The sequence below is a fragment of the Ovis canadensis genome, chromosome 1 (genome assembly GCF_042477335.2).
Source record: "Ovis canadensis isolate MfBH-ARS-UI-01 breed Bighorn chromosome 1, ARS-UI_OviCan_v2, whole genome shotgun sequence".
In the NCBI taxonomy this organism is placed as follows: Eukaryota; Metazoa; Chordata; class Mammalia; order Artiodactyla; family Bovidae; genus Ovis; species Ovis canadensis.
The window spans coordinates 262,997,237-263,104,987 of record NC_091245.1 but is presented as its reverse complement, the minus strand read 5'-3'; the positions used below and the strand labels follow the sequence as shown (position 1 = coordinate 263,104,987).

Genomic DNA, 107,751 nt, shown 5'->3' with positions numbered 1-107,751 from the left:
TCACACAGTCACCTGACACCCCCACCCCTGAGTTACCCTGGGCCAGGGTGGGAGTGGCAGATTGTTCCAGGAAACAGGCAATAAATGACCAGTTCTCCTACACACAGTCTCACTCACTTCCCACCACATCCTCACTAGGTAAGTGGTATCAAAGAATAGAAAAGTGAGGCTCACCACCGCTGAGCACAGCCCACTGAGCAGAGCCAGCAGGTGTTGGTTCAATGCGGCGAGGTCCTCTCCAAAGCCTCAGGTCACCACTGCAGGACTCGGCCTTGGCTCAGGGGCTGTGGCAGCCAGCCTGCTCATCCTCGGAGTCTGTGTACATTGCCCTTGTCCTCACCTGCTTGCTTTTCGGACGTAAGCCCTGCAAAACCAAAGGGACAGCATTAGCATGAAAACTGGAAGTCAAGCAATGGACGCCTGTGTTTCTGCTCCATGGTTACACACTGATGGCCTCTCAGCATCACAGAGAGGTCAGATTGCCAAGGTTTCAGCTGCCAGACATTTTATTTTCATTTCCAAAGCACATTCACCTGCCTTATGACATTTAATCCCACTTTGATCTAGGCATGATTAGCCCATTTTAAAAATAAAAAACAAAAACAAAACTCATAGGGTTCAGAGAATTAAAGTGACCTGTCTATCTTGGTTTCCTATTGTTTCCTATATGTTGCTGCCATGGTGAGGTTTGGGATCATGAGAAGTGCAGACTCTCCTCAATAGAAACTTCCCCCAGCCATGAATGAAGTTGATTCAGATATGAATAACCCACATCAAGACCTAGAGAGAAGCCAGGCCCTCTGAAGGAGCTGGGCTCAGTTCCTAAACACTGGAAGTTATCTGAAATCCTGACAGTCAACTTTCAATCCTTGAAAGTCAACTCCAGAAAAAAAGTTCCAAAAAACTCTCATATCTCAAAGAATTTCCCCAAGTGACTGATGAGATGAGAATCTCTTTCCCATTATGTAACAGGTACAATCCATTTTTTAAAATAAATTAAGTGTATTATTTTTCATAATGATGGGATCTAATACTTATAATTATGAAAAGAAAAGAAGTATCGTGTAGATGTCTCTTGCTGTCATCATTCCTTTCAGTGTCTGAGAATAGAATTCTTCCACATATAATGCTGAAACTATTATTTCCAAGTAGTTTAGTGGCTTTTATGAAGATAAAACCTTGAAGATAATTAAGCTGGATTCTTAAGAGGTAACAATCGAAAAAAGCTGCTCTCAATGCCCACAAAAATATCAATGAGATGAAAAACACCCACAGGTCATAGTCATTTGATGTGGAAAATACCCATGTCCTTACTTTGAATTGTTGTCCAATTATAATTATGCTTGTCCATTTTGTAAAAATTAGCTACTTGATAAATAGGTGAATACTGGATCTATTTCCAGACAAATACCAAGACTAATTTCAAAGAAGGGTTTCAAGAAAAAAGTGAGCTTCTTGGCTGCTGAAGGCCCATGTGGATGGAAGACGACCACCGCAAGCCCAAGTTCATGTGCAGTGGTCCCAGCCACATGTGGTCTCTCTCTGTACATGTGGTCAGCTCTCCAAGAAATCAGTCTGGCTAGGTGTCCACCCCTGGATGAACCAGCTATGCCTAGCTATGCCTAGGATGCAGTCACATACCAGAATCATGTTCCTCAGGAGCCCACCCTGAGCCTGGCAGGACCAGCGCATCCTCAAAAAGGAGGTGGTCAGACAGCTTATCAGCTATGCACAGAAAGAAATACTCCCTTTGAAGACTCAAAATGATTGGGTTCTATTGCCAAAGAAACCTGGGGTTCACCCCAGCCCATGTTCCTATGGAGGAAGCAGCTGGCCCTTGGAACAGAATGACTGATGTGGGTCAGGACCACCCCACTCCTTACAGGATGCTTAGCACCCCTGGCCCGCCCGGTAAATGCCAAAGGGACACCTCCCCCATCACTATGACTGAAATTTTGTTTTAAATGCCTTCTCAGAGCACAGCACTGCATGCTATTGAAAAGCACTGAATTTTAGTCCAAACTTCTTGAAACACCCAGATATGGTCCCCAAGCCCCAGAATAAGGTGCAGAATACTGCAAGCTATTTAGCATAAGACAGCAGTCTCTGCCAGCCTCCTGGTTCTGCAAGATTAAGCAAATACACACACCTCCCTGAACCGTGGTTCCTCACCATCCAAAAAAAATCAATTTAATGATACCTCCCTGTAGCCTTATTTTGAGGATTAAGTGCAATTAAGTATTAGGTTAAACCATGGGAAATGTCTAGTTTTGTAGGTCAATTTCGGTTGTTGTTGTTTAGTTGTTAAATCACGTCCGAATCTTTTGCCACTCCATGGATTATAGCCTGCTGGGCTTCTCTGTCCTTGGGATTTCCCAGGAAAGAGTACTATAGTGTGTTGATATTTCCTACTCCAGGGGATCTTCCTGACCCAGGGATCAAACCCATATCTCCTGCATTGGCAGGCAGAATTGGATATCTGCAATTTCATAGGGTTCAGGCCAACATCCCAGAGTTAGTACCATGCCTGGCACATTACAAGAGCTCGATAAATGATATATAGAAATCCTACAAGGATGCAAATTAATCTTGGGTTATATACAATAAAAAAGTTACTTCTAGGTAAGGACTTTGTGCCCCATCCCCCAACCTTGGACAGAATACAACCCATAAAGCTATAAACAGTGGTGGGAAGAAAGTGTCCTTTGTGGAAATTGCAGTTAAATGCCATCTGTGACAGCTCATGACAATCAGAAGAGCGACAAGGAGGCGGCATCCCAGAGGAGCCATCGAGCGTGGTGGCCAGCTGCCCTCCGTTTATGGCAGATACTGGAGGAAGCTATTATCTGTGGTGACTCAGCAGTCAGCCCCAGCAAGACAAAATAAAACCTTCTCCCCTCCAGAAGCAGACAAGCGGGGCTGGGATTGTAGCCGAAGGGACTGGATCGGGAGATGATCTTCATTTTCAATTATCTCAGCCTTACTTTTCACATCAGTTTGCAGAAAAGAAATAACTTGTTTCTCAAGCTCCCCAAGTCCCTAATCACTTGCGTACAAATGCCACCTTCTGGCCCTCCAATGGCCAGCAGGTCAGGAAAACCCAAGAGCATAAATTGCCTGGGTACAGTGAGAGAATGTTTCCACTTCCACTTCTGCACTTTCCACTGGCAGTTAACTTTTAATTAAAAGGTAAAAAAGACATTAATTATCGGTTAACAAATTTCAATCTCTATTCAGACAAGGGAATTAATGTGTTTAAAAAAGACCTCAATAATTATTTCTTACCTTTTAGAAAAGGGGTGATGATAAAGTATATCTCTGCCTCCACTCTTCCCTTCTGGCTTCAGGAAACCTGAGTGCCAGGGCAGCCATTCCCAGCTCCTGGTGGAGGGCTGGAGATTTAAAGACCCCACTGTAGTGCCTGACTAGCTCAGTCAGTAGATCACGAGGCTCTTAACAGTCCCATTGTAGAAAACTTCAGGAGGAAGGGCACCATTCCCCCAGCAGAAAGGGAGGCTGTTGGTGAGCTGGTCACTTTAGGAACCTGGTCCCAGCCTAGACTCCCTTCCAGACCTTTATTCCTGCTTTGCTCCCCATAGAGCTTGGCTTTCTATATGCAGCTAGGAAGGCCACACAGTGAGCTCCACAGTCAGAAGTTGCTAGAGGGCTTTCCTTGGGTGCTCAGTGGTGAAGAATCCACCTGCCAATGCAGGAGACAAGAGTTTAATCCCTGGTCCAGGAAGATCCCACATGTCAAGGAGCAATTAAGCCCATTCACCACAGCTACTGAGCCTGTGCTATAGTGCCTGGGAGTCGAAACTATTGAATCCCCATGCTGCAACTACTGAATCCCATGCTGCAACTACTGAATCCCATTCTGCAACTACTGAGTCCCATGCTGCAACTACTGTGTTCCCATGCTGCAACTACTAAATCCCATGCTGCAACTACTGAATCCCATGCTGCAACTACTGAGTCCCATGCTGCAACTACTGTGTTCCCATGCTGCAACTACTGAATCCCATGCTGCAACTACTGAATCCCATGCTGCAACTACTGAGTCCCCGTGCTGCAACTACTGAGTCCCCGTGCTGCAACTACTGAGTCCCCATGCTGCAACTACTGAGTCCCCTGCTGCAACTACTGAGTCCCCTGCTGCAACTACTGAGTCCCCTGCTGCAACTACTGAGTCCCCATGCTGCAACTACTGAGTCCCATGCTGCAACTACTGAGTCCCCATGCTGCAACTACTAAGTCCCATGATGCAACTACTGAGTCCCATGCTGCAACTACTGAGTCCCCATGCTGCAACTACTGAGTCCCATGATGCAACTACTGAATCCCATGCTGCAACTACTGAGTCCCATGATGCAACTACTGAGTCCCCATGCTGCAACTACTGAAGCCCGCATGCCCTAGAGCCTGTGCTCCAAACAAGAGGGGCCACTTCAGTAAGAAGCAGGCTCACTGCAACTAGAGAAAAGCCCTCACAGCAGTGAAGACCCAGCACAGTCAATAAATAAAAGTAAGAAGTTGTTGTTGTTCAGTCCCTCACTTGTGTCCAACTCTTCATGACTCCATGGACTGTAGCACACCAGCTTCCTTGTCCCTCACTATGGAGTTGGCCCAAGTACATGTCCACTGAATCAGTGATGCCATCCAACTTATTAGAGCTCAAAGCAAAACCTTCCCAGGTAGGAACACAAGGCCAGCTCTTCTCTCATCACCTTACAGACCTCATGTAGCAGGGCTACCCAGTGGGGAGTGTTGCTTCTCTACTGCCTTTCAGTTATTTACATTTGTGAGTTAATTTTTTCTCTCCAAAATCTCCTTCTGAGATATTCTCCTCATTTTTTCAGATCCAGCCCTTTCTTTTCTTCCTTTCTTTCCTGGGAAGAAAAATCGAACCGGTAACATTTATCTGATAAGAGTAAATCAGCCACTGAGAATGGAAAGTTGATGGGTGCGAGGGGATAGATAGGTCAAAGACCCTCCTATGAAGCTGATGGAGCCCTGTCCAATGGCAACATGCTGAGAGGCCATCCACACCATGAATAAATTAGAACCTGGGTCGAATAGAGCAAAAACATCTTTTTTCACTTGCTGGACCTCAGTGTAGGTCATTTTTTAGCTCCTCCACTGGACCTGCAGCACATTTTGAGGTCACAGAACTGAAGACTCCTCAGGGCTCAAGTTTACAGACCAAAGGGCTGAGGAGGAAGCTATGCAAAGGTGAAGCCAGAGGACAGCCACCCACTGGAGTCAAAGACGCTTCCTTCCCTTGGAAGGAAGAGAAATGTGTGCGCCTGTGAGCGGGTCCTTCATTGTGGAGCATCCCCCTCACCTTGCCAGATGCCTGAGTGTCCCATCCACCTCCCTCATCGCCACCTCCTCCAAGACTCTGCCCTGCATTCTCCGGCTGGGGTCCTCACATCCACAGAGCCACCACCAGGTTGTGGGCTTCTTCCTGATTCCAGAGCATCTCATGTTGATCCCCAAGCCCCCATTGACCAAATGCCCTCCTCAGGAAGTCAGTTTCCTAAGTCAGGCAAACACACAGGGCTTCCTGATTTTCAGGATTGTTTTAGTCACTGTGGCCACCTTAACAAAATACCACAGACTGGAAGGCTTAAATAGCAGACACTGATTCATCACAGTCTGGAGGCTGGAAGTCTCAGATCAGGTGCAGGCAGATTTGTGCCTGGTGGGAACTGCTTCCTGGCTTGCAGGGGCACCTTCTTAGTCCTCACAGGGCCTTTACTCAGAGCACACCTGTGGAGAGAGAACTCTCTTGTCTCTCCTTCTTCTTAAAGAAAACTTGAGTGCCAAAGAACTGATTCTTTTGAACTGTGGTGTTGGAGAAGACTCTTGAGAGTCCCTTGAACTGCAAGGAGATCCAACCAGTCCATTCTGAAGGACATCAGCCCTGGGATTTCTTTGGCAGGAATGATGCTAAAGCTGAAACTCCAGTACTTTGGCCACCTCATGCGAAGAGCTGACCCATTGGAAAAGACCCTGATGCTGGGAAAGACTGAGGGCAGGAAGAGAAGGGGATGACAAAGGATGAAATGGCTGGATGGCATCACCGACTCGATGGACATAGGTTTGGATGAACTCCGGGATTTGGTGATAGATAGGGATGTCTGGTGTGCTGCGGTTCATGGGGTCACAAAGAGTCAGACACAACTGAGCGACTGAACTGAACTGAACTGAATCCCATCACAGAGCCTCACTCTCATGACTTTAAAAGTGTTAGTGGCTCAGTCATGTCCAACTCTTTGCAACACAATGGATGGTATCCGGACAAATCCCTCTGACCATGGGATTCTCCAGGAAAGAATACTGGAGTGGGTTGCCATTGCCTTCTCCAGGGAATCTTCCCAGCCCAGGAATCAAGCCTGAGTCTCCTGCATTGCAGGCAGACTCTTTACTGTCTAAGCCACCAAGGAAGCCCTCTAACCATAATCACCTCTCCAAAGCCCCACCTCCAAATACCATCACATCACAGGTTAGGGCTTCAACATGTGAATTAGGGATACGGGTGGACACAAACATCCAGTTCGTATCAGAACTCTGCTCCACAAGTGAGCTGTGTGACTTTGAGAGAGCCAAGTGACCCCTCGGAGCCCTGTTCTCTCCTCCTTCAGTCAGTTTGGGTCTGACCACAAGCTCTTGGTTCACTTGGATGGGTTTAACAGAAAAGGGCTTACTGTTGAGATGGTGTACCCAACTGTAGGCACGATTAACAAAGCAGCAGAGGAAGTTAACCACCAAGGCCAACACTTCAGGAGGCTGTGTCAGCATCTCCCACTGGCTAAACGGAGCAGAGAAGCCTGGTGAGTGTGCTACATGGGCAGCTTCCAGGCTGAGCAGAGAGCAAAGGGTGGAGAATGACCATCAAGGGCAAGTGGAGGGCACAGGGTGGGTAGGAGGTGGGTTGAGTGCAGACATGTCGGTATACACTTTTGTTGCTTTGGTATTCAAGTCATGCAAATGGAGTTCCTGTTCAAATAGATTAATATAAAGGAAAATTTAAACATTCACCTAGGTCCGTCACTGGGACACAGTGGGACCCAGAATGAAAGAGACAACAGGGTGACTTGTGGAATTACATCCACCTGCCCCTCTTGCTCATGTTTACAAAGGGGGCGGAGAAGGGAGCACTCTCTCCATGTCCCAAAGTAGAATCGACAGTTCAAAATGGAATCAAAACGGAAAGACGGAAACAAAGAGCGGTACATAATGCGGGGCTGTGGTTTTGCTTGTTTATATCCCCTGCAGCTGCCACTGCACAATCACAGGGGAAGATTTGGAGGTAAAACGATCTTACTGAAGCTGCGTCCTCCTCCTTGTGAGCAAAGAGAGACCTGTTCACAGCCAGCAAGGAGGCAGCTGTAATGGAAGCCAGTCCTGGGAAGAAGCCAGACACGCCTGGGCACGGCGATGCCAGAGCTCATTGTTTTGCAAGAAGCCATGACGAGGTCCTGTAATAGGAGTGACGTGATGTGACGTCACTGGGTGAGAGCAACTACGCTGTCACCAAGAAGAAACAGCACTGACCTTGGCAGGGGTGCTGGCTTTACAGGTGAGCTAGGAGGGCAGTCAACTGCCCATCTGGCTGGTGGTCAGACTGAACCAGAGGTGGGGAGTCTGCTTTCCTGCGCACCCCCTGGACAATGCTGACCCTCCCCTCAGGGCCTCAGTAACAGCAATCTTCTCCACCAGCACCCAGATCAATCTGGAGTCTCTCAGAATCCAAGCCTCATGAAGGGACCACACTGAAGAAAGACCATCCTCTTAAGGGGAAGGGGGCATCTCCTGAAATCCACCTGACCTTTCAGTGAAGAAACCATGCCTGCATCTCCATCTAGTATGGTTTCAGTGAAACATGGTCAAGGCCATGGGAAGGTTTACAGCCCCTCTTCCCCAACTCTGAGACTCTCTGGAAGATAAACCAGGGCTTCCCAGATCAAATGAATGTGAGAAAAAACACAGTGCTCCCAGACCTTGGAGAGATATATATATATACATATCATCTGAAAAGTGTGACTTCAATGTGTACTTCCTTTCTATTGTTCATGCCCTATATCCTTAAAACATCACTTCATAAAAACTTTATCATCTGTAACTTTGCATACCATCCTCCCCTATCATAAAAGCATTTTTATTGCAAAGCTTTCAAATTATTTGGGCAGCTCCCTCACACAAGACACACACACACACACACACACGCACACACACACACACATCCTATCCTCTTGTATAGATAAAGGTGAGGCTTTCAAGGCCAAGAAGTAGCATCCTAAATGTGGGGCTTGCATCCTGGAAGCTCTCATGAGATCTTCGTACCCCTCCAACAGAGACTATTGCACTGCTCTAGGCTGGGTGGCCAAGAGGTGCATTCGTTCATTCAGTGTACAAGGAATTACACTCATGTAAGTGATACGACACGTACTGAACACACGTGGTGTGGAAAGCCATGAATTAGCCTCAGTAGTTGCTTAGAGAATGTACGAGTTGGGTCTTCATTCTAGGAAAGTCAACTTTTCATTAGAGACAGTAGAACACCCACAAACAACTAGAGTACAAGATTAAAACTGTCAAATGACACTTGTAAATGGACATTGCTATGCGGATTTTTTTTTTCCTGCAGAAGCAAGAAATACTTCAAACTTACCGAAAAAGTCAAAGACTACAACAAACACCTTGGACCCCATTTCACCAATTAAATCTTTCCAACATTGGCGTTCCCTCTCTCCCTCTCCTTCTCTCTCTCTCCCCCTACTTATTTATGAGGTGGGAGGGAGGTTCAAGAAGGAGGGGACCTATGTATACCTGTGGCTGATTCATGTTGATGTATGGCAGAAACCAGCACAGTATTGTAAAGCAATTATCCTCCAATTAAAATTTTTAAAAAAGCTAAAAAAAATAGAGTTGATACTTAACTTCTTTTTTATTTATTTATTTTATTTTTATTTTATTTTTTATTTTTTTAAGTTTTTTTTTTTAGTTTTTTATTTTTTTAATTTTAAAATCTTTAATTCTTACATGCGTTCCCAAACATGAACCCCCCTCCCACCTCCCTCCCCATAACATCTCTGTGGGTCATCCCCATGCACCAGCCCCAAGCATGCTGTATCCTGGGTCAGACATAGACTGGTGATTCAATTCTTACATGATAGTATACATGTTAGAATGCCATTCTCCCAAATCATCCCACCCTCTCCCTCTCCCTCTGAGTCCAAAAGTCCATTAAGAAAGTTTAAGTCTTTTACCCTCAAATATTTCTTCTAAAGAAAAGGATATTTTCCCCCATAACTTGACTCTCATTGTTACATCCAAGAAATTTAATACTGATAATGGTGTCAAATATATAATCCATCCTAAAATGTCTCAGGAGTTCAAGACTCTGTCAAGGATTATGCAGTGTATTTACTCTTTATGCCTCTCTATCTACCCTTCACCTAGAACAGAGCCTTTGTCTATGTTTTTATTTTGCATTTTTGTTTGCAGCATCTTTTTTGAGTTCAGGCCAGTTTTGCTGACTGTCCTACGGTCTGATTGAGTCTGACTGGGTCCTCAATGTTAGATTCAGGTTAAAATAAATCCAACTGAAATGCTGAATATTTGATGCTCTCCCCTTCTTCTTGCATCAGAGCAAAAGCCTGTGATGTCAGCTCCTCCCACAACCCTGATGCTGAGAGATGCCAGGGCTGTGAAGGGAAGTTTCCCCTTGTGATTAATAAATAACCAAGGAGTGTTATTCTGAGTCTTTGTGTCTATCCTATAAGCCCTGTAATTTTTCATCCCATGACTTTCACCTGATTTCATTAGAGTGATAATTGCAAAACAAGGGTTTCCTAGTTCCATCTTTTGCCAACTAATTCTGTCTCCTCCTTTTAATTTGTTCTGCTTTGCTTTTGCCACGTGGAAGGGGAGATTCTGCCTCTAACTGGGGTAACAACGGAGACTTCAGGAAGGATAAGGTATTTGAAGATGCAGGAAAAGACTGAAAAAACTACCAGGGCAAACTGTTGCTAGTTTCTTGGGGTGACAAGAGGAAGCCAGGGTCTGGGTCTCACCCTGTTGAATGGAGCACTCAATACACCTGGTGCTAAAACTCATCCCCAGATACTATGCATCTCATCCGGGCTCAGTACCCCCATCCACCACCCACACAGCTGTAGGGCATGTGTGCTCTATAAAATATCCAAAATCATCAATGTGACTTGCAAGTTTGGGGAAATACACATTTTTATAGTAAAACAAGTGGGAATAAGGTAAGAATGTAAATCAAAGGGGTAGATTGGAAACTATAATACATTACAGGGACTTCCCTGGTGATCCAGTGGTTAAGACTCGATGTCTGCACTGCAGGGGCACAAATTTGATCCCTGGTCAGAGAACTAAGGTCCTGCATGCCATGCAACAAAGTGAAATAAAATAGGAGATCACCCCAAAATGTGCTTTTGGCAAGTCCTTCTGGGTTGTCCCCCGGAAGCTCAGGGACACATATCTCTCTCTTCTGCAAAGAGAACACCAAGAGGAAAATTTGGGAAACACTGTTCAAAGCCAATGACACGGGAGCCTCAGACCTCAGAGATCAGGGAGGAAAAAAGAGAGAAGACTAGACAACAGCTGGTAGAAAACTAACAGTGTTGGTTTCCTGTTTTGAAGTCAATATTATGGTCACGAGAAGGGAGGGTTACTAACAACAAAATCTTTAAACATTTTGGTCTCTTTAATATCCTTATTGATAGTTGCTGTTGTTTAGTCACTAAGTTGTGTCTGACTCTTTGTGACCCCATGGACTGCAACACGCCAGGCTTCCCTGTCCTTCCTCCTGGAGTTTGCTCAAACTCGTGTCCACTGAGTCGGTGATGCCATCCAACCATCTCATCCTCTGTCACCCCTTCTCCTCCTGTCCTCAATCTCTTTTGTGGCATCAGGGTCTTTTCCAATGTGCTGGCTCTTCGCATCAGGTGGCCAAAGTATTGGAGCTTCAGCTTTATCATCCGTCCTTCCAGTGCATATTGGCAGAGAGGGCTTTATGTGGTCTCTTTTGTGGTATCCTCCAAATACTTCATGGAATTTGTTAGTAAAGACAATACAGGTTCTAACTGGTTTTTTTAACTGCTTGATTTTCTATCAGTTTTTTTTAACTGCTTGATTTTCAGGGTTTTATTTTAGGGCTCAAATTTTATATTCTGCAGAGAGATGAACACTCAAGAAAGGTGAACCGAATAAGCATTCCAAAGTCTTAGGAGGATTTGGAGGCTGCACCATCATTTCATAAAAAGGAGAAAAGAAATTAAAGCTTTAAAAAGAAGAGAATGAAGTCACTAGTTTCACAAAATTTTTAAAAACCCCAACTCTGAGGGCTCAGATTTAGCTAAGCCACCATAAAATGAAAACCAATTATTTCTTTCCTTCTACTACCTCTGGGGTTCTCCAACTCTTCCTTTTCTAGTTGCTTTAGTTGTAGAGTTAGGTTATTTATTTGACTTTTTTCTTGTTTCTTGAGGTATGCCTGTATTGCTATGAACTTTCCTCTTAGCACTGCTTTTATAGTGTCCCACAGGTTTTGGGTTGTTGTGTTTCCCACTTCTGGGCATACACACTGAGGAAACCAGAATTGAAAGAGACACATGTACCCCAATGTTCATCGCAGCACAGTTTATAATAGCAAGGACATGGAAACAACCTAGATGTCCATCAGCAGATGAATGGATAAGAAAGCTGTGGTACATATACACAATGGAGTATTACTCAGCCGTTAAAAAGAATTCATTTGAATCAGTTCTGATGAGATGGATGAAACTGGAGCCGATTATACAGAGTGAAGTAAGCCAGAAAGAAAAACACCAATACAGTATACTAACACATATATATGGAATTTAGGAAGATGGCAATGACGACCCTGTATGCAAGACAGGGAAAGAGACACAGAAGTGTATAACGGACTTTTGGACTCAGAGGGAGAGGGAGAGGGTGGGATGATTTGGGAGAATGACATTCTAACATGTATACTATCATGTGAATTGAATCGCCAGTCTATGTCTGACGCAGGATGCAGCATGCTTGGGGCTGGTGCATGGGGATGACCCAGAAAGATGTTATGGGGAGGGAGGTGGGAGGGGGGTTCATGTTTGGGAATGCATGTAAGAATTAAAGATTTTAAAATTTAAAAAATAAAAAACTAAAACTAAAAAAAAAAAAAACCAATTAAAGCCTGTAAGTATACATTTTTATGAAGTAGAAGTTATGCTAATTTTTATCATTACAAAGTAGGAGACTTCTTTGGGTCTGTCTGTCACTTTTAATTTGGGGCGCTCTTAAATATTTAGTTTATTGCCTCTTTGGAACTGAAGTCTGGGCAGATAAAACTTTCATGGTATTAAAAAGCAAGCTCCGCTCTCACTGCTGGCTGTGCCAGCAGAGCATGTCAGACAGCAGATCTCTCGCTCATGGAGTTTACATTAAGAATCCAGCGCCTCTACCGCAGCCTGAGCGCCTGCTCACTGTGCCCCTGGGCTCTTCCCACTAGGGACCTGTGACAGGGCTCGGAGGATGGCAAGGTGTGTGACTGAGTGCAGAGCTCCATCCACCTCCACGCCAGCCAATCCTGGAACCATCGAAGCTGCATCCTTCCTGATTAATCAGTTTATAATTATGCATTTGTTTGTCTGTCTCCCCAACTGGACTGGAAGTTCCAAGGGGCTGGGGGTCGTGCTGCTAGTCTAAAGGATTAACCTTTGTTCATACAATATGGCTTATATGTGGAATCTATAAAAATGATACAGATGAACTTATTTGCAAAGCAGAAATAGGGACACAGATGTAGAGGGGAAAATGTATGGATACCAAGGGAAGAAGGAGGGTAGGATAAATTGAGATACTGGGATTGACATATATACACTTGTTGTTGTGATGTCTCTGCTTTTTAATATGCTGTCTAGGTTTGTCGTAGCTTTCCTTTCAGGAAGCAAGTGTCTTTTAATCTCATCGTTTCAGTCACCATCCGCAGTGATTTTGGTGCCCAAGAAAATAAAACCTGTCAGTTTCCACTTTTTCCCCTTCTATTTGCCATAAAGTGGTAAGACTCGATACCATGATCTTAGTTTTTTAAATGTTGAGTTTCAAACCAGGGAACTCTACTCAGTGCTCTGTAGTGATCTAAATGGAAAAGAAATCCAAAAAAGAGGGGATACACATATACATATACATATAGCTGATTCACTTTGCTGTACAGCAGAAACTGACACAACATTGTAAAGTAACTATAATCAGATGAAAATTAATAAGTAGAAAAGTAAAGGATAAATATTTATTGAATGAATACATGTTGGTTCCCACGGAGGAGTCATTGTGTCTCAGAGTCTTCCTCCTTGACCGGTCATCGGTTATTTCAACAAATGGGGAGGCTCCAGACTCTGGCCTCCTATCAACTCAGTCGTCCATCCAGCTCACATTCTCTGAACTCTTCTCATGTCTCAGGTGCTGTGGCGGGAGGGGGCTTGGAATAGAAAGATGAACAAGATGCCAACAAATGTGTGAGCTCATCTAGCAGATCAAAGCCTGCCTTCCAATAATTTTTCTTTTCGGGGGTAAGCACACTGAATTTTTTATTCTCAAAACATAATATGAAAACAGAGAAATTATAAACTTAGGAAGGCAAACAAAAGAGGTAGGAGTCTTGATTCACCAGGGTCTAAGCCCAAGAGGACAGGCTCTCTGACGTTACTGCCTATCCCCCAATTTCTCTCCCCTCCAAGCGGCAGTTGTTAATAGACTCCCTAAATTTCCTATACACAGAGACCTGAAGCAAACAAATAGCAAATGGGTTTAGTTTCCAACACCAACTCCTATTGGCTGGTAGTGTCTGCCTGGAGCCACGGGTACCATATGCAAAGATGAAAAAGGCCACCATCCATTAGTGATTCAACAGACCCCATGGGTGCCATATGCCGTATTTTTGTCAGTGCTGCACTGGGAGGTGAACATTCGTACAAGGCAGACGTGGAGGAGATCAGAGGAGCATTTTTCTCACCTTGCCTTAGCCCAGCATTAGGCATAGAGTAAGTGCTCAAGAAAAATTTAGATTGAGTGGTCTCTACCCTAGTGATGTTCACTTCGTAAAGCGCATGTTACACTTTCTGTAGCATTTTGTAGCTGAAGAATCTATGGGAAGTTGATGCCTTTGGGATGGAGACTGCAAATACCCTTTGTTCTGGTTCTCATCTATGATTATTTAACATTCTCCTATTAGACTCATTCAATAGAGTCCAAGACATACCTGATTTAATATATGTCCAAGAAGATTCCCTGGGTTTGTCCATGACAAACAGCCCTTACTAAACACTGTTATGATCATTCATTTATTCATCTGCAACTTCTCCAAAGATAGTGATGATTTCTAATTCATTTTTGCTTCGTCAACTCCAAGAAACCATTAAGTGGTTGGACCAGCATGGGACCTGTGGGGACAAGCTAAGTAGTTTGGGGAAGTACCTGATGGAGGCAGGACTTGATGATGGATTTGGATGTGTCAATAATGGAAAGAGAAGAATCAAGGATTACTTCTAGTTTTTTTTTTTTTTCTTATTATAGTGAGGGATCAAAAGTTCTGTTTCAGATTTTTTGGTCTAGAAGCCTAAATGATATTGAAATAGAGATGTCAAGGGGGCAGTTGCATATATGAGACTAGAGCTCAGGAAGAATTCAGGGATGAACACAAACTTGGAAGTCATTAGCATTTAGATGGCCTTAAAAGTCATAGGACCGTAACAAACCACCCAAGGGGAAAATTCAAATGAAGGAAGAAGGAAGGCCAACCACCAGGAGTTCGGCAACATGTCATCTGGTAAAAACCAGCATTAATGAAGGCAATTTGAGGGAGGAAGGAAATCGAGAGAATGAATCATTTTGGAAACCAGAGAAGAAAGAATTTCAGAAGAGAGAATGAAGTGGTCAGCTGAATCTAACACCACCAAGAGGACCTGTGAGGGGACCCATGTGGATCTCTTGGATCCTGACAAGATGGAGGTCATTGGTGACCTTGCCATGAGTTGTTTCCCTGCTGTGCTGGGGACAGAAGCTGGACTGGATCAAAGGAGAACTGGGGAGGAAGGACTATGATTATAAAGTGCTATTATTTGCACAGAGCTTGGCACAGAGTAAGCTTTAGCGAATGAGAGGATGTGTCATTAGCCATCACAGAGCATGTCTCCTGTGCAGCTCCATGTGACTCCTAAGCTGTATGTTGCTACAGATGGACATTCTAAAGTTAACTTGCACTCCAAAATGTTACTTCATCCAGGAAATGGGTACCAGCAAAGGAACTTGACCAGAACAAAGTGTCTTTTAATTTTAGAAATGTAAATTTCTATTTTTGAATCATAGTAAAAAAAAAAAAAGAAAAAGAAACATTTGATCAAAACTACTAGAAGACTCATGATGTAAAAGAAGGAGCTACAGAAGCTTGAGTCCTGCTGTGTCAGCTGGGCCCTAAAATGTGGGTGGGAGGAAGCACTCAGTGATTCGGAGGAGCTCTGCAGGTCAGGTAGACCCAAGGACTCATCTCTGTAGATGAAGTTGTTCTATGAGTCAGTATTTTTTTAATATCACATGTTCTGATATCTCAGCACTTCAGTAATGTCATCAGAAATGAGAGATGCTAGACGTGTGACTTAGTTGGCAGGTCATGCTCTGTGACCTCTCCCGCAGGCTGTAACAGCATGGTAGTGGATCATTCTGTATGTTGGAGGAGAGGAGAACCTTCTTCCAGTCATCATTATATTTAAAAACTAGGTACATTCAGCAGAAAACCAAAGAAGCAAGCAAAATATTACAACCTCTTGCAACTCTGAGTCCCCAAATTCTGAAACAGCAGCTGATCAGCCACATCAGATGCTCTGCCTGTTTGCCTTTCCCCTTGGGCTCTGAATCTACTGTTTTGAGACATAAACAACATGCTAGCCCAGTCCAGCTGCACTGCCTTCCAAGCTCTTCAGAGACCCTTCACCCAGTGAGCCCACTGACATGCCGATCTATCTGGGAAAGAAGTAATCATGTAGAAATTGAGAGCTTCTATCTCCATTCCCTCTCCGAGCACTTGAGGTGCAGATGAGATGAATTCACTGAATCAAAGACTCAGATGCTGCAATCTGCTCTTTACTCTTTTTAAGTTTTTTTTTGTCTTGTTTGTTTGTTTGTTTTCTTTTATCTTTTTTGGAGTATAGTTGCTTTACAATGTTGTGTTAGTTTCTGCTGCACAACAACATGAATCAGCCATAAGTATAAACATATCCCTTCTCTTGAAGCTTCCTCCCACCCCCCCATGCCACCCTTCTAAGTCATCACAAAAATATGCTGAGTCCTTTTTATGCGCCAGAAGTGTTCTATCCAGCAAAGCACAAAACAACAACATGCAAGACAAACTTTTGTGGCCCCTTGTGAAGTTTATTTTCTAGTGGCAGAGACAAGCAATAAACCAGCAAAGGAATGAGACTATAATACTCATTTTGAATACCAACAAATGCTGTCAAAAATAATATAACAAGTGAAGAAACAGAGGTGGCAGGAGTGGAAGATGGGATGATTAGAGATCTGGCCAAGCGAGAGTCCTGCCCATGCAGGTGCCTTGTTAGCACCGAACCAAATGAAACAAGGGGACAAACCTGGTGAATACCTGGAAAAAGAGCAAGGATTTAAAGGAAAAGTTACTGCAAGGATAAAATCTCTGAGGTAGGGATGATCCTGGTCTGTTTTAAAAATTGCAGGATCAGTGTGTTTGGAGCCAAATGAGAGAGAAGAAGCATGAAAGAATTCAAGATTCTTAAGTTACACAGGCATCAGATATGTAGAGATGTGTATGTCATGATAAACAATGTGGATTTTTCCTACATGTGTTGAGATTTTAAAGCAGAAGAATGGCTTTGGAGCAGGATAATGGCATGACCTGGTTTCTATTTTAAAATATTACTTTGGTTATTTTGCAAAGTAAAAGCAACTGGATGGTGCTGCCTTTGATAGGGTGATAGTAACAAAGGTTGTGTTAGTTTTCTTTTCTTTTTTTTTTTATTTGGCTGCACCACACAGCATGTGGGTCTTCGTTCCCCATTAAGGAATTGAACCTGTGTTCCCTGCATTGGAGACTCAGAATCTCAACCACCAGACTACTGGAAAGCCCCAGTTTCCTTTTTTTTTCTTTAACTTTTTATTTTGTATTGATGTATGGCCGATTAACAATGTTGTGATGGTTTTCGGTGAACAGCAAAGGGACTCAGCCACACCCAAACATGCATCCATTCTCCCCCAAACTCCTTCCCATCCAGGCTGTCACATATCATTGATCAGAGTTCCCTGTGCTATACAGAGTAGGTCCTTGTTGGTTATTCATTTTAAATATAGCAGTGTGTACATGTCCCTCCCAAACTCCATAACTATCCCTGGCAACTGTAAGTTCATTTTCTAAGTCTGTGGGTCTCTTCTGTTTTGTAAATAAGTTCGTTTGTATTATTTCTTTTTAGATTCCACATTTAAGGGATGTCATATGATACTTCTCCTTCTCTGTCTGACTTACTTCTCTTAGTATGATCATTTCCAGGTCCATCCATGCTGCTGCAAATGGCATTATTTCATCCTTTTTAATGGCTGAGTAATATTCTATTGTTGGAAATGGCAACCCACTCCAGTGGGAAATCCCACTGACAAAGGAACCTGGCAGGTTACAACCCATGAGGTCTCAAAAGAGTCGGACCTGACTGAACAAGCACACACCACATCTTCTTTACTCATTCTTCTGTTGGTGGGCATCTAGGTTGCTCCCATGTCTTGGCTATTATAAACAGTGCTGCAGTGAACACTAGGGTGCATGTATTAATATTGTTCAGATCATGTTTTTCTCTGGATACATTTCTAGGAGAGGTCATATTAGTTTTCTGTTCTTTCTGTGACAAGTTACCATAAACTTAGTGCCTTAAAACTACACTAATCTATTACCTCACTGTTCCTTAGTGACGTCCTATATAGTCTAATGATGCTAATACCAAGGTATTAGCAGCATTTCATTCCTCTCTGCAGGCTCTAGTGAAGAAATTATTTCCTGTTCAATTAAATTGTCAGAATTTACTTCCTTGTGGCTAAAGACCCAAGGTCTCTGTTTCCTTCAGGCTGTAAAATGAAGGCTGTGCCCAGCTTCTAGAAGCTGCTACATATTTATGCTCAAGGTCTCTTTTCTTCATTTTCAAAGCCAGCAACCATGGTTAAGTCTTTCTCATATCACGTATTTCTTACCCCCCTTTTACCTTCCTCTTCCAGTTGTAAGGATTCATATGGCTAGATTGGGTTGCCAGATAATCTAAAATAATCTTCCATCCAAGGTCTGCAAATTTAATCACATTTACACAATCCCTGTTGCCATGTAAGGTGGCATCCATGTGTTCTGGAGAGGGGGCAGTATTCTTTCAATCACAGAGGTGGTCACAATAGGTGGATTCCAGATATAGTTGAAAGATATTTCCAACAATACAATGGAAAAAAGATGTAAAGAGGAGAACCAAAACCAGATGACCTGACTCTAGGTGGCATCACTTACTTAAATGGGAAGCAGTGGGCTTGGGGAAAAATCTAGTACTGATGGGTAGATTTAGGTGTCTATTCAATATCTAAGAGAGATGCCAGGTAGTAAATTGGGTAACAAGTCTGAAGTTTAGGGGGAAAGTCAAGGACAAATATAAAAATGTGGAACAATCAGCTTATGCATGCTTTTTAAAGCCACAAGACTATGTGAAATGTGAACTACCTAGGGAGCAGTTGTAGACACAGAAGGAAATCAAATGCTCAGTCCAAAATGAACCAACATTTAGACACCACAAAAAGAGAAGAATTGTAAACAACAAATAAGAAAAGTCATGGGAAGAGGAGTTAGTAAAGTAGGAGGACGAGAAGGGAGCCTCATGGAAACCAAATGAGAGACTTCAAGGAGGAAATAAGCAATGTACCAAATCCCACCAACCGGTCAAGCAAGGTGAAGGCTGCAAGTGTCCATTAGATTTGACAAGATGGTGGTTGTTGGTGACCTTGACCACTGTGATAGTAACATAGAAGATAAATGCTTGTTCGAATTAGAAAGTGAGGCAGCGGGAACTGTAATTTGGGCGACTCTTTTGACGAGTTTTTCTATAAAAATAATTGAGTTGAGCTGGTGACAAAAGTGGGATAAGACAAATCAAAGCAGAACAATGTCTTGGTGTGGGAGCCAGTCAGCATGTCTGCTGTTGGGGATGATCCAGGAGAGAAGGAAAAATTGATGGTGCAGGGAAGCCACCCACCATAGCCAGAATAGAGAGGATCCAGGGCATCCTGGAGAGGCTGGGTTTAGACACAGCAGACCCTTTATCACAAGAAAGAAGGCCAAGGGCATGAGTCAGGCAGAGGCTACTGCTGGGCTGGCAACTCACTGGGGGAAATACAAGGCAGTTCTCTTTTGACTGTTCTGTGAAATAAAGCAAGATCATCAACTGGGAATGATTATCCTTCAGGAAATATTTACTCCCCCCAACAGCTCCATCTGAGGAGTGTGTGTGTTGGTCCTCAGTCATGTCTGACTCTTTGTGATCCCATGGGGTGTAGCCTGCCAGACTCCTCTGTCCATGGAATTTCCAGGCAAGAATACTAGAGTGGGTAGCCATTCCCTTCTCCAGGGGATCTTCCTGACCCAGGGATCAAACCTGAGCCCCCCACATTGGCAGGTGGATCCTTTACCATCTCAGCCACCAGAGGAGCCCCTTTATCTGAGGAATAGACTTTCCCATCACATTGTGACTTACTTTGGCCAATGCAACTTGAGGGAATATGAGGTGAACAGAACATTGAAATGACCTTGCCACCTGGACCTGGTCTCTTTGCTTCTTCCATTGCTGTGAAAAAAATGTTTCCTGATCCTCTGGAGCATGAAGAGACACATGGAACGAGCAACCAAGCTGATCCCGAGATTGTGCTGTGGGCACAATCACAGATTCTTACTGCTGTGTGCCATGAGGACTTTGTACTCGCTTGTTAAACAGTAGAAACTGACTGATGCAGAAAGATATCAGCAGTTTCAAGGAGAGAGGAGAAAGTATGAAATAGTTCTCTCTGGATGTGAGAGAAAGACTTGACCAGAGGAAGTAACAGGGTAGCTGAGTAGCGTTGAGGGATTTAGTGAGGTTATGCGATGAATTCAAAGCAGAACCAGTTGTCACTGCTGACAATTGTTTCTCGCACATTTGGTCCCTTGGAAGCAGGTGTTAGAGTCAGAAAATTTACTTTAGCCAAGGCTGGAGTTTTATCAAGCAAAGCCAAGAAGGGCCAAGAGCTGAGGGTGTTCACAAGGGAGTAATTATGGTTAAGGACGAAGAACTCTAAACTGGGTTTTTAAAAACGAGTAATGCTCAGTGAAAAAGGAGGACAAATAAACGTATGGTCCCAGTATAGACTAAGCATTGTGAGGACATAGCACTCAAGTAAATAAAGATAAGAAATATGGTATTTGAAAGGAATATGCTTAGAATTAAATTTTCAGAGATCTTAGAAATGGCCAAAGGAGCAAGTGGCTGAGGTGAAACAGAAAACCTTGCATGTGAACAGTGAGGAAAAGAAAGAGCTAAGAAGGCTTCGTGTAAGGATTTGATGTGAATGTGAATCCGCAAGAACCTAGAGCAGAGATGAAGACAATGTGAAGTGTTCAGTATCTATATTTGCTCATATTAAGTTGGTGGGAGATATGAGTTTTCAGAGAAAGAACAAATTAATTTTGCTCACCTATCATAACCACACTCTCTTCACATTCCAATCCTTGCTCTTGGGATGATACAAAGAATGCTACATCAGATGTCTCTGAATATATCCTGCGGTTGCGAATGGAACTATGCATCTGAGCAGTTAAATAAGATGGCTTGTATTGTGGCCCTCTGCCCTTTCTTGAAAAATAAAACTAAAAGTCATCTCCCCTCTAAGAAAAACAAAGAGTTGAACAGGAACGTGGTAAGACAGATTTTATTCAGAACTATTGCAAAAAGGGAGATCTCAGTACCAGGCTCAACTCTGAGTACAGCGTGGGCAACTGGGAGTCCCAGCCAAGGAGCAGGCAGAGGCAGTGGAGGGACAACGACTAAAAGGAAGCATCAGGGGCCAGGGGAGTTCTGAATAAATCAGCCTCTCAGGACTCTTGCTGAAGGCGGTCTGGGGTGATCAGGCATTATCTGGGGGGCAGTGGAAGATGAGGAATCTGATCATGTGTCAAGGAAGGGGGCTTCTGGTTAAAATAACTTAGCAAGTTTCTTGCCAAAACTGGCTCCTAGGAGGAAGTGAACAGATGGATCTAGAAGGTGCAGGAGCCTGGATAAAAATGGTTAAGGAGAAGATCTTTGTCACTCCCTAGGGAAATAAGCTCACCTTGAAATGTATCCTGAAATTCTTTCTTAGGAATGTAAATAAATGACTCCAAGGAGGACAGGAAGTGAATGTCTCCAACTTTACAACCCGGGGAAATGCATAGGTCCCAAGTCTCACCCCACCTTGAAATAAACACACCCCTCCAGGGAGGCAGCTCTCTCAGGAAAGCCTTTCATTTTCTCATCACCCTTCATCTTCCAAGAGTTGATCTTTAGCACAGCTACTAGATTTCAGTGGAATTTGTTCAAAACACTGTACAAAAATGTAAAAATATATTTTCTACAGCTTCCCAAATAATAAGAAAGAACTGAGTGTTCAAACCTTCAGTGAACAAGAAGGATGGGGAGGAGTGAGTGTGGTGCAACGGCTGATTTCATGTGTCAACTTGTCTAGGCCAAGGGGAGCCCAGACGTTTGGTTAAACATTATTCTGGGTGTGTTTCTGAGAGTGTTTCTGGATGAGATTTTTTAAGTATATACGGCTTTCCCAGTGGCTCAGTAATAAAGAATCTACCTGCAATTTAGGAGATGCAGGAGACACGGGTTCAATCCCTGGGTCAGGAAGATCCCCTGGAGAAGGAAATGGCAACCCACTCCAGTATTCTTGCCCAGAAAATCCCATAGATGGAGGAGCCTGGCAGGCTCTAGTCCATGGGGTTGCAAAGAGTCAGACATGACTAAGCAACTAAACAACAACTATATAAATATATTTATATATATTTGTATATATATACACACATGCATATATGTATATATATGTATAATTTTGCTGTACAGCAGAAAGTAACACAACACTGTAAATCAACTCTACTTCAATTAATCAGTTCAGTTCATTCAGTCACTCAGTCGTGTCCAGCTCTTTGCGACCCCATGGACTGCAGCATACCAGGCTTCTCTGTGCATCACCAGCTCCCGGAGCTTACTCAGACTCATGTGCATTGAGTTGGTGATGCCATCCAACCGTCTCATCCTCTGTCATCACCTTCTCCTCCTGCCCTGAATCTGTCCCAGCATCAGGGCCTTTTCAAATAAGTCAGTTCTCATCAGGTGGCCAAAATATTGGAGTTTCAGCTTCAGCATCAGTCCTTCCAATGAATATTCAGGACTGATTTTCTTAGGATGGACTGGTTGGATTTCCTTGCAGTCCAAGGGACTCTCAAGAGCCTTCTCCAACACCACAGTTCAAAAGCATCAGTTCTTTGGTGCTCAGTTTTCTTTATAGTCCAACTCTCACATCCGTACACGACTACTGGAAAAACCATAGACTAACATAGGAAAACATAGAAAAACATAGAAAAAACATTGACTAGATGGACCTTTGTTGGCAAAGTAATGTCCCTGCTTTTTAATATAAAGTTGGTCATAACTTTTCTTCCAAGGAGTAAGCATCTTTTAATGCTATGGCTGCTGTCACCACCTGCAGTGATTTTGGAGCCCAAAAAATAAAATCTGTCACTGTTTCCACTGTCTCCACATCTATTTGCCATGAAATGATGGGACCAGATGCCATGATCTTAGTTTTCTGGATGTTGAGCTTTAAGCCAACTTTTTCACTCTTCTCTTTGACTTTTCATCAAGAGGCTCTTTACTTCTCCTTCACTTTCTGCCATAAGGATGGTGTCATCTGTATATCTGAGGTTATTGATATTTCTCCCGACAATCTTGATTCCAGCTTATGCTTCAACCACTCCAGCATTTCTCATGATGTACTCTGCATATAAGTTAAATAAGCAGGGTGACAATATACAGCCTTGACATACTCCTTTCTTGATTTGGAACCAGTCTGTTGTTCCATGTCCAGTTCTAACTGTTGCTTCTTGACCTGTATACAGATTTCTCAGGAGGCAGATCAGGTGGTCTGGTATTTTCATCTCTTTCAGAATTTTCCACAGTTTGTTGTGATCCACACAGTCAAAGGCTTTGGCAAGGTATATAAAGCAGAAGTAGATGTTTTTATGAAATTCTCTCACTTTTTTGATGATCCGATGAATGTTGGCAATTTGATCTCTGGTTCCTCTGCCTTTTCTAAATCCAGCTTGAACATTTGGAAGTTCATGGTTCAGTTCAGTTCAGTCGCTCAGTCATATCCGACTCTACTGTTAAAGCCTGGCTTGGAGAATTTTGAGCTTTACTTTACTAGCATGTGAGATGAGTGCAATTGTGCAGTAGTTTGAGCATTCTTTGGCATTGCCTTTCTTTGGATTGGAATGATAACTGACCTTTTCCAGTCCTGTGGCCACTGCTGAGTTTTCCAAATTTGCTGGCATATTGAGTGCAACGCTTTCCCAGCATCATCTTTCAGGATTTGAAATAGCTCAGCTGGAATTCTATCACCTCCACTAGCTTTGTTCATAGTGATGCTTCCTAAGGCCCGCTTGACTTCACATTCCAGGATGTCTGGCTCTAGGTGAGTGATCACACCATAGTGATTATCTGGGTCATCAAGATCTTTTTTGTACAGTTCTTCCATGTATTCTTGCCACCCCTTTTTAATATCTTCTGTTTCTGTCAGGTCCATACCACTTCTTTCCTTTATTAAGCCCATCTTTGCATGAAGTGTTCCCTTGGTATCTCTAATATTCTCGAAGAGATCTCTAGTCTTGCCCATTCCATTGTTTTCCTCTATTTCTTTGCATTGATCACAGAGGAAGGCTTTCTTATCTCTCTTTGTTATTCTTTAGAACTCTGCATTCAAATGGGTATATCTTTCCTTTTCTCCTTTGCCTTTCATGTCTCTTCTATTCACAGCTATTTGTAAGGCCTCCTGAGACAACCATTTTGCCTTTTTGCATTTCTTTTTCTTTGGGATGGTCTTGATCACTGCCTCCTGTACAGTGTCATAAACCTCCATCCATAGTTCTTCAGGCACTCTATCAGATCTAATCCCTTGAATCTTCAATTAATACATGTATATTTAATAGGATAGGAGAAATAAGTGTATATGTGAGAAAGTGAGAAAAAATTTGAATGAGTAGTTAGGAGTAAAGCAAGTTGCTCTCCCAGTGTGGGTGGGCCTCATTTAATCTGCTGAGGGTCTGAATAACATAAAATGCTGAGTAAGAAAGAATTCCTTCTCTCTACCTCATTGTCTTGAGCTGGAATAGCCATTTCCTCTTACCTTCAGACTCGAATCCAGACAAGATTTTATAACTCTCCTGGTCCTCATGCCTTTGAACTTAGACTAGAACTTCACCCTCAGTTCTCTTGGGTCTGCAGTTCTCCTACTGCAGATCTTGGAACTTCTCAACCTCCACAATGGTGTGAGCAAATTCCTTATAGTAAATACACATAAGTATTTTAGAATATATATATAGAGTAAATTTTAGTGTGTGTGTGTGTGTGTGTGTGTGTATAGTAAATATATAGTACATATTTAAAATAAAACATTAAATATTGAATATATAATGGTATAACAATACATTTTCTTATTATACATTTTATTATTTATAATGTAAACAATACATTATATTATACATTTATTTGTATATAAATATACAAATATATTCATTGGTTCTGTTTTTCTGGAAAAATCCAAGATTAATATACACGGTAATGGCAGTTACTCAAAAGACCAGAAGTTTTTAATAAAGTAGGGAGAAAATGGTCAGGAAGAAATAATGAGAAGCAGAAAGGAGGCTATCCCACCTCCCAGCTTGTGCTCCATGGGGAATGGGAGAAGAAACAGACACCACTAGGACTCCAGTGTCCTCAGGGGAGAGCAGATCTCGTTCTTAGAAAGAAAGGAACTTTCTGAGAAGAGATGAGGTTCAGGGAAATTTGTGGATGACAGACTTGATTCCAGAGGACACAGAGAAAGGTTCTGAGTGGTAAGGAAGGGATAGGAGACTGAACCCTATTAAGGGATATAAAGAAACTTACAGGACACAAATCAGACAGGGAAAAAACAGACCACTTTAAGGTGGTCTTAAGCCTTTAGCCTTAAGCCTTTAAGGGCTTAGCCTGCCGGTGGAGACTGACCTAAGTGAGATGAACATATAAAGCGATGACATGATCTCTGATGGCCTTTCAAGAGAAGGTGACTAAGCAGCTCTAATTCCATCCACAGGCCAGTTTGGAGTCTGGAGAAGGGAAGTCTCCTTAAATATTCCAAGGAGATGTGAGCCCAGGAGAGGCAGCTCCTCCAGCAGGAACCACTGGCTGTGCCCTTAGATGGGGCTGCAGGGACTCTGACCACACAGATTCTGCTCAGGTCACCAGTGAGTAGCCTTACTACCAAGAAAATGGGAGGTAAAACTCAGCACCTTCCATTACAGAATGGAAAATGATTCGTGGTCAATGTCCCCTGAAGAGGATCTGGCCATACAAAAGCTCTCCCTGAGAAGATCTCCATGCCCCACAAATCATGGGAGACCAGGCCCAAGGGTAAGTCCTTGGTAATGTTTCCCACCCTGTCCATGCCAAGTTTTATCCTGTTTCTCACAGGAACAAGTTCATCCTAGACCACAAGTCTGCTTCCAGAGCATCTCTTGGGCTACATCCAGGTCCATGGACAATGTTTCTTCCTCTTCCTGCAACTTCTCCCCCCTGGGAGCCCTCCCTACTCCCACCATGAATCACTACACCATCCACCACTTCCTTGACTTTGTCCAGCCTTCCCTTGGGCTTCCTCATCTCATATACCATCTCTCTGTTCATTCATTCAACATTATTAACGTTGACAACAACTCCCCTACCCTCTAACAACTCTTTCTAGATTGCCTAAATGATGTGTTTTCTGGAAAACGTATGTGATGGACTGTTGGTCACAGTGCCATGCCTGAGTCATCTTTGGAGTCCCAGTTCAGCCATCCTTGATCCCCACTGCGATCATTATCTCTTTCACATTATTCCTAAATGTGAAAAGCCCTTGAGATACATTTTTTTTTTCCAAAGCACTTATTGCTATTTGACACAACAGCAAAATCTTCCAGGCCCCATTTCCCAAAGTCAACTGTCTTCACTCACAACCTTGCTACTTGGTAATGAGGCTAACATCTCACTTTTAAAAACATTCATTCAAACGTTTACACAATTGATACTACATTATTTAGTGTCTCACTTCATTGGTCTGTTCTGTTTTAATCTTTTAAGAAAGCATCAATCACATCTTTATGCCATGTAGTGTCACATTCAGACAGATGTTAGCTATTTTTATTTTGATGAAATAAAAACTCAAGAGTAGATTTGTACTGGGACTTCCCTGGTGGTCAAGTGGCTCAGACTCTGCTCCCAATGCAAGGGGCTGGGTTTGATCCCTAGTAGGGACTTCCCTGGTGGCTCAGACAGTAAAGAATCTGCCTGCAATGCAGGAGACCTGGGTTCAATCCCAGGGTCAGGAAGATCCCTTGGAGAAGGGAATAGCTACCCACTCCAGTATTCTTGCCTGGAGAATTCCATGGACTTGGAACCTGGTGGGCTACAGTCCATGGGGTCTCAAAGAATCAGACACAACTGAGTGGCTAACACTTTCACTTTCAGGAAACTAGATCCCTCATGCCACAAAGAAGATCAAAGATCCTGTGTGCCAAAACTAAGACCTGAAGAAGCCAAATAAATAAATATTTTTTTAAAAAAGAGTACACTGGTGATAACCCAACACATGACCAACTGTAGCCAACGAGCTCTCACCACAGTCTTCCATTTGGTCACTGAAGCTTAGAGTCATGCATTTTCCAGAGAACAGATTAGCATTTTGCAGGTGGCTCTTACACCTGCCCATGTTGACCCTGAAAAGATAAACAAGTTTAAAGCCTGTCACACTCATTCATTTTTAGGTCTAGTCACTCCTGTGGGCCTTGGAGAGAACCATTTGTGTCTCAGTGATGAGGGAAGCATGCTCATCAATACCTTTGGGGTATCTTCATTTCTTTCCTCAGAACTATCACAATCAAAGAGGACCTGCAAGCTCTGCACAATTTCTTGGCAGTTTGCCAAAAAGGCAGAAAGACTTGGTATTCGACTCTGGGGATCAGAGATGTATTCATCAAATCTGAGATTTTCCAACTCCTCCTCTTCTCCTCCTCCCTAATCTTCACGTGTTAGATTGTGAAGTCGATCAATCAACAGGAAAGGGAAAAGAGAGATGCGGCTCCTTGGCATAGATGCCCTCCAGTGCCCCGTCTCCCAGCTCCTCGACCCACTGTCCACTCATCTGAGGAGTTAGGGGAGCCCTCTGACTCATCCTGTGCTTTGCAGCCCCCACTCCTCCTGACTCAGGCAGTCACTTTTTATCTTTCCCTGTTTGTGCTTCAGGGTCTTCTCAGAAGCTGGGAGAGAAGGATGATGAAACTAACCCTTCCATCATGAGGATGGAGTAGGGGAATGAGACCTGCAACCTCCTGTCATTCAGGGGAAGGGGTCTTTCCAGGGGCTCCTCCAAGGAGCTCCCAGTCTGGTGCTTCCAGCTCAGCAGCACCTCTGCTGGCTTTATAGTTGAGACTGGCTTCCCAGGTGGATCTATTGGTAAAAAAAAAAAACCTGCCTGCCAAAGCAGAAGATGTAAGAGATGCAGGTTTAATCCCTGGGTTAGGAAAATCCCCTGAAGATCCCACTCCAGGATTCTTGCCTGGAGAATCCCATGGACAGAAAAGCCTGAAGGGTTATAGGACATAGGGTCACAAAGAGTGAGACACAGCTGAAGTGACAGCATGCATGCATGAAAGTGAAAGTCCCTCAGTCATGTCCAGTTCTGCAACCCCATAGACTATACAGTCCATGGAATTCTCCAAGCCAGAATACTGGAATGGGTAGCCTTTCCCTTTTCCAGGGGATCTTTCTAACCCAGGGATCGAATCCAGGTCTCCCACACTGCAGGTAGATTCTTTACCAGCTGAGCCACAAGGAAAGCCCAAGAATACTGGAGTGAGTAGCCTATCCCTTCTCCAGTGGATCTTCCCATCCTAGGAATCAAACCGGGGTCTCCTGCATTGCAGGTGGGTTCTTTACCAACTGGGCTATCAGGGAAGCCCATGTTCACAGAGTTTATTTCAAATAAACCCTGAGAGGATAACCTCACAGGACCATGTGGCAGGTCTGTTTTAGATCCAGTGTGGTTATGATATAATCATCTGTGTGCATAATGAAAAGTAATAAGGTTGGCAGTCCATTTCCCTACATGGTGAAACGGGGTCTCCTGCATTGCCTGACAACATCCACACCTGCATATTGGCTTCCCCTCCCCTGCCTCCCTCTCCCCACTCCCTAACTCCTGACTCCTAGAATCACCTTCTTTGGCTATGAAAAAGACTTAAACTAAAACTCTGTCCTTCACCCCATCAGTTTTGTGTAGTCAAGAAACTGGGTGAGGAGTTAACTGAATTTATAAGCCAATTTAAGTGACAATATTGGATTATCTGAAAATTTCCCTAATTCCTTGAAGAAGTAGACAGACCCAAAAAGCAAAGATGTTTCTGTCTCTTAGATAATATTAGCTCTTACGAAAGCCAAAATGCAGGTCCACAAGGAGACCATCATAAGCAGCAGCCAACCTTAAAACAAGACTTTGACAAGCCAGTGAGTTGAAAATTCGATGTGGACAGTATCTCATTCTTTGTGTCCTAAGGAGCCTTGGAAAAATCAATGAATGTTTATTGACTGATTCTTCAGCTTCAACTGAAGATAGCAAATTAAAGGTTCTGAAGCAAATTTGGTTCTCCATTAGCGGGATAATTCTGTAGTCCCACAGAAGTCTAAGAGCAAGCCAAGGGTTTATCTCAAAAGTCAGATCATCCAGCAATGGTAAGTAAATCCCCCCTCAGCTATTCATTTATAAATTTTATATATATCTTGCTTACCATGCTTGCTAATTCACATGACAGAAAAATGTTTTACCAAAGTTTTCCCCTATTTTTTAAATGAACACAAATCATGTCACAGCAACAAGTATTTAAATAATAGTTCTTTCTTATTAAGATATAAAAATATACTTTGGAAAATGTCTATTTTAAAAGATATGTATAGAGTTTAAGGATGAATTCCTATAACTCTAGAGTGTTTGGTTGGGGGTGTTAGGGGTTTTTTGTTTTTGTTATTTGTTCATTTGATCATGTGTTTGCTTCCTGGAGTGTGAAAGGGATAATCTAAAACAAAGGGAGAAATAAGTATCAGAATTAGGGTACGACTTTGTTATTGGTAAGCTTAAAGATACAAAATTTATAATTGTGAATTATGGAATACCAGTGTCAGGATCTGACATAGATTTCCAAAAATTATTTAAAGGGGGAAAGTTTATTTGAATATCTTAGGTTTACAGATGACAGGAAAGTCCATTCAGAGGAAAAGTTTCTGTAAATAGTCATAAGAAAAGCAGACGACTTTTCATGTGAACCGGGACCCTTACAGGTAAGTAGTGCATGTGGATAAAGGGGCTGCAATAGTCTGCTCAGTCTGCATGTGCTAGGCCACAGAAGGGGTGGCCCTTACCACAGAAATTCATCTTCTCCCAGTTCTAGAGGCTGGAAGTGAGACAGGCTGGGACCCGGGCCCCTTCACGGCAGTGCTTCAGTGTTTGCACCTGGACATACCTCTCCTTGAGAACAAAATAAAAGAAAACTGTATGGGATTAAAAACAGCCATGTGTACGCACAGCTGGGGCAGATTCTGGGACCCTAAAGATAACAAAGAGACCAAAAAAACCACACTGCTACTTTTAAAGAGCCCAGCGCAAAAGCAGAGTACTGTGTGTGCCCTTGCTCTGGACACCACTTAAGGAGTGGGCAGACCCCTAAGCCACCCCTGCAGCCTGATCCCTGAACAAACCTCTACCCTCACCGGGTACAAGAAACAAGCTTGCCACCCCCCTCTCAGGGAGAGAGCAAGCAAGGGAAACTATGGTTTGTTCTCCTGCCCTGCTGCAGCAGAGACCCCAGCAAAGCCCTGCCTGTATTTCTTGTGTGGCCTCTAGTCAATTTCTACCAATTGGGAAAGGTGAAGAACCCTGGATGGTAACAGAAGTCCAAGATCAAAGTGCCAGGAAATGTGATTCCTGGCAACCTTTCCTCCTGGCTTGCAGATGGCTGCCTTCTCACCATATGTTCCTGTGGCCCTTCCTCTGCTAGGTGTGCTCAGAGTGAGAGAGTTCTCTGGTGTCTCCTCCTCCTCTGGGGACACCAATCCATCAGATTAGGGCCCCACCCTACAACCTCCTTTAACCCTAATTAGCTCCCAAAGGCCCCACCTCCAAATACCATTGTGTTAGGATCAAGGCTCCAACATAAGAATTTTGAAGAAGACACAATTCATCCCATGAGAGGGGTCATGCCCTTTGATACAGTAATGTATCTTTTTAGAATCTATCCCTGGAGGAGGTCACTGGCAACCCACTCCAGTATTCTTGCCTGGAGAATCCTATGGACACAGGAGCATGGCGGGCTACAGCCCATAAGTCGCAAAGAGTTGGACATTGCTGAAGCGACTGAGCACAGAATCTAACCAAAGGAAGGATTCCAAATTATGTAAAAACATGTACATAGAGAATTTTCCTTGCAAGAAGACATACAGAACTAACCCAAAATGTGCAACAACAGTAAGGGACGTAAGAATGACAAAGCCAGAAAAAGAAATGTTATGCAGCCATTAAACATGGCAACTCAAAAATCGTACAGCAACAGGAAAAACATTTATAACGGTAGGTGCTTTTTTAGAAAAGATGAAGGATCAGGTAACTCAGGGATTGAATTGGCTTTGGGTTTTCTCAGTTATTATTACCATTATGAACTAAATTGTCTCCCCACCAAAAAAAAACCCATTTGAGGAAGCCCTAACCCCCAGTAAATCAGAACATGACTGCATTTGGAGATGGGACTCTTAAAGAGATGTGTGTGTGTGTGTGCATCCTTGTCACTCATTCATGTCCAACTCTGTGATCCCACAGACTGTAGCCAAGCAGGCCCCCCCATCCAAGGGATTCCCCAGGCAAGAATACTGGAGTGGGTTTACCATTTCCTCCTCCAGGGGATCTTCCAGACCCAGGGATCAAATTCATGTCTCCTGTGTCTCCTGCATTGAAGGCAGATTTTTTAGCATCTGAGTCACCAGGGAAGCATTTGAAAGAGGTAAGAAAGGTTAAATGAAGTCACAAGAGTGGACTCTAATCCAACCTGACTGGTGTCCTTAGAAGAAGAAGAGGTGCCAGGGATGCTCCTGCACAAAACAAAGACCATCTGAGGGCACAACGAGAAGAAGGCCATCTGCAAGGCAAGGAGAGAGGCCCCAGGAGAAACCGTCCCCGCTGACAGCTGGATCATGGACTCCTGCCTCCAGAACTGTGAGAAAATAAAGTTCTGTGGTTCTAAGCCACCAAGTCGGTGGTACTTTGTTATGGCAGACCAAGCTGACTGATCCCATTATGCTCACAGAACGAAGACTTGATAATCCCTAAGATGCTCTGTGCTCAGGTAAGAGCTGAAGTGCAGAAAGGTTTTCCTCTGTGTTCAGGCCCTGTCCTCAATTTTCACCCAACCCTGCATGCCTGCCTCTCTGAGTTTCCTGAGCTTCTGGGAGCTCTTGCTCCCTGCCCTGCTTCCTGTCCTTGTTGGGCTGGCAGGTGGTGATTGAGCATCTTCATCGCCGAGCCCAGCATCAGCCTCAGATCATCCTTTGGGCTTGGGACTTGAGGGTGGAGCTTTGTGGATATCCCTGAGCCTCCTCCCCATGAAGGTCCAGCTGCTCTGCATCTGCAGTGAGTCCTACAAGAGCGCTCCCTGCCCTCCCCAGTGACAGGAGATGCTAGTGGTGTCAGTGTAGGATCCTGGGCCCAGTGCTCTCTCCATCCATCTCAATGCACATGAGCTTGAGCAAACTCCTGGAGATAGTGGAGGACAGGGAAGTCTGGCATGCTACAGTCCATGGAGCCACAAAGAGTCAGACACATCTTAGTGACCGAACAACAACAACAACTCCCAGGTAGAGGAGTTGTCTCTCCAGGTACTGGGTCTGTCTTCTTTCCTTCCTTCAGCATCAACCGGTGTGTACCTGCATCTTGGAGGCTACAAACCCCACTGCCTCCTTTCCTATCGGGAGAAAGGAATGGCAACCTACTCCAGTATTCTTGCCTGGAAAATCCTACGGACAGAGGAGCTTGGTGAGCTATGGTATGGGGTCACAAAGAGCTGGGCATGACTGAGCAACTGAACATATCAGTTTAAGGTTTCAAGTGATGGATCAGGCATTAGGGTGGGGTTTACTGTTCCTCCTTCCTCACTCTGCCCTTGCATTGCTATCTAACATAGTCTGCAGGGCTGCATTACCAGTTGGGCTCTCTCCAGCCTACACCCAGTCTGCCTGGAGAGTCTCTGATGGAGTTCCATAGGAGAGAGTCTGGGGGTAGGTCCAAGTCCCATTAAGTCTAGGGGTCTCTTTGCTGCCATGTTAGGCCACACTAGGTTTGTAGCAATTAATTAAAAATTTTTCTGACTTCTTTGGAACACTCTGATGACAGCAGTGACTTCCACTCTGTTCTGAGGCAGTACTTGTGACTGGAGGGAAGGACTTTGCCCCTTGAAATTCAGGCTACTCAATTGCCCCTATGGTGAGTTCAGGAAAAACTACAACTTTGTGGCTTATCTGGTTTCTTCTCCTGAAAGTCTGAGTGATGTTCTTTCCAGCTTTCTCCATTCTAGGCAGAAGGGGGACCCACATCCAATTGTAAGTGATGTGTTTGCTGCATGTAAATACTGAATTCAGCACCAGAAGAAATAAGCTTTGCAAATAAGACAACATCAAGCCCAGAACTATAATTACCATGAGGCTCTGATATCATTGATAATTCTCCAACATTCAAAATTATTCCAAGGAGAATGTAAACAGTTAAGAAAAATGACAGATGGGAAGAGACGAAATGGATACAGCCACTATGGAAGACTGTATGGAGATTCCTTAAAAACTAGAAATAAAACAACCATATGACCCAGCAATCCCACTCCTAGGCATAATTGAAAAATTATGAAAAAGGAAACCAAAATTGAAAAAGGCACACGTATCCCATTGTTTACTGCAGCACTATTTACAATAGCTAGAATATGGAAATAACTTAGATAGATGAATGGATAAAGCAGTTGTGGTACATATACACAATGGAATATTACTCAGCCATAAAAAGGGACACCTTTGAGTCAGTTCTGATAAGGTGGATGAACCTAGAACCTATTATACAGAGTGAAGTAAGTTAGAAAGAGAAAGATAAATATCATATTCTAATGCACATATACAGAATCTAGAAAACAGTACTGAAGAATTTATTTACAGGGCAGTAATTGAGAAACTTCTACTGTATAATCATAAGGGATTTGATTTAGGTCATACCTGAATGGTCTAGCGGTTTTCCCTACTTTCTTCAATTTAAGTCTGAATTTGGTAATAAGGAGCTCATGATCTGAGCCACTGTCAGCTCCTGGTCTTGTTTTTGTTGACTGTATAGAGCCTCTCCATCTTTGGCTGCAAAGAATATAATCAATCTGATTTCAGTGTTGACCATCTGGTGATGTCCATGTGTAGAGTCTTCTCTTGTGATAAGCCCTTATTATTATACAGTGGAAGTGAGAAATAGATTTAAGGGCCTAGATCTGATAGATAGAGTGCCTGATGAACTATGGACTGAGGTCCGTGACATTGTATAGGAGACAGGGATCAAGACTATCCCCATGGAAAAGAAATGCAAAAAAGCAAAAGGGCTGTCTGGGGAGGCCTTACAAATCGCTGTGAAAAGAAGAGAAGTAAAAAGCAAAGGAGAAAAGGAAAGATATAAGCATCTGAATGCAGACTTCCAAAGAATAGCAAGAAGAGATAAGAGAGCCTTCTTCAGCGATCAATGCAAAGAAATAGAGGAAAAGAACAGAATGGGAAAGACTAGAGATCTCTTCAAGAAAATTAGAGATACCAAGGGAACATTTCATGCAAAGATGGGCTTGATAAAGGACAGAAATGGTATGGACCTAACAGAAGCAGAAGATATTAAGAAGAGGTGGTAAGAATACACAGAATAACTGTACAAAAAAAGATCTTAATGACCCAGATAATCACAATGGTGTGATCACTCATCTAGAGCCAGACATCCTGGAATGTGAAGTCAAGTGGGCCTTAGAAAGCATCACTACAAACAAAGCTAGTGGAGGTGATGGAATTCCAGTTGAGCTATTTCAAATCCTGAAAGATAATGGTGTGAAAGTGCTGCACTCAATATGCCAGCAAATTTGGAAAACTCAGCAGTGGCCACAGGACTGGAAAATGTCAGTTTTCATTCCAATCCCAAAGAAAGGCAATGTCAATGAATGCTCAAACTACTGCACAATTGCACTCATCTCACATGCTAGTGAAGTAATGCTCAAAATTCTCCAAGCCAGGCTTCAGCAATAAGTGAACCATGAACTTCCAGATGTTCAAGCTGGTTTTAGAAAAGGCAGAGGAACCAGAGATCAAATTGCCAACATCCGCTGGATCATGGACAAAGCAAGAGAGTTCCAGAAAAGCATCGATTTCTGCTTTATTGACTATGCCAAAGCCTTTGACTGTGTGGATCACAAGAAACTGTGGAAAATTCTGAACGAGATGGGAATACCAGACCACCTGACAAGCCTCTTGAGAAATCTGTATGCAGGCCAGGAAGCAACAGTTAGAACTGGACATGGAACAACAGACTGGTTCCAAATAGGAAAAGGAGTACATCAAGGCTGTATATTGTCACCCTGCTTATTTAACTTATATGCAGAGTACATCATGAGAAACACTGGGCTGGAAGAAGCACAAGCTGGAATCAAGATTGCCGGGAGAAATATCAATAACCTCACATATGCAGACGACACCACCCTTATGGCAGAAAGTGAAGAGGAGCTAAAAAGCCTCTTGATGAAAGTGAAAGTGGAGAGTGAAAAAGTTGGCTTAAAGCTCAACATTCAGAAAACGAAGATCATGGCATCCAGTCCCATCACTTCTGGGAAATACATGGGGAAACAGTGGAAAGAGTGTCAGACTTTATTTTGGGGGGCTCCAAAATCACTGCAGATTGTGACTGCAGCCATGAAATTAAAAGATGCTTACTCCTTGGAAGAAAAGTTATGACCAACCTAGACAGCATATTGAAAAACAGAGACATTACTTTGCCGACTAACATCTGTCTAGTCAAGGCTATGGTTTTTCCTGTGGTCACGTATGGATGTGAGAGTTGGACTGTGAAGAAGGCTGAGCACCAAAGAATTGATGCTTTTGAACTGAGGTGTTGGAGAAGACTCTTGAGAGTCCTTGGACTGCAAGGAGATCCAACCAGTCCATTCTAAAGGAGATCAGCCCTGGGATTTCTTTGGAAGGAATGATGCTAAAGCTGAAACTCCAGTACTTTGGCCACCTCATGCGAAGAGTTAACTCATTGGAAAAGACTCTGATGCTGGGAGGGATTGGTGGCAGGAGGAGAAGGGGACGACAGAGGATGAGATGCCTGGATGGCATCACTGACTCGATGGACGTGAGTCTGAGAGAACTCTGGGAGTTGGTGATGGACAGGGAGGCCTGGTGTGCTGCGATTCATGGGGTCACAGAGAGTCGGACACGACTGAGGACTGAAATGAACTGAACTGAACTGAATTGAGAAACAGACATACCGAATAGACTTATGGATATGGGGAGAGGGGAGGAGAGGGTAAGATATATGGAGAGAGTAAAATGGAAACTTACATTACCATATGTAAAATAGATAGCAAATGGGAATTTGCTGTACAGCTCAGGAAACTCAAACAGGGGCTCTGTATCAACCTAGAGGGGTGGGAGATGGGAGGGAGGTTCAAAAGGGAGGGGATATATGTATACCTATGGCTGATTCATGTTGAGGTTTGACAGAAAACAACAAAATTCTGTAAAGCAATTATCCTTCAATTAAAAATAAATTAAAAGAAAAAAAAAACGAAAAGCACTTTTAAGTTCATAGCAGCACTATTCACAATAACCAAGACATGACAACAATCTAAATGTCCACCGACAGATGAATGGATAATGGTGTGGTATGTAAATACAATGGAATACTACTCAGTCATAAAAAAGAATGAAATAATGCCATTTGCAACCACATGGATGGACCTAGAGATTATCATACTAAGTGACATAAGTCAAAGGCAAATATCAAATGATATTACATGTGGAATCTAAAATATGACACAAACGAACTTATCTATGGAATAGACACAGACTCACAGATGTGGAGGACAGACTTGTGCTTACCAAGGAGCAGGGAGGGATGGATTGGGCGTTTGGGATTAGCAGATGCAAACTGTTATATACAGAATGGATACAATGAGGTCCTACTGTACAGCACAGGGAACTATATTCAATATCCAATGATAAACTATAATGGAAAAGAATGTCTGTATATGTATAACTGAACAGCTCTGCTGTATCACAGAGATTAACACAACACTTTGAATCAACTATACTTTAATCAGATAAATGTTTAACTAATTAAGGTGATATGAAAGGGAAGTCATTTATAAGACTACAAAAATAAGGCCTGGTAGGACCCCCAGTGGCTCAGCAGGTAAAGAATCTGCCTGCAATGCAGGAGACATGAGTTCAATCCCTGAGTTGGGAAACTCTCCTGGAGGAGGAAATGGCAACCCACTCCAGTATTCTTGCCTGAAGAATCCCCATGGACAGAGGAGCCTGGTGGGCTACAGTCCAAAGAATCGCAAAAAAATCAGACACGACTGAACACACAAGCACAGGACCATACCAGAAGACATATGAAGTCATCAGATCCCTGAGTCACACTGAGAATTACCCGGATGCAGCAGCTGTAAATCTGGATGGATCCCTGGGCATTGTATGAGCAACTCAAATACTCAGAATAGCAGTGCTATTGGGGATGCACTTTTCCAGTATGGCGAACAAGTCTTGAGGAAGCTCCTCCCTAAACCACCTTTAATCTTCTGTTGATTGTCAAGGTAACTGTGTTTTAGAGAAGTCAATGTACCTTACATGCATGATAAATATACTTTATGCTTGTATTAATTGTGAGATATTTATAATGAAAAATGGACTCAGGTTAAATTAATCACTGGATATATGCCCAGGAGCAGGAATGCTGTATCATATGGCAACTTTATTTTTAGTTTTTTAAGGAACCTCTAATTTTGGTTTTTAATGAACCTCCATACTGTTCTCCATAGTGTATGCACCAATTTACATTCCCACCAACAGTGTAGGAAGGTTCTCTTCACTCCATACCTTCTGAAGTATTTATTGTTTGTGGATTTTTGATGATACAGATTTATCACTTCTGTAGGATGTCTGATGGGACATTTGAACATTTTGCAGACTTTTCCCCAGTGCTGTAGAAATCTAGAAACCCACCTTCAACTGAAAGTTTCCAGGAATGTCAATCACTAAGAAGTTCAAGCATTGCACCTACACAAGAAGAAGGGCCACACCGTTGACCAAAGAGGCCACAAAACTGAACGGAGCCAGGCAATGTGCCCAGGGTCCAGGGCAAGCTGGCTGCCAGCCCAGTTGCTTCTTTGCAGGCTGTTTCCCCTGCAACCAGGCTTTTGGAGGCCTCTAGTCTCCAAAAAAAGGAAAATTTAACTCAGTAATGACTCCTCCAAAAATAAAAAAAAAATCACAGCAATTACCTTAACTGTGCATCTTTGAGCCACAGTTTGGTGCCTGGGTCCCGTTGACTGGAGATACTGTGGAACCAGATGAGCCAAGGAAGGGAGAGTGGCCACTAACATGCATTAGTCAAAATGGGCCTTGAAAGCCTGGAGGTTCTGAAAATAAGGTGAGCCACAGCAGAAGAGCAAAACTGATTTCCATGTGCCCAGGCTGCTTCTGAAATGAATCATTCGTTTTGCAGCAGTGTATCCACCATGAGGAACACACCTGCCCTGACAGGAACAATGCCAGGGCCACAGGGAGCTGATGGGTAAGGAGCCAGCCCACCTTCCCAGAATTTAATGGGAAAGTAGCCAGTCAGTAATTAATTACACGATTACGTCATTAGTGCAATGAAGGAGACAGCGAAAGTGACATATTAATTGTGTCGAGGCATTAACCCAGCAGGGAAGGAATCAGTTCCATCAAGGAAGCAGGAAGCTCCGATACAGAATGTTGTTCAGTTGCTCGGTTGGGTCCAACTCTGCAACCCCTTGGACTGCAGCATGCCAGGCATCCCTGTCCTTTACTATCTTTCGAAATTTGCTCAGATTCACGTCCCTTTAGTCAGTGATGCTAACTATCTCATCCTGTCACCCCCTTCTCCTCCTACCCTCAATGTTTCCCAGCATCAGGGTCTTTTCCAATGAGTCAGCTGTTCGCATCAGGTGGCCAAAGAATTTGGAGCCTTCAGCTTCAGCATCAGTCCTTCCAGTGAATATTCAGGGTTTATTTCCTTTAGGATGGACTGGTTTGATCTTGCAGTCCAAGAGATTCTCAAAAGTCAGAATAAGGGATTAATCATCAGAATTCCACCTCCCACATCACAGAATATGCTGGGGAAGGAAAGGCCCAGAAGGGGAGGGTTGGAGGGTCAGAAAAGAGGCCCTAGACAGGGCCTGTGAGGGGAAGCTGAGAAGCCCAGGTGAGCATGGCCCCTGCAGTCAGACCACAGCAGAAGAGTGAGGTGTGAAGCGATAGTCAGCAGCCACATGAACTAGAACCTGGGAAGAAACACAGCTCTTCTCTCAGCTCGAACACCCCAATGACACAGGTGCCCTACAGAAACCAGCAACCTTCCCTGCAGAGCTTTACACACCTGCCAGGACCCAGAGAAGAGGCAAAAAGGTCATGGGCAAGCCAGAAGGGCTGCAGGCCAGGCAGCAGGCCAGCCTGGGCAGGAGTGAAGTCCAAGGGCACCTGAGCCCCACCCCACCCTTCCTCATGCATCGTCACTGGGCCTTCATGTCCACCTCCCAAATTTCAGGCATCTTTCTGTGTGGCCAGCTCCCACCCAGAACCACAGCAGCCAGAGTAGCCAACTAACAGTGCAGAAGCCTCCGGAGGCTTTATCAGAGAGAAGCTGAAGGACCAGCTGGAGTTGCATAAAGTGAAGGAAGAGGGGAGCGGATGATCCAAGTAGGCACAAAGGCCCTGGGATGGGTGGACCCATAGATCCCTGTGGTACTTTCCACACTGCGGTGACCAGAGTGTGGAGAGTGGTGCCTGGCCAGGGAGGGTTGGGGGAATACTCAGCTGGGCCTCGCAGGCCATGGCAAGGTTTGAGATTTCATCCTAAGAGCAGTGGAGAGGCAGGGGAGAGTCGCCCAGCACACACAGCAGGCAGAGAACCTACCCTGGAGTCTGAAAGGCCTGGGGTCAGGAGGCACATGGGTCTCTCTGGGACTGTATCTTGTGACTTCCCTTGGCTCATTGGGACCACACTGGACTAAGTGAGGACTCACTGACGTAAGCCAGGAAAGTGTCCTTGTGCGGAGGCAGGTCAGCACACCACTGATTCAAAGGACCACATAGTGACTGCATCGGTCTTTGTGGGCTGAATGGTCTCGGCCACAGCTCTTATCAACTCTGTCATCAGGCCTGAATGTAGCCACAGAAAGCACGTCCACATTGACTGGCTTCTGATAAAACCTCGCTTATAGACACTGACATTTGAATTTCACATAATTTTCACCTTATAAAACATTATTCTTCTTTCGATTTTTTTCAACCATTTAAAAATGTAAAAACCATTCTTAGTTCATGGGCCATACAGAACTAAGTAGCAGCTGAACTTGACTCAGGAGCTGTAGTTCACTAGCCACCATGGGGGACACAACACCAGTGTCTCTCCCCTTAATCTTGCTCCTTATGCAGACATGTACAGACATACCATATACACTCACACATACAGACACAAACACATACACAGGCACACGCACATTGTAAAAACACGGCACAAACAGCACTCACACACACAGACACAGAAAACACTCAGGTACACAAATGCAGAACACACACATCATTCTCTCACGTGCACAAGCACAGAACACACACATAAACATGCACATGAACAAAAATACACACACATATACACCATAGAAATACACACACACAGCACACACGTCATACACTCACATGCACAAGCACAGAACACAAACAGATACATTCACATATACAAAAAACAGCACACATACAGACACACCATACAAATAAACACACAAACAGCACGCACACACACACACACACACATCATACGGTTACATGCACAAACACAAAACACACACACACACAGCACAACTGTGAAGAGGCTGCTCTAAGCCTCCAGACTGACTGCACTGCCTTTTAGTTCAGTCCAATTTGTCCGTTCTGAGTGAAACAAACAAAACTAGATCAACTGTAATTTTTTTAATTAGTTTTTGATTTAGACAATCATGCGCTATTCTTTGAACTACCTTAGACTTTATTAGCCATGAAATTGGAGCATTACCAAGAGTTGCTAAATTAAGTTACTCTATGAAACATCCTACATTCTTAAGGTTTCTGTAGAGAAATATAATCAATACATCCCGTGCTACATTTCCCCCATAGACGTTACTAGAATCTTATAAATTGTCTGCTTTGTCAACCCAGTACGATTATGAGGCCAGGCACGAACCACTCAGTCTGAAGCCATAGGGTAAGCGATGATTCTCACAAATCTTCCCACCAGCCTGCAGGGTCAGAATCTCATTATAGTCTTAGAAATAACATGTCTGACTCAACAAAAGAAGACGATTGTGGGGTTGTTTCAGCTCTGGACCCAGGCTGCTGTCTCAAATTCTGCCTTTCCCAAGTTGAGAACCCAGGGCACCTGCTTCATAAATGTTAGAGAGTGAGCCTCACCCGAGGCCATGGCCTGTGGCACGATTTACAAGTGGTGCAGGGTGAGAATTAAATATTTATCAACTGCAGGGAAATGAGGCTCCTTCCAAACACTGCAGGGATGAGGAAAGGCTGCACGCACTTGGAGCAGGGCGACCTCGGTCCTAAGAAGTGGACCATGTCAGGTGAGGACAGGTCAGGGGAGTGGGGAAGTGGGCATCTCCAGGATGGACTTTAGGAGGTCACCATTCAATCCCTTTGTTCTACTGAAGCATCAACAAAGATAAAACCTACTAAAGTTCAATGCAGCCAAATTCCTTTCCTCCAACGTGTGTCCTCTTGGGGTAAATGGATTCACCCCAAGAAGAAGTGGAACCCTGCCAGGCACAACATCTTTCCCTGTGACATCACAAGCACATTCTCGATGCTTCAATTTCTGTTTCCTAAATGTTATCAGGTGTCTTCTCCCTGCCTCTCCCATCCATCAGCCACACTCACCCCTCTCCATCCTGCGTGGATGCCAGCAGCAAGCTCCCTGAAGTCCTGGCTCTGGTCGGGTTTGGTGAGCAGCAGAGGGAGGAGACCGTGTCTTTGTTACCTGACTCCCTCCCAGTCACCTGTCCATAGCTTGGCTGTGTCCCCCTACCTGTGGCCCAGCAACCGTCAGGGGCCTTCTCTGTGCAGGCCTGGCCATCTCTCATGCCCCGTCAGTCCTGTGGATGGGTATGGTGACAGCTCCTCTGACCTACATGTCCTACAAGGGCCTGCTGGACCACCATCTATCCCATTCTACTTGCCCAAACCCCTTCACCTGGAATAGCCCATCTCTTCCTCCGTCTGAGACCCACATTCTCATCTGGGTCTCACCTGGGTCAGTCTACCCACAAATAGGACTGTCCTACCTCTTTGCATAGGACACATGTTCTTCCCTAAGGGAATGTTGTTGTTGCTGTTGTTGTTTAGTCACTAAGTCATATCCGATTCTTTGTGACCCCACGAACTGCAGCACGCCAGGCTCCCCTGTCCTTCACTGTCTCCCTGAACTTGCTCAAACTCATGTCCATTGAAGCCGTGTCTTCTGTATTGGCAGGGGAGTTCTTCACTGACTAAGGCACCAGGGAAGCCCCTCCAAGGGCACGATACGCACTTATATGGTAGGCTCAGATGCTGACGCAGCATCTCCTGTATCCTCGACAGCATCCATTCACCTTCAGGTCATCATCAGCCAAAAACCGGCATCCCAGCTCTCAGATCCCTAATGGTGTTCCAAGATCAGGGCCACAAAGAGCACAGGAAGTGCTTCTATTGGACCTCTTCAATTATCTTCGATGTATTGACATTATGACTTGAGTTGTTGTTGTTGTTCAGTCACTAAGTCCTGTCTGGCTCTTTGCAACCCAATGGGTTGCAGCACACCAGGCTTCCCTGTCCTTCACTCTCTTCCTGAGTTTGCTCAAAACTCATGTCCATTGAATCAGTGATGCCACCCAACCATCTCATCCTGTCATCCCCTTCTCCTCCTGCCCTCAATCTTTCCCAGCATCAGAGTCTTTTCTGATAAGTCCACTCTTCGCATCAGCTGACCAAAATATTGGAGCTTCAACTTCAGCATCAGTCCTTCCAGTGAATATTCAGGGCTGATTTCCTGAATGACTTGAGTCCTACTTTACCAGCTGAGCCACCAGGGAAGCCCTGAGTAAACAAAGGAAGATCCTTTAACTCCCTGGGGCAGGCTTGGAATCTGACAGTGTAACCAACGTCAAAGAATCCTGGAAGGATGGGCAGGCGTGGTCTCCCTGGGTATCATTTTATGACTCAAGGCTCTGAGGGACACTTCTTTAAATGCATCTGTAGCTTCATTGGTCTTTCACTGGCAGAGAGGCATATGTATCTTTCAGAGAAACATCCTTGGACACGATGCTTTAAGTTCTCTCACCCCTTCCCCCAAGCCTGCTTCAGCTCTGTGCACTGCAGGAGTGAGAGAGAGACTTAATCACACCAGCACAATCCCATTATCAGTTGAGAGCTGCCCTGGGATTTGCAGGATTCCTAAATAGAAACTGGCAAGTACACAGACATAACACTGAGAGCAAGCACAGATCGCGTGTTTGTGTAAAACAGCCCATCCTTGACACACCAAGGTCATTTCCTAGTAGAGGGCTCTAGGTCAGCACTATCCAGAAAGTTTTCTGAAGCAATAAAATCTGTAATCTACACATCCGACACAGCAGTCACTAGCCACACCTGGTATTGAGCACTTGACATGCGCCCACTGGGATTGAGGAAATCAATCATATTTCATTTAATTTCAAATAATTTAAATGCAAATAGCCGCATGTGCCTCTGGTATTGCATAGGTCAACTCTAGATAGTTCGGTTTATAAAATGTTCATACCTCTTGTAAAATAAAAACTAGCCAGGGGACCTTCCTGATAGTTCATGGCTGAGACTCCATAATCCCAATGCAGGGGACTTGGGTTTCCTTCCCATTCAGGGAACCAGATCCCCCATGCTGCAATTGAGACTGAACACCGCCAAATAAATAATTTTTAAAAATAAATAAATAAACTAGCCGAGGATCCCTTTGAGAAAACTTACTCATGGAATAAGCTACTGTTAGAACTTGTTTACTCATAATATAGGAAAACTTCCCAGAATCTAATGAATGAAAAAATATTATAGACTGATTCACCAAGCATGTAGCAAGTTGGAGAGATTTCTATGGAGATCATTTGGCATCATTCTCCAGAGTTTAAAACTTAAAGTTCAATTGTATTCTACATGCACCACCCCCCAACTCCTAAAATAACCACAAGAATATAATTCTTATAGCAGGCAGATGGCAAATATACATTATACCTCAACATACTATCTTTCTCAATATTGATCTATTTGATGTCAGTGTTTACTTAATGCCTACAGAATGCTAGATTCTGTAAAGGTTACAAAAGGCATAAAAGACATAATATTTGCCTTGTCCCAGGATCCAAATTCTGTAGCAATTTAAGGAAAGCAAACCATGAAGTGAAAAATACGGAATTCACTCATCAAACAGCTCTGCTTGAAGGGTCTCCTGAACGCTCTGGTCTTTCTTCTTTCTCATTCAGGGATGGCGGCGGGAAACAGAATCATGTTTACAGGAAGTAAAGAAGTCTTGATAATAAACAAGAGTCTCATTTTTAAGCAGTTGTATTGGCAATTAATGTTTCTCATTTAAAAACATTTAATGTTTCTCATTAAAAGGACTCTCAGGAAAGTGATATAGCAATATTCATGGCTTTCTGAAATTTTGCACTATTAATTTCACCCTTCAAGAACATAGGTGACCAATTCCCTCATATTACAGACACAGTCTTATAAGAGGTATTTTTTTCAGGATCCTCTAAGTAGTGGTGATAGTCAAACTATTTGACAGCCTGAAAGACTGAAGGCAGGATGAGAAGGGGATGACAAGATGAGATGGTTGGATGGTATCACCGACTCAACGGACATGAGTTTGAGCAAGTTCCAGGAGTTGGTGATGGACAGGGAAGCAAGGCAGTGCTACAGTCGATGGGGTCGCAGTCACACATGACTGAGCAACTGAACTGAACTGAACTGAACTGAAAGCAGGAAAGCCACCCAATCAGAATGGACAGGGTAGATGAGCCAACCAACCAGAATGGTTAGTCTAGGTACACCAACAAATCAGAATGCATAGTGCATGGGAACCACCCAGTCAGAAAGGAGATTGTATGTACATCAACCAATCAGAATGGATAATATATATGCGAACCAGCCAATCAGAACAGGTACAGAGCAGAACGCAGTCCCATGTTGTGCCAGCAAATCTCCCTTGAGTTAGTCATCGATTCATAGAAGAGGGTCCAGGGTAGGGGCTGAATGTAATTTAAGATTTTAAAAAAGTATTTTATATCATGATAGTATACAGATACACATCATTTTATTATGCTTTGCTTTATCGTGCTTCATAGATATTGCATTTACAAACTGAAGGTTTGTGACACCCAGCAGAAGTCTATCAGTGCCATTTTTCCAGCAGCCTTTGCTCACTTCCTGTCTCTGTGTCACAGTCTGGTAATTCTCACAGTATTTCAAACTTTCATTATTATTATACTTGCTGCGGTTGTGGATGTAAAATGTTGCCTGTCATATCAGCAAACAAAGGATGCTGTAGCCATCAGCCACTGCAGTCTGCCCTGAAGGTGAGCCCTGAGAGGACTCAGGACAGGAAAGGACAAGATCCTGGCTCCAGACAGCTGAGATGCACAGAAAAGGAATGATTTCAACACTGAATTGCTTAACTTGAGATGTCTGGTTTTCTTTAATTAACAGTCAATCTTTTGATGACTATCTGGTCACTGTTGCAAAAACTCCTACATATCCTGTCTCCTCCCTTACCTCTTGGGAGTAGTCCCCTGGAGCTCACTAGGAGGCTGCCTTCCAGGCTTGATGTCTTTAGAAAATTTGCCAAATAAAAAAATTCTCAGTTTTTAGGTTGCGCTGTTTTTTCAATCGATAACCTGTGATCAGTAATTTATGATGTGACGCTTGCAGAAAGTTTGCAACTCACTTACCACTCAGATGATGGCAAGCATTTTTTAGCCAGAAAATATTTTTTAATTAAGATGTGTGCATTGTTCTTTTAGATATAACACAAAGGCGCATTAATAGACTACAATATATGTAAATATAGCTTTCACATGCTCTGGGAATCCAAAAAAAAAAAAAATTGTGTGACTTGCTCTACTGCTGTGGTCTGGAACCAAAACGACAACATTTCTGAGGTCTGCCTGTACAGACATCTTTGTGAATGGATTAGCACACAGGAGTGTATCATAAGAAACATCACCATCACAATGAATTTGTGTCTTTTACCAGGTAACTCTAAGGAATTTACTAAAATCCTAACACTTCTGAAAAGTCAAATTCTATCTTGACAATAGCATGGTTGGGCCTGGAGGGCTCAGAAAGAAAGAAAGAAAGTGAAGTCGCTCAGTGTGTCCGACTCTTTGCAACCCCGTGGGGGGCTCAGGGCAGTTACTAATTGCTAGCCATCATGGTAATCTGCACCAACCAGTGCAGAGCTCAGTCAAATCATAGTCCAACCTCTGTGTTAAATATGAAGAGATGGGTTGTCAGCAAAATACACTGAGAATCTCTACATGAAAAATGAAAAAAGAATTTTTAATAGAGGTCTCTTGTTTCTTGGAAAATGCTTGATTCTTAAACTCTATGATTATTTAAACCATTTAAATAGTAAAGAGTTAAGAAGAACAATAAAAGATTTTTTGGTGTCTTCTCTTTTATTTTTGAAAGAACGTATTGCCCATATCGAGTTTTTTCATGGCTGAAGATACATGCCCCAAACAGCAAAATCCACATCTAACTCATCTGAGGACATGAGAACAAGATTGATAAGGGAGCAGACAAAAATGAATGTCTTCATGTCAATACCCAATAATAAGATAATTCTCAAGGTGCACTTCTGCTTTAGAATGTAATATTATTTATAACGTACAACTTATGATTTTTCTGGGCAATTTCAGTCATCTGATGGATCCTAATGCTTAATCCTCTTTTTTTTCCACAGATAATATGCAATAATACCCACATAGTAAACATACATAAATATTATCTTCAAGAGACTAGATAATAAAGACCTCTTAAACGTCACAATGGGATGTAGACATATCTGCCATTTGCTGGGTTAGCAAGTAGGAGTGTTGGGTGATGAGAAGCATTATCATAATGAATGTGCAGCTTTTACTTAGTAACTATGGAATTCGCTGAAATCTTGAAATATTTTAAAAGTCAAATTCCACTTTAGAAGCTGTGAAAATGGATTCCTTCTCTCAAAATAAAATATCCATTCTGATGATGACAACATTGCTTCTTCCAGGTCATGCTGCAGAGTGGGAGCCCAGCGTTAGAATGACAGCAGTGATGACATCACAGTAAGCAATGATGACGTCATGAGCAATGAGATGTAGGTCCTCAGTCAAGAGCCATGTGAAGCCAAAGGGATGTCTGTACTATACCAAAGTCACATTCCTGACCTTCTTAGGACTGGCCACGTTAAAGGAAACCTGTGGGTGATTTGCTGGGCCCAGCTGGCGGTGATCAGACTCCTGAAGACAAAGAAAAAAAGGATGAATTGAGTTGCTTGGGATCACCATAAAAGGCACATTTGAGAAGAAAGCTCCACTCATCAGCAAAGATAAAATGAGGGTGCAGAGAGGAATACAAATGTTGGCATGTGTCCTGCCTTTATGATTTGCAGCACAACACTCCAGACATTTCCCAAATTCAGGGCCTAAAGAGAGATCCAATTCAAAGAATCTAGAATGTGTATGTAAGCAAATTACAGCAAAAACTCACAATTTTGTTTTTTAATATTCCTAATTCTCACCATTATGTGAAAATATAGAATATTTTCAACCTTCTTTAAATAACACACTCCTTCCTAAAGGAAAGGAGCAAAAGTGATGAACTGACTCCATGTAGATCACCCGTCTATCTCCTCAGACAGTTTTCCTGGCTCTTACATTCCCCTTCTGAAATGCACTCTCAAGCAGACCACTCACTACTCCAAGGGGCCAATGCCTGTGGAAGAGTAATTCCCTGTTAAAATACATGCAGTCTATCTGGAGAAAAACATGATCTGAAAGGACACATGCACCCCAATGTTTATTGCAGCACTGTTTACAATAGTCAGGACATGGAAACAAACTAAATGTCCATCAGCAGAAGAATGGATAAAGAAGAAGGTACATAATACAATGGAATATTCCTCAGCCATTGAAAAGAATGAAATAATGCCATTTGCAGCAACATGGATGGACCTAGAGACAGTCATACTGAGTTAAGTAAGTCAGACAGAGAAGGAGAAATATCATATGACATTCCTTATATGTGGAATCTAAAAGAAATGATACAAATGAACTTACAAAACAGAAGCAGACTCACAAACTTAGAGAACAAACTTATGGTTGAAGAGGAAAAAATAGGGGGAAGGGATAGCTAGGGCATCTGGGATGGGCATGTACACACTGCTATATTTAAAATGAATAACCAAAAAGGACCTACTGTATAGCATAGGGAACTCTGCTCAATGTTATGTGGCAGGCTGGATGGGAGGCTGGGTTGGGGGAGAGTGGATACATGTACATGTATGGCTGAGTCCCTTCCCTGTTCGCCTAAAACTATCACTGCATTGTTAATTGTCTACGCAGGTGGCGCTAGTGGTAAAGAACCCGCTTGCTGATGCAGGAGACGTGAGAGATGCAGGTTCAATCCCTGGACCCAGAGGATCCCACGGAGAAGGAAGGGCATGGTAACCCACTCCAGTATTCTTGCCCGGAGAATCCCATGAACAGAGGAGCCTAGTAGGCTACAGTCCATAGGGTTGCAAAGAGTCGGACACGACTGAAGTGACCTAGCACACATGCATACCCCAATGCAAAATAAAAAGGTTTTAAAAAATAAAACAAAAAATAAATTACATGCAGTGTATTTTCCTGCCCATCCTGAAGATGCTGGCTCAGACTGCAAGGCCCTGGAGCTGCATTTAACATCTTAAATAATGTAACTGGCCACCATGAATAATTAACATCACAATGGAACTGCAGCGAATCTTGGGGAGGGCACCACTCTGACTCTCGGTCTTAATTCATTGACCCCCGGTCACACAAGGAGAACCTTGTGGCTGACGGGGCTACATCATGCCACAAGGATCGTGCTTCTGATGTGATGATGCCTGGGGTTTTGCTGTTGTTTGCCTTTTCCCCATGACATGGTTGCACCAACCAATGTTGTTTTCTAAATTTATCAAGAGTTTATTTCTGTTGGTCTCACTAAGGGAGAGACAAGCAGGGAAGACATAACCCAGGTTTCAAATTATTCATAAGCTCATCCCCCAAAACTAACAGACTTGGAAGGAAAGACACAGAATTGCCTGAAATAACCAGAAAAAAATGGACTGCCAGTGAGTCAAGGAGAGGAAAAGGAGGATTGTTTTAAATATTCATCATGATGCGAAATATTTGCCAACCCCATGGTTTTGTATCAAAATAAAAGAAGCTTTCCTTTCTCATTGACTGCAATTTTCAGGAAGAAATTTCTGACTTTATCAGTTTTGTGCTAATGAATTAATGGACAGTGACACCTACATTAACTGTACCTCACCAACAGAAATTCTTGTCTGGAAAATAACATCAGTGTTATATGTCTTAACTGGAGATGCAACCAGAATAGAAATAATCAGGAAGAAAAGTGTCATGTTTTGATAAATGCAAATTTTGAAAATCAGTCCCGTTTTTACCTTCTGAGTCTTCCTAAAATTCAGTGCATGATCTGAGATTTCTACAGCCTAAAATCCTCTTTTATTCATTCATATTGAAAGCGTTGTGCCTTCGGACCCACATAAAACTCGGGAGATTTAAAATGTGTTCCCCAACTATGATGCTCATGGATGTGGAGTACTTCAATGTCAGGCCGCTTCCATGTGACCCTCCTCACCGCCCCCAACAAGCATCTTGAATCCTCTGGGCTCTGCAGCAAGCTCCCTGCAGTGGGGTCGTGAACACGGGTTTCAAATGCACAGATGTAAGTGAAGCTCTGAAACTCAGGGATGATGTCCCCTTAGGAACGACGCAATGCATGTCTGTTATGTTTTCACGCTGAGCCACAAATGAATTTTCCTCAAAGCAGATTGCCCAGGAGCACAGTAAAAATGTCCATTCTTCAGCCATATCTCCCAGAGATTCTGGCCCAGAAAGTCTGGAAGAGACTCAGGAGGGAGCATTTTAACAAGTGCGTCTCTGTCCTGAGGACCGCTGCTCAGTCTGCTGGTACCCAGACTAACATGTTTCTAGGTGCCGGCTTCATCTCCACGCTAAGCGAGCATTCTTCAGGACCCAGAATACAGGGGAAACACCCTCCATTTCTTCCAGTTGTGACAGTAATAAGGACTTTCTCTCTCAGCCCCTGGTAAAGAGTCCCACGTTTGGGGGGACTCAGCAGGGCAGTGGGCTGAGAGGTGGGGATGAGCATGAGAGGTGCTCCAGGAGGCTAGAGGGGGGCACTTCCCTTGATTTAAAAGCCTGCGACTCCCAGTGGACCTGACCTACACCAGCCATGGCCTCTGGTAGCTCCAGACCACAGTGGATGGCCTTACATGGAAGCAACCTCCAGCCCAAAGCCTGTCCCCAGTGACACTGCCCCAGAGCTGAGCCCTCACCCCTTCTGAAGTCCTCAAGGACCATCAGCACTGAAAGGACCAAAGACACCCAGGGATCTGAAAAAAGGGGTTCCCCACGACAACTATGGTGACCTTCCCATGGCAGTGCGGGCCTCCAATGTTCTGGACCTTAACAGGGAGGGTGTCGAAGGAGCGAGAGTTATAGGGGCTGGTGCCATGGCAGATAGGGTTTTACCCCAGCCTGGCAGGCTATAGTCCATGGGGTCACAAAGAGTGGGACATGACTGAGCGACTGACACTCACTCACTCAAAGTATAAAGAGGGTTTCCCTGGTGGCTCAGACCGTAAAGAATCTGCCTGCACTGTGGGAGACCCGGGTTCAATCCCTGGCTTGGTAAGACCCCATGGAGAAGGAAATGGTGACCTACTCCAATATTCTTGCCTGGAGAATTCCATGGACAGAGGAACCTGGAATCAGTTCACAGGGTCACAAAGAGTTGGACACGACTGAGTGACTAACACACACACACAAAGTATTAAGGAGCCAGGCTCCCGTTCCAGTAACTGCTGAGCGTAAGTTGTAATTAAAATCATGCCTGGTGATACACAATGAGGACACAGCATGTGGATGCTCTCAGCAGCCTGGGGATGTAGATACAGATGGTAGAACTCTGGGTGGGACTGAAGGGAGGATGAGAGTAACTCCCCAAACTGCCTGCTCCTCGGCACCTGTGCTCAACTCTGAGCAGGTATGGTCACAGACCCCAGGGCCTCCTCTCCTTGTAGAGGGGTCCACATGACACCAGCAAGGGTGCTGCTGCTTCTGTTTAGTCGCTCAGTCATGTCAGCTCTTTTGCAACCCCATGAACTGCAGCCCGCCAGGCTTCTCTGTTCATGCGATTCTCCAGGCAAGAATACTGGAGACGGTTGCCATTTCCTTCTCTAGGAGATCTTCCCGATCCAGGGATGGAACTTGCATCTCCCGCACTAGCAGGCAGATTCTTTACTGCTGAGCCACCTGGGAATCGCATGGTGTGCAGGCAGCATCAGTCCTGGACAGCGGTCCAGTAAATCCCAGCCCAGTGCAGTTAATATGAATGTCTTGGGACTCTGAGCAAATCATAAGTATTGCCCAGGGTGAAATGACAAAGTAGCCACATCAAACTTTGGCAACATCCCACTCTCCCTACCTACAAGGCCATTTCCGTCTTAGGCAATAACCCTTCAATCCCTCCACATGTCAGAAACCCCTCCACTGGCTCTAAAATGCAGAGATGCCCAGGCTGCCCCACCACCAGCTGGGCTGAGCCAGGAGATCCATGGTGGGGGGGACCAGGAACCTGGGTACCCCAAAGGCCACACCGATGACTCCCCTATGCACTGCACCCGGAGCCCTTCAGGCTCCCCATTCCCTGGATCATTTGAACAAGAGTCTTGAAGAAACCCTGAGGGACCAAAATTACAAAGGAGCAAGATGGCCATTTGACCTGGAATCATGCAGCTGTCTTCAAGGACCCGAAACAAAACATTGCATACTCGTCTACTCCGGTCAAATAGTATTTTTGTCCTGATTGCATTGTGGTGAGCAGTCTATAAGCACTCAAGCTCCTGGTGTCACTTTGCTCGTGACAGCATAATGCTGGGTGTTGAGGACATTCTCCAGTAGAGGGAATTAGTGTTTAATGAGCATCCAGAATGCCGTGCCAGACTGCACGGAGTCCACGGCCTCCCACTACCTAAGACCTCCTGAAGATGTGGAGGGTAAGTAAGACATCAGCTGAGATGAGAAGGCGGAGTGGGGAGAACACACACAGGTGGACTCATGAGATGCTGGACTAGTCAAAGGCAAGATGGCCCAGCTCTGAGACCCGCTGACCCAGGGCAGGAGCCTTAGCTGCTCTTGCATACACACCCTGTCTCCATCCACAGGACCGGGCATCTGACCCAACCAGCTCTGTGGTGACGAGCCCGGGCCACACTTTTGCTGCAGGCTGACTCACAACCCGAGATCTCTCCGTTTAACTCACAGGCTGCCCAGGACCTGAGCCTAGCTCAGATTTTCTGTAAAATTGTGTCATCCGTAGTCAACCACTCTGAAGTCTAACCAGCCAGCTCTTGGGCAGAAATCTCACTGGGTACCTGCTCTGGGCCCCTGAGGTGGGTGGTGACACCCCCACAGCTGCACAGACAGTAGAGTGAGCAAACTGAGTCCCAGGGAGGCCCGGGGAGAGGAGGGCAGGACAGAAGGACAAGGGACGGGGGTCTGACCCTCAGCTGCCTGTCCTGGGTCTTCCAGGGAGCAGGGGTCACTGCACAGGGACAAAAGCCACAAGGAAAGAAATCACAGTGTACTGTCCTTGCTCTGTGGTCTAAGAAGTTCTGAGGAGGGTCCCCACCACCGACAGAGTGGGACACGCGGCCGCACAGACCAGCTGCAGGCCTGGCTGTGGCAAGTTCTAAAGGAACCTCTCACTAAGGGTGGCCTGGACCTGCTCCTACAAGCTGTGGCTTGACCACCTGGAGGGTCTCCAGGGGCCAGATGACCACTTGCAGGACTGTGTCCTCTTTGGAACAAGGACATGGAAGGGAACTACTGAAAGCCCAGCCCTTTCCTCTATGGACCATCTTCTTCCCGCCCTCCTCCTTTTTTTCTTAAATTGGAGTATAAGAATGTTGTGTTAGTTTCAGGTGTCCAGCAAAGTGATTCATCTAAACGTATATTTTTTCAGATTCTTTTCATAGATTATTTTACCCTTATAGGTTATTACAAAATATTGAATATAGTTCCTTGTGTTCTACAGAAGGTCCTTGTTGGTTATCTATCTAGACTGATGTGTATCCGTTAATCCCAAACTCCTAACTTATCCCTCCTCTCACTTTCCCTTTTGTAACCATAATTGCGTTTTCTATGTCTGCAAGTCTGTTTTGTAAATGAGTCGATCTGTATCACCTTGTAGATTCCACATAGTTGCCATATCATATGATATTTGTCTGTTCCCTCCCTCCTATAGGGCTTCTGTGGTGGCCCAGCTGTAAAGAACTGCCTGCAAAGCAGGAGACCAGAGTTTGATCCCTGGGTCAGGGAGTTCCCCTGGAGAAGGGAACAGCTACCACTCCGATATTATTGCCTGGAAACTGCCATGGACAGAGGAGCCTGATGGGCTACAGTCCATGGGGTCGCAAAGAGTCTGAGACGCCTGAGTGACTAACACAATTCTTCCCTCCTTTAAGGGCCTCATAGGAAGCATAATCCACGGTACACCTCACATCCAGGTTTCCCAAATGGGCAATGAGGACACAGTGCCTGGACCCACACCTGCAAGGCACCTTTTGCTTAAGGATCAAAGATGGACCTTTTCAGAAATGTGCTTGTCCTAAGTTCCCTCACTTAGAAAAATCCAGCTATTTAAAAACCCTTTGTCAGTTTCTAGCTCAGGCAAAAATAGTTGATCTTCCTTGCATCCTCTTTGATTCTTAAGAAACCTGGTGCTCTGGCTGAGGTGCCCTGCTTGCCTAGAAACCTTACAAACACTTCAAGAAGCACAGGGCGTGTTACCAGCCCCCAGGGCCCAGCACCTCAATGGCCACTGTTCTTTTTCTACCAATAGATTATCTAACTTATTACATGTTTAAGAAGAAGAAACATCCTAAATTTCTCTCCCTATATATTTTTTTCATCAATAGATTTTTCATCGAAGTACCATTAACTTACAATGTTACACGTGCACAGCAAGGTGATTCAATTATACATATACACATATATTATTTTTCAGGTTATTTTCCATTGTAGGTTATTATAAGATATTGACTATGGTTCCCTGTGCTATACAGTAAATCTTTGTTGCTTGTTGTGCATCTTTTTTTTTTTAATTGGAATCTAGCATTTCATTCATACTAAGTCAAACAAGTGGAGTCAAACATGTCATAAATTTTTTAGTTAGGCAAAAATTCATGTTTTCCAAGATATATGTTATACATACTATTTATATATGTATGAAAAAGCTTTTCTACTGTGCTTGAGAAAGAACATCAAAAAAAAAAAAGAAGAAGAGATGGAGAAATTGGAAAACAAACTAAATTAAATGTCTCCCTGTATATTTTCAAAGCAACACTTTGAACTGAGTGTCCGCTCAGAGCTCCGAACGCCATCCTCCTGTATACAAGCACAACTGTAGTCCCTCTTTTTCCTCATTTATATCAGGGACATGGGACATGACCCCCTTCTGTATCTCCTCCCCCTTGCCCCGTCCTCCATCCCAGACCTGAGCCCTGTGACTTCTCTGGTGGAAAGACACAAGCCATGTAACCGCAGAAAGGCCACTGAAGTAATGACTGGCTTAAATGTGTCCTTGGGGTGACCATGCTTGACACCGAGGGAGAGCCCCTTCATCAGCACGCAGTGCCCATTCAGGTCCGGTCGTGGGGTCTTGACAGGAAACGCCCATCACAGCCTGGCAATTGCTCCCTTTCACCCACCACCTCGTAAGTCAAGAGACACTGGCCCTTCAAAGGGGGAACTATTGCATTGCTACAGCCAAAAGATACATGTGCCCACAGGAGCAGCTTGATGGGAAGAGTTTAACCTCTCTATTCTCTGCCACCCAGCCTGAGGCAGTAGCGCGAACTCATACCATGAGCTCACAATTTGTCACGCAGGTCCATCTGCTTCTGTGCCTTGAACCCCTCATACATCTTCCCGCCTGGCTACCTTGGTTGCTGCTAACAGCATCATTTAGCTCCTCTCGATAGGTGGCTGAGCATCCATCAAGGTCCCCTTCCCTGCACAGGCCTGGGAGACACATGTCCCTGGCAAGATGTACGTATGGAGCTGGGTCTCAACTGCAGGGAGGCATATTACAGCCGGCAGCCAGCTGGAAGCTGAAGTGAACATCAATGCCAGGAGAGAAGGATGGGTCTTCGAAGGCACGCACTCAGCAGTAGCGCCTCAGGCAGGTACCAACTCTGAGGCCAAACAGAGATAAGGCTGTGTGATCCACAAGCTGTCAGAGCCCCAAGCTGCGTGTCTGGCTTTCCCAAAATCTAGCAGAGGAGAACACCCACTGGGGACACTCGGGCAGAATCGCATCTAAGTGCTTCTCCTTTGAAGATGCACAAATTAGAAAATGGTCCTGGTTATACACACATTTGTATTTTGTTTGTTGTTTGAAGTAATTTTTATTAGGCTATAGTTGCTTTACAATGCTGTGTTAATTGCTGTTGTACAGCAAAGTGAAGCAGCCATCCATATACCCATGCATCTGTACTCAGTTGCTCGGTCATGTCTGACCCTTGGCATCCCCATGGACTGTAATTTCCCAAGCTCGAATACTGCAGTGGGTAGCCATTCCCTTCTCCTGGGGATCTTTTCAACTCAGGGATAGAACCCATATATCCTGTGTCTCCTGCATTGGCAGGCAGATTCTTTACCACTGAGCCAGCTGAGAAGCCCCCGTATACATACATCCCCTCCTTTGGGGATTTCCTTCCCATTTAGGGCACCACAGAGCACCGAGTAGAGCCCCCTCAGCTGCACAGTAGGTTGTCATTAGTTGTCTGTTCTACACATCGTATCAATAGAATATATATATTAATCCAGATTCAGAGAACAACCTATGGACACCAAGGAGGGAAGAGGGGGTGGGATGAATTGGGAGATTGGGATTGACATATACACATTTGTTTAATATGATTTTTGGATATAAAGAACCATATATTCTGTATATGAACTCTAATTCATTCGAACGATAACCAATGTTGACTCGGTGTCAGAAAATGATGAACTGTGTCTCCATGTCTCCTCATGGATGGTTTCCTTTATGTTAATGTCCCTTGGAGAGTAGTGCCCATCAAAAGTTGCCTAGCAACCAGAAATACCTGCAATCAATTGTGCTCTGCCCTCACTGTTTACAATAGCTGAGACACAGCTGTAACCTAGATGTCCATTGGCAGACGAATGGATACGGAAATTATGGTACATATACACAATGGAGTATTACTCAGCTATAAAAAGGAACACGTTTGAGTCAGTTCTAATGAGGTGGATGAAATTGGAGCACATTATACAGGATGAAGTAAGTCAGAAAGAGAAACACGCATACTATATATCAATGCATATATATGGAGTTTAGAAAGATGGAAACAATGATCCTATATGCAAGGTAGCAAAGGAGAACAGATTTTTGGACTCTGTGGGGGAAGGTGAGGGTGGGATGATTTGAGAGAACAGTATTAAAACATGTATATTACTATATGTGAAACAGATGACCAGTGCAAGTTCAATGCATGAAGCAGGGCACCCAAAGTCAGTGCTCTGGGACAACCCAGGGGAATGGGGTGGGGAGGAAGGTGGGAGGGAGCTCAGGATAGGGGGGACACGTGTTCTGGTGGCTGATTCAGTTGATGTATGCCAAAGCCATCACAATATTATAAAGTAATTACCCTTCAGTTAAAATAAATATTTTTTAAAAAAACATATGAGAAAAAACTAAAAGTTTTTTAAAAATCATGCTCTTCCTGGTGCCCCAGGCTCACACATCTGTCTGCACATCCCACATCTCTGTGTGGACGTCTAACAGACTCCTCAATATTACCAGTCAACAATTACACTTCTGGTCTTTTCCCAAAAAACCTGCTCCACAGCGAGAGATGCTATGTGTTCTGGCCCCGTTCCCCAACACTGTCCCATTGACTCAGAGGTGGGCAAATGCCACGTTTGTCCATCATGAACATAACATAATCGCCTGCCGTGAGGCAAGGGTGTTTAACGGCAAAAAAAAAAAAAAAGTCCAAAAGGGGGAGAAGGTCTGAATCACCTGATGAGGTTGCCTACTGCTGCATTGCTCTGGAACACCAGCTTCAGAGGACATGGCATGGAGGGAAGCTGGCTCTGCAACAGAAAGATGTTTTTAGATTCAGAAGTGACCCAAACCCCACTGCCTATTCTAACAACTCTGACGCATAAAGAAATACTTTTATGTAGTACCCCTGGCATCAATCATTCCTAACCACAAACGGCTTTTTTAAAGTTTACTTGATGGGACATACTTTTAGAGATTTATCTTTCAAATGAAATAAAAATATAGCAAAAGGACTCAAAATCGATTCCTTTCTTGAGAGGTTAGTCTCATTCAGAAACAAGACGAATCCATACGTTTAACAGCTGATGGAGGGAAATAGACACAGTGGGAAAAGAGGGCCAGAGAGATTCAGTTTGGGCCACAGTTTTGGTCAAGCGTCTTGATTTATCACTCTAAATACTAATGAATAAATATTCTATCACAGGAAACTTTGCACGAGACTATGATGGGATTATTCAAGGAAATTGTCCATGCTTGGTGATATTCCTTTGAATCTGAAACATACAGTTTGGAATGTACATAGGAGGGAGGCACAAAAGAATGCAAAGGAAAGGGCTACCAAGAATAGAGTCCCAGTCTCAGTGGAGAAAACAGTTTTGAGCATCTCTGCAAGAATCGATGAACCAAAAATCTTCCTGTGGAATATGTTTTGCTGGCAAATTGTTAGGGCCAGCCCCCAACTTCTAAGGGGTAATTTGTACAGTCTCTCTCTCAACTGCTTTGAAAAGGATCTTGGTTCAGATCCTGCCTCTGTCCTTCACTGGTGACAGTGGCTTTAAAGACAACCCATTATGACTATCGAATTGAAAAGGCAAGATTTCTTGCTGAGTTTCAGATTTAACTGAAGTTTTGGGGAAGTTACCCCAATGTATTAAAATGCCTCCTCACACACTTTAAGGTAGAATAATTTAAAAAAAAAAAACCATTGAAAAATTATTTTTAAAAACAAATTTTTACCTCAATTTCTTTTAGCTTTAGATAAACAGGTGGATTTTTACTGTTATTGTCCCCTAGAATATTTCTAGTTCTGGAATGACTTCTAAAAATTACACCCCAAATAATGACCGCCAACAGCTAAGCAGATGTCTTCAGAACTGGTGTTCGGTGGGCCTCCTCCGACACTCTCCCTTCCAGATCTCACTGCTGTCCAAACCCAGCCACTCACGTGTGGTCCTTGGCTCATCTGAACGGTAGCCATAGTTTTCATTTGCACTTTTCAACTTTGTCCCAACAGTGTCTTTGCTTGTCTTCACAGTCGCAGATTTCCTAGAATTAGACCATTTGAAAAAGCCAATGTTCATCAGCAATGGATGTTCGGGTCTCACTGTCCACCCAGTGCATTCACACACAAAGAACTTAACACAAGGCTGAAGTTCAGGCCCTGGATCCTGGAGGGTGGCCAGCATCAGGATGGACTTTCATACCCATCAGGATGGCTACATAGACTCCTGTATGCTCACACAGTCCCGTTATGGGAATAAATGGAACTTTATTATGACAGGTCCATGGACTCCAACCCCCAGGTGGTTGATACTCAACTCTCAGAAACCAATGACTAAATAAAGCAAGGCTGGCTAGCTATGACCCAAGACCAAATCTGGGCCCCCATCTGCTTCTATAAATAGAGTTTTATTGGAACTCGTCTGCTTCCACATTGCCTGTGGCTGCTTTCCTATTAGAGCAACAGAGTTGAGTAGCTGTGGCAGAAAGCATGTGGCCCGCAAAACCAAAGAGATTTACTATCTGGCCCTTCAGAGAAAAAGTCTGCCTCTGAAATAAAGCAAAAATTGGTACCGCTTCCCAGGGGAAGGAAGTTTGGCAGTAGATATCCAAAGATTTTAAAATATTTATGCTTTACCACTATGAATTGACTATCAAGCAAGGGAAACAAGCAAGGGTATGTGCAAATATTTACCTGAAAGGATGTTCATTCATGAGCTAATGATGATTACATACAACTTCCTTCACCAAATGTACCCAGAAGAGATTTTAAATTGTAGCATTCCATGTATTAAAATTGTCTAATAAGATACTGAAAACTAGATATGGTTTTAACACTCCCAACAAAACCATCACTGCCTAGAAATCCCTCCCTTGACTGCATTTATAATTATGTAAATATTGCAGACATTTAAACTGATTATTATAAGTCCTTGACGTAGTTACCTTAAAAATGCTTGCAGCTATATTTGGACAGCTGTGAGAAGGGCAGGAATGTTTCCATCCCTCCCTCTGGGGTGGTGAGCACTGAACACTCCTAACCTGTCTGCCTAGTCAGTTTCATTGCCTTAAGCAACCCAGCTGGTCTCGCTGTCTCCACTGCCCTGGAAGTTCCAGTAAGACCTCTGCCTGATTCTTAAAATGGTCCTTAGATCCCTAGCCATGACTTAAAGCAGGAGGGTACCAGTCACGGTACAGAGTGTCCTCTTACCAGGAAGAGTGGCAATTACCAGACACCAAGTAAAAATCTACTCCACTTTCCTAAGTGAGCAAGTCAAACATAGGCAGTAGGAACCCACCTATTTTATTCTACAGTTAATATCGCCCTATGAATTGGTGATTGGCATACATGTTTTTCAGAGTTACCCACTTTAGTGCCTTATTTTGAGTAATATAGTCCTAGAATCCCGCAGCTGTGTGTGTTGGTTGATTTTCATTTGTTTTTATTTTCAGAAAATTGACGTGATCTCAGACTTACCTTATTTCACTTTGATAACTAGATTCTGCAAAAAAAAAAAAAGAAAGAAAGAAAAGGAACAAAATTACATTAGCAAAATCAGGGTAGTTATTCTTAAAATAAAATCACATCAATTTTTATAGGCCCCTGATTTTAAATACTCACATTACTGAGTGTTTGTGATCCAACAGGTATTTAGCTCCCTAACAGTGAACTACCAAATGACTTCAAACATAAGGAAAGTAGAATTCACTGTTCACTATCATAAATAGAAGTATTTATGATACCTGGGTACCTGAAATAGAGTAGGGGCCCAGTATGTACTTAGTACTGAATCTGATTCCTGAGGTTACAGAGACTGCATTAGTTCACCAGGAGGACTCTGTGCTCCCCGTCCCTGCTGTCAATCATTCAGTGCTTACCTGTCCAGACATCATGCCAGTGCTATGCAGGGTGTTATTTCATTTAGTCGTTACAACAATCCAAGAGGTAAGTGTTAGCATTATCATATTTTTAACAAACTAGATACTATTGTGCAAGGGTAACTGTTTTTAACAGATAAGGAATTATATTGCTTAAGCATTATAGTTCTTCATTCTAAAATACATTTTCAGTCAATATGTACCAATAGTATCCATTCATATACTTCTGCCTACCCCTCAAAAGCTCTTGTTAAATTGCTAGTGTTTTTAGTCAATGGATTCTTGCGGTGGAAGGAATCTGGCATTTCAAGATGGGGAGTAACACAGCCCCCCACAGTAGCCCCAGCCCATCTGGCTCTAAAACCAGTGTGCTTTGCATCTTCATCTTCCTGTCTAGTGCCCTATCCATCTTGCTTTATCAAGATCCAAAAAATATTCATTTTCCTTATTTTTGGATAATGTTCTCACTTATTTTCAGTTCTAACAATGTTATTGATTGACACCTCAAATTGAACCTCAGAAGCAATCTTATTTGAGTTGAAAGGGAGAGATTGGTCTCCCTGTAGTGACAGAGGATGCTGTTGTGTTCCAGCCAGGTTCAGTCTGAAGGAGAGGGACCCCTGGTCCCACTGCTCTAGAAGGATGGATTCCCAAAGCCTCCAGGCCATGCTGAGTGGGGTCCCCAGCCATCCTCAGTCAGTCCCCAGAAACCAGGAACAGCACTGAGAATTCTTCAGGCACCAAAAAAGCAGAGCACTGGAAATTTTTTTGTTGTTGTTCTTATTTACTTATTTTTTTGGCCACACCACGTGGCAGGCAAGATCCTAGTTCCCCAACCAGGGATTGAACCTGTGCCACCTGCATTGGGAGCACGGAGTCTTAACCACTGGACCACCAGGGAAGTTTCTTGAAAATACTTTTTTTTTTTTAACTTTATTTTACTTTACAATACTGTATTGGTTTTGCCATACATTGACATGAATCCACCACGGGTGTACATGAGTTCCCAATCATGAACCCCCTCCCACCTCCCTCCCCATAACATCCCTCTGGGTCATCCCCGTGCACCAGCCCCAGGCATCCTGTATCCTGCATCAGACATAGACTGGTGATTCGTTTCTTACATGATAGTATACATGTTTCAATGCCATTCTCCCAAATCATCCCACCCTATCCCTCTCCCTCAGAGTCCAAAAGTCCGCTCTACACATCTGTGTCTCTTTTGCTGTCTCGCATACAGGGTCATCATTGCCATCTTTCTAAATTCCATATACATGTGTTAGTGTACTGTATTGGTGTTTTTCTTTCTGGCTTACTTCACTCTGTATAATTGGCTCCAGTTTCATCCATCTCATTAGAACTGATTCAAATGTAAATCCTTGAATTTTAACAGTTTAAAGCATGGAAATAATTACCATGTGGAAGCACTTGGCTGGATCCCCTACATTTATGTCAAGGTGAAGTGTAGTGTCCACTGTGAATCAGCTTTTCATAGATAGATAAAAGATAAACTCTAGGACAGATCATGTAAACTTTTATTATGTTAATTTATTTAATTCTCCTAACCAGTCTCTGGGTTTCCATGGTGGTTCAGTGGTAAAGAATCCACCTGTAAAGCAAGAGACATGACTTCGATCCCTGGGTTGGGAAGACCCTCTGGAGGAGGAAATGGCAACTTACTCCAATATATTTGTCTGGGAAATCCCACGGACAGAGGAGCCTGGTGGGCTACAGTCCACGAGGTCACAAAGAGTCAGACGTGACTTAGCAACAACAACAACAGCAACAACCAATCTCTAGGATAGGACTTATCTTCATTTGTAAATGAGGAAACTAAGAGTCAGAGGATCTCTAGGTGCACAATCCATGTGGACCAGACCTTCTTATTAGGCTGGTGTGGAGCAGACAAAAGCCTAGGAGATGCAGAAGTCCAAATAACCAGAATGTTCTTCAACCATACCACAATAGCTAATGTCAAAAATAATAATCTGAAGGCAACAAGCAAAAAAACAATAATCTGAAGGCAACAAGCAATCCTAGTCTGTTTTGAATTAAAATTTAAGTTATCCATAGTTTTCATTAAAATTCATTAATAATGCCTCTGTGACATACAGGATAAATCCCAAGGAAAAACAAATTTCCATCAAATATGGGTCAACAAGGGTTCGCTACTTTTCATTTCTGTTTCCTAGAGAATGAAAGTATGTTGTTGTTTAGTTGCTAAGTCCAACCCCATAGACTGTAGCCTGCCAAGCTCCTCTGTCCATGGAATTCTCCAGGCCAGAGTACTGGAGTGGGTTGCCATTTCTTTCTCCAGGGGATCTTCTGAACCCAGGGATCGAACCCGTGTCTCCTGCATTGGCAGGTGACTGGGCCACCACAGAAGCCTGAATAGAGGTATAGCACAGCGGTAATTCTCCAAGGACAAACTAAACCCATACAGGAGCTAAGTCTAGGCAAGTAGCCCAGTTAAGGTAGGACAATGCACGTCACATGAAATATCTCACTAAGAGAGCTAGTCCAAGTGAAAGAGATAGATAACATGGTGCCTGGCAGACATGCAGAAAGTGCTCATCAAGTCACATAGTGCTAGTAAAATTAAAAGCACAGTTAAACTGACACGTAGCCAAACAGCACAACTCTGCCTACATTTGAATCAGTTCTAATGAGGTGGATGAAACTGGAGCCTATTATACAGAGTGAAGTAAGCCAGAAAGAAAAACACCAATACAGTATAGTAACACATATATATGGAATTTAGAAAGACAGTAATGATAACCTTGTATGTGAGAGAACAAAAGAGACACAGATGTATAGAACAGTCTTTTGGACTCTGTGGGAGAGGGAGAGGGTGGGATGATTTGGGAGAATGGCATTGAAACATGTATAATATCATATATGAAATGAATCGCCAGTCCAGGTTCGATGCACGATACAGGATGCTTGGGGCTGGTGCACTGGGATGACCCAGAGAGTGGTAGGGGGAGGGAGACGGGAGGGGGCTTCAGGATGGGGAACACGTGTACACCGTGGAGGATTCATGTTGATGTATGGCAAAACCAATACAGTATCGTAAAGTAATTAGCTTCCAATTAAAACAAATAAATTTAAATTTTAAAAAAATTCAAATATTCAAATAGGAGTAGATGAAGGTTTTAGGAGAGAAAGAAAGACAAAGATGGACTCACACTCAACACTTGGGTAGTCTTGAGTAGTACCTTGAGGTACCCTTTGGGTAGTCCTGTGACTACCTTGGGTAGTCCTGAGTCCATACAACAAAGTGCCTGTGGTTTCCAAAACCATGAACTAACTCCCACCCTAAAATTGATTAACTCACCCCGAGGTTGAGCCTGCCCTCAAACAAGGCCACTGCCTTCACATATCTTGGAGTATCTCAAAAGACTTCATTTAGAAGATGTGTACATATTTTTATTAATTTTATTTGTACTATTTTTGTTAACAGAAGACCATGTTTTTCTTTCTACCACTGCATCGATATTCACCTAGAAAAGGAGAGTCAGAATCCTACAAAATAGAAAATAATCTTTTGATGTGCTCAGATAGGTGGATAATATTTTAGAAAGAAAAAACAGCATAGAATCTGAATGACACATCAAAATAGTCTTATATCCTTGCAAATATAAGAAATATATCCTTGCAAATATAGAAAATGGAAACCCACTCCAGTCTTCTTGCCTGGAAAATTCCATGGGCATGGGGGCCTGGCAGGCTGTAGTCCATGGGGTCTCAAAGAGTCGGACATGACTGAGCACACATGCCTTGCAAATAAACACACAACCATCTCTTAACCTTCTCAGGGTGTGAAGATCTGTCTTCCTTGAGGGGTGGGCTCAGGCTTCCTTCCGTGAGAAAGTCCTTTCCTTCTCTACTAATCTCATGCATTTCCTTTCAAGGACTCTAAAAGCCAATGTATCTTTTGAAAGAGCAGATGAGCTAATGAACTACAAATCCTTGTACCAAAAATTTAAAAACACATACAAATCTATGTGAACAAAAGTAAGTTACCTTCTTTCTCTGTCCTGGAGACACAGCAGCAGAACATTATAATCAGAACAATGATCAGGATCAAAAGCAATGACAATGACACGGCAAGCAGAACTATGGCCCAGGTAGGCAATGAGGCACCTGGCTTATCAATACTGTCTATAAGGCAGAAAGGAGAAAAAGATATATTTTAGTGATGCTTGCCGTTGTCAAGGGTACGTAATCACTGAATCTGCCACACTATAAATTAGAATACATTTTCCGACAATATTGTAACTATTGGATCTGCTACAGCCAGATGTCAAAAGCTAAGTTCCCTTCAGTGTGATTTAAATATTCAGTGTTCTACAGCATCTTCCATTACTGTCTCATCCATTTATTGCTACCAATAAATACCTGCCTAGTAACACAGTCCAAACATTCTCTGGTCAACGCCTCTAACATTCCTGAGAGGTGGATAAGCTAGGCTGTGCCACTCCCTAAGGTTGGAACAGTGGTTTCCATGCTCTGATATCACTTACTTACTCAAGAAATGCTTATTGACCAGATATATGCCCAGGAGTAGGGTTGCTGGATCAAAACTCTAATTTGAAAAGAAACACACAGCCCTTTGTTCACAGCAGCACTATCCACAATAGCTAAGACTGGAAGAAAGCTAAATGTCCATCAACAGATGAATGGGTAAAGAAGATATGGTACACAATGGAATACTAGTCAACCCCAAAAAAGAGAGAAATGATGCCACTGGCGGCAGCATGGGTGGACTTAGAGATTATCACAGCAAGTGAAGTAAGTCAGAGAGAGAAAGGCAAATATCATATGATATCACTTATATGTGAAATCCAAACTACAGCACAACTGAACATATTTACAAAATGGAAACAGACTGACAGCTTCAAGCACAAACTTACAGTTACCAAAGGGGAGAGGGGGTGGAGGAGGGATGAATTAGGAGTTTGGGAATAGTGGATACAGACTATCACACATAGAATGAACAGACAATAAGGTTTACTATATAGTACAGGGAAATATATTCAAAATGCCCTGTGATAAACATATACCACCTGACGCAAAGAGCTGACTCACTGGAAAAGACCCTGATGCTGGGAAAGACTGAAGGCAGGAGGAGAAGGGGATGACAGAAGATGAGATGGTTGGATGGCATCACCGACTCAATGGACGTGAGTTTGAGCAAGCTCTGGGAGTTGGTGGTGGACAGGGAAGCCTGGCGTGCTGCAGTCCGTGGATCACAACAAGTCGGACATGACTGAGCGACTGAACTGAACTGACCTATTCAGTGTTTCAAGTCTGCCTCATCACCAATTTATTTTCAGGAATGGAAACAACTGAAAAACTCTTGGAGTTGGTGTTATCTTATTTACGTTAATGTATCCAGCAGTACTATAACATTGTAAAGGTGTTTCCCCCCAGAAAATAATGACAATGATGATGTGATTTCCAAGTTGTTCATGCCAAAGACATGTTCCTTAGAAAGAGTTTTGATGTACACAGCTTTAAATAGGGTTCTGAAACCACGATCATGCAAAATACATTGTACTACTTAAGCAAGCCAGAAGTAGTAAGAAAATTTGTAATTATTCTAGAAATGTCTAGACAATTTTAAAAAGTGCAATCAAAATGAAAAGGAGAGCTGGGGAGAGAAAGAAAGAGATAAGAAAAGCCATTTTGATTTTTCATGGCCATGTCTTAGTGGGCACTTTGCAATACATGTGATATGGTTGTCTAAATTGAAATTTAATCTAATTTAAATTACATACAATTATATACAATTACATACTCAGCACCAGTCATACCAGCACGTTTCAAGGGCTCAGTTGCCCCAAATAAAGAACCTCACCTTCATCAAGGAGAGCCCAATGGGATCACACCACCTTCCCAATCTTTCCCTGATGGCTAATAAATGCATGAAAAACTGTTCAACATTGCTCTTTGTAGTTCTTCTTCACTTTCTGCCATAAGGGTGGTGTCATCTGCATATCTGAGGTTATTGATAATTCTCCTGTCAATCTTGATTCCAGCTTGTGCTTCATTCAGCCCAGTGTTTCTCATGATGTACTCTGCATATAAGTTAAATAAGCAGGGTAACAATATACAGCCTTGATGTACTCCTTTTCCTATTTGGTACCAGTCTGTTGTTCCATGTCCAGTTCTAACTGTTGCTTCCTGACCTGTATGCAGATTTCTCAAGAGGCAGGTCAGGTGCTCTGGTATTCCCACCTCTTTCAGAATTTTCCAGTTTGTTGTGATCCACACAGTCAAAGACTTTGGTATAGTCAATACAGCAGAGATAGATGTTTTTCCGGAACTCTCTTATTTTTTCCATGATCCAGCGGATGTGGACAATTTGGTCTCTGGTTCCTTTGCCTTTTCTAAAACCAGCTTGAACATCTGAAAGTTCATGGTTCATGTATTGTTGAAGCCTGGCTTGGAGAATTTTGAGCATTACTTTACTAGCATGTGAAATGAGTGCAGTTGTGCAGTAGTTTGAGCATTCTTTGGCATTGCCTTTCTTTGGGATTGGAATGAAAACTGACTTTTTCCAGTCCTGTGGCCACTGCTAAGTTTTCCAAATTTGCTGGTATATTGAGTGCAGCACTTTTACAGCATCACCTTTCAAGACTTGAAATAGCTCAGCTGGAATTCCATCACCTCCACTAGCTTTGATCATAGTGATGCTTCCTAAGGCCCACTTCACTTCACATTCCAGGATGTCTGGTTCTTGATGAGTGATCACATCATCATGATTATTTGGGTAGTGAAGATCTTTTTGTACAGTTCTTCTGTGTATTCTTGCCACCTCTTCTTAATATCTTCTGCTTCTGTTAGGTCCATACCATTTCTGCCCTGTATTGGGCCCGTCTTTGCATGACATGTTCCCTTGGTCTCTCTAATTTTCTTGAAGAGATCTCTAGTCTTTCCCATTCCATTGTTTTCCTCTATTTCTTTGCACTAACCACTGAGGAAGACTTTCTTATCTCTCCTTGCTATTCTGCATTCAAATGGGTATATCTATATATAAAATAGATAAACAACAAGGACCTACAGGATAGCACAGGAAACTATACTCAATATTGTATAATAATTTAGGGAAGATAATCTGTAAAAGAATATATACCTGGATCACTGTGCTGTACACCTGGAACTAACGCAACATTGTAAATCATCTACGCTTCAATTAAAAAAAATAAAAATGAGATAAAATACAGTATATGATCAAAAAACAAGCCAGTCCCTTAATGTCAGTCACATCCAGAGAGTAACATCACTCATCCCCTTGCTCCACAGAAAGCAGACTCCCAAGCATCACCTGAAATGTTTGCTGTGCTCATGGATTCAGAGCCAGCTTCCTCAATGCCAAGTCAGGGGTCTGTAATGGTACCCCAGGTGATTCTGAGGCAGGTGGTTGGTGATCCACACTTTGAGAATCCCTAAGTGCAGTCAAGATGTAAACACTGCCCAAGCAAACTGCCACATTCCAGGGAACCCCTATATTATCCCTCCCACTGATATGATGACAAAATTATTAAACCCAGAACTGCTTTAGGGTATTCATACTCCATCCACTCTCAGAAGCCTTGTGACTTAGACAGCTTTGGGCTCTGTGTCAACAGAACCAATCAAATTTCGTGGCCACCGTGTGCCTATGCTCCCTTTAGCCTTGGGTTCACATGTTAGTAACAATTCTTACCCCACCAGGCTGTTCAGAAACTCAAGAGGCACAGATCAAAGTGCCAAACACTGTGAGGTCCAGTGTATATGTTCCAGATTGCAGCTCTCATCTTAAATTCAGCCTGATGAACTCTTTCTACAAACTGAAGCTTGAAAAGAATAGGAGTTTTATAAGAAGGGAGCCAGCAGAGGTGGGTCTGGTTCAAGATTCGAGAGAAAGACTTGAAATTCTTACTGGAAAAAGTCAGCACACTGTTGACTTACTCAAACGCTCTATCAGGGGCGTTTCCTTTGCTGCTGGAAAAAACTCTCAGCATGCCAACTTGGGTCAGCTGTTTCTTAGCATGACAATCTTCCCCCTAATCTTGCACAGCAAGATAACCCTAGGGAGGGCCTATTTGAAGGAAGGGAGGCCACCTTGCTGGCATGGGAAACAGAATCAAGAAAGAGAGAGGGTGATATTGCACCCTGCCTACCTCTCGTTTCCCTTAATTTAACCACCAACTTCAAAAGAGGGATGCTTGCACTCACCTAAAAGCCCCAGGCTCTCACCAACATGACAACTTACCTCAGGAACCACACGGCTCAGATTTTTGCTTCCTATTGGCTGTTACCTCGCTACACTGGGGGTCAAATCTCCCACAGAGTTTCCCACCTAAGAAAGACTTATGCCCTCTCTCTGCTCCAGGGGAAAAGCATAAGGTGTGCATTGCAAACAGATGTAATTTAGGATTGGAGCCACACAGAGGAAACTTCCTTCAGTTCAGTTCAGTCGCTCAGTCATGTCCAACTCTTTGTGACCCCATGGACTGCAGCGTACCAGGCCTCCCTGTCCATCACCAACTCCCGGAGCTTCCTCAAAGTCATGTCTATTGAGTCAGTGATGCCATCCAATCATCTCATCCACTGTGAGCCCCTTCTTCTCCACCTTCAATCTTTCCCAGTATCAGGGTCTTTTCTAGTGAGTCAGTTCTTCACATTGGGTGGCCAAAGGATTGGAGTTTCAGCTTCAGCATCAGTCCTTCCAGTGAATATCCAGGACTGATTTCCTTTAGGATGGACTGGTTGGATCTCCTTGCAGTCCAAGGGACTCTCAAGAGTCTTCTCCAACACCACAGTTCAAAAGCACCAATTCTTCAGTGCTCAGCTTTCTTTATAGTCCAACTCTCACATCCATACATGACTACTGGAAAAACCATAGCCTTGACTAGATGGACGTTTGTTGGCAAAGTAATGTCTCTGCTTTTTAATATGCTGTCTAGGTTAATCATAGCTCTCCTTCCTTACTTTAATAATAACCTTTCATTGATATCACAGTATGTATATATATGTACACACATGCATATATATCACAGGTATCTACGTTTAGTATGAGGCTAATTTTTAAATGAACAAGGCTTCCCTGGTGACTCAGTGGTAAAGAATCCACCTGCCAATGCAAGAGATGATGGTTCAATCCCTGGATCAGGAAGACCCCTGGAGAAGGAAATGGCAACCCTCTCCAGTATTCTTGCCTGGAAAATTGGATGGACAGAGGAGCCTGGCCAGCTACAGTCCACTGGGGTCTCAAAAGAGTCAGACACTGCTGAGCAACTAAACAACAATTTTTAAATGAGCACATTTACAGTGGGTTGAAAGAGAAACAATAGTCTTATACCGATAAAATGAAAATCATGACATGGAACAGAAAACACAGTCTTGGAATGATCTCATCCATTACCCAACCCCTTCATCGTGCAAATAAAACACTCAGGATAAAGCCCCATTAAGGGTTGGCCAAGGGCGCTCAGAGCAGGGAAGCCCCAGAGTCTCAGACTGTTTATTCTGCCTCGTTGGGTCTCTAATCTGGAAAATTCCTGCCTGGAAAGCTGCAGCTCAGGTCCTATAAGAATCAGAAACTCTCAGTGGACACCAGTCCCTGATTTGTGTCTTAGCAAAGGGTGTGGGCACAATGATTCAAGATGGAAAGATTTTCAGGTACGGGTGGATATACTATGGGCTTCTCTGGCGGCTCAGGTGATAAAGAATCTGCCTGCAAAGGAAGAGACCCAGGTTCGATCCCTGGGTATACTATACCTGTTACCCACAAACAGTGACTAAGTAAGGTTACCTCCAAGATCAACACCACCTGCCTTCCTCCCTATATTCCCTCCCATAACTGCCTGCACATAAGGACTGCAAGACTGAATTTACAGTGTAACTTTAATCTCAGCTAAGGACGAGATTGTCCTTTTCCCATCTGTGAAGAAAAGGAAAATAGATCCCAGGTGCTCTCACAGAAGTGCTCAGAGTTTTAAAAGGGCACATAGACTTTCTCAAAACCAGCAGGATGACTGCAAAATGTCACTACCAGAATGTGCAAAATATGCTCCTATGTGGGCCAGAAAGGACATGGGAGATCACTGAATCCACAAAATAAAGGAGAACCGTGGCTCACTCTCCTGTCCTGTAGGCTCCGGTGCAGGCACTGGGTGTTTAAAGCCACTTACTTCTCATACCAATAACCACCCTAGATGGTAGGGATTATTATTATTATTTGTTTCACTGATGAGAAAACTGAGGCTCAGAGAGGTTATGTCACCTGCCTCATGTCACACTGTGAGTAAGAAGGCAAGCTGGGAATTGAGTCCGCGCTGTCTGGCATCAAGTCTGTGAAGAGTAGCATCTGATGAGGCTGGGCTGGGAGGCAGGGCCTTAGAAAGGTTCCATTTCAGTAGCTCCTAATCCTGCTTGCTCAGTAATTTGGGAGCTTTTTAAAATAATAATAATAAATGCTGACTTCCAGATTCTACACAGACTGAGACAGAACTCTGGGGTGGGGCCTGAGAATCAGCATAAGTGTTAAAGCTCCCTTAACAAGCAGCCAGCGAGGGGAAATGTGTGTCCTATTCTCTTCCCTGCCCCTCATTTTACCCATAAGAAAACTATGCCACGAAGGCAGAGGACTTGCCCAATGTCACACAATTAGTGCCCAAATTCCAACAAAGACAGTCACACCCACCACTCTTGTCTGCTCTCAAAAGGACCACGTCCCACAGAACTCAGATCTCACTAGGAATCACCACAGTCTACAAGGCAATCGTGTGTCCTAAAACTATGGCTTCACTTGCACAGTCTACAGCCTGAACACTTGTAAGTTTGTGGAGAAAATGACCCAGGCAGTCAGGCAGAGGGGTGAGGGAGCTTGGCCCAAGGCAGGAGTGAGAGGGGCTTTCACCTTCTTGCTGTCTGTACATCTGTGATCTTAAAGTCTGTATTACCTCTATAATCAAGAAAATCAATTTAAAAAGACACCAGCATGTGCCTTTCAATATACTTTTCTTTACAGAATCAATAAGCACTTCATGCAAACTTTTGGCTTAAACTCATCAAGCTTCCTAAGCTGTCAATGTCACTTTCCTCAAGGGCTCAAAAGGATTACCCCCAAAATGAACACAAACTCCTTGCACTTTTAGGAAACGGGTGACAGGACTGATGTTTTTATCTGATTCCTGAGGAAGCCTGAACAAGCACAGCCTCGTGAATTCTCGGCTCTTCATAAATGTGGCTTGGCTTCCAGAAGCCAACTCCCCTAACCCAGGTGGTAACAAGGTCTTCAGCTACTAAAACTTGCATAAAACACACAACACACCACCAGGCACCAGCTGCTCTGGATCTTGATGAATAATTTAGAAACAAATTACCCATCTCCAAATGAGTCCAATAAAATGCGACTCATTGAAACATATCCATCACACTCTCTTCTGTGAAGCTGTTCTCCAGATGCCATAATTAAGCCTGCTCACCTCACTGGTCCCGGGCTACGAAGAATTCAGCTGAATTAAACCCCATCAAGGGAAAGTGAATGCCCCTTGCCCTTTCCCTACAAAAGACAAACTTTGCAGACAAGCTCATCTCCAGATCCATTTCTACAAGGCATCATCAGTCACACCAGAGCTCTTTGTTGCATTATTGCCTTAATAAAGTGTGTGGTTTGAACAGTTTCATTCCATTGGTGCTAATACAACTTTTTTTTCAATCTTCCCTTTTAAACCCTGGACCATACTTTGTCACATTTAAATTGCCTGAAAGCAAGGGATTTCTGTGTGTTGATTTTATATCCTGCAACTTTATTCATTGATTAGCTCTAGTAATTTTCTGGTGGAGTCTTTAGGGTTTTCTATGTAGAGGATCATGTCATCTGCAAACAGTGAGAGTTTTACTTCTTCTTTTCCAATTTGGATTCCTTTTATTTCTTTTTCTGCTCTGATTGCTGTGGCCAAAACTTCCAGAACTATGTTGAATAGTAGCGGTGAAAATGGGCACCCTTGTCTTGTTCCTGACTTTAGGGGAAATGCTTTCAATTTTTCACCATTGAGGATAATGTGTGCTGTGGGTTTGTCATATATAGCTTTTATTATGTTGAGGTATGTTCCTTCTATTCCTGCTTTCTGGAGAGTTTTTATCATAAATGGATGTTGAATTTTATCAAAGGCCTTCTCTGCATCTATTGAGATAATCATATGGCTTTAATTTTTCAATTTGTTAATGTGGTGAATTACATTGATTGATTTGCAGATATTGAAGAATCCTTGTATCCCTGGGATAAAGCCCACTTGGTCATGGTGTATGACCTTTTTAATGTTTTGTTGGATTCTGATTGCTAGAATTTTGTTGAGGATTTTTGCATCTATGTTCATCAGTAATATTGGCCTGTAGTTTTCTTTTTTTGTGACATCTTTGTCAGGTTTTGGTATTAGGGTGATGGTGGCCTCATAGAATGAGTTTGGAAGTTTACACCATTTCACACCAGTCAGAATGGCTACGATCCAAAAGTCTGCAAGAAATAAATGCTGGCGAGTATGTGGAGAAAAGGGAACCCTCTTACACTGTTGGTGGGAATGCAAACTAGTACAGCCACTATGGAGAACAGTGTGGAGATTCCTTAAAAAATTGCAAGTAGAACTGCCTTATAACCCAGCAATCCCACTTCTGGGCAAACACACCGAGGAAACCAGAATTGAAAGAGACACATGTACCCCAATGTTCATTGCAGCACTGTTTATAATAGCCAGGACATGGAAACAACTTAGATGTCCATCAGCAGATGAATGGATAAGAAAGCTGTGGTACATATACACAGAGGATTATTACTCAGCCATTAAAAAGAATACATTTGAATCAGTTCTAATGAGGTGGATGAAACTGGAGCCGATTATACAGAGTGAAGTAAGCCAGAAAGAAAAACACCAATACAGTATACTAACACATATATATGGAATTTAGAAAGATGGTAAGGATAACCCTGTATGCAAGACAGCAAGAGACACAGATTTATAGAACAGACTTTTGGACTGTGAGGGAGAGGGAGAGGGAGAGGATGGGATGATTTGGGAGAATGGCATTGAAACATGTATACTATCATGTAAGAAATGAATCGCCAGTCTATGTTCGATACAGGATATAGGATGCTTGGCGCCAGTGCACGGGATGATCCAGAGAGATGATATGGGGTGGGAGGTGGGAGAGGGGTTCAGGATTGGGAACTCATGTACACCCGTGGCGGATTCATGTCAATGTATGGCAAAACCAATACAGTATTGTAAAGTAAAATAAAGTAAAAATAAAAATTAAAAAAATTAAAAATAAATTGCCTGAAAGCAAGCTGGGTTGGTTCCTTGGAGAGATGGTCAACTCCAGGCCAGAACAGGGGAAATGCAAAGAAAATTTGGAACATCTTAATGAGCCAAGTACTCAGGAACTAAGAGGGACACATCAGGACACCAGAGCCAGCTGGAAAGGATTCCCCCTTGTCAAAATTAGAATATAAAAATGGATAGTTATGGGAGTAAATTACAATGTATTGGATAAAAATGAGTCCACACCAAACTTGTAAAAAAAAAAAAAAAGGAAGAAAGAGACAGCAATGTCTCTTCTTTGAAGAAGAATATGTGTGCTCATTTATTCAGTTGTGTCCAACTCTTTGTGACTCCCTGGACTGTAGCCTGCCAGGCTCCCTCTTCATGGGATTATCCAGGCAAGAGTACTGCAGTGGGTTGCCATTTCCTACCACAGAGGATCTTCCCAACCCAGGGATGGAACCCACGTCTCTTATGTCTCCTGCACTAGCAGGCAGATTCTTTATCACTGTGTCACCTAAGACACCCATTACAGAAAAATGAAAACTAAAAAATATAGAAAAATGGTAGAACCAGAAAATTATTCTTTTACAGCCACCAAAGAAATAAGTGATTTGGGCAATGACTTATCCATGAATGCAAATATTATTAGGTGGAAGACTGCCAAGAAACAGATATTCACACAGTATTTGTAGATTACATATTAATTATAAAAGCTAAAATGTACCTTTCCAATAGAGAAATCTGGGGGATGTTGCTTTAATCAGATGATCAAACTTATTACCAGTAATCAAGAAAACTGGCATCATGTGCCCACATGACACTACTCATAACTTGGCAAAAATATTTGACCTTCATCAAGTATGTTGGGAAAACTCAGACAAATCCATATTGAAAGGCTTCTTGCAATAAAGGTCTGGATCCTTCAAAGACATTTTTATCAGAAAAGACAAAAAAGGTGGGAGGACCACAGGATATTAACAGAGAGCAAAGAAGACATGACAACCAAAGGTAACACATGGTCTTTAGCTGGATACTGGCTTGTGGGGAAGCATCTAGAAAGGACAATGGGAGAAATTTGAATATGAACTGAATATTGTATAATAGTATTGTATCAATATTAAAGTTCCTGACTTCCAAGAACATAAGGGTTAATTAGAATGACCTTGTTCTTATGATACGTATGCTGGGGTATTCAGAGGTAAAGTGTCATAAACCTCCAAGCAAATCTTAAATGGGAAAGAAGGGAAGGAAGGAAGGAAAGAGAGAGAAAAAAATTGTAAAAAGAATGAGGGAAGGATGGACAGAAGATAGGGAGGGAGAAGACAGGGAGGGAGAAGACAAGGAGGGAGGGAGGGAAAGAAAAGCTGAGAGAGAAGCAAACGTGAGACGTTCACATCTATTGTGTCTAAGTGAAGATACATTGGAACTCCTTGTACTATTCTTGCAACTTTTCTAAAGGTTTTTAATTGTCCAAACTAGTAAGAAAAGCAAGTTAGGTTTGAATTCTAGCTTCTTCTTCATATGTAGTATTAGTGGGAAATAAGCTAAATTCTTTGGAGTCTCATAAGCTGAAATAAGTTAACCCTGACTTAAAACCAAAAACAAAACAACAACAACAACAACAACAAAAAAAACACACACACAGATCTCTGTGATCTTTACCATCAAAAAGACAGATATTCACAGAAACAGGTCAAAGCCCTGGTGGTCCTGAACTCCCATTTCTGGTGGCAATCACCAGTTGGAGCTGGTCCACATGCTCTGTGTGGCTGGAACATGCTGTCTGATTCCTAACAAGCCCCTACAATCTGTCTCCTACCTGACACGTGTATTCACACATGCTTTCATTTTTGTTGTCTGCATGATCTCTGGGGATGTCTGAGTTGGAGACAAGGACCAAACATCAAGAGCGTGGGCTTGCGCTGGTACTACACTGGGGATTATTACTTGCAGTGTAAAGTTCAGGATAACAGGATCTAAACATATTAGGCTCTAAATGGCTTTTCACAGGTTCACAGAGACATCATCTGTTGTGCAGTGAATTGTCTCTCTCCAAGCTTCCCAGGTGGCGCTAGTGGTAAAAAACCCACCTGCCAATGCAGGAGACACAAGAGACATACACCAATATGACTGGTGTCTTTATTTTTTTAAAAAAGGGAGGGGGTGGAGTTTGGACACAGCCGCATATACAGGGAGAACATCATGTGAAGATGAAGGCAGAGATCAGTGTGATGCAGTGTCAAGGCAGAGATCAGTGTGATGCAGTGTCCATAAGCCAAGGGACACCACAGATGGCCAGCAAACCACCAGAAGCTGTGTTATAGGGAAGAGCCAATTACAGCTCCATTTGGATCTGTTTCTTTAACCTTTCTTCCTATTGCTTTGGTTCACTGAAAGGACACTGCCCATACAAAGTGGCCTGCCTCAGGAAACCCTGCCCCTATGCCTGAATATTAAACCAAAATCCCTTTGTTCAGGCCTCTGTCCATCTGTGGGTGGCAGGATGAAAGAAATAAACACATCCCCTGCCTGAGGATTGCCATTCTAGGAGATATTTGCAAGAATGATGGCCTCCTTACTTTGTTTCCTCACCTCCCCTCATCTCTGTTCTATAAAAGAACCTGGCATCCAGACCCCAATAAGATGGTTATTTTGAGGCATTAGTCTGCCACCTTTTCAGTCAGCTGACTTTCTGAATAAAGTTGTATTCCTTGCCTTAATATCTCATCTCTTGGATTTATCCAGCTGTTGTGCAGTGAGCAGAGTGACCTTGGATTCAGTAACAGCTGGGGGAGAGGTCTGAAACAGGCTGGTCCTCAGAAGAAGCCAACCCTGTCCACACCTTGATCTCAGACACCCAGCCTCCAGAGCTTTGAGAGAAACCATGCCTGTTGTTTAAGCACCCAGTCTGAGGTCACACAGCCCCAGGACACACACACCTTCCAGGGCTGCTCACAGTGGGAGGGCAGAGTGGACTGGAAGGCAGAGTGGACAGGTAAGCAGATTTGACACACACTGGCAAGGCACACCTCTGCCATCTACTATAAACATGGACATGTTCCAAACAATGCTCCCCCATCATCTCATCTTTAGAGCAGGAATATAACAGCATCCGCTCATGAGAAAGCTGTGTAGGTTAATTTGGTTAATATTTGAGAGCCACTTAAACTAGTGTATTTAAAGAGGAGATACATTGTTTGGTATGTATACATATAGCTGATTCACTTAACTGCACAGCAGAAGCTAACACAACATTTTAAATCAGTTCAGTTCAGTTCAGTTCAGTCATGTCCGACTCTTTGCGACCCCATGAATCGCAGCACGCCAGGCCTCCCTGTCCATCACCAACTCCCGGAGTTTACTCAGACTCACGTCCATCGAGTAAGTGATGCCATCCAGCCATCTCATCCTCTGTCATCCCCTTCTCCTCCTGCCCCCAATCCCTCCCAGCATCAGAGTCGTTTCCAATGAGTCAACTCTTCGCATGAGGTGGCCAAAGTACACCAATAAAAATTTAAAAAAATAATAAAGTGAAACACTGAGCTGGAAAAAAATAGTCTTTACTTAATAAGTGATATGTAGTGCTGTTTTTTATTTTTATTATTGTTATTATTAATCTTGCTATGGCTGTAACTTTTTTCCAAACTTTGGAAGATCTTAAGTGAAAATGTTTTCATAGTGGGAAGAGTTATGGAACATGGGAGAACTCGTCCAGGCTTTGGGATCCCTCTGTGCCATCAGCGTATGACCTGGAACAGAGTGTAGTCCTTCTCTGGGCCTCCTTTCCTTTCACTTTTCCAAAATGTAGGTATGAAAACAAACCTCCAGCCCCCACCCTTGTGCTTTCTGAGCTCAAGCAGGCTCAGAGAGGCCCCATGAAGATGTGTAGTCAGAGTCTGGCATTTGCCAAGGACCCTGTTGATGATGGTATCATCAACACTGTGAACATGTACTTGAGCAAACTCCGGGAGATAGTGAAGGACAGGGAAGCCTGGTGTGCTGTAGTCCCTGGGGTCACAGGGTTGCAAACAGTCTGACATGACTTAGTGACTGAACAACAAGGACCTTACAGCAGATTCTCTTTGGATCTAAATTTTAAACTTATGTCATTTTGTGCATTTTTTTTAAAATACATAGACCTGGTACTTTCAGATAGACTGTGGATTTGCTGTGTAAAAAAATGATCCCTCCTAATTCCACTAAGATTGGAAGGAATCCCTGAGAAAATGCACTCCCTCCTCAAAAATTAGAAGAATTCCTTTCCTATTGGCACAGGGGATGGGATCAGACAGGAACAACGGGTGAGAGCTAGAGAAAAATACTGAATTCAAGAATTTATGCCTGAAAACTTAACGCTGTTTTATAAGCAGCTGTCAAGATTCTCAGTGATTTCCATACGTAAGTAGAAAAGAGAGAAACACTTGAAGAGGGAATTTAAACGTGGAATTCAGGGTCAAGAAGCTGACACACGTCCTTTGTCTCCACCACCATCCCTTCCTGAGATCAAGGTCGCCATACGATTTTCCTGGGCATCGTTGATTAAGCAGCACAGTACGTAAATGTAAAGCATGCAATAATAATTCGCTTTGTATGAAGCAAAAAGTCTTCACTTACCCAAGGGAGGCGGAACCACAGTGAGATTGACAGTTACAGACTCACGGACATCCAGCCCCTTCATCTCAGCCACACAAGTCACAGTGCCATTGCCCTGCGGTGTCAGAGCAAGGATGCTCACTGCACTTTGAAGGTCCTCAGGCTCCGGGACGGAATAATAGCTCGAATGGCTCACGGGAACCCCTATCTCCCAGGAAAGATCTGGGAGTGTGGTCCAGTTCAGTGCACGGCAAGTCACATTACAAGGCTTATCCTCAATGACTACAAGGCTGCCTCCAGGAATGAGCAACTGCCCCATGACTAAAGGAGAAAAGAGAAATGATCGAGGGAATGATCACGCCTCTCAGGGCCAGATTTTTCCAAAAATGTTCCTTTAGATCACATTGCATGAGCACTGTCTTCCCCAGCCCAAATTGACTGTGTCTGTATCCGGAAACCATAAGTCAGGTTTGATCTGTGTATTTAGTTTACACCTGTCAGGTTCATAGAAGAAGGGGAGGTGGCTCACCAGAAAATATAGATTCCAGAGAAAATGAATAAATAAAAAAATCAGGATCCAGGGACTTGGGAAGCATACTTAATTCAAACACTTGTGTTCTCTTTCAACACATAATTTTCTTCTATTAGTTTTGATTGCATTTCCTCTTTCTGTTCTATTCCATTTATGTAGAATCCCTATTCTATGCATATAGAAACCCTGGGATTCATTCTTCACATGGTTATCTATATATATCTCTATTTAATTGTATTCTTTCACCAAATTCTTGGAAAATTTTAGGGGCTTGTCTTTCATCTTCACTGATCATTTATTTTGTTGTTAATTATAACATATCTGTAGTTCACATCTTTCCATGTTTTTTCATTTTTTCACTTAAGGGTTTTTTTAATTGTCTTAAAGCAATCTTCTCTGATTGACTGTTATTACCTTTTGAAAATATCCTTGTTAAATTTCACAGGCAATAAACAATAAGCATTTTCTTTAAATTAAAAAAATCAGGATCCAGGGAAATATAAATTACATGGGAAAGATGGGATGAATGTGCCCACCACAGAGGGCTACAGGATCACTGCAGCAGAGTTGCAAACTTGTCCTGGGCTGCCCTAAGAACCAATGCAAAAAGGGAAAGAATCTTTACATTCTTTTCATTGTAGAGAGAACACTTCTCAGAGTTTCATGATGGAAGCAAGTCTCTCTTGGCCTTTCTTTGATCAATCAGATTCATTTTTCTTTATTTTGGGACAACACATTTAAAAATATAATTTCCTATGATATTGCCTTAAAATATTTTTCTAGGTATAAATTAGATACTAATCTAATCTAATCATAGAAATAACTACCTTAAATCCTGTATCAAAATATACTCGATCAATTATTTTAAAGTTTTTAGTAAAGACTCCCTTGCATATGCCAGGGCACACACTGCAAATAACCCATCTGAAAATAGCACTTGTATGTGCTACTATTACTAAAATAACCTGAGACTGGCCCCGGAAAAGACACAGCCTTAGTAAATTACATAGACATTGAGATATTCAAATTAAAATTTCCTAAAACTCCCTCTCACATTTTATAATGGAAAAAGCACTGGACTAAGAATCAAAGAATCTGTTCTGGATCCTGACTTTCCCACAAAATTGTCATCACCTTGGGCAGATCACTGAAATTCTCAGGCTCTCTTTTTACTACCTGGTGAGCAAGAGGCTTTAACTTAGATCAGTGGTTCCCAAACATTTTGGTTTTAATAACTTTCATACTCTTAAAAATGGCTGAGGATGCCAAAGACCTTTGGTTTAAGTGGGGTCTATCTATATTTCCCATATTTGAAATTAGAATTAAATATTTGCTTATTTTCAAACACATATTTTAAAGTAACATTAGTAACCCATTTCACTTTTGTGCATTGGAGAAGGAAATGGCAACCCACTCCAGTACTCTTGCCTGGAAAATCCCACGGACGGAGGAGCCTGGTAGACTGCAGTCCATGGGGTCGCTAAGAGTCAGACACGACTGAGCAACTTCACTTTCACTTTTCACTTTCATGCATTGGAGAAGGAAATGGCAACCCACTCCAGTGTTCTTGCCTGGAGAATCCCAGGGACGGTGGAGCCCGGTGGGCTGCCGTCTATAGGGTCGCATAGAGTCGGACACGACTGAAGCGACTTAGCAGCAGCAGCAGCAACCCATTACTTCCCAGATGGCTCAGAAGATAAAGAATCTGCCTGCAATGCAGAAGGCTCCAGGCTTGATCACTGGGTCAGGAAGATCCCCTGGAGTAGGGAATGGCTAACCACTCTAGTATTCTTGCCTGGAGAATTCCATGGACAGAGGAGCGTAGTGGACTATAGTCCAAGGGATCACAAATAGACACAACTGAGCAACTAACACTTCTGCTGGTTAATATGGATTAACATATTTTTATGAAAATATATTTTAACCTAAATAAATTTAGTAAGAAAAATGACACTTTTCTATTTATGCAAATCTCTTTAACATCATGTGGCTGCTTTCAATCTGTCGCCATATATTGCTTTCTTTGGATTATATAAAGAGAATATGAAAATCTAACTTCACACAGATATATGGTTGGAGTGGTAAGGAGGCTTTTCAGATAATCATGGCTATTCTTTAATACTACACCAAAACTTGACAGTAGTGTTTTCTTAAAGTTTATTTACACTGTGGAGGGCTTCCCTGGTGGCTCAGATGGTAAAGAATCTGCCTGCAATGCGGGAGACCTGGGTTCAATCCCTGGGTTGGGAAGATCCCCTGGAGAAAGGAATGGCTACTCACTCCAGTATTTTGACCTGGAGAATTCCATGGACAGAGGAACCTGGCTGGCTACAGTCTATGGGGTTGCAAAAAGTCATACACAAATGAGCAACTTTCACACACACTGTAAACTGAAACCACACAAATAAACTTTTATTCCATTACATTAGAATTCATTGCTCTATCTGGCACTTTGAATGGATCTTTTATCCTTGCATGATTTTGTATCATACATCAGCCACTTGGAAAATGCCGGTCTACTCAATTATGCAGACCTTCCCAGTGTTCAGTGGGAAACTCCCTGTACACTCATGACAACGTACGAGAAAGGCAATAACATCTTAATATGACTATGGAAACATGTATTCTCATAAACCACCCTGAGAGAACCTGGGAAGACGCTGGGGAGTTTCCAGACTAGACTGAACAGAATCAGCTCTGAAAGCCCTTCTTCCTCTGAAATGTTAGATTTTCCATTAGTTCTTTCTTGAATAGTGTCTTGAAGTAAGTGAAGCACATTAGCTATCTCAAGGATTTCCGTAAATATAGTGAGAGAGGAATGGATTTGCCCCTCTGCAGGCTGCAGGGGTTTGTGCTTATTCTTTCCATTTCATTCATTGCTTCATGATGGAGGTGTTTCAGAAGACAGGAGCTGAGGAGGAATACTACTGCTTTAGTGACCTTGTACCCCAGTCTTAGTGGCCCTCAAAACACCTGAGGTCTAGATTTCAGCGTGTGATTAATTGGTGGACTGGGCAGTAAATAGAAAAACTCAACCTGAAGCATCTTCTTTTTCAGTATGTATATGTGATCCACTTTTTCCCACTCACGGACTTTCACAAAGGTCATCCAGCGGTGTGAAAAACACTTTTCACAAGGTGATAGCTAGAACATCCACATAGATTTTGGATGACTCAGCAGACAGTTATGTAAGATCTCTTTATTTTTCTTGTAGATACACGGGAAGGGGAAAAAAAACACCCTTTTGAAGTGAACTGAATGAAGTACCATTCAGATCATTACAATCAGGGTAAATGGACGCAATTCTGTCTCAATCTGTGGGAGCCTTATCCCCACTTTAAAGATAAAGAAATTGAGCCATTCCAGGAGTCACCAAGGTGGGATGAAAACAAAACCAGAACTCATATCTTTGATTCCTTGTCCTGTGCTCTTTCCTTTACACCACAAATTATTAGAGTAACAGTTTCATTGTGCAAACTAAGCCATTAATCCAGGTAGCCTCACACGATCACTTCTTTAGAGAATATCATTGGGCCCTTAATTAAACCACACGAAATCAAAGACATAAAAATAAAGATAAAACAATTTGGCTAAATTTAAAAATAAGCAAGTAGAAATAGGTAGACCTGTATCTCCACCAAACATTATCAAACTTGATTTGATAGCAGTGCAGATACAGACCAAATCATTGGAAATTTCTCCTAAACTAACAAATAAATACACATAAGAAAAATTTCAAAGCCACAATGTAGTCTGTTAAATGAGATGCTGCCATAGAAATTAGGAACTGTAAAAGCTCCAATACATCTATAAATATTACAGTTACATTTTCAAGGAATGCAAAATGATTAAACTTTGATATATTCTGAATCCTTGTAAAGTATCCTTCTATTTTGTTCACTATGTAGCATAATCTTTAGCACCTCAAAATTACCTTTGATGCCACAACTTCCCTATAATGAAAATGAATGATAAAAGGAAAAATAAGTTGTCCATTATTAAAAATTTTGTTACTGTTTTATTTTCTCTAAAAGACATGGTAAGTTTGAGTGAACACGCACCTTTGATTGTAAGACTCACTAGGGGCAGGAAAGAGATTAGGAAAATTCAGCCAGAAAGAGGAAAAAGTTAAAGCAGGATTCAAAGTTGATAAATGATGTCAGGCAAAGAAACAGAGCCAGGATATGAAAAACTAGGAAAGGGGCAATGATTGTCAACTCTATTTTTAAGCTGAAGACGGACAACCACAACTGGCCTTAGAATTCCAGGATATACTTCCAGAAAAGCTGTTCATACTGAAATTGGTCAGATGGGAAAGTGACTTTAAAAAACTGTCTTTCATAGCCTTAATAAGAGAAAATGGAAAATAAAGGAATGGAAAGATGGAAGGGGAGGGGAAGAGAAGCAGGAAGAAAGAAAGGAGAAGGATAGTGAGGAAGGGAGGAGAGAAATGAACACATGGCAAAACAACAAACACTAGTTGGTTCAGAGAAATCCTCAGCATAGTATCAACCGAAGGCAAGTCCATACACAGAAGAAGGAAGGCAGGGAAGAAGGGAGAGAGAGAGGGAGGTGATAGATAAACAGCACAATGTCCATCAGTTCAGAATAATTCCAAGCGTAGTACCAACAGAAGGCTGACCCTAGACGTCCCCACATGACACGAGCTTCAGAAGGTTCTTTGCAACCTGATGTTTTACCCAGAGGACTCCAAGTGCTCCTCCTCAGAGTTGCCTGCATACACACCTTGAACGGAAAGGAAGGCGGATCCATCCCGGTCGCTGTTCTGGAGGCTGCATTTGACCTGCCCGGCATCACTGAGTTGCACGTCATGAATTATCATCTCAGAGATGAAGTTCCCGCCCTCCTGGTAGCTCGCCGAGGTGAAGCGGTCACTGGTGATGATGGGCTCACTAGGTGTCATGCTCAGCACCACCGTGCCTCTCAGAGCCCACATGATGAGCTTCCAGCCCTGGGAGATGGTGCAGTTGAAGCGAGCCTCTGAGCCCTTCAGGGCCGTGACATTCTTGGGACCCTCTATGATTTCACTGCCGGATCCACAGGCTGAAAGACAACCAGTTTTGCAGGTGGTGAGGAGATGACTCTACAGAGGTCGGCTATACCCTGTAGCCCTTCTGCGTACCAGTCGGGACCATCTAATGGCTCAGACTCCATGTCCTGCTGGTCCCAACACCAAGGCTCCCAGTAAATCAGGAGCTGCCAGTGGACAAGAAGCCACGACCATGCCCTCCTTTCCACACTCCCAACTCCACAGTCCACGGAAATCCCAGCAAGATTGGGGATGGGGGGAGCAATGCCCCTCCTCCAGAGGGAACGTTCCCTGAAGTATCTGACCCCAGCCTGTCCAGAGAGCCACCACTATCCCAGTTCTGTTAGTTCAGGTAAGTTCTTCAGCCTCACTATGAAGTGCGGATTTTCCTCCCATTGAAACAGGGAAGACAGATGATTTCCACCTCTGAGGAGATTTCAAGGCTCAAAGTGGGGAGCGGAAGGAAGTGTCTCTTTGCACAGCGAGCGGAGACCCTAGCTTGCCATGATCATGGTCCACCACACTCCCCCAGCACCCTTAGGACAGACCTGTCACTGAGGCAGGTCTTTTCCAAAGATGAGAAGAGACCCATGGGGGAGACACAGAGAGGAAAAATACATAGAAGGATGCTGGAGAGAGGGAGCCCTCAATAAGAACACTCAAGGGAGGCCTTCACAGCCTCATAGAGTCTCACAGCATCTGGTGTCGGGTTTAAAACTCCCACAGGTGAGCATGTAGTTCCAGAGCATAAGACTGTGGACTCCGGAGCGAGTCCTGGCCCACGGGGCAAGTTATCACACTTCTCCTTGACCACTCCTCTCACTGTAAACCAGGGGGGTCACTGGTACTGAAACCCAGAAGGATGCTGCAGGGTCTCCCCAGGTACAGGTCCTCCCCTCCCCCACCTCCTCCACCTCCTTGTTTGTAGAAAAGCTTTAGCCTCCTAGGCCTTGCCCAAGTCCCAAAGAACAGATTTAATCAGAGAAGTGAAAAAAAACACACACACACAAAGGAAAACAGTCAAACAAGACAAAATATTGATAGTTTAGCCGTAAAAAAAAGTCAAGGACCCTTAGCTCCTCCTCCAGGGCTATTGATCATTTGTTTTTGTTGGTTTTTTTCAGTCACCAAGCTGTGTCTGACTTTTGCCGCCCCATGGACTGCAACACGCCAGGCTTCCCTGCCCTTCACTATCTTCTAGAGTGTGCTCAAATTCATGTCCACTGAATTGATGATGCCATCCAACCATCTCATCCTCTGTTGCCCCCTTCTCCTCCTGACCTTAATCTTTCCCAGCATCAGGGTCTTTTCCAATGAGTCGGCTCTTCAGGTCAGGTAGCCAGAGTATTGTAACTTCAGCTTCATCAACCGTTCCTCTAATGAATATTCAGGGTTGATTTCCTTTAGGATTGACTGGTTTAATCTCCTTGCAGTCCAAGGAACTCTCAAGAGTCTTCTAGATAATGTTCTGAGCCAAATTCTTGAGTTGTTCCGCAGATTCCAAAACCCCCACCAGGTGAAAGAAGTTAGCTGCTTGCTCCCCACAAGCGCAGAGACCACAGACCAGTTGGACCAAAAGGCTGATAGAATTGATTTCTGAAATACCACCCTGTTTTCTTACCAATCAGAACAATGTCCATGAGCTGCTCATGTACCCTGTGACCTCCCCACTTCACACTGCCTTTTAGCCATCAGGGAGTTTGGGTCTTTTGAGCAGTAGCTGCCTGTTTGCCTTGTTCAGCACCTGCAATAAATGCTGTATTTTCCTTCACCACAACCTGGTGTCAGCAGTCTGGCTTGGCTATGTGCTGGGCGAGCAGACCCAAGATTGATTTACAGCACCACAGCAATTAGATTTAAGAACCAAATGAGACAATCCATGCAAAGCCCTTGAGATGACACTCAAGCCTTCAGGAAGCAGTCGCTATTATGTGACTTGCAAGAAAACCGAGAAAATCATAGAGGAAAATAAAATTATTTCCTTCACACTTTTCACAGCATTGTACTTTTCCCTTACCAGATGCATTCTGACACTGGTTTTAACTGAAATGACAACTTCTAACTGGCCTTCCCCAGGGAGGGGACCAAGACCACTCTAGCTCACAGGAACTCAGGCAGAATCACTCAACACGGAGTGTGTTCTGCCCCTGAAGAACTCAAGAATCTTTCAGTCATTTAGTTGATTTTCTTATCACCAGGAAAAGCAAAGTGGTGGCCAGAGTTTTCCTAGACTTTCCCGTGTGTGTAGTAATAATTCAAAGCAGAACGTGCGTAGTGACCAAGAGTCTTCGAGATTTCTCGTCTTTTACCTCCCGCGTTTGTGTGTTTGCTTTCCTTTGTGTTCTGGAGGCACTGGGTCCTCACTGCTGCAGGCAGGGGCTGCTCTTCACGGCACTGCCTTTGCTTCCCACTGCGTTGGCTGCTCCTGCGGCAGAGCACAGGCTCTCGGCACAGAGGCTTTTGCAGTCACAGCATTGGGACTCAGTAGATGCAGCTCTCAGGCTTAGTTGCTCCAAGGCACGTGGATCTTCCTGGACCAGGGAATGAACCCTTGTCCCCGGGAATGAGCCCTTGTCCCCCTCATTAGGAGGCAGACTCTCAACCACTGGACCACCAAGAAAGCATCCCTCTTATCTTTTAATAGTGAAGAAATCAAGACCAGCAACATCTCGGGACTTACAGTGATGTTGCTGGGACATAAACTCAGTTCTTCGCACTCTGAAGTTTCCCTGTTCCCACTCTTTCCCCTCTGACCTCACTCAGAGTTTATGGCAAACAGAGCCCCCTGGCAGCCCACACCCTCAGTTTCTTCTCAGCCACGCCTGCCACCATCAGTAAAGACTACATGTTCCTATCACCTTCTGGAACTGTAAGCGCCCCCCTTCCAATTTTACAAGGTCAAGTTTTAAGGAAGATTCTAAAGGAATCTAATTACTGTATGAAACATTTCTGGGGAGAAATCTCCCTGCCCATCACTCACTGAAGTACCCAGAATGCACTGCAGGGGATGTGCCCATCGTAGGGCCAGGTCCATTGGAGAGGATGGGAGACAGGGACCCAGACGCCTGCGAGGTAGAGTCAAGGAGGGTGTCCCCAAGCTTCAAAGAGGCAGAAATAAGAGAAGGTCAAAATTAACTAGACTAATCCCAGATGGGGATAAACATGATCACTATTCTTTGTTTTGCCTCTGGGAATGATAAAAAAAAAAAAAGTAAGATCCTAAATAACCACTCAGAGTGGGTCTTCTCCCTTACCCGTGGGCACATTTCTCTGATCCGAGGATCCCTATGATATGGGATTTAAAAAAAAAAAAAAGGGAAAAAGCCTGAGGAAGCAAAGTCAGAAATTATTCCCCAGGGAAGCCATAGCCGCTGTGCCAACTTGGGTCTTTCCATGAGCTCTGAATCTCATCTTAGGAAGAAGCACAAAAGAAAAGAAAGGGCCAAATCTACACTGCGAGGAAAGAAAGACTAGATACCCTGTCATACTCCACACTATGATAACAGCATCCTTCCCCATTCAGAACTTTCCTGACGGCTCAGAGATTAAAGCATCTGCCTGCAATGCAGGAGACCTGGGTTCGATTCCTCGGTCAGGAAGATCTGGAGAAGGAAATGGCAACCCACTCCAGTATTCTTGCCTGGAGAATCCCATGGATGGAGGAGCCTGGTGGGCTACAGTCCACGGGGTCGCAAAGAGTCGGACACGACCGAGCAACTTCACCTCACTTCACTTCACTTCCCCATTCAGACTTGGGTCCATGCGAGTAGATTGGAGACAACCTTCGGGGCTGGGTGTGGGAGGGCAGGGGGTGAGACCCAGGCGTGCCCTGCCAGCATCTCAGTCCAGGCCACTCCAACAGGATTAAGCAAAGCGTCTGAAACCCTGGTCCCATCACTACCCGGCACCAGGGAGGTTATTCACTCCAAAACCCTGCTCATTCCAAAACAGTCTTTAAATTCCCTGTGGACAGAAGATGGGAATAAGAATGCATGCGGGTCCAGACCTTACTGTGCAGGGAAGCAAGAGTGAGGGAGGGACCTGGGACAAATGGAGACTTCCCATTTGAACCTGGCCTTTAAGCTAAACAGGTGGCACTGAACCCTAATCACTAGACCCCTCTGACATCATTGCCAGTGATCTTTGCTACCACCACAAACTGACTCCCTTCCAGCTCTGCCCTGTGACTCAGAAGCTCTATTTTAGGTGACGTGAGGCCCTGAATTCTCACTGCTCCCTCACCTGCATCCTATCAGCTGTGGTGTGTAACCTGCCCCACACATGACAAACATAAGAAAACTGTCATCAAACAGTCCCCATCTCAACCCATACCTCACCTTCCCCTTTGCTCTTTCAGTTTGTAGAGCAAAGGACCAAACCACGGGCAGAGCCATGGGAACGAACTGTCAGTGTCCCCACCCACCTCGGTCTCTGAAGTGACCAGCTCTGGGGATCACCCAACACCGAGTCCTCCCCTGCAGGAGTTGACCCACGTGTTTGATGCTCCAAATCCAGGGCTCCTGCCCTGCCCCTACCCCGACCCTTGCTCTCCTCCTGCTTTATAAATCCTGCTCCACCAAGCATCTCCATGTAAACGACTGGCTGCCCCTCAGGACTGGGAAGTTCCGCTTCCACTCATTGTGTCCTAACCGTGGAGTCCTGCCCCAAGGCCACAGAGGTGGAGCCAGAACCAAGGTCACCTCCAAAACTGATTGAACCCCTTTGTAACCATTGCCCCAAACCCCCTTGATCATCACCAGCCAGCTCCCTGACCCCGCGTTAGCCAAAAACACCTGCCCAATGCTCACCTACAGTGCCCTACTACTCACCTAACACCAGCCTTCCAGCAGGAATTTTCTTTGTCTTGAGGCTATAAAAATTGGCTGTTAACCCACAAAACTGTTGACTCTCCCTGGTCTGTCCGGAGGCCGGCTCACCGTATTCACGATACCCACATTATCTCTGCTCTTCGTTCTTAATAAACTCACTCCCTTCTGAAATTCCGTGTCTGGAAACTCTTTTCCAGCCCATGCTTGAACTGCCACCACACTGACATCTGCAAAACTAAAATCACTCGCGCGGGAGCACGTGGCCAGCTGCCCGGCCCCTTCCAGTCCCCCACGGATAGATCCTGCACATGAGTACCGTCCTCCTACAGTGATTTCTTCTCAGCCCCCGAGGGTAGCAGCTGGGGTCTCCCAGGCATGGGGGGGACAGCGCGTCTGCCCAGACTGACCCCTCTAGTCTTCCATTCACCTCTTCTCCAGCTTCCCTCCTGTACCTGTAGACCTCTTACCTGCTCCCATCTGTTACTTAACATTGGAAATGAATAGAAAAGCAGACAATTAAAAGCTGAAGGGAGGAATTTCCCTGGCAGTCCAGTGGTTAAGACTCAGTCCACCCGGTGCAGGGGTCCACCGAATGCAAGGGGCTCAGGTTCAATCCCTGGTCAACTTGATCCCGCATGACACAACCAAGACATAGCCAAATAAATAATAATAATAATAATGATAAATAAATAAAGAGAAAAGAAGCACAACGAAGCAAGGTAAATAAAGTGGAGGGGGTGGAAGGGAAGGGTCCTGGTGGGGCAGATCCAAAGGTGAAAATGGAAGTCAAAGCATATCAAGGTGGGGGGACTTGCCTATTGTTCCAGTGGTTGAGACTTTGCCCTCCAATGCAGGGGGTATGGGTTTGATTTCTGGTTGGAGAGCTAAGATCCCACTCAGAAAGAAAGTATTAGCTGTTCAGTCGTGTCCGACCCTTTGCAACCCCATGGACTCTAGCCCACCAGGATCCTCTGTCCATAGGATTCTCCAGGCAAGAATACTAGAGTGGGTTGCCATTCCCTTCTCCAGGGGATTTTCCCAACACGGGGATCAAACCCCCATCTCCCACACTGTAGTAGATTCTTTACCACCTGAGCTACCAGGGAAGCCCCTAGGATCCCACATCCCTTGCAGCCAAAAGACCAAAACAGAAAACAGAGGCAGTGTTGTAACAAATTCAATAAAGACTTTAAAAACAGTCCACATCAGAAAGACTTTCAAAAAAAAGAAAACCATAAGGACGGTTGGGCCACCAGAATGAGACTGAGGAGTGAGGAAGCGGTCCGGAGGTGGATCTGAGCTGCCTGCCACGTCCTGCTGACCACAGCAGGGGGTGCCAGCATCACTGTCGCCACCGTCACCCAAGACTGCTCTCCACGTGGCAGTCAGACAGCTCTCAACACGCCCATATGATCAGGTATACCCTTCCCTACCCCCCACCTGACTTTGTTTAAAATATTTCCACCCTTTAGAATATAGACCAGATCATCCTTTACATTACCATATCTTAAAACCCTGCTTAGTTTCACATCCATTTCATTTTTCCCCAAACTCCACCCTCTGACCACCAGACCATCTTTCATCTATCAAACTTACCAGCTGTTTCTGGGTCCCTTTGCACAGGCAGAGACTGCCTGGAGAGCCAGTTTCATTTACACCTCTGCTCCCAGCCAAGTAGTCTCCCCGTCAGGAAGCCTTCCCAGACCACTTTACACACGTCAAATTATCCAGAACAGGATTTTGAATCAGTGAAGCACTTGTCACAGTGGTGATTTCATATTGATTTTTCTATTAATTAATGTCTAAGCTCTTGGTTAGCAGGGACTCTGCCCGATTTTGCTCATCCCTGTGCCTGCAACTAAATGGCACATAAGAGCCCCAAGTGAATATTCACCAAGTAAAGAAACAGGATGGTCAAGTTCTGTAAAATCCACCACACTGGGTGTAAGGTGGAGAGGAGAGGGTTGGCAGGAGCCCTCTGGGTACACATGGAGGCTTCCCTTAGCTACTCAAAGCTAAGTCTACAAAAGAAGGAGTCTCTACCCAAAATTTTCCAAGCCTCCTAAGGGGTCAGAATTTTGCAATGGATCCCCACCCACTATGGGGCTCTAGAATTAACCCATAATCTTCACTGGAAGGACTGATGCTGAAGATGAAGCTCCAATACTTTGGCCACCTGATGCGAAGACCCAACTCATTGGAAAAGACCCTGATGCTGGGAAAGATTGAAGGCAAGAGGAGAAGGGGGCTACAGAGGATGAGATGGTTAGATAGCGTCACTGATTCAATGGACATGAATAAATTAAACTCTGGGAGACAGTGGCATGCTGTAGTTCATGGGATCGCAAACAGACATGACCTAGCGACTGAACAACAACAACTTCTCCCCTCTTGGAATAGCCACACCCAAGCCTCAACCCAAGCCAATCCTGCCTTCAAAACAGAACTTCAGTGTAAATGGCTCAGAAGAATTGTAGATACAGAATTTAAACATTTCCCGCTAAGCCATTGGAAGAGGTTTTTGCCACTGTGACTGAGAAAGTCACGTGGGAGCCATATCCTGGAAACATGATGGAGCCTGGTCTGCTAACCCCATGAGTCCCTAAGCTCTGCACCCGATGAGTCCCTAAGCCCTGCACCCCATGAGACCCTAAGCTCTGCACCCCATGAGTCCCTAAGCTCTGCACCCCATGAGTCCCTAAGCTCTGCAACCCATGAGTCCCTAAGCTCTGCAACCCATGAGTCCCTAAGTTCCGCACAAACAGAGAAAATGTCTTCTTTCCAGCCTACAGACAAATGCACATCAAGCACCTAAAAAAAACACCCTGCTCAAGACAGAGGCCTTCCAAACATCTCTGTCCCCAAATACATGTTAACACCCCAGAGCCAGCTTCCCTTGTCTTAATGTGTAAACACATCAGAAACCAACATCTATGAAATAGTCCTGACTGCACCTCACACACTCTGATCGTCCCTGTACTATTTTATCTCTGTTTTAGTTGTGTTTTCACTGCTGTCATGGACAGAGTTTAAAACACAACAACAACATTATCTAGCCCTCTGAAACAGAGTTTATAGGTGCACATCAAAGTCAAAGCTTTAGTTACCCAGTCATGTCTGATTCTTTGCAACCCCATGGACTGTAGCCCCCCACGTGCCTCTGTCCATGGGATTCCCCAGGCAAGAATACTGGATTGGGTAGCCATTTCCTCCTCCAGGGGGGTTTTCCCAACCCAGGGATAAAGCCTGGTGAACCACCAGAGAAGCCCATAGGTGTGTATGGTACAAAGCAAGCAAAATATCTACACAGCTAGAAGTCAGAATAACAGTCACTCTAGGGAAGAGGTGGGGGAGAGGCTGAAGGAAACATTTGTGAAGTGTTCTTGGGCTCCTTGTTGATACACAAAAGTGCTCAGTTTGTAAAATTTCATCAAGCTGTACCTTCACGACTTGCACAATTTTCTGTATTCTTCAATACAGCACCTTGAGATCACTGCAGTAAGAACACCCTGAGTTTAGAACTAGCTAGGAAAACAAGAAAAACACACCAGAAGCGATGAAATCAGCACAAGACATAGTCAAAAGAACGCTGGGGTACAAACTGGTTACTCTAAGCACCCCCGGGTCTGCACTCTCCATCCACTGCAGTGCAGAATCTGACTGGAAGACCCTGGTCTGGGACACCTGGAGTCCATTCTGACGGACACCCTGGGAAAGTTCCAGGCTGAGAAGGAGCTGTTGGGAGGACCGGAAGATCTCACAGGCAATGGGCCCCTTAACTCTGCCATTAATGGGAACTAGGATGATTATCCTGAAAACTGCAAGGTCAGGAAGGCTTCAGAGAGGAGGTGATGCCTGAGTCAGGTCTTTCTTGAAGACCAGGTAGAATCAGAGGAGAAAGCTCAGGCAGGAGAATGGAATGCTCTAACGAGAGCAGTGACTTTGGGAAGGGACCACAGCAAGACTCCCAAGGCAAGGACCCTGCTGTGGAGGACTTGTGGCCTCACATGCACATGAGGACCCTTCTGGAGTAGGGTTGACATGGCAGGCAATGGACCCCACTGAGTGGTAAAGAATCTGTCTGCAGTGCACGGGACCAGGTTCTATCCTTGGGCCAGGAAGATGCCCTGGAGGAGGGCATGGCAACTCACTCCAGTCTTCTTGCCTGGAGAGTTCCATGGACAGAGGAGCCTGGCGGGCTACAGTCCCTGGGGTCACAAAGACTCGGGCACAACTGAGCACACACAGGCACAGGCAGGAGGAAGTGGAGGGAGGAAGGGGAGCCAGTGGGAAGAGCTCAACAAAGAATCTTCGGGCAGCCACGCTCCCCGGTGGCCTCCTCCAGGTGCCTTCCACCCACTCCAGGAGGATGCCCCAGAACATCCCACCAAGCTCCGTGGTCCCTACCTGCCAGCCCAGCCAGGACCACCAGCACGGCCAGGACGCCTCTCTCGGCAGCTCCCTCCATCTCACATGCTCCTCCTCACCTGGGAAAGCAAAATAGGCAGGTTACAGTCGGTCCCCTTGCAGAGACCCACAGGGACCCTCCCAGTTCGCATATGTCCCTGGAGAGACGAATCAGCATTTCTCAGCCTGATCAGCGGTGGCACCAGCCTCATCTGGGAACTTGTCAGTGGTTTGATTACCTGCTGGTGGTGGTTTAGTTACTCAGTCCTGTCCTAGACTTTGCCCCTGGGCTATAACCCGGCACGCTCCTCTGTCCATGGGATTCTCCAGGCAAGAATACTGGAGTGGGTTGCCATTTCCTTCTCCAGGGGATCTTCCTGGCCCAGGGATCAAACCCACATCTCCCTCGCAGGAAGTCTCCTGCATTGCAGGCGGATTCTTTACTGCTGAGCCACCAAGGAACTTCTTAGAAAAGCAGATTCTCAGGCCTACCCTGGACCTACTGGATTAGGTCTAGGGGGTGAGCAGGAAGAATTCCGCCCAAAGTTAAGCATGGGACCAATTCTGGTACATACTCACGTCTGAGAATCACTGTAATAAGTGATCTTGCTCCCAAGCCTATGCATAAATCATGGAAACACCTACTATGCTCTACGATGACCACAAAATCACTGACTGAGAGGTCTGAGTGTGGGTTTACTGTTTTTCCCTTCCATTATATGGATGGGAATGGATGCTCTAATCACTGAGAAAAAGCAATCCTACCCACAAGTTTACATTATCAGAAGAAAAATAGCAAAATGAAGACCTAGATCATAAGCTTATTAGAAGGTGGTAAGAGGTATGAAGACAAACAGTAGAGAGGATTGTGTGTGAGGGGGTGTGTGGGATGTGCTGGCTGATGTTTCAAAGGAGAGATGGGAGAAAGGCTTCCAAGAAGGTATCCCATGAGTAGGGAAGGCAGTCAGGTGACAGGCAGGCGGGTAAGTGCAAAAGGGCCTCCCAGGCTGAACAGCAGGTACAAAGGCCCTGGGGTGGGACTGTGCCTCTGTGTTCGTTTGCGGAACCACAGAGAGACTCGGGGGCCTGGGCAGAGAGTGAAGGTGAGTGGAAGGGGAGCGGTCAGCGTAGACCAGGTGAGGCCTTGCTGGCCCCTTGCAGCACAGGGCAATCTTGTCATGCACGTATCTCGGCCCACGCATTTTTCTGTGATAACCCTCTTGCTCACTCCCTATCCTTTCATTTTTAGTTTTATTTTTTCCTTCTCCCTAGGACAGGCCTGTTCAAGACTGTCACCAGCACTGCTTGGAGCACTGAAGCCATCCACTGAATGTATTCTGAACTGTTTCTAGGGGCTCGTTATTTCACCCATCCTTAGCACAGTGACCTGACCTGCCAGGAGTTTTCACTCTGGCTTTGGCATCCACACAGATTTCAAACTTCCACTTGGGGGATACAATACATCCCCCCCAAATTGGGGGCAACAGGTTCCATCAGAGACCCTGCACAGGGTTCTGTGATGAGCTGACCCACCCACCCTAGGCTCCATCCTGTCTTCTCTTACAAGACGTAGGAAGCAGGCCCCACAACAACCCACAAGCAGAGATATGAGAACTGAAATAGACACAGGTAATAACTGCATCATCTCCACCTGCAAAAGGCACCACATACAAGCTGCTGAATCAGACAGAGTTGGGGTGGGAAGGATTGAGGACTCCCAGGCCCGTGATCCCCTCTTTACATGGTAGCATGTCACTGGTTGCTCACGAGATCACGAGAAGGAATGTGGGATTTCCGCCTCTTTGTTTTCTGATGACTTTGGAAAGTAAATTTCAGCCTGTGTAGGAAACCACGTCTGCTCGTGTGCAACTGTGTCATGTAAGGGGTCATGGTACCTGTGTGGCAGGAGCGTCCCACCTCAGCCCCTCCCATCATCAAAAACAGACTCAGCAAATTCCTGCAAATATGCTTTGATTCCCAGCTTCCCTGGAGAAAGGCATGGCTACCCACTCCAGTGTTCTTGCCTGGAGAATTCCATGGACAGAGGAGCCTGGCAGGCTTACAGTCCCTGGTGGTCACAGAGTCAGACATGACTGAACAACTAACACTTTCACTTTCACCAAGCTGTCCAGCAGCTGAACGCAAACTAAAATCATGGGCTTCCCAGATTGATCCAAGATCCCAAATTACCAAGCACCAAATAAATCATTTGCTAATTTTTTCAAGGTTCGATGAACACAAGTGGACAAGTCAGTTGCTCGGCGAGTCACCTAGAATCTAGGCCAGAGCAGAGGATGGAGGAGAAATTGAGCTGCCGAGTTATAAAAGTCACACATTTTACCAAAAGCAATAAACTGCAGCAAGAGCTTAAGGTCCACCATGAAGTATTTCTAGTCACTGATAGTCAGGGTCACTCCGGCTGCCAACTAGGACCAGATGACAATTCACTTATTCTCTGTGTGACAGAATGAGTCCATTCCTAAAAGCTCAGCAGCAGCCCCCGGGCTGGGGTATAGGAACACCCCAAGTGCTACAGGAACCCAGATGTGGATTTGTGAGCAGACCCTATTTGAAGGGTGTGTACAGAGAATAACTGTCCTCAGGTTGATTTCAAGTTGTAACTGAGCTCAGACAGGTCCCTTTAATTAAAGGAAATCTCTGCCAGGTAATTTGCAAGTTCATATCTTGGTGGAGTAGTCTGAGATTTCACTTCTCATTCGTTTATTACAGACGACTTGCGTTAGATGCTTTTAGTTGAAGAACTGCAATGTTAAAAGTCTTAAATCTTATTAAATTGCATCAGGACAGGATTTAAATGCCAACCACTCTTTACTGCCCAGACAAGGCAGAAACACTGAGCAGACCCGTCTGCACCCAGCAAGCTCGTCATCTCAGGAAGGAAATTGTTGAATTTGATCATCTGGTTTATATACCCGTAACACACACACACACACCCTTATGGCTGGGTTCTTGGAAACAGCCTGATATCACAAAATTCAGGGGCTGCAGACATCCTGTCTTTAGGCATCAACATAAATTCTAAACCCCAAAACAATGAAGACAGTGAGAATTTAAATGCACACAAGGGGCTCTCTGCAAACCTCTATGTGCACATACAAAGGCATCAGGGCGCCTCCTCCACCCAGTACCCCAGCTCAGGGTGCCCCCACATTCAGAGGGGTGCTGACTCTGCCAGCCAGATGTGGGGAGTCTTAGAACTTCCAGAGATTTAGAGCAACTTCCCTCCCATCAAACCTCTCACTGGGGAAAGATATGTGTGTGTGCTCAGTTGTCCAATCGTGTCCAACTCTTTGCGACCCAGTGGACTGTAGCCCGCCAGGTTCCTCCATCCGTGGTATTCTCCAGGCAAGAATATGGGGTGCATTGCCATTTCCTCCTCCAGGGGACCTTCTCAACCCAGGGATCAAACCTGAGTCTCCTGCATCTCCTGCATTGCAGAAGAATTCTTTACTGCTGAGCCACTGAGGAAGCCTTGGGGAAGGATAAACTGCATTTAAAGTCTGTCCGATGAATAACAGGCATGCCAGGAATTTTCCAGCCAAGTCTCAGCTTTCAACGCAACCCAAGAACAGCTCCCAGTGAAGCTAGAATTGAGAAACTGTCTCAAATTCCTACACTCACAGGGCATCCCAGTTTTCATTTCAACTCTGTGGAATTTGGGAAACAGATATGCCTCAGATTGCTCTTTCCCCCCAAGGCCAGCAGCTAGCGGGCCTCCAGGAGCTAAGCACCAGCTCCCCAGGAGGAAGCCGGTATCTGTGGGGAGTCCACTGGCCACACACCAGACCCACGGGGTGTCTCACCTGTGGCAGGTGTATCTGCCCCTCGGGCCTTCAGCGAAGGTTCTTGGTCCCCTCTTTCCTGCCTCCGACCTCTCCCCACACAGACGCAGGAACAAATCTGTCGGCCACTGGAGAATCTGGACGGTACTCAGCTGTTACCAGGAAGTGGCTCACGTCACAAGCCAAGCTGTGCACACAGAGGTGGCCTCCCGCCTCGGGCCCAGAACAGCAGACTCTCAGTTAATCATCAGCCAGCCCGAGGGCCGGTCAGACGGTCAGACGGACAACGCCCCGCCTCAGGGCCACGGCTGCACTTCCACCTGGCCTCCACCCCTGGTTCCCGCCCACGAGCTTTCTCACATCCAGCAGAGTCAGGCCCGAGCCTCCTGCCCCAGTGAGAGGACAGCAAACCCTTCCTGCCCATGGTTGTGGATATAGATATGGACGCGGACCCGGCCGGCCGCCAACCAACCTTGCTCCCTGGGCTCCGGCACAGGCCCGGGGCTGACAAAGCCGGTTCCTGCTCCCAGACAGGTTCCTCCACGTCCACAAGAACAGGTTCTTTTGTGAAAGAAAAAAAAAAAAAAGTCCTGAGGGTGAAGTCCTCTGGAGTAGAGCCAGCTTTAAAAGTCAAGTCCTTAGAGGCTTCCTGGGCTGGTGGCTTGTCCCCGTGTCCCTCCCTCCCCACTTCCCTCTCCTCTCTCTCTCCTGCCCCGTTGCTCTTCCTCCCTCCCTTCCCCTCCACCCCGGGCTGGCTCCCTACCTTGCCCAGGCCAGCTGTGCCCAGCGTCTGTTGGTCGCCCTACGCCAGGCCCGCCCGCCCCACCGCGATGGAGCTGCCCCAGCCGGAGCCCATGGCAGGCTCGGCTCTCAGTCCGGCCGGCATGCGAGGTGGCGCCCAGCGTCCTGGCCACCTCCCGGGCCTCCGGCTGGGGGCTCATGGCCTCCTGGGGTCTCCGGAGCGCGCGGCTGCTTCCTCACCGGTCACCACCCTCACCCAGATTATGCACCATCTCGCTGGGCTCGGCAGGTTCGAACAGGCCATCCAGGCAGCCAGCCGAGTTATTCAAAATGAGCAGTTTGCCATCCGACGTTTCCAGTCCTTGCCGGGGAGGCTTCTGGGCCACAGTCCTGTGCTACGGAACATCACCAACTCCCCAGCGTCTGGCACCTGGAGGAAGACTGAGGCCTGTGACCAAGCTGCCTATGGCTCTGGGGAGGACAAAGAGAATGATGGATTTGTCTTCAAGATGCCAGGGAAACCCACACATCCCAGCCACTCCCGTGCTCTTGGGGAGTGGGCCAGCCGCAGAGAAGACTTTGCCCAGAGGCCAAGCTTAGCTCCCGACCTGATGTGTCTCACCCCTGAGCAGAAGATGGAAGGAGAGGAACTGATCCCCCTGGCCCGATGCCACTTCTCCCTGACCCCCTCCACAGGGGCTGTTGAGGAAGACGATGGATTCGTGGATATCCTGGAGACTGACTTAAAGGAGAATGATGTAGTTCCCCCAGGCATGGAGAGCCTCATCAGTGCCCCACTGGTCAAGACCTCAGAAAAGGAAGAGGAACAGGACCTCATCATGTACAGCAAGTGCCAGCGGCTCTTCCACTCTCCGTCCATGCCCTGCGGTGTGATCCGGCCCATCCTCAAGAGGCTAGAGCGCCCACAGGACCAGGATCTGCCTGTACAGAACAAGCGGAAAAGGAGCGTGACCCCTCCAGAGGAGGAGCTGTGGGAGGCTGAGGAACCTAAAGCCCGCATTCTCCGCTCAAAGTCTCTGTGTCATGATGAGATTGAGAATATCCTGGACAATGACCACCGAGAACTGATCGGGGATTACTCCAAGGCCTTCCTCCTACAAACTGTGGATGGAAAGCACCAAGATCTCAAGTACATCTCACCAGAAATGGTGGTGGCTCTGCTGACAGGCAAGTTCAGCCACATCGTGGAGAAGTTTGTGATTGTCGACTGCAGATACCCCTATGAGTATGAAGGCGGGCACATCACTGCTGTGAACCTGCCTCTGGAATGGGATGCCGAGACCTTCCTGCTACAGAGCCCCATCACACCCTGCAGCCTGGATAAGAGAATCATCCTCATTTTCCACTGTGAATATTCATCTGAGCGGGGCCCCCTCATGTGCCGTTTCATCAGGGAACGAGACAGAGCTTCCAACGACTACCCCAGCCTCTACTATCCTGAGATGTATATACTCAAAGGCAGCTACAAGGACTTCTTCGCACGGCACCCGACCTTCTGTGAGTCTCAAGACTACCAGCCCATGAACCATGAGGACTTCAAGGATGAAATGAAGACACGCAGCTCAAGACACGCAGCTGGGCTGGCGAGCGGAGCCGGAGAGAGCTCTGCAGCCACCTGCAGGACCAGTGAAGGGCCAGCAACTGTCCCACCCACCTTCCTTGCTTTGTGAGGCCTGGGCATCAGCCGCCCTGTGGCCTCCGGGACTGAGGGTCTGCTGTCCAGGGAAAAAACGGTGAGGGTGTCCTGTCTGCCTGCACCAGCCCTGATCCTCTGTCTCACTCCAGTCATGTTCCGTATCCTGGTGACACCCCCACCCTCACTCCAGGAGAGCCCAGCCTGCTGACTAAGTGAGACTGGATTAAGTCTAGCTCAAAGGAAATATTTGTGTCTAACAGGAGCCTTTTTGGTGTCTTTTTCTTCCTTGTTTGGGTTAACCCTTTGTCTTGCTGTATTCAGAAAAGCCTCTTTTTTCCTAAGAGCTTTGTTTATATGTATGTGGCTGAGAGAAAGCTCCAGCCTCCTAGGAGGAGCCACCGCTACCCTCGGAGTTAGCACCGTGTCCCAGGTGCTAACACACTCCTAAGTATGCGTGTCACACTCCCCTTTCTCCTTCCCGTCTCTCCATGTGAACATCTCCAGCACAGGCATGAGCTCTTCCTCTTTCCTGTTTCAGTGTTGTTTGTATGCTTGAGCTCTTTTTTTTCCATCTCAGGATAGTTACAGGCTAAGGTTTAGGTTTTCCCTGTCCAGTTGTTAAAGATACAGACATTCATAACCCACTTGGCCCTGGCTTCTGTGGCTCAGAAAGGGATGTTATTATCCATGGAGGCCCCTGGGTGAGGGTTAAGGCCTGCATCCTGAGCCCACTGGAAACCTAGCCCTCACTGCTGTGAACCCTGGGGGCTGAACCCATGTCAGGACTTGCTACTGTCTCGTCACGGACGGACAGATGGACGAATGGAAGTGTGGATGGATGATGGATGTATGGATGGCCATAGACCCACAATGCCTTGTCCACAAACCACTGAAATGAAGGCATTTTGGTGAGTGTGACTGCCTGCAGCAGGAGTATACATGTGCCTGTCTGTAACAAAATCTTCACACTTTAAGATTTGGAGATATTCAAAAGGAAATGCTATGGAAGCAGCTAAACTAAGGCCAGCCACCTCTGGATTCTGAATCTTGGGATATGGGCAGGGCTTCTTGAAGGCTCTGCTGAGTCATCTGGAAGGGTCTTGGTTCAATAAAGCACTGAGCAAGTTGAAAAAAAAATAAAAATAAAAATAAAAAATAATAAAAGTCAAGTCCTGTTTCCCATGGAGGGTTCATTGGAAAACTGCTAAGAGGTTTTCTACAGACGACCCAGACCCCAGACCCTTGGAAGCGAATCAAGGAACTTTGATTTTCAGAGCATTGATAATTCCTAAAAAAAGGTCATCCCCCTAAACCATGAAGCAACATCGTACCAAATTGTCTACTCTCTTACAGTTCTTTTTGAGTTTCTGGCTGGTCTCCATCACATTCTAATCCAGTCATGGAACTCAGGGCAAAGGTGTGGATCTTATACTGAGGGTAAGACCCTGAAAGGAATGAATATGGGGGAAACACTGTGCTTTCCAGATGAGAGGATTCAGAACACACCACCCCAAAACATGCCACTTTGGCATAAAGATTATTTTTAAGCTGAAGACTGAGATTCAACAAATGCAAAAAAAAGGAGGGGGGAGGGGAATAACCTTCTCAGAGCTTTCCTTTTCTGATTGAAAACAGCACCTTCTGGGAAATTAGGTTGCCATAAATTTCCCTCCAGAGTAGGTCTATGCCCAGAAGAGAAAACACAAATGAAATCTACTCCAAATCCTGTCTCCAGGGGAGTTTATGATGCTAAGGAAGACAGCAAGACCACTCATGCCTGTGTAGACAAATGTCTCCACAAATTTCTTAACTCCCATCTATCGTAAAAAAACTGTGTTCTTTGCCTAAGGTACCTTTTCTCAACTGCTTCCTTTCTCCTAGTAAGTTAGCTGTGCAAGTCTTTAACCATTCAATGAGACAATTACTTCCTTTGTTGGCTCCCATATGCATACAAAATAAACCTTTTCTCCTGTTAATCCAGCTATTATAGTCAGTTTCATTTACAGGCCTCAGGCACAGAACAGAAGAGGATAGAGGAAAAGATTTTTTTTTTCCTTCTCAACCAAGCTCTAGGGCTAGGAGCTGGTCAGAAAAATGGTAAACAAGCAGATAGACCTGGAGAGTCAATATATTTGCCAAATATCTCACAAATACACACAGGATTAAAGCATCTTATTTAGGAGCTGTGACCCTGAAGGACTGAGATAATTTAAAACTCAAATGATTCCAAGACAATGAGCCACAGGAAGGAAAAATCAAAGGCCAACATAGCTCATTTTGCCCAGAGTGCTTTTTTGTCTTCTTGGCTTCATTCCATCCTGACATTTAGAATATCAGTCACCAGGCATCCTTTATATGTGGCATCTAAAAAGAAATGATACAAATGAACTTACTTACAAAACACTAAGAGATTCACAGGCTTAGAGAATGAACTCATGGTTGCTGGGGAGAACGGATAGTTAGAAAGTTTGGGATGGACATGTACACACTGCTATATTTAAAATGGATAACCAGAAATGAAACAAAAAATTAAAAAAATAAAATGGACAACCAACAAGGACCTACTGTATATCACAAGGAACTCTGCTCAATGTTTTGTGGCAGCCTGGGTGGGAGGGGAGTTTGGTGGACAATGGATACATGTATATGTATGGCTGAGATCCTTTGCTCTTCACCTGAAACTATCAAAACATTGTTAATGTGCTCTGCTAAGTCACTTCAGTCGTGTCCAACTCTGTGCGACCCCAGAGATGGCAGCCCACCAGGATCCCCCGTCTCTGGGATTCTCCAGGCAAGAACACTGGAGCGGGTTGCCATTTCCTTCTCCAATGCATGAAAGTGAAAAGTGAAAGTGAAGTCACTCAGTCGTGTCTGACTCTTAGCGACCCCATGGACTGCAGCCCACCAGGCTCCTCTGTCCATGGGATTTTCCAGGCAAGAGTACTGGAGTGGGGTGCCATTGCCTTCTCCGGTTAATGTGCTATACCACAATACAAAATAAAAAGTTTTTTTAAAAAAAGGTAATATCAATCACCAGGAGTTGTGAGGACTGGCCTTCAGATCACAATGAGTGTATGACACTGTTGTCCTACTCTTTGTGAACCTGTGGACTATAGCGCACTGGGCTCTTCTGTCCATGGAATTATCCAGGCAAGAATACTGGAGTGGATTGCCATTTCCTTTTCCAGGGTATCTTTCCCACCCAGGGATTGAACCTGCATCTCCTGCATTGGGAAGCAGGTTGTTTACCACTGAGCCAGGGAAACCCTCAGAGCGCAATATCAACCAACATTTCCAGCCCCACCCTCAACCTCAGCCCTGCTACTGGACAATATCATTAGAGCTTCTTAGGAAAATTTAAGCTATAATAACAAAGAGTGTATAGGGGAGGGGAAAGAAGAAAACTTTACTCTCTTTGGTGGCTGGGACCCTGGAAATTAAACTGACAAAGACAGATTAACAAGAGAAAAACAAGAGATTAGCAAGAATTTATTAACACGTGCAACATACATACACACAGAAGAAACTCAGTGCCCTGGTAACTCAGAGGGGCCGTTTGGACATGGGGTTGTCTAGTATCTAACAAGGAAATAAATCTCCAGAGAAGAGACAAGAAAATGCAAAGGAGTTGAGGTTTGGGGGTGGCAAACTGTGGGAGGGTGAGTACATGGGTGAGCCTAAAGAAAGATGAGTGTTGTCATGATAAGTTTTCTAACGTAGATTCTGATAAAGAGCCTCCAGTGATTACCATACTCTTGTCCTTCCTGGTACAGCAGAGGGGAGGGTGAAGCTTGTTTGATGTCAGCTGTTTGTCAATCATCTTGAACTTAAAATAACCCATATGCAAAGGGGCCTATGTTAGGGTGGCCTGCTCTAGTCCCCCACAAATGCTGCAACACCTCTGCATTTGTAGTGACCATAACCACTGTCAGAAGTTCCACAGAATACACAAGGTCCTTCTCAACTGACCCCTGGCCCCGTGTATTCCTGTCCACCTGTTACTGAGAGGTTCCCCTAGGGCAAGAGTGGAAATGTACTGACAAGTCAGTCACTGGAAATGCAGCTCAAATTGCGTGGTCCTGAGGGATTTTCTTTTTTTTAATTTGGGAGATTTGCATTCTTTCAATTTGAGCATAAAGAGAAATTTCATCAATATTTTTAGCCTGTGCTCTTTTAAAATCACAAAGTTCAGATTTACATAAAATATAGTCACACTGAAATTGCAATTGCGGTAAAGTCTCTGAAGGAAGCTTTGATGAAGTTTGGGGTAGGGAGGTAGGTTCTCTGGGTTTGAGCTCAGATGCAGTAGGGTGGTGGTCAGGGCATGTAAGGAGTGAATTGGGTAGGAATGGAGGTCCCAGGGGACCACTTCTGGGACAGAGGGATCAATGTGCATCTGGGCAGTAAGATGACTGGCAGGAGACCTGGTGCCCTGAAGACATTAGAGAGCCTCATGGGACCTGAATGGAAATAGTTGAGGGAGAGGTTGGGGGTGGGGGGGGTGGGGTCTTGGATGAGCACAGAGGAGAAGCAGGGTCCAAACTGAGGATTCAGACAAGAGGTTTGTCTTTAACTCTAATATAGAAAGAAACATCAAAAAGAGTGGTGAAAACTTTGAAATGGGGAAAAAAAGATTATGGGATTATCTGATTTAATAGGACCTGAGCTGTCTTTGGAGAAGGAAATGGCAACCCACCCCAGCATTCTTGCCTTGAGAATCCCAGGGATGGGGGAGCCTGGTAGGCTGCCGTCTATGGGGTCACATAGAGACGGACGCGACTGAAGCAACTTAGCAGCAGAGCTGTCTTTGAGCTTCTGAAAACTCTAAGTTTCTTAATTTTATGTGTTAACTGGATAGCAGCACATAGATAGTTTGTTAGACATCTTTTTCAGTGTGTCTAGGAAGGCACCTCCGGAAGATGCTGGCATTTGAATCAGTAGACTTGAGGGAAGCAGATTCCTTCCCACTGTGGGTCACATCATGTCACATTATCTGGTCACTCAATGGTGTCTGACTCTTAGCAACCTCATGGTCCATGAGGCTCCTCTGTCCATGGCATTCTCCAGGCAAGAATATTGGAGTTGGTTGCCAGCTCCTTCTCCAGAGGATCTTCTTGACCCAGGAACGCTGGACTGGAAGAAACACAAGCTGGAATCAAGATTGCGGGGAGAAATATCAATAACCTCAGATATGCAGATGACACCACCCTTATGGCAGAAAGTGAAGAGGAACTAAAGAGCCTCTTGATGAAAGTGAAAGAGGAGAGTGAAAAAGGTGACTTAAAGCTCAACATTCAGAAAACGAAGATCATGGCATCCAGTCCCTTCATGGGAAATAAATGGGGAAACAGTGGAAACAGTGGCAGACTTTATTTTTTTAGGCTCCAAAATCACTGCAGATGATGACTGCAGCCATGAAATTAAAAGACGCTTACTCCTTGGAAGAAAAGTTATGACCAACCTAGACAGCATATTCTAAAGCAGAGACATTACTTTGCCGACTAAGGTCCATTTAGTCAAGGCTATGGTTTTTCCTGTGGTCATGTATGGATGTGAGAGTTGGACTGGGAAGAAGACTGAGCACTGAAGAATTGAGGCTTTTGAACTGTGGTGTTGGAGAAGATTTTTGAGAGTCCCTTGGACTGCAAGGACATCCAACCAGTCCATTCTGAAGGAGATCAACCCTGGGATTTCTTTGGAAAAAATGATGCTAAAGCTGAAACTCCAGTACTTTGGCCACCTCATGCGAAGAGTTGACTCATTGGAAAAGACTCTGAGCCTGGGAGGGATTGGAGGCAGGAGGAGAAGGGGACGACAGAGGATGAGATGGCTGGATGGCATCACTGATTCGATGGACGTGAATCTTGAGTGAACTCCGGGAGTTGGTAATGGACAGGGAGGCCTGACGTGCTGCGATTCATGGGGTCGCCAAGAGTCGGACACGACTGAGCAACTGAGCTGAACTGAACTCCCATATTGGAGGCAGATTTGAGCTTCATTCAACCTTGTTGCTGTTCTTGCCTAGTCGTTAAGTCATCTCTGACTGTCTGCGACCCCATGGACTGCAGCACAAGAGGTTCCCGTCTTTCACTATCTCCCAAAGTTTGCTCAAATTCATGTATATCGAGTCAATGATGCCGTCCAACCATCTCATCCTCTGTCTCTCCCTTCTCCTCCTGCCTTCAATCTTTCCCAGCATCAGGGTGGAGCGCTTATAAAGAACAGAAAGGGGAAGAAGGATGAATCTCCTCTCTGTCTGACTATTCAGCTTGGACATCAGTCTTCTTCTGCTCTCAGAGACTGGTCCTCCCTGGTCTCAGACCTTCTGACTCAAACTGGAAGTCAGACCATCAGTCCTTCAGTTCTCAGGGTTTCAGATCTGGACTGAACCGCACCACCAACTCTCCCAGGTCTCCATCATACAGACAGAAGGTCAAGGGATTCTTCAGCCTCCATAATCACATAGGCCAATTTCTCATAACTGATTAATGAATAAATAACTTATGGGTGCTGTTTCTGTAGGACACTGACTCATACAAAGTTGTAAGAAACTGAAAGTAATATAAATGGTTCTAGTATTTAGAAATGCAAATGAAAGTCTACCAAAGATGCAATTGATTTTTGCCCTGAAGCTGCTGACCAGTTCTGCATCTATTTGTAAATTTTTTAACATTCATGATGGCACATAAATGTGTGTCCCTTGAATCATCTTTTGAATCTGTTGTAATGCCTTGCTGGTTCCCTCATTAATTAATGAGTTCAATAAAATCTGGGACATACGTTTCTTTTCAATTCATATGAGAGCCATGATTTTAGACACTTTAACAGGGTCTAAAATTTAGACCTTTTAACAGCCCTTTGAGAAATTGAGTGAACCGGTAGCATGATCTCTGTGGAATATTTTTAAAATTAAAGGTAACAGGTCGAATCATTAAAGTTTTACTGAGTCTAAACTCATACTGCTTACCATACAACAGGACAAGAAATCAGATGAGTTGTGGCAAGGAAGAGCAATTTTATTCAGAAAGCCAGCAGAGTGGGACTATGATGGACTAGTATCCCAAAGAACCATCTTACCCAAGTGAGAATTCACCATCTTTTATACTAAAGGCAGGGCTCAGGGGGTGGGGTTGTTGTAAACTTCCTGGTGCAGGAATCCTTTGTTATTGCCCCTGTACACAAAGGTCTGGTCACAATGTAACAAGATAAATGTTTTTCTCTGTTCTGCAACTTTTTATCTCTATAGGAATGGAATTTTTCGAAAAATGTTATACCTTTAAAGGTCAGAGCCTTGAGAATTGACTATCCTATATATTTCAGGCTATAGGCAAAATTCTTTTAGTGATCAATTTGTAACAAAAACAATATACACAAAGATTAAAGAAACAGATCCCAAAGGCAATCAGATTTGTTCTTCCCTGTTACAAAAGTGCCCACATTTAACTGTTTTTCACTTACATAAATAACAATTTCTTCTTAGGCTCAACCTAATATAAAGAAGAAAACAAAACTCATCTGAAAATATCACCGCTATATTAGCATAATGAATTTTTACTGTATAGCTCCTGTTATTTTCCTCATTAGAAGTGGTAATATATATTAACCATAGAAAAACTAGAAAATTCAGGTAAGCAGAAAAGGAAAGTGAAAGTTTTAGTTACTCAGTCGCATCCTACTCTTTGCTACCCCTTGGACTGTAGCCCACCAGGCTCCTCTGTCCATAGAATTCTCCAGGCAAGAATACTGCAATGGATAACCATTTCCTACTCCAGGGGATCTTCCTGACTCAAAAATCAAATCCAATTCTCCTGTATTGCAGGCAAATTATTTATCATCTGAGCCACCAGGGAAGCCCAAGCAGAAGAGGAGGAAATTTTTTAAACAAATTTCTTTTAAGCCCAACATGTAAAAGACAAGTAGTAGATAGCATGGCATATATATGTATAAAAAGGTTTTAAAATGTTCTTATTTTACCTAATGTTTAGAAGTCAGGTTTTACTTACTTACCATGTTAAAAGCCTCTTCCTCCAGTTGGGAAATACTCATATTTTTTAATAACTAAGCATAATTCCATGAAATGAAGGTGAATCATTTATCTAAACAAGATTCTCGCTGTTGAATGTCATATGACTGGCACTTCTGACCATTGTACACAGTGGTGAACGTCATCATAGCTGGATGAGAGCATAAACGTGTAATGATTTCCTTAGGATCTGGTCTGAAAAATGCAACAGCTACTGTGGAGAAAGTAAAAAGATCAGCGACTGTGGCCGGCGGGGGCCGGGGGCAGGTGGGAGGATAAAAAGGCAGAGAAGAATATTTTTAGGACAGTGAAAATATTCTGCATGGTTCTATCTCAGGAAATGCATGTAATTATACATTTGCCAGAACCTTTGGAATGTAGAGAGGAAGGCCATGCGATAACAGAGGCAGAGAGGGTAAGGATACCCTACAA

The 107,751-nt window shown here is 44.3% G+C and overlaps 1 protein-coding gene and 1 pseudogene across 13 annotated transcripts; one reads left to right on the top strand and one right to left on the bottom strand.

The window, feature by feature from the left end:
• Window positions 1-46,497: 46,497 nt before the first annotated feature.
• Window positions 46,498-97,917, bottom strand: IGSF5 (immunoglobulin superfamily member 5). 13 transcript variants are annotated; one of them, XM_069565996.1, is made up of 10 exons: window positions 97,662-97,893; window positions 97,371-97,459; window positions 93,096-93,175; window positions 83,556-83,873; window positions 78,299-78,598; window positions 64,395-64,532; window positions 59,968-59,992; window positions 58,435-58,535; window positions 57,225-57,298; window positions 46,498-47,341 (listed from the first exon to the last, which is right to left on the bottom strand). In XM_069565996.1, exons 3-10 carry the CDS (start codon window positions 93,154-93,156, stop codon window positions 47,246-47,248), a joined length of 1,113 nt encoding a protein of 370 aa, XP_069422097.1. In that variant the 5' UTR covers window positions 93,157-93,175; window positions 97,371-97,459; window positions 97,662-97,893; the 3' UTR covers window positions 46,498-47,245. The 13 variants fall into 13 exon arrangements, with proteins under 13 accessions (XP_069422097.1, XP_069422088.1, XP_069422116.1 ...); XM_069565987.1 differs by lacking the exon at window positions 97,662-97,893 and adding an exon at window positions 96,920-97,050 and having other exon boundaries at window positions 97,371-97,466; XM_069566015.1 differs by lacking the exon at window positions 64,395-64,532 and having other exon boundaries at window positions 97,662-97,917.
• On the top strand, window positions 97,729-99,331 carry LOC138426923 (M-phase inducer phosphatase 2 pseudogene; annotated as a pseudogene).
• Window positions 99,332-107,751: the final 8,420 nt, after the last annotated feature.

Bases quoted from the DNA above. Each gene is read 5' to 3' on its own strand.
- IGSF5 (XM_069565996.1), bottom strand. From the start codon at position 93,156: ATGGAGGGAGCTGCCGAGAGAGGCGTCCTGGCCGTGCTGGTGGTCCTG. The intron at 64,533-78,298 runs GTAAGTGAAGAC...TCTGCCTTATAG, and splicing joins TGTGGTTCCGCCTCCCTTGG to ACAGTATTGATAAGCCAGGT. The intron at 57,299-58,434 runs GTGAGTGGCTGG...TTTCTGTTGCAG, and splicing joins AGATGAGCCAAGGACCACAC to AGCCAGCTTCCCTCCATGCC.